The sequence below is a fragment of the Sabethes cyaneus genome, chromosome 2 (assembly GCF_943734655.1).
Source record: "Sabethes cyaneus chromosome 2, idSabCyanKW18_F2, whole genome shotgun sequence".
Classification (NCBI taxonomy): Eukaryota; Metazoa; Arthropoda; class Insecta; order Diptera; family Culicidae; genus Sabethes; species Sabethes cyaneus.
Window position 1 is genome coordinate 75389329 of NC_071354.1, and position 141860 is coordinate 75531188.

At 40.8% G+C, this 141860-nt stretch overlaps 14 protein-coding genes across 15 annotated transcripts; 7 read left to right on the forward strand and 7 right to left on the reverse strand.

The window, feature by feature from the left end:
• Positions 1–18841: 18841 nt before the first annotated feature.
• LOC128737612 (uncharacterized) lies at positions 18842–19555 on the reverse strand. The gene is made up of 4 exons (XM_053832288.1): positions 19448–19555; positions 19332–19391; positions 19086–19259; positions 18842–18995 (listed from the first exon to the last, which is right to left on the reverse strand). Exons 1-4 carry the CDS (start codon positions 19449–19451, stop codon positions 18889–18891), a joined length of 345 nt encoding a protein of 114 aa, XP_053688263.1. The 5' UTR covers positions 19452–19555; the 3' UTR covers positions 18842–18888.
• A 10944-nt stretch (positions 19556–30499) lies between these two features.
• On the reverse strand, positions 30500–34113 carry LOC128737885 (cyclic nucleotide-gated cation channel beta-3). The gene is made up of 6 exons (XM_053832631.1): positions 33326–34113; positions 33094–33266; positions 32644–33029; positions 32428–32577; positions 32265–32349; positions 30500–31749 (listed from the first exon to the last, which is right to left on the reverse strand). Exons 1-6 carry the CDS (start codon positions 34111–34113, stop codon positions 30500–30502), a joined length of 2832 nt encoding a protein of 943 aa, XP_053688606.1.
• Positions 34114–37702: 3589 nt separating this feature from the next.
• LOC128738654 (probable tyrosyl-DNA phosphodiesterase) lies at positions 37703–40177 on the reverse strand. Its single transcript, XM_053833961.1, has 5 exons — positions 40104–40177; positions 39892–39972; positions 38814–39834; positions 38010–38595; positions 37703–37951 (listed from the first exon to the last, which is right to left on the reverse strand). Exons 1-5 carry the CDS (start codon positions 40135–40137, stop codon positions 37817–37819), a joined length of 1857 nt encoding a protein of 618 aa, XP_053689936.1. The 5' UTR covers positions 40138–40177; the 3' UTR covers positions 37703–37816.
• Positions 40178–41178: 1001 nt separating this feature from the next.
• LOC128738655 (inactive peptidyl-prolyl cis-trans isomerase shutdown) lies at positions 41179–42719 on the forward strand. Of its 2 annotated transcripts, XM_053833963.1 has the most exons (3): positions 41182–41230; positions 41289–41345; positions 41404–42719. In XM_053833963.1, exons 2-3 carry the CDS (start codon positions 41302–41304, stop codon positions 42686–42688), a joined length of 1329 nt encoding a protein of 442 aa, XP_053689938.1. In that variant the 5' UTR covers positions 41182–41230; positions 41289–41301; the 3' UTR covers positions 42689–42719. The 2 variants fall into 2 exon arrangements, with proteins under 2 accessions (XP_053689937.1, XP_053689938.1); XM_053833962.1 differs by having other exon boundaries at positions 41179–41345.
• Positions 42720–44201: 1482 nt separating this feature from the next.
• On the forward strand, positions 44202–48323 carry LOC128738658 (neuferricin homolog). The gene is made up of 3 exons (XM_053833965.1): positions 44202–44306; positions 47193–47533; positions 47590–48323. The coding sequence occupies exons 2-3, from the start codon at positions 47245–47247 to the stop codon at positions 48111–48113; spliced, it is 813 nt and encodes a 270-aa protein (XP_053689940.1). The 5' UTR covers positions 44202–44306; positions 47193–47244; the 3' UTR covers positions 48114–48323.
• LOC128735587 (uncharacterized) lies at positions 44723–47062 on the reverse strand. The gene is made up of 2 exons (XM_053830070.1): positions 46905–47062; positions 44723–46844 (listed from the first exon to the last, which is right to left on the reverse strand). The coding sequence occupies exons 1-2, from the start codon at positions 46928–46930 to the stop codon at positions 44723–44725; spliced, it is 2148 nt and encodes a 715-aa protein (XP_053686045.1). The 5' UTR covers positions 46931–47062.
• LOC128738657 (E3 ubiquitin-protein ligase MARCHF5-like) lies at positions 48165–49795 on the reverse strand. Its single transcript, XM_053833964.1, has 3 exons — positions 49558–49795; positions 48853–49491; positions 48165–48794 (listed from the first exon to the last, which is right to left on the reverse strand). The coding sequence occupies exons 2-3, from the start codon at positions 49446–49448 to the stop codon at positions 48356–48358; spliced, it is 1035 nt and encodes a 344-aa protein (XP_053689939.1). The 5' UTR covers positions 49449–49491; positions 49558–49795; the 3' UTR covers positions 48165–48355.
• An 8962-nt stretch (positions 49796–58757) lies between these two features.
• Positions 58758–59773, forward strand: LOC128734208 (ribose-5-phosphate isomerase). Its single transcript, XM_053828272.1, has 2 exons — positions 58758–59238; positions 59302–59773. The coding sequence occupies exons 1-2, from the start codon at positions 58798–58800 to the stop codon at positions 59689–59691; spliced, it is 831 nt and encodes a 276-aa protein (XP_053684247.1). The 5' UTR covers positions 58758–58797; the 3' UTR covers positions 59692–59773.
• LOC128734209 (protein TEX261) lies at positions 59706–60822 on the reverse strand. Its single transcript, XM_053828273.1, has 4 exons — positions 60569–60822; positions 60206–60507; positions 60035–60146; positions 59706–59972 (listed from the first exon to the last, which is right to left on the reverse strand). The coding sequence occupies exons 1-4, from the start codon at positions 60636–60638 to the stop codon at positions 59857–59859; spliced, it is 600 nt and encodes a 199-aa protein (XP_053684248.1). The 5' UTR covers positions 60639–60822; the 3' UTR covers positions 59706–59856.
• A 1918-nt stretch (positions 60823–62740) lies between these two features.
• LOC128737064 (THO complex subunit 5 homolog) lies at positions 62741–65088 on the forward strand. Its single transcript, XM_053831615.1, has 4 exons — positions 62741–62917; positions 62981–63728; positions 63785–64749; positions 64815–65088. The coding sequence occupies exons 1-4, from the start codon at positions 62807–62809 to the stop codon at positions 65052–65054; spliced, it is 2064 nt and encodes a 687-aa protein (XP_053687590.1). The 5' UTR covers positions 62741–62806; the 3' UTR covers positions 65055–65088.
• A 7128-nt stretch (positions 65089–72216) lies between these two features.
• On the forward strand, positions 72217–83094 carry LOC128735588 (transferrin-like). Its single transcript, XM_053830071.1, has 6 exons — positions 72217–72592; positions 75805–75895; positions 75976–76397; positions 76457–77135; positions 77196–77344; positions 82211–83094. Exons 1-6 carry the CDS (start codon positions 72217–72219, stop codon positions 83092–83094), a joined length of 2601 nt encoding a protein of 866 aa, XP_053686046.1.
• Positions 83095–83236: 142 nt separating this feature from the next.
• On the reverse strand, positions 83237–91301 carry LOC128736887 (protein rotatin homolog). Its single transcript, XM_053831387.1, has 10 exons — positions 91255–91301; positions 91007–91197; positions 89593–90950; positions 89429–89524; positions 89189–89375; positions 88057–89123; positions 86360–87988; positions 85954–86303; positions 84789–85884; positions 83237–83602 (listed from the first exon to the last, which is right to left on the reverse strand). The coding sequence occupies exons 1-10, from the start codon at positions 91292–91294 to the stop codon at positions 83239–83241; spliced, it is 6378 nt and encodes a 2125-aa protein (XP_053687362.1). The 5' UTR covers positions 91295–91301; the 3' UTR covers positions 83237–83238.
• A 1933-nt stretch (positions 91302–93234) lies between these two features.
• LOC128736346 (DNA cross-link repair 1A protein-like) lies at positions 93235–96100 on the forward strand. The gene is made up of 4 exons (XM_053830822.1): positions 93235–93459; positions 93519–94783; positions 94968–95418; positions 95483–96100. The coding sequence occupies exons 1-4, from the start codon at positions 93352–93354 to the stop codon at positions 96008–96010; spliced, it is 2352 nt and encodes a 783-aa protein (XP_053686797.1). The 5' UTR covers positions 93235–93351; the 3' UTR covers positions 96011–96100.
• An 11303-nt stretch (positions 96101–107403) lies between these two features.
• On the forward strand, positions 107404–108747 carry LOC128735589 (uncharacterized). The gene has a single exon (XM_053830072.1). The coding sequence runs from the start codon at positions 107404–107406 to the stop codon at positions 108745–108747; it is 1344 nt and encodes a 447-aa protein (XP_053686047.1).
• The last annotated feature ends 33113 nt before the right edge of the window (positions 108748–141860 follow it).

The following is a 141860-nucleotide window of genomic DNA, read 5'->3' on the forward strand; positions in this document are numbered from 1 at the left end:
GCTAGATTTAGCATCCTGCCACTATGCCCAGATTCGTTTTTGACAGATCAAATACAGCATCGGCAGTGCTGTTTTCGTGCCAAAGGAGGATAACCCTCCTAACACTTCATCCTATCGTGAAATTTCGGGCCATCTTGAAAGGGAAACTCAAGTCAAAATCAGAGTCAGAGGTCGTAATGAACCGATGAAGTTCATTAAAGCAATGATGTCAAGAAGTAAGCGTAGAATTGGACTTTGGTTCCGGAAAGTTTAAAGAGAATCGAACTTAGAAAATAAAAAACATCCTGTGTTGTTTGTCCAATTTTTTCAAATACAGTGGTAACCCGATTTTGTCACTCCCCGATTTTGTCACCCCCGATTTTGTCACGTTTTTTACCCGATTTTGTCGCGCTTTAGATTTATGGGGCTGCTACCCCGTTGGTAGCAAAAAGAGCACTCATTTGGCTACCAACGGGGTAGCAATCACGTAGCGCCGTAAATACAAAAGATAGAACTATACTTTCTTCAACAATAGTGTAGATAATAATAACCTCTACAATCGCCCTTTACACTACTTTTTCGAATTCTGTTTAGTTAAGGCACTGTAGTCAATTGAGCATCTACTGAGCAAAAAACCGAGAATGAAGCCTGGTTTTCATTCCTTTGGGATCTGTGCTGTGAAAAGGTGACAAATATCCACAGAGAGGTAGAAGGAAGTGCGAAATGTCCTAAAAGTGATCAGAATGAAATATATATAGTTCGTTCTAAGTTACCTGCAAAAAATAAAAATTGAAAAAATACCCGATTTTGTCACTGTCCCGTTTTTGTCACCCCTAAATTTATCATTGTGGTGATAAAATCGGGCCATTACTGTATAGTTTTTAGTATAATAGAAATCTTATGTTGTTCCCACTATTACCTTCTAGCGTCGCCAAATCCGTATTGTATAAATCTTGAAGCATTTTAGTAGAGAATTATTGGGTGTGACTACATAAAATATACATATTGAGTCGTCCAATTGATAACATGTGTTTGGCTGTGGCACTGAAATAGTAACTAGGTACACGGAAATAGAAAAAAGTAACTTTTTACGCGATTTCCAGAAAATTAGCGCATTCTTCTAACCGTAAGCGTCATAAATCTAATAAGACAATCGATTTTATTCATGTTTCCGCAATCTGTCTAGATTTATTTTGTCGTCGACTTGACTGCTTTACGTGAAACCGCAGCATATTGCAACACCGAAAGTATATGACGACGACAACAATGGGTTTGGATAATGCTAGTAGTAGTGATTGATTTATGTCGTTTCAATTGAACCATGATACCTATTTGTTACCTCTACAGGCAGTTCTAACTGTACTCATCAATTGTATAGATGATGATGATGATGATGATGTATGCGCTATAATAAGGTTAGTCGTTTGGTCCTTTTACACGTAACTCCACCTAATGCAAACGGATGCAAACTATTGTAATCAATCATGTCCTATTCATAAAGTTAGTTTAAAATGTTGTGTCGCATTCGCGTGGAGCTTTGGCTTTGGATAGCGAAATCATAAATAAAAATCATGTCTGGAAGTTTTGCGAGTTGTCGCGTGCAAGAGGAACTTTGTGGTAATTATTTTCTGAACGTCAAAGTTTTAATCATCTAGGACAAATCTTGAAGCGAAATAAAAACTTTAATTCACTTAACGTTGAAAGCATTGTTTGTTATACCGTGAGGTAATTGGAAAATGATAACTTCTTAATTAAGCATAGGATCTTTAATGCTCTAACGACTAACTTTCACTTTATTTTTAGGAACGGAGGAATGTCTGATGCGAAGAATGATTAATTGAGTAAACTGGAAAATTTCGATATAGACCAAAAAGATATCGGGTAGTGCAATGCTAGATGGGATTCGCACCCATAGTCTTTCGATAGGCGCTCGACTGTTTTACCTAACTAAACTACCAGCTTTCACTTATAAGTCGTACAGATGTTTATTTTTTCTTTTCTCCTACGTTTTTCTGTTCGTTGGGCAAACTTTTAATATTCTACATTGATTCAAATTTTGAGAAGAGCTAAATGTGAACACCGTAAATTGTAATATCTTTTTTCGCCATACACAAACTGTTACTCATGTGTCATGTGTGTAGATAGCGTTCCCAAGATAAAATCTTTTTTACGGATATAACTAAACCGTTTATACCACACTAACGGCAATGCTAGAACTTGAACTTGAAATGATCGGTGTTTATAAATTATAAAAAGTAATTAAAAGAGGTGAAGCACCAGTCCTAAATAATATTACCACTGGAATTCTAAACGCTGGCGGACGACTCATTTTAGATAATTTCTCAATATGAAGTCCACTTGCGATTACGCTGAAATTTTTATCGACACGTGCAGCGATATGTTCATGCACTGTACAACTTTTGCTACCGACAGCTGTGCAACGACTAACGCTAATCACCTAAACACAATTGGCTAACCCGCAAGGATAAGCTTATTTTTTCCGAATGATTTCCTAAATCACTCGGAAAAAATAGCTTCGAATCATTTCGCTTGCAGAATGAAGCGATTCGCAGTTTACCGGCGTCACCATTTAGCCTAAAATGGCTCTGACAGACAGGGCAATCACGATTCCATCAATAGTCGCCACGGAAAAGCACCGCACCTGCTTGGCGAAGAAACCAGACCTTGAGTAGTGTGCCTCTATTTAAAGCGAGGGCGGTGTGCTGGGTGCCGTTAAATAATTATCCTTTTCACCATTTCAAGTTCAGTCGCGTTCGTTGCTTTCCTTTTCATCAAACAAACTGACGAACAACTGTTTAGCACCTTCTGACTCTTGGCTGCCCGAGTCGGTTTGCAAGCCATTATAGATGTTACACTTTTATTTTCGGTGGACTGGCATCGATTCAACAGTTTAATTAATGACTGAAAAAGTTCCGACGTTGATTTGTTCTAGCGTTTCGGTTTTTGGTTGTACTCAAGCATTTCATGTTTGGGGTTTACTTTCTAAAAGCGCCTTTCGCAGGAAAACCACATTCATTCCAAGTAACCATGGAATGGAACTTTTATGTTTAGTTTTGTAGCTAAGGTTCTGATAGGATAGAACGTAAGGAATTATCAGGCGGGCTTCATGGGCGCTCATGCCACTACGAACCAAATTTATACCATCCGACAGATCTTGTAGAAATGAACGTTGAACTGCCCACGCATCACATCTTTGTTGACTTCAAAGCAGCATACGATACAGTCGATCGAGATCAGCTATGGTAGATAATGTACGAACTCGGTTTTCTGGACAAACTGACGCGAGTGCTCAGAGTTACATTGGATAGATAGTGATGTGTTTCGTATGCATCTCGGCGACATTCACGAGTCCTTTCGAGACGTGGCGAGGGCTTATCCTGCATGCTATTCATCGCTCTTGAAGGGGTGATCCGACGAGCGAACATCAAAAGGAGGCACGATCTTCAGCACAATAAGTGAATTACTCCTAGCCTTCATAGAAGATTTTGGCGATGGTGGAAGCAATCTACACCAGACTGAAAATGGAGTCTTGGAGAATTGAGCTAAAAATAAACGCGTTGTAGCCGAAGTATATGATAGCAAGAGGCGTCGTCCTCATTCGACACACCCCGGCTCTATCACCCTATAAGTCAGTAGATGATCGTGGGTTCGTTACTTCTTAGGAGAGTCAATTTATATGCTGTGAACAATTTAAAATACCGATAGCGATAGATAACACAAACTAATAAACCGTAATTGCAAAATTTTTAGGTCTCACTTGCCTTGAGTACTTAAATTTAAACCTAACCTTTAAGGTACTTAAACTGCAACTGCACACTTTCTACCAAAAAGTATTTGATTGACAAAATGACGCAAACAAAATGCACAGCATGCGAGTTGATGTTACAGATCGTATAATCATTAGAGGGAATGATGGAGTGAAAACCATTACTGTCTAATCAATAATTTAAAAATTAAAATAACCAACTAGTCACTTACCTTAACTAGTAGATAATAAAAACTTTCAAATGTTTAATCAACCGACGATAAACTATGCCACATCTATTTCCAAGCCACCAAGTTTACATCTTCCTTGAAATGGCAGCAGAGCTTTTTATGTCGAGTGCCAATAAAATCATATCATCAAATCAACAAATCAGTTAGCCTGAACCAACAGGTACAAAAGTTATCCGTTGTGTTCTTTTATATATCACCTTTCGTGTCGTAGGGCGCACCAATAACACACATCACAGCTTTATAACCATATGGCGGTTAAAATATGAATATGTAACTGTTTTTATTCCAACATATTCCACATTTACAGTAAACAGGTACATACTCACAGATATGTAACTAAAAGTTCTGTCACATCGTAAACCGCGTTTACCGCGAAATGTCTACAGTCGTATTTTTTGCGGGCTTTTAGTGCCTTTCATTTCTAGGTTCGATACTGATGTAATCCGACCGGCAGACGGATGACGATTGCACCTGGCATGGTAAGAATCTATTCCGAAACTACTAACCTGCGGGCGCCCTCCATTCGTACGTAGTGTAGGTACTATCGTGCTCGCGGTAGTGAAAGTGAGCTTACGACAGCAATCTGTTCTTTATCTACATGTTGTATCGCGAATAGGGGTGTCTCTAGCAGTGCAATATTTCGAATTTTTTTAATTACTATTTATATTCCACTTTTATTTTAATATGCCAAGAAATTTCTAGATGAATACCGGACATATGGAATGGCTTATTATCCAAATTGGTTTTGTAGTACAGTGAGATTTCGAATTTGGCATGCCTCGATTTTGGCAACAAAAGTATCCGTTTTTGGTAACACAAAATATTTCACTGCCAAAAATATGCTTAAATACCAGTCAGTTTCCGCATATATGTTTTAAATGACAAAAAAGATGCCCTCAGTGTGTTCATGAAAACAGATTACGGTTCCGAACAATAACATTTTTATTGCCGTAGGACTACGTCTTACCGCAGGTTGCCAAAAACTTATTTGCACTGGACGGATAGCTCTTGGCGGATTTTTTTAAGCATAAAATGGTTGCAATCGATGATTATTAATATGCAGTCATTTTCTAACGCATTTACATTCATTTTTTTTCATATTAAAATGGGTCTCGATTTTGGCACGGATTCGATTTGGGCAACAAGGGTTCGATTTGGGAAAAAAGCTAGTTTTTGTAACAATATTCTTTTTAATGATAAATAGAAAAAGAAATCTCAAAAAAATTGTAGGACAATTGTTTTCTATTTGACCTTATAAGTATCAAAGATATCTTTATTACATAAAACATATTTTTTATAAATAGGTAGGCACCATAAAAATAGACATTAAATTTATAATTCTTCTTAGTTTTTATTTGATAATTTCTATGAGTTGATAATGATATCATAGAAAGTAAACCACTTCTATCAAACATACATAATTCATGATTAAAATTATTGTATAATGCATGTGTAAAAAAAGTTTCATCATAAACTTAAAGTACCTATTCGTCCGCATCGCAGAAGCACAACCCTGGTAATATTCTTATGTACTCTGCACAGCGAAAAGTTTGTGTGTGCGATGGTAAACACAAGGCAGTAGGTAGGCAAGGAAAAGTCCTGTGCAGATAAACAAACCAGAGTAGTATGCAGATTCGTATTTTGGGTTGGCAATTTCCCATAACAGTAGGGTAACCAACCAATTTTGAATCCTTTGTTTACTCTTATACATAATTTGGATACACAACACATCCATTTTATTTTGCGAGCACGTACGAACGAATAAAGTGTCCGAAATAGATAAGTTACCCTATCGATGAACCAAACAATACAATCCTATTATGTACGTGACTGTTGAACTAATTCGTGATATTTGTTACTATCGATGCCAATACTCTGTCAATGTAAATAAATTCAATAGTGATTGAAAATTCAATTTGAAAGAATAGAATCCCAACAAACATTTTTGTCGTATAACAGCGTATCAAGCGCTTGTAACCCGTTAATTAGCTATACAATGGTTGAATAAGCTACAAATCAACAAAAATGTTTGTTGGGATGTAATCGGAGTAACTATCTCACACCAAGGTTAGTTTAGTTACTCTTTATTCACCTTCTCCCACACTTAAGCATTATCGGGTTTAATTTTTTGTAATTTGTCAGATTACCTATCGAAGCTTCGATGTTTTTGCCTCCCCCTTCTCCCAACGCCACCATGAAGCAAACAGTAAAAGGGACCTGTCGCATAATGTGCTCACCCTGGTAACGCTATTATTGTTGATTTTATTGTGACAAAGTCATTCTAAATTTGTTTACTATCCATTCTATTTATCTCTATGCCCATTGTGCATTTTGCGCATATTATCAGATAATTCGTGTAAACAGACATTGGATGTCGGATATGGAGTTTTCACCGCGGAAGTGTCCAGGTTTAGATAGAAGGGAGACTTTAAGGAGACACGGTCGACTAAAAAGTTTAGTCTAGAATCAAGAATGTTTCAGATTTCACTTCTACAATGTTTTCCGCTTATTTTGGTACTAATTTTGTAATGATCCGATCACGGGAAGAAGATGAAAAAGAATCATACACATGAGTACTCCAGTGCCGCGTGGAACAAACTCTCACAATAAAACGCCGCTGCTCTAAAATATGTTTTTAGGAGAACTTTACCTCAAGTGGAATTTTTCCCAATTCGCATATTACTTAAGTTTTATTATATTATAATTTGATCTCTATATTTCAAATTGATCTCATTTGATTTTAAAAGAGTATATCCTTCATAGTTTCGTATTTGTTTGGCATCCACGGCTTGAGATTTGTTGATGTACAGTGTGACACACATATATTCGAGCAAAAATCATTGTATGCATGCAACGCCATATGCAATTGATAGGGTAAGAACCCCACAATTCGCCCCCACCCCAGAATTCGCCCTCCCACTGGTATTCCCGTGATTTAACTCAATATATAGTTGAAATATAAGTTGTTAGTTTAATTTATATTCATTTTAACTCAGTTTTCAGTTATTTGAATAGAATTCGTTGTGTTGTTTTATGTATTTTAATGATTTAATGTGGTTTGAAAAATAGGTAATGTATTTAAGACGCGATTTTTCCATTTTCAAGAACGAGCACGAAAAATAAAATTGAGGAAAAGTAATGGAAAATCGTATCTCTTTGCACTTTTTTCGCATCATTTTGGTTATATCTGTTTCAAATTTCATAATTGTGCTTTTATTTTGATATTTTATCGCAATTCTGCTGAAAATAGAACATAAATGCACTGGGCGAAAATTGGGTATTGTAAATCATATGAGTTCCAAAATTCGCCCGGGTCGAATCTGTATATACTTAGCCGAACTTACTGCGTGAACCAGTTTTCGCCCTCATCTATCAAATATATGCAAATATGCCACACATAAGCAAATGCAAGTCACAATCGATTAGTTTGTTCGCTGATTTATGTTTATCAAAATGGTGAGTAAAAAGTAAAGAATAAATAATATTTTGATGCAGAAAGCACATCATATCTTCATTTGAATTCATCTAACAAAAGAATTACCTGCTAAACATGGGCTAATGGGGTTTCTACCAAACGAACTGTTGAATTAGCAATAATCGACATCGAAATTGATAATAAGATTAAAATCGCACGAATTAATAAGACGCGCATAATATTCTCAAAAATCACAATTTTTCTTGTCATGAGAATAAATCTGTCATGAATAAAACTTTGAAAAGTATTTAATGTGCAATGCAGACAACAAAGAAATAATCGTGTTGATAAAATAGAATATTTCGATAATATCATGAAAATTCTAATAGCTTATCATTACAAACCCGGTCTAACCAAAAATGTTAGTTAAGAATTCCAAGTTATGTCAAAAAATATCCTAGTTGAGTAGGTAAGATGGGTATGCTTACCAGTTACCAGGAATATTTAATACTGTAAACCGACATACTCATTTACAGACAGTGATTTACTAAACAATTTTTTTTCTTCATCTTTTTATTGACTATATTAAGCAGTTAAGCTTAGTTATTTCTTGGGGAAGAGGTTAGGTTGTGGACTCGAGTCTCACCTTCGATTAGTCAATCTATATAGCCGAATATCAAGATTTTCCAGTTCAACTAATTTTTTATTGTTCACAGTAAACATTTACTCTTTCCCAAAAAATTACTAAACAATGATATAAGTAATCATTAAGTTTATTTAAACTATTAAAATAAACATTGTACCATTCTGTAGGCACTGAATTGTATTTATTCGCCCACATATCAATAGTGAAAATGAATTCAACAAAGGACCAGAAAAAGCACTATTCATTTTAAATATCTTTGACGAGTGTCAAAAGCCTTATTTTACTGCAATGAAAATAAACATTTAGTAAAAACCCACCTTCTCTGTGTTTTTTAGTTTTACTGAATCAGGTATCAGGAGGTGATGATGATCAGTTTATTTCAATTTAGATTAACATTTAACGACTTCCTGATACAAATTGATTGCCATATTAAGCACTGGATAGACATAATCTTAAAGTTAAATAATAGTAACAACAATTCTAACAAAATAGTTGAGGTTATTTGGGAAATTTGCAACAAATAACAAGTGGGCGAAATCTGGGTCACATGGGGGACGAATTTTGGATCGCTATGGGCGAAATGTGGTACTAGAGGTTCCTGCACAAAATTGGCTTTTTTGCTATCAAATTTCAATTTTCGCGATTCCTAATAGCCAAAATAGATAGAATATTAATATATAGTCCTACTTGTCTGAGTTCAGGGCTGATTTTATAATAATATGGCGATTTATTCATTTTACAGCATAAAAACCTGATAAAAGGGGCGAATTCTGGGGTCGTTACCCTACAATCAAACTAATACCATGTGTGTGTCATCATAACTTAAGTCTTACTTGACGTAGTTCCATTTTCACATTTATTCATATTCATATTCATATATTGTGCCTTGCAGCAATTTAATGAATCCTACGCAAATTTATATTTTAATAATCCTGTACTAATCAATACACTGAAGATATGCTTGTCAAACAAAGAGGGATATAGAGGTGAGGCCATAACGAAAAGCACGTATCTCAAATTGCTAAATTACAAACGTTTGTGGGCCACACTGAAAAAACACACTAATAGGGTTTATTTCTAATTCCCGTCGTAAAAATCCTAAAATCAGGAGGTTTGGTCAAATTTTCACAGGAACGGGGCCTTCCTCCGAAACCCCTCGCTGAGAACCGGCCCAGCAAACATTTTTGTACGTATATCAAACTAACAAATATGATATATGTACCGATATATATCTAGAAAAATCGCATTCGATGCACGAAACCAGCATATACGTACTGTTTTGGAAGCGATATACATACTGCAAATTAGCAAATTATATGAAAACAATTCACATTCATAAGTATTTGTATACGATGAAATCCGACTCTACATGATTAGCTCTATTTACTTACTTACTTACTTATGTGTCCATGTCCGCCGGTCCGGCAGAACAAAGGGATGAAATCAGAGATCTCCACTGCTGACGGTTACCCGCCATGGCTTTTACCTGTCGCCAGGACAGGTTCTCGTCTACAGCCCGGATGTCGTTGGCTAAGCTGCGTCGCCATGAGCCTCTGGGTCTGACTCTTCTACGCTGTCCTTGTGGATTCCAGTCGAGTGCTTCTCTGCAAACCTCGTTCGCTCCTTTCCTCAAGGTGTGTCCGATCCACCTACGTTCACGAGTTTTTGTGGCTATCGGCCGTTGATGACACCGACGATGGAGTTCCTCATTGGATATCCAGTTATCAGGCCACCAGGCACGAATGATGTATTTCAGACACCGGTTACTGAATACCTGCCGTTTTTGCGTTGTCTCCGCTGAGACGCACCACGTTTCGCAGGCATACAGCAGTACGGATTTAAAGTTTGAATTAAAGATTCGGGTTTTCGTACGTAGTGATCTGATTTGAGCGCCAAATGTTTCGCAGACCTGCAAAGGCACCCCTGGCCTTCCTGATCCGTGTGGCTATATCAGTCTTAGTACCACCACCGGGCGTTGCCTTGCTACCAAGATATTGAAAGGCGTCTACCTGCTCAACTTGTTGTCCCGCTACTGTGAAGTTGGTGGAATTGTCAGTATTCACTACCCTAGACTTAGTTTTTGCTACATGGACTGTGAGACCTGCTGCCTGAGAGCTCTCGGAGAGGTCATCTAACTTGCTCTGCATATCGTTTCGGCGTTGTGCGAGCAAGACAATGTCGTCGGCTAGGTCGAAGCCATTTAGCTGCTCCATCGTTAGAGAATTCCAAGGCAATCCTCAGTTTGGTCTACTGTCAATTGCTCCAACTAATATCTCAGCCATAACGATGAGAAACAGAAGCAGTGATAAAATGCAGCCCTGTCTCACGCCAGCAGTAACCCTTATGAGGTCGGACAAGACGCCGTCGTGCAAAACCTTGCACGAGAACGCCTCATACTGAGCCTCGATGAGATGGACTAGCTTATCTGGAACTCCTCTACGCCTAAGTGCGCCCCAGATGTTTTCGTGGTTGAGTCGGTCGCACGCCTTTTCAAAGTCAACGAACACCAGCAGAAGAGAGTCCTGGAATTCGTTGATCTGCTCTAATATAATGCGGAGCGTTGTGATATGGTCTACACATGATCGGCCAGCACGGAATTCAGCTTGCTGCCGCCGGAGAGTAGCGTCGATCTTCTCCTGGATCCGGTTGATTATTATCTTACAGAGTACTTTGAGAGTAATACAGAGCAACGTGATGCCACACCAGTTACCGCATTCAGTTAGGTCTCCTTTCTTAGGGACTTTGACCAATATGCCCTGCATCCAGTCCGCCGGAAAAGTTGCGGTTTCCCGGCGGCTGATGCATCATCTGAGCTGACAAAGATGGGTCAGCTTTGAGTATTTCGGCTGAAATACAGTCTATCCCTGGCGCTCTATTGGATTTCATACTCTTGATGGCTGCTACAATTTCATCCAGCGATGGCGCCTCCGAGTTGACGCGATTAATTCGACGAACTGTAGGCGTCATACGCTGCTGGTTTTGTTGGTCTCTGACATTTGAAACTCGGAAGAGTTGTTCAAAATGTTCAGTCCATCGCTTAAGTTGTTCTGTACGGTCAGTCAATAGCTGACCAGCTCTGTTCTTTAGCGGCATCTAATTTATCAATTCATCCTGGCACCACGAAGGCGGCGAGAAATATCGTACAACAAACGGATACCACCATTGGCGGCGGCGGTTTCTCCTTGTTCGGCTAGGGAGTTAGTCCAGGCTCTCTTGTCCCGCATACCAGCGCTTTTAACAGCCCTCTCCAGTTCGGCGTATCGTTGACGGGCAGCTGTCTTAGCCGATCTGGTCCGCGCTCGCTCAATGCCGGCTTTCGCCTCTCTCCGCTCGTCGATCTTCCTCCAAGTTTCATCCGAAATCCACTCACTCCGCCCGCTGCGCGCTTTGCCGAGGGTTTCATCACTGGTCGTGATGAAGGCGTTCTTGATGCCAGTCCATTGCTCTTCGACGGTTCCACCAGGTGGCAGCTCCGAGGCTCTAGATTCAAGTTGTTCGACAAAGGCCCTTTTCACCTCAGGATTCTCCAATCGGCGAACGTCGTAGCGGCACCCAACTTTCTCCTCCCGTCGTTGGACACGTGCGTCGCGCAGACAAGATAATAAGATGATGGTCGGATGCAATATCAGCGCTGCGTTTGTTGCGTACATCAAGAAGGCTTCTACGCCATTTCCGGTTGATGCAGATGTGGTCGATTTGGTTTTCTGTTCGGCCGTCGCGGGAAACCCACGTGACTTTATGTACTGGTCTATGGGGGAAGAGCGATCCACCAATGACCATGTTGTTATTACCACAACTCCAGCCCGCACTGCAAATCTTGTGCAGACGTGGTGCAAAGCCAATCTGACGGATTTCATATCGAAAAAGGAATGGGCTCCAAGTTCTCCTGGGGTGACATTGCGATTCTCGTTTCGAGTGATCTTGGTTCGTTTCGCCCATTCGTTTAACGTGGTCGAAACGAACCAAAATCACTCGAAACGAGAATCGCAATGTCACCCCTGATTCGAACCCACTGGGTTTTTGTATATGGGGGTACATGCAGCAGAAGCTCAAGGATTGAAAATATCGTAACTTAGATGAATTTAAGTTAGTTATCAACAAGATATGGGATGATATTCTGATGGAAGTAGTGCGAGCCGCTTGTAATGACTTCAAAAACCGTTGACGCGCGTTATCCAGGCAAAAGGCGAGCAATGACGGTTTGTTGCGTTCTATATCTATGGGTAAACAACTTCCAAAACTAAAATTCGAAATAAAGCCTTTATTTACAAAATTCTTTACAATTCTGAGGAATTTAGAAAATGCAAAGCAATGCAACATAAATGAACCAATAATTTAATCAAAGAATAGAATTTCTGTCCGGACATGTGTCTTAGTATGTCCCGCCTTTAGCACGCCAGTGATTGTCATTTTGACATGAACAGCACACACTTCTGCAATATCAGAACGAAGGAGCTTTTAGGAATGTCTGTTGTAATAGACGAAACCGTTGTTTTCCTTGACAATTAATATAGAAATTTTGCGACAAACTTAGTTTACTAAATCAGATTTTTTTGCCATCACGATGTAGGGTAGCTTATTTATTATAACGATAGTATCGTTCGTGTCTGTCACGCACTGTTATGAAAAGGTACAGTGTCTCTAGCTGAAAACCTGATAGCCCATTTCCGTTGATAACTGCAACCATTGTATTTAGATATTAGGCGAATTTGGTGTCGTCGTTTCCGCTTTTACGTCAAAACAATGCAAACGTTGCAGACAATTACATCCGCATCAATCCATCTTGTCGGTAGCATACCACATTCTAAGTTTATACCTATGTCACAAGTTACCGAAAGCTAATCTGTGCTTTAGGTTTCATAATGTGAATTTGACACGCTTTCATCGCCAGCAACCAGCATGGTGTGTTGGACGTTTCGTGAGTGCTATAGTTTGGAATAATTCATGTCGGTACGGTATTGATTAGACAAATATAATTTTAACGAAAGCCGCCGATAATGGCAATAAAGCGGTGAACTTTATCTTTCTTGAAGCGAAAAGCAGGTTCCGTGAAGTATACATATACCTACATGCCAGAACCACAAGGTATTGGTCGGGAACACATAAGGAAAAACCACAAAAACTATGTAGAAAATACACGGGTGCACGGGAAGGTGGACCGTGGACGGGGATTGCAAAAGTTAATGATTTTGATTGAACATTGAGGGACGATCGATTGTTTCTAATGGAATTTGAAAACGGGACACGGAACTTGAATTACATGATAACTATGAAAGGTATGACCAAGCTAGTTATTTTACACCTCCAATAATCTCTCCGCCATTGGCCTAGAGTTTTCTCAGGGTAGTGGGGTATGAAGCGGTGGCGCTTATTTTACGTGACACGCCTGTTAGAAATGTTGAAAATCATGACATTTTCATTAAAAAGGACAGAACAGAGTGTGCGAAAAAGAACTAAAATAATTCAACAACCGTAGATTTGTGCATGTGCGTATCTACATACACACATAGCATCATTGTGAAGAACTCAAAGTAATGTGTTAGTCGATTCCGCGTGACTTAAGGAACAATTGGTCTGCTGTATGCGCGTGCATCGTATAGCAAAGATAGGACTCCGTTCGTAGCGTAATTGATATGCAAAAATTAACAACTATTATTTCACACTTGCTTTCAACAGCAAAACAAGCAGTTTGGTATATATGTATGATGTAGGTATAGGTAAGCCTCTTTCAACTTTGCGGAAATGTCATGTTTCGAATCGAAAAGTGATAGCACTATTCACACAGTCACGGCCAAGGATCGACGAAACGGGAAATTAAATCAATAAATCGCGTATCGTGCCTTCGGCTATTTCCAATCATTTTAGTTATATCTAATCCAATCATCGAGCTGTGGAATAGGTTTTGCTTTCTTCAGCGAAGAAAGGCTCTAATTTCGCACGTAATGTTAGTTTGTAAATTCAACCTTCGCGTAGCAATGCACCACTTGAATGACATCCCAGTCGGATCTTGCACCAACTTCTGTAAGGTAGGTGGAACTACCGGACACCTAAGGATTTTGACATATATAAAATCAACACTTAGCATAACTTCAGTTTTTATACACTGGAAGAGTAATTTAGAAAACTATTTTCCAATAAAAATAAGTTACACGTATGTACTTACATCACTAATGAACCATTTCAGAAGCTAAATGAGGAATCCATAAAAATCATTACTTAAATTGTGTCTCCCAGTACCGGCCACTTAACAGAAATCATAAAATGAACCAATTCAGGGCTTGTATTTCTGAAAGATACATGTTTGTATCTCGTATTGCTTGCATATTTGTTGACTAAAGATGTTTGGAAAATTACTTCGAATGAAAGTCAACAGTTTATTGAGCACTACATCAAAGCCTCTCTGCTTTCTTCGAAAAATTGAACATCAACTGGTTTCCTAGTTTTTTCATATTTAAGATAACTGATTCGGTACAAGTGAGGTTTTTTTTTACTCAATCTCTTTTTTGGCAAAATCTTGATTTCATTCCATAATTTGACTGAACCACGTAAAGCATTTTGCTGTCCGGTATTGGGGGACGGCTGGGTGACGGGAATCATTGAGTACAATCAATGTTTTTTAACGAATTGAATATCTTTGTGGAAAAATGAACTATGGAGCTTGGAAAATATTTAATGAAAGATATTTTATACATGAAAAACGAAATTTTATCCGACCGAATTATGCTGTAATGCTGATCCGAAAATTAGCCGAAACATAACAATTCGATCAACTCGTAGATAAAAACAGACAAATCTCTGTTTTCATGAATGATTCTGGCATATAAAATCACACATGCTAATTTTTAGTCTTTTTTGTTGATTTTATTATGTTAGCTACTAAGGTGCATCATTTGAACTATGAAAGTCAGAACTCAGTCGACTAGTTCTTCCTGGTTCCTTGCTGAGAATATTTTTGATGGCGTTTTCGTCAAGCGCTACTTAGACAACGAACGATGTCGCCGTCGGTAAAGAAGCGGATTTGGTAGACTTCTTTTAATTAAAACTTGGGCCACTCGTCAGTAATTCCCAGGCGTCTCAAAAGTTGCAAGCCACATTCGATCTGTTCGAGCCATCTTACACGTTAGGCCCTGGTTCCTGGTGAGGGTGGGGGTTTGTGAATGATTACTGCTTTCGTTCGGCATTCTTGCGACGGATCCGGCCCATCGTAGCCTTTACGCCAGGTGTACGATGAGAATTTCTCCAAGCAGTTCCAAAAATTTGACCCGATCTCCCATGGAGCTTTCCTGATATTTTCCTACGAAATCTTGTGCTATCGGTGATAATCGGCGTAACAGGGTCTGGGAGAGTACCTTGAGATGGCTTTTACCGCTGCTACTCGCATACCAGTCCTATTTTCTATGATGGTTCCTTTATAAATGGGACTATTATGCGAGCAACGGGAGTTTACCAGCATTATACTGCAATAATTGCAGCAGTCGAGTCAATCGCCCTTTTTGTAGATAGGACAAACAGCTCTTTCCATCAATTTCTCCGGTAACTTCTCCTACTCCCAAATTCTGGGAATAATCTATTGTAGCGCCGCCATATTTATAAAATAGGTCATCTTTGCCGGCGGCTTTGTTGGTTTTCAGCAACCAAATTTCTCGTTTGATTTTCTGGAGATCAGGTCTTGGAACATTACAATCTTGCATGCGCATTCCTAGTTTAACTTTCATTCTGTCTTCTGCAACTTCACTATTGAGGTATTCATCGAAGAACTGCTTCTACCCATCGACCACATTGCGTTCGTTTCTGATCATGAACTGTGATTCCCTCCCTTGTCCCTACATATGTCAGTTTTCAGTGTGTAGCTCTTACGAGATTGATGCACCTTTTCGCAAAACTTGTGTGTGTTATTAACTCGGAATATTTGTTCTAATTCTTCACGATCTCTGTTCCCCTTCTGGTGCTTTTTACTCCTCAGAATCATGGTCAACCGGTTCGTTTCTCGTCGGTATTTGGCTAAGTCCTACCTAATCGCATTGTTCAGATGACTTTTGCAAGTCATTTTTTCCTCTCCACCAGTCCCCCGATAAACTAGTAGATTCGGCCCCAACCTGGTCTGCTATATGGTTGACAGTTTTGAGCGCACATATACTGCTACTAGATGATAGTCAGAGTCAATATCCGCACCTCGTATGGAACGTATGTTCATGATGTTAGAAAATAACCAGCCATCTATGAGAACGTGGTCAATCTGGTTCTTTTTATGTTGGTCTGGTGATCCCTACGTAGCTTTGTGGATAAAAAAGGTGCTTTGGAGTATCAAGTCTCGGGAAGCCGGGAAGTTTATGCATCATTGGCCGTTATCGTTCGTGTCGGTGTGCAAGCTGTGGGGCCCTATCAATGGTCCATACATTTTATCCTACCGATCATCTGGGCATTCATATTACCGATGATGATCTTGATTTTCTGTAGTGAAGAACTGTCTTACGTTGCCTCCAGCCGCGCGTAGAACACTTTCATCTCATCGTCGGATCAACCATTATGCAGACAGTGCACGTTGATGATGCCGTAACAGAAGAAACAGCCCTATGTCCTCAATAGACACCTCCTCTCATTGATCGCCTTCCAATTACGACAGATTTCCTGCAGAGTTACGATACCGAATTTGTGGAGTACTCGCTCCGGATCAGAAACTGTCGTGAGCCGCTCCTATCTCGCAGTTCAGGTCTCACTAAGTTGACAACTATCAAGAACCACCCCGGACGTGGGTACAGATGTTCCTGGCTGGCAAGGATACCCCCCGAACCTCCTTCCCTGTCCGTATAAGACAATAGTCTCCATCAGGGTTGGGTACCAATCTCCGCTATGGTCGCTTGTAGTCCAGCTGGTTCCGCGAGGTAATAGGGATAGGAGTTGTTAGATAAGATGCTGAGGACCACTGTGGGGACTATTTTAATTCGCAGGTACGTAAGGCACCGATAGTACGCAGCTGTTCACTTACGAACAATATAATAAGTAACTCAGATCGAAACAGTCAGCAAAGACCTATGCGACGAATACAGACTTTGGATTGGAAACTTGGAACATGACTGAATTTCCTATGAAGTATCCATGGCCTGTGAGAAAAAGTGAAGACAACACGTCCCGTCTACTTCACGGTATTATGCGTTCGAATTTTCATATCTTTGAATCAATTTCGTCGGAGCACTATGTTAAAAGATTAACCTTATACAGATAATTTTGTTTGATTGAATCGTATTCATAAACAGATTCAGTGAAACAGTGAAATTCGTAAACAGATGATGAGTTTACAGCTATTTTATTTCCAAATTACTCTTCCAATATCTTTCCAAATTACTAATAAGGCATAAGGGTAATATCACAGGTTTTGACTTCTGAAGAAGAAAACAAGTAGTATTTGAAATACGTATCAACAGCAGGATAATAAATGGACCATTTTCTTAATTTCCTTGTATATTGAGTAATTTTACATGCAATTTATGAACATCGTAATAAGAGGGTACATAAAACGTAGGATGAAACTCGACATTATAAAGGTGATCATTGCTATTACTCCATGCAAAAATATTTAATAATTTTTTATACAAAATTATGTAGCAAAAATATTCAATTTTAAACTGAATAAAAAGTTCTTTCACATGATATTTGTTTTTTACTTTAAATGGCAATAATTCTAGTTATTTTTATTCAACTCATGCATATGTGGGTCGCTGCCAGTTGAAAACGCAAAAACAAACCAATAAAGTCACTATACATTGTAATTGAGCTACAAACCCCACACTTCTTCACTTATTTTTATATTAAGAATAAGACAAACTGTATATCTGTTCATTATTATATGGAGACATAGTTACCTAGTGACATTTATTCTGCGTGACATTGAATTGAGACCTCATTCCGAAGCGACTTCTGCATTCTGTTGCAGTTTAATGAACTTTTAGTGTGATAGCATAAAATTGGCGTGTTCTGTAGCCGCAGAGTAGAAATGAAAAACTTGTTTTGCCATATTATCGAGTGCCATCGGCGGAATTCTTAGCTATCGGCTAGAGCTCTCGGAACATGAAGTAAGTAAACATAAACGAGATATTTTTCAATAAGGGGATCTTCAGACGACCTATGAAGAGGTGCTGGTTGGACTTGCGATTGTGTCACCTTGAAAAAAAAATCAATATATAGATCAGCTTGATGAGGGAATGCTGCAGTTTTATTATCGAGCAAGAAGGAAAATCATGTTGTTGCGTTTCATATATTTAATAGTTGTTTGTTTGGCGGTAGTAGCTCCTGCTGCCCTTCAACAAAATAATCCGACCGGAATACGATCCGAATTACTTCCGGCAAGTAACGATCAGGCGTCATATGAAACCGCTCAAAGTGATTCGATTCCGATACGAAAGAACGAACGAAATCAGAATGAAGAAACTCTAGAAGAACTTCAAGCCAAATCTGCGCAATACTCTTACGATTCCTCTATTAAAGATTCGATTAGTGACCAAACTGTAACACGACAAGAAACACGTGAGGGACTCGCATTGAGAGGAATGTATGCTTACAGCGATGGATTCTACAAGCGAGAAGTACATTATGTCGCCGATGACAAAGGATATCGGGTGGTGAAAGAAATTACGATTCCAATAGGTGACGGACCTCAGGTGGATCCTAACGGAAAAGCTGACGTGTCATCTTCGCTTTCTGGATCATACTCTATTACAGCAGATGATATTGCCAGACCAGTGAAAAAGAACGCAAAAAAAGTGAATAAGATCTAGTTTAATGCAGAAAATAGTTTGTATTTAATTGCAGCAACAGTTAAACAGTGAATAAAATTTTAGGATCGGACACATTTTTGGCGTTTGGTGGTTTTATCCAGTTGACATTTCTCATAGGAGTTGCACTTTGTGTTTCCGCAATACGTACCGGCCCCACCGGATTGATCTGCACCATAAAGAAAGCAAAAAAGAAAACCAACATTAATGTAGACGAACGGATCAGTTCCACGTTGTCAACTATCAAGCTCTAACTTACACTTGTTTCCACTTCCACCTGATGCACCTTGAGTCAGCTGATTAGGGCTGACACAGGATTTAAAATTGCATGTATTTGGACAACACTTTCCGCCGCTGGTACTGCAGTCCAGATCAGTCAAACATTTCGGAGTACAAGTCTGTACCTTTGATGCGACAGGACACTGGCTAGAAGCTGTAAGCAGACAACCGAGTGTTGTGATTTAGCCGTTTCTGAGTAATTATCTACTACTTGAATTATACTCACATGCAGCGTCGATAACGACGATAGCAGCCAAAATAGTTAACCCCAGAAGCACTAATTTAGCTGGAAAATATAAAAGTAAATAAAAATAACGAGTACTAAGTGAGATTTCTAGGTACCCATAGTACGAGTTGTATAAGTTTCCACTGCAAAGTAGACTAGGCTTAAAACAGTTCTGATCTGCTGAACGGGCTGATCGGGAATGACGAATAAACAACTTAGTGGAATGAACCTGTTTTGAAGTAAACGTATAGCAAAGGGAAATATCGAATAACCTTCGCAACGGTCAGGTAGATTTAATACCCGACAGAAGGGGCTGTGAAGTCGTCTATCTTACAATTATTTTTCTTTCGTTCAGAAAACGAATGCAAATAGCAAAATATTTGTAGATAGTTCCGTAAACAGTATGCGATGAGGAACGTCATTCTTATTTAATGAAGCATTTAGTCAGAATTTCGCAAAACAAATTTTAAGCAAATGAATAAATGGCTTTGAATACAAATCTAATAAGTTGAATCCTGTTTATGGCTATGTCTGTGCAAGTTTGCACAATCCAACTTCTATGCATTATAGTTATAACAATATAACAGCAATAATTCAACTTATAACATAAAACAAATTTAAAAAACTGGAATATAGAGCATGTGCTCAAATGTTTCTATTTGCATCACCATTTTTTCCGATGTTCCAACTTTTGATGTTAAGCCAGCTTTGCAGGATTTATAGAGACGAACTTAATAAAATTAGCGTTACTTCATCTTCCAAATCCAATCACGTTATCTTATCGTTGAATCTATCAACTTGCAATAAATAACTCCTTTGCAAAATTTGAAAAACATTGTCATTTCATTCTATTCCATACTAAAAGAACTCTTGAAACAAAAAATATGCTATTCGTGAAATTCGCCAATGATATAAATTGGGTTACACCATAAAAAACAATAATTATTATCGTAATAACTATCAGAATCATAATTAAACTATTAGGTAACTACTAGGTAATGAAAATAAAAATAAAATTAAAGGTTAGACGCACTATCAATTATAATATGTTTAAAAAACGAAAATATATAGAATTTTGAACCATTTGAATCATTTGAATTTGAGTGAATCATTTTAACGGTCGAACTGAACTTTTACTAGATGGATTAGGCTTCAATTTTATTTATACGACTTTTTATTCCATTTGTGTATTCTTGGCTTGGCCATACACGGCACTGCATGAAGTCATAGGTACTGTGCCGTGCGGGTTTGCATATAGCTTTTAAATATTTATATTGCTAGCAAATTTGCGCAACGCCGAGCTCGAGTACCGTGAATTCGGGTAAAATTGAATGGTTTTTTTCAAACAACATACCTACATACTTACATAAATCAGAAAGAGTAATTGTGGTGGACGCCGAGTTCTTAACGTTTTTATTGAAATTTTATGTGGCACACTTGAACCTAATGGTGATACTGATAGAGCTCATGCCCAGCTATCTATTTAAGATCTGTGTAATATTATTATGATATGATATTTTATAATATAACATACAATGCGGCCATCCGGCTCATTCGGTCCAAGTCGAGCTAGAAAAGTCAATCAATCTCATACTGTTGCATAAAAGGAAGCAACTTCGTCTGAAAGCATTTGATAAACCTCCTGCTGGTTCTAGAAAGCGAATCTTTTTGTCTACAGTTTCAGCTTGCTTGCCAAACAAGGAATTTTTTCAGGAACTTTTACCTGTTTTTTCATTGGCAGTCTTCCGAGGCACCCTGCTGTTCGGCCGAGGTATAAAATTTTTTTCCGAAATTTATTTGAAAACAATCTTGCAGTGCGTTTCATCATCCATGACGACCCTTCTTTGTGCATTCTAGACACAGAATTGCGAAACGGCTGCTATTTTCGACCCAATTTCCGGGAATTTAATTACGAGCGGGCAGGATTGCTTCGCAACGCGCTTGTTCAGGTGTCGCCCTGAAATAAAGAAATGTACATACTTATCTTCACAACAAGAACAAAACCCTGGATTTGTTTGTGTTTAACCTATTGACTCGATACCTATCAAAATGAATTTTTGTCTGTCTGGTTGTGTGTTCCTTATACCGAACCGATTGGTGGGGAAATTTGCATGTAGGGGTTTTGACGTAGGACTACGTCTTACGGCAAGTTTTGAGATAGGGTGTCATTCCAAAAAATCGGAAAATGCGAGCGTCACGAAAAATGAAAGGTTTTGAGGGCTAATACCTCAGCGGTTTTCCGATCGATTTTCAATATTCTTGCACCAATCGATCGGAAAATCTTCTAAGAATTGATCCAAATGAGGAAAAGTATGGATTCTTGATGTTGAACTATTGAAAAATTGAAAATAATGAACCTTTGTTTTACCAGAATTCTCGCTTCGTGATTGGTTGCAAGATTCTTTGCGATGATCTAAACCCATACCAATTTGATATCTGTGCTTGGGAAGTAAGCCAAAACAAGTGACAAAGTTTCCTCATTTCAACAAGATTTCTTAACACCGCGGTTAAACCTAGACCATTTTGATGTCCTTGCTTGGGAAGTACGCCAGAAAGAGTGACAAAGCCCCCTCGCGCCAACAGATTTCTTACGAACGCGATTAAACCTAGTCCAATTTGATGTCTGTGTTAGGGAAGTGTGCCAGAAAAAAAGACACAAGTTCGTTGTCCCAACTGATCGCAAACTCTTTACTGCGAGACGATTAAACCTCGTTGAATATGATATCTGTGTTGGAAAAATGTGCTACAGCTGTAGTGTTCGGTTATAATACGACTCTGTATATGAATACGCATGCTTGCCGTTTCATTAGAAGTGTAGTGAAAAGATGTACTGTTGATAAAATAGGATTGAATTGGTAAAATCCCTTCAACGTGGGGAACCATGGGTAATAAAAACAATCTTTAATTTCAGTAAGGTAGCAGGAAAGCAATAGTTTGTGTTCTTGATTATGTTAAATTTTTTTCAAATGCACAATCTTTTGAGAATTGAACGTGTGCAATGTTACTACTTTGATAATTGTTACATACAACGCATGTAGCATGTATATATGTTACATATAGCACGTATACATGAAGAATCGAATGATTGCAAGCATGAATACATGCTACTATCACTACAAAGAGACTTACGTAGTCCTGCGTCACCTATATATGCGGTCGTGTCTTGTACACAACTGATTCTTGGGGCCGGGGAAGGTTCTTATGATAGTTAGCGACCACTCCTACCACTAAGAGGGGGCGGGGGGGTTCCCATACAAATGAAGTAATCAAGCAACTGGAATCAAATTTGGCATGAGGGGGTTTTTGGATGCAAGATTTTTTTCTATGGTGAATTAGGACCCCTCCCCTCTTTAGGAGGGGGGATCCCATACAAATGAAATACAAATTTCCTCATAACTCAAGAACTAATCAAGCAAATGGAACCAAATTTGGCATGTGGGGGAGGCTTTGGAGGCTTGAATTTATTTTATGTGGTTTGAGACCCCTCACTCCTGTGGTAGAGGGATAAGGACTCTTATACAAATAAAACAGAAATTTTTGCGTAACTCAAAAGTTAATCGAGATCGAGAAATTTTGGACACTTCCACAAAACATAACAGTCAACAACAAGACCACCAAAAACTATCTGCTCCCCCGCAGAAATCACCTCTGTTTAGGTTTATTTGTTTTCCTAGGTCTACTGATCTCTATTACTTTCCTTCAGTTGGGTCCTAACGAGCGACGGCGTGTAAGGAGAGGATCACCCCTGTGAAATGGGACTTTCTACGAAAAGGTTTTCGGTAAAAAAGTACATTTCGCGTAAGGTATTTCGTGAAATGGTATTCGGCGAAATGTTATACAAAAACGGGGAATATTTAAGTGCTATCCGCTTTATTTTATCTGGCTAAGCAACGAGGGGGTTGTTTTTTACTTTACTGTGAGGAAAAATTCCAAATTTGTTTATTAAATTACTCATGCTTTCATAGTTAGGTATCTTCGGTAAGCTTGAGCTCCTCAGAAACTTGCAATACTCGAGATTGTGACAAAGGTCATCCGAGATTCAATTTTGTGTTTAATTAAAAATGGGTTAATCACAGATGTCGGCAGCTGATTGTGCAATTCTGTTTTCGGACGAAAAAATGTTCCGGTTTCAGGAACACCACAACCAACAAAATGATTGGATATATGCAGTACATGAAAACTTTCTCGACTTGGTGCATCACAACATTTTATAGAATGGCTGAGTTAATATTTATGCGATCGAACACTTCGCGTACAGTTCAATTTATGCCTTTCCGTTCCATGCTCAGGCAAACTGGATGCACCACATGGCAGCAATATGGGGCTATTGCTGTTTTCAATGTACTTTAACGACGTGGCATTACTTCTGGGTAATGGATATAAGTTGGTGTACGCGGACGTTCTGAAATTATTTCTAGCTGTACGATCCATTGAAGGCTGGTGCAATCTGCAAAAGCTACTGGATATCTTTGTTAACTGGTGTCACAAAAACTGGCTCATCGTTAGTACTACAAAATGTCAGATTATGACATTCCATCATATTATCAGCCCAATACAGTTTGAATACAACAATGATGGCCAGGTTGTCAAAAGAGTCTAACATCTCTACGATCTGGGTGTTGTTCTTGATGCAAAGCTTAATTTCAATATGCATCGCTCGTCTATCATCCCGAAGGCATCCCGAAAACTAGGTATTATCTCCAAAATTGGATGGGATTCTAAGGATCCGTACTGTTTAAAAGCTCTCGAGGCTTGGTGCTCAAACGCACGTACTGGATAAAGCTCAGGCTTCCTCTGTGGAGTTAAATGCTTCGACCCTCGAAAACGCTCGGCTGTCAATGAGGCCGCAACCACGGTGCTAGGTATAGAAATCTCGAGTGCACGCAATGATTGGTTTGACGGGGAATGCCAACAAGCGATAGAGAGGAAAAAAAGTTCGGAAAAACTAGCTAAGCATATCCACGAGAGAGAATTTGACGCGAGTATCGACGCGCACGGAAAGAGTTGACTACGATCCTGAGGAAGAAAAAGGAGCTGGAACAACTCTTCCGGGCTAATAACACGCGCAAGTTTTACGAGAAGGTGAACCAAACTCGTAAAGACGGCATCACGTTGATCAACGCCGCCTACAAGGTGCTCTCCCTGATTTTGTTGCGTCATCTATCTCTAATAGCAAGAGAATTCGCAGGGCAGTATCAGGCGGGTTTTATGGGGGCTCGTGCCACTACGAATCAAATTTTTACTTTCCGACTAATCCTCCAGAAATGTCGAGAGTACAATGTGCCCACGCATCATATTTTCGTGGATTTCAGAGCAGCATACGAGGCAGTTGAACGCGAACAGCTTTGGCAGGCAATGCACGAGTACGGGTTTCGGAACAAACTGACGCGGCTCATCAAAGTTACCCTGGAGCGAGTGATGTGCTACATGCGCGTTTTGGGGACACTCTCGAGTCCTTTCGAATCGCGCAGAGAGTTGCGGCAAGGGAATGGACTGCCCTATAGATTATTTAATAGCGCTATTGAAGGTGTGATCCGGCGAGCGGACAGCAAGAGTATCTTCAGTAGCTCTTCAACAAGAGTAGCCAGCTCCTAGCCTTTGCAGATGACCTCAACATCGTTACTAGAAACCTTGAGACGGCGTTGGCAATCTACGCCAGACTAAAAACAGAGGCTAGGAGGATAGGGTTACAAATCAATGCAATACAATAAAATCGAAGACCAAATATATGGTAACGTTTGCCTACCACGGACAGTGACTATTGACGGCGATGAACTGGAAGTGGTTAATGAGTTCGTATATTGGGATCTCTGGTCACCGCCGACAATAATACGAGTAAGGAGATCCAACGACGCATTCAAGCTGGATTTCGAGCCTATTTTTCCCTCCACAAGGCGCTTCGATCAAGGAACATACGTCGCCGCACAAAGCTGACGATGTACAAAACGCCAATCGGACCGGTAGTCCTCTACGGACTTGAGACAGTAATTTTGCTTACGGAAGGCATACGTACATTTGCCGTATTTGAACGAAAGGCGGTGCGGACTATATTTGGTGGAGTACAGATGAAAAGCGGAGAGCGGCGGAGGCGTAGGAATCACAAGCTATAGGCACTGCTTGGAGAAATTCCCATCGTACACCTGGCGAAAGTTGGAAGACTACGGTAGAACGGCCACTTCGCAAAGATGCCGGACGACTGTGCAGTGAAATCCGTTCTCTTCAAGAATCCCACCGGCACCAGTAATAGAGGGGACCAGCGTGCTAGATGGCTTGACCAGGTTGAAGCCGACTTGGGTGTGTCAAAACGCGCAACGAATTGGCGACAAGTAGCCCAGGACCCAATACAATGGAGAAGAATCCTTGATAAGGCAAGAGCAACCCCGGCTCTCGGCTGGTAAAACAATAACTGTCTAAAAGCACTGTACTGCTCTTTCGTTAGACCACTGTTAGAAACCCAAGTAACAATTTCAGGCTGATCAAACGCTTTTATAGCTGATTTTATTCAACCTGTGGCTGATCTATGGTTTAGGTTTAGAAATGAAAACCTTTTTTCAGCTGTTAAACATCTAAATCTGGTGATTTTATCAAGCTTCCGGCTAATTAATAGCTGCTTTCGAAGCTGCAATGAAGCTTAATAGAAACTTTTTTGCACTTTTAAATAGCCAATCTGCGCAATGCTGTCAACTCTATTTTTAGAACGAGAAATAGTTTTGCAATCTACCTATCCAGTCGCTTAATCAACGCTTCATCAACCTTTATGTAGCCAAAAAAATCTATTTTTAAATTTAATAAAAATGGAACGCGTCATTTTTACTTCGCCGTCAACGCGATATTTTTAGTTTCGAATAACTTTAATTCGTACAAGTAAACTAGCTAATTAAAAATGCATGTCTTTTTTCCGGGAATTGAACCCGTAATCTTTTGATCCATAAGCACTCACCGTATGATCCGCCCCATTTGCATCTGCAGAACAGACAGTGAGTATATCTTTACACCTGAAGCCTAGCCCGTCTAGCGGGAAGCATTCGATAATGTCGATAACTGATAAACTTTTGCTGTCAGCCGAATTGCGAAATTCTATGATCTGACAGAATGTGTGCTGTGAGCCGAAAGAAAACTTGGTAGAAGTTTGTAAAGCCACTTTAACACCCTTAAGCAGACTTAAAGTAGTTTGAAAGCTGTGAGCCTAATGAAAGCTTCCACTCTACATTTTAACACTTTTAAGCAGCCGTAAAACGGTTTGATATTTATGGCTGTTTAGAAGCAGATTGTTTAGCAGAAAAATCCGTTATTAAGCTTTTTTATCAGCTTTTGGGAGAGAACTGGTTTGAAAAACTTAAAGTAGCTTAAACATCGCTTATTTAAACACCATTTGAGTGCTTACTTTATGCAGCTTTGGTCGCCTTAAACCAACCCGTAAACAGCCATTGCTCTTGCAATGCAGCTACAGTTGTTACTTGGGTTGGGAAGTGCATGTCTGATACGGACTCCTTGCCAACTTGCCTGGACATTGAGAATTGAACGAAGGCAGGAGGTTTATTCGTCTGGCATTACCTTATCTTGATCGGTGTAGGCTTATTGGCCTTGATACACTTGAACATCCGAGGAAAATCCTGCAAGCCATGTTTGTTACCAAGACGCTGAATGGAGAAATCGATTCGCCGAACATTCTTTTGTTGCTGGACTTTCAGGCTCCGAAATGTTGGCTTCGTTATGCTGGATTACTTAATCTCGAAAAAGATGATGGGGTTTCTATGCTCACAAAAGGATGGCTTTTCCCCATCCAGTCCAATCCATTGAGACCAATCAGGTTGGATGGATATAAATTGACATGTTTCGAGGAATATCTCGAGACAACTCGAGGCTGTTCAAAGGTTCAAGAATATTTCCAAGGCAATAGTATGGTGATGTTTTTTCTAAAAAATTGAATGTTCCATTGTTGTTCATTGAACCTGGTGTTAAAATCAACACTAAATATTACATCGATAATGTTTTGAACAACCATTTGCTTCCCATCCTCAAAAAACACTACAAGAATGCACCAAAATGCTTCCTACAAAATTCTGCATCGTCTCACCAGGCGGCAGCTACACAGGCTTGGTGTTGGGACAATTTTCCGGATTGTATTTTTTCGAAAGAGTGGTCTGCCTCTTCGCCTGATTCGAATCCTCTCGACTTCTTTACATGGGGTTACATGTTAGGAAAACTAGGGAGCCTTGAAGGATTGACTGTGGATATTTTCAAGCACCGTTTCTAGAAGATTTGGGATAACGTGCGTGCCAGCTGTAACGCTTTTCAACAACGATTACGACTGGTAATTAAAGCAAAGGGAGAAAGTTTTGAATTGGACTAATTTAAGACAAATGTTCTGGATATACTTTACACAAAATGCACTCAAAATTAACATTTTGAATTAAAAATATTCAAAATCGACAAATTAGCCTTTCAAGTGACACTACACGAAGTTACGAAGGAGCAAATTGTTTGCCACATAAAAACAAAAACAAAAAAAGTGAAGTTTCGCACACTGTTAGGTAGTAAACACTTTTGACGTAGGACTACGTCTTTGTTTACTATACTGGGACTAGATAGCACTTTGTGAAAACGAAAATATAAGTGTAACGTTTGAATGAAAGATTTCAAATGCTAATAACTAGTAAACTATTGAACGAAACTGAACAATTTATATGTCGTTGGATAGATAAAATGTCCAGCAATTTGATGAGAGGATAAGAGAGCGATTTTAAGGAGGGTGTAAGAGGAGCGGGGGGGGGGCTCCTATACAAATAAGACACAAATTTCCTCAAAACTCGAGAACTAATCAAGCAAACGGAACCAAATTTGGCATGTGGGGGTTTCAGAAGGTAAGAATTTTTTTATGGTGAATTGAGACCCGTACCCTCTTTAGAAGGGGGGGGCTCGCATACAAATAATATACAAATTTCCTCATAACTAGAGAACTCAAGCTATACACTAGACACTAGATAACTAGACAAATCAAGCAAAAGAAACCAAATTTAGCTTTAGACCCCTTCCTTTTCTAAGAGGGGGGAGGGCTTCCATACAAATAAAACAGAAATTTTCTCATAGCTCTAGAACTAGTGATGTCCGTTAATCGTTGGATTAATTCAACTAATCGAATAACATAAGGAATATTCAAATAATTTTTAATCGAATACTGCCAGCACGAGTAGTTGAATCAATCGAAGAGTTCAATGAGTACGAATACTCCCTGAATAAAACTCGTTAATCGTTCATAATCGTTCGATTAATCAAATTAATCAAAGAAATGTTCGAATATTTTTAATCAAACACCACTAGCACGAATGGCTGAATTAATCGATCAGTGCAGACAACGCTCACCGATTAATCGGTAATCGAATAATTGAAAATTTCGGACATCACTATCTAGAACTAATCAAGCAAATGGAATCAAATTTGGCATGTGGGGGTTTTTGGAGGCATGAATTTATTTTATGATGGTTTGAGATCCCTTATCCACCTGTGGTAGGAGGATAAGTATTCTTATACAAATAAAATAGAATTTTTTGCGTATGTGCCATATTTTCTGCTATGTAACAAGTGGTAAACTGTGAAAGTAAACTAGTAAATCCTTCTCGGAGCAAAAGACAGTGAATCAACGCCACTAACTTACATGCCTGTTCGTCATATTTGCGATGCACATGCTTTGGCTTTAATATCATCTGTAACCAATGGCCCTTTTAAAGGCCACAAGCGAGTTAAAGTAAGATTATTGAAACCTTTCAAACTACGCATAATCATATTTAATACAATAATCTGTGGGCTGGTTATTCATTACTATTTCAATCTTTATGATGCACACAAGCGATTTTCAAAACCACCTCATATTCATCTCCTCATATTTTAGTTTTGATATTGCAAGCGTAACGAAAAGTAGGTAGGTTTTCGGAGTTAATAACGTAACGGAGGGAACTAATTAGTTTTATAACGGTAGTTTTTTACAATCGACCGAGAGAACGGTAATGAAACAAATTTATTGATAGCATCTCAGGGGAGACAAGACGTGAAGGGAAAAGAGCGGAAAATTGAATAAGAGACTATCGTTGAAGCAACGCTTATTAAGTTTGTATTACATACCTGGGGATCCTCAAATCGAGCTAAGCTATAATGGATCCCCAAGTTTGGGTAAGGAGGAATGTGATACAAACTTAATAAGCGTTGTTTCAATGACCCTTCCTAAATTTCCACTCTTTTATTTTCCTGCATGTCTCGTCTCCTATGAGATACTATCAACCCCTACATTTTTATAGAAATATGTGTAAAATGACGCTAGTTTAATGAATTATGTACTTTTGAAATATGAAATTTTTGAGAAAATTTCCATAAAGGTTTTTTGAAAAACAAGAAAGAATATAGTATATTTATCTAACCTGATATTATTCCCATACACACTTAAAAAAAAGCGCCGAAGTCGGCTAAATTTTGCCGAGATTTGGACAGCCGAGCGTTCGGCAAATTTTTTTATGATGCCAAACGTTAGTAAAGATCCGTAAACGTCGATTTGCAAAACCGAAATTTTTACCGAACGCTCGGCTGTCCAAATCTCGGCAAAATTTAGCCGACTTCGGCGCTTTTTTTTAAGTGTGTAGATCCAGCTCAGCTCGTAAATACGGTCCAGACAGAGAAAAGTTAAATCCATCGATAAAGGTGCTATTAAATGATATTCTTCAAGGTTATAAACAATAAGTTTTTACTAGAAGAAATAAAATATTTATTTCTTGTTCAAGCCGTGACTCTCTCATAACATTGTTTGTTGACAATAAAATTGACAGGCTTCTTGAATTGCCGTAGTTTCATTCATTCTTTACAAGAAAGTTATTTATGCTACAGTCTATGTTAACAAATAGGGATAAAATAGTTACTATCGATCCATGCTCATACAGTCACATTGGTTCGAGTTGAGTCGTTGAAGTATTACAGCAGGAATTATTTTGACTTTGATTAAAGCAAATTTGCAACTTCCGATTAACTAGCACCAAAGTCCAATGACTTGCAGGATAACTTGTAGGTTTGTTCTTACACATAATAACACTTAGTAAGTTGACCAGATTAACATCGAAACATGTTTAACATCAAATCGATCGATCGATAGAAATTTACAAATCTATACCTAAGCCGAATAAAATTTAAACCGGTGATTTTTCGCGTTCGTTCAATTCTTTGGATAGTTCGTTCAGTAATTTATACTTTTCGGTATCGGTAAGGTTAATGTAACTGTTATTATCCATCAGTTCCTGTTTAATACTGTAGACCAAGTCACACGGAAGTTCGACATTTTTTTCGTTTTCAATCTGCACTTGGGTGGTGTGTACCTCCAGACTTCGTGTTGATAGTGTATCGTCCGTTTGTTGGGGTTTATCTAGTATTTCTACCTTCACATGCTCACCTTTGAACCCTTGGGTAAGAAGTTGTACGGCTGGAGATTCACTTGGTAATGCCTGAATGACCGTTTTCAGCAGTTTTGGTGACATATTATGACTTGGATTGCTAATGACTACATCGGTATCGGCATCGTTTGTGTCAATACTCTGCTGTGATTCTGCCTTTTCCCGAGCAGCGTTCTTGCGCATCAAACTTTTGGCTCGTTTTTTAAGGATTGCTTGAGCGTTCGGATAGTAAACGATTGCCTCATTAAGATCTGATTTTGATAGAACAAATAAATTGGAGAACCCTTTCGATCGTACATCGGCAGTCCGCCTATTTCCTTCGGCACCGTTAATAGCCAGTAAGCTGATTTCTCCAAAGACTGAACCTTCATATAGAGTTGCGAGAACAATGTCGTTTCTAGGGCCTCCCATAACTAAAACTTGTCCGGTTTTGACGATGTACATCTCCTTGCCTACTTCACCTTTGCGACATACGTAATCTCCCGGAAGAAATGTGACCGACCTTAACTTCAGCACGAGCTCTCGAAGCAGAGCTTCTTCACAATCAGCAAATAGTTGGACTTTGGACAGGGTTTGAATATGAACGGAAATAGCTATGTCGGTCTTTAGGTTAGCAGGCAAAGCATCCATAATATGCGTTTCATCTAAACTTCGCTGCTGCTCCCAGGTGAAGGTGAACCACATCTTAACTCGTCGTTGAAGATCTGTTGGCAGACTCAGCTGTCTCATGTACTCCAACGTTTCGTCAACTAGCTGTTTGTATTCGGATTTCGATCGAGTCGCAGTCGCTATAATGTCCCTGATTTGACCAATCAGCAGGGCAAACACGAAGACTCCCATCAACCAGGCGGCCGTCATGAACAGTAACTCGCCTTCCTTTTCGGGTTTCGGATTCTTTCCTATCGACGTGGCGGTTTTAGTTGCGAATGCAAAGCAGCGCACATACGCGTGCCCTTTGTTGTTGAATACCCAACGGTTCGAACCAAGACCTGCAATAGATCCAAGCAAGGATTGTAGTATTATTTGGATATTTAGAATATCGATAATGACTTATTTAGCTGCCCTTGCGACAGATCAAGAAAGGTTCAAAACTTTTTTTAATCAAAAGTATCTGAAGTACCTTTCCAGAGAGATTAGATAGGTTAGAGATTGTACATACTGCTTTATTCGTGGTATCTGGAGGTCATATTTCATGTACTTTTAGTTACCCAACTAGCACTGTTGTTATAAACTAGTTGTGGTAACCGTATAATGACTGATTTCAGCCAGAAATAGGTTGCAGCAACCAGAACGGACAAAAGTGTGCTACTTGGGTATGTATATAGTTATGTTCTATTTTCAATTTCAAGTTAGTCAAAATTAATACGATTAATAAGATTAAAACGATGATACGCGCAATAGGATTGTAATTTGTAATCATAGAAATTGAACATTAGTGAGGTGTTTTTATCAAGAATTCAACAAAAAAAAATCTATAACCCATACGACTCAATTCAATACTCACCTTGATAGGCACTGTATGCATAGTATGAACAAGCCGTCAAATGAATCATGTACAGCATATAGGTGAGCGTCTTGACTACACGAATCTAGAATGCAAATAAGCAAAACGCATAAAAGATTAATGATAGTGTTGACCTGGAATCAGTGTTGTTGCCGGTGCTAACCATATGCGGTGATGATATCACACGATCGATCAGTTTGAAAAACTCCCAGAAGCTTTGTATTTTCAGTAAGCGCGGTGAGCGAAATACCACGTGTTCGGTGCCGAACTTAAGGTAAAGCAAGTCCAACGGCATGAGAGCGAGTAGATCCATCTGCAATCATTATTGATACAACAATGAGATTTTTCGATTAAGTGAAATTGTCACCATTGCACATACCTTAAACTGTAGCTTTCTCATGTAGTTTTTTCGCGTAAGGTTTGTGTCCTTGACCCAAAATCCTTCAAAAAGATACATTATTCTGTGCTTCACGAAGAGAATATCAATTAGGTAAATGACATCCGCACATATGTCCAAAGCAATCCAGTATTTCGTATTTTCTGGAGTTTGATACGGAAACGAGGACCGTAATGGAATAACCCATGCATTGTAGAGAAACGACAGCGACACGATAAACAGCCAAGAAATGTAGAACTTTCCTTGCGGGTCCAAAACGGTATTCGTTTTTGCACCAGTACAAAATATTGGGCAAAAATAGTCGTGGTGACAAGTTTCTGCTCCGGTAGCTGATTGCAGGGTAAGTGCCGAATTTTGAATAGCACGCACTGAAGGTGACATAAAGAAACATTCACTTAGATTACAACTTTACCTTAAAAATACAGTACTTACATTCAACATTATGTCTTTGCGTTGACGGTGCCGTAGAAGGCGCACTAACACTGCTTGAAGGCGTGGGCGGAATCTCCAATTTACTACGCATTCGTCTAGTCCTTTCGGAAAACCGACTGGCAAGATGTCGTAACCGACCGGTTACAAACTCGTTGGCACTCGGTGGGGGGCTTCTAAAATGGCAAATCATTAAGCTCACAGTGAAATCAAGTTTAACTACTCGTTCACTCACGTGGTTCCGTCTTCGACAATGATTCTTTCGCTGCTGATGTTGTGTTCCATTTTCGATTGTAATACATTGTCCTCCGGTTCGTCATTCAGACCCTTGTACGGCTCATCACACAGTGAACCAGCGGATTCTGTAACGCATAATTGCAAGCTCTCCAATGGAGTTCCCACCGAAACGGGCGATTCCTCCTTGATGTCGGTTGTGTAATGTTGATGCTCCAATTTAACCAGCATGTTGTTTTCATCGTTAATTATTCTTTTAACCAACTCATGCGTACTCTTCAAATTGGATACAGCTTCTTCCGCGTCGAGACATCCTATCTTTCCATTTCGAAAATACAGTTTTGATTTGTAACTTTTTGGACTGAACGTCTTGATTCGCCTTTTGTGGGTGATATTTATTTTGAACGTCGGTGATTTCACTCGACAGTCTTCAGATCGCCCAAAACAAATTTTTGTCGGACTACACTTGTTTTTAATTTGCTGCATAGTTTTTTCGAAAGCTTTGCGCTGCCGTTCCCTTCGATACAGCCGTTCATCGTGCTCGCGTTCTCGCCTTAGAATTTCTTCTGTAACGGATATAAAATCTTCCAGTTCTTTAATATCTTTGGAAATCTCTTCCAAACTTTTGTGCAGTTTGTTATCATCACGACTGCCATTCCGTGATATCCCGCCACGTGAGTGGGAAAAGCGGGCGTTGGCCGAGGACACTGAATATTTTCCCGGATAGAGTACAGTCTCTGAACGTGACTTGTTGTCCTCCCAGGCGCTCGTTAACCTCGCCGAGGACATGGTGTACAACTAAAATCCGGAACACGCGACACGCAGCGGTTGAAGCTCAATGCGTAACTGTGGAGGAGACGAGCAATTGAACACATTATTTCCTGCGACTATCGATTCGATGTGTGAATATCCCAATATAAATGTAAGCAGCTAGTTGAATATCATTGGACAGACTATTACTGCTTGTGGCCAAAGCAGTTGCAATGCTTGAGTGAATACTAATCGCGTGCTAGGTGGTAAATTATGATCGTCATTTTATTGCATTCCGTGCCAACTGCTGTCGGTGGTTGGGAAGGAAGATGCTTATTGGTAAAACAAACATTGAGCACTGATGGTGATTAATTCATCCATAAGTAAAATGATCTCATATATTTTTATTATCAGGGAGAAAGATAAATTCAAATTAATCATTGTCTTATATATTTCTTATATTCCTTTTTTAAGCTTAATTATTAACAGTTATCTATAATTTTGTGCACCTGGGCAAGCACCAGCACCAGATATTGAGAGCACATCTATTCACATCTAATTCTTTCAATAGCCCATGCATTATAATGTATTTTTATGTCTAAAAAGATTGATTGAAAAGGATCAAGTTTCATTTGCAGTTTTTTGTTCAGTATATGCTCTTTCGACTATAGCGCCTTAGCGCAACACAATTTGAAAAAGTGGTGTATAGAGCAATTGTAGAGTTGATTATTATCTACAATAATGTTGAAGAAAGTATAGTTATATATTTGGTTTTAAAAGCACTATAAAGCTGCATTGTCGTTGGTAGCATAAAGAGCGGTTCTGAATACCATTGGTTTCCTTACCCTATGAAAAATGAAACTTTTCGAACGTCAATTCCGAAGAATTATCCATCCAAGATATTTGATGGTTTGCATATCAATCTAGATGTGTCAATCGATTGGTTTTTAATAGGGTTTATTTCTAATTCCCGTCGTAGTAAGTGAAGCCATTCTAATTTTCATCATTTGTTGGATGGATTTAATGAATACTCCAAAAGTTCTTGTGCTGATTTGACTAAAACACAAGCGATTATTAAAGCATATTATTGAAATTACGCAACTGACTTTATTTCTTAAATTCGTCGCACCGTTTTAAAATCCGTCCATCAAAATTGTTCATCGTCCGAACTAAAAATCACAACAATGTTTACGAAGCTAACGCGCATGTATTTGTGTAGAACGGCATGACAAATATTATTCTGCAAAATTTCTGCAGGTCAGGCAAGTTTTCCTGGCTGTAGAATACCGACAATGCCTTGCGTGAGTTATTTTCATTTATGTATGACGGAAATTAGAACGATTAGTCGACATTTTCTTCATCGTCGCGCGAAAAAACGTTGAAAATTTGGCTGGTAGGACTTCTTTCATGATAAAAAGCATTTAAATAGATTTCAGCTCACTTGATTGATCGCGTATGATAGACAACAAACTAAAATATTAGGGAATAACTAGTTTTGCATTGTGTGTCATAAAAATGCTGATATTAATAATTTGTGTTGGATAGGATGGGAATAGGCAATTATGACGAAGCAGCAAAGTACCCTTAATGATATAAATTTGGAACTGATTTTTGGAATTAAATTTAGTACCATATAGAAATGTGCAGGTTTTTACGGAAAATAATCGCCAGTGGGGAAAATGAGCAGTTCTTGTGTTGGCGAATGCGATGCCTTAAATTACACACAGTGGCCAGATCTCGTAAGCCGCGCCGTAGCGTGCAGTTGGTCAAACTGGTCACCGCCAAGGGCGCAGTAGCTCTTGGGAACGCCAATAAGAGCCTGAATTTTAGAAAGGCATTAGCAGTAATGTATACAATAACATTGACTGCGAACTAATTTTAGTGATTAGGTCGTATGAATAAAAAAGTTTACTTTGCTTCTTCCATAAGATTTACGTGGAAAAAGCAAAGCAAACTGTTTTATTTATACGGGCCTATACTTATATTTCTATGGGCTCATACGCTGCCGCCTGAAGATGAACCCACCTATGCATTGCCAATCGTGGCAATCCTGTTGTGTACAGCAAAAAATTGTGGCAAAACAAACAACTACACTCAATGCTTTGTTCATACTGTCAACTCCACCCTAGTGTAAAAAAATAGGGTATGGTGAAACACATCGTATCCGCTGGATAGTACCGATCCGGCATTTATCAAATCCTTTCTCTTCTGAAAAAAGGTTAAAGCATGGAACGGATCGCGACCGTAATGTGCAGCAGAAACTGAAGAGAAAGACCGACAGTAAGGTGGTTTCATCGTTTCGCACCTTGAGCCGAAAGGTGAAGAAGTACCTGGCCAAAATGGTCATTTTTACGGGAGTGTCAGTCGAGACTGACCGTGTCCGAGCAGCAGGCAATCACCGAGGTGGAGCAGCTGAAGGTGCTAATGAAAAACATCTTTGACGTCGTTGTCATAATGGGTGACGAATCATAATGCTTGACGCTGGACATCAATGACAGGCAGAGAATCGAGCCCTTTACGTCCGCCCCTAGGAAGGTAAGCGATGGCGTCAAGTATATCTTCCGCAACCAGTTCCCGAAGAAAGGCCTTGGATGAGTGTTGTTGACAGTCAGCGAGAGGGCACTGTTCAAGCCGCTGTTCTTTCATTCGGAGTTTGTGGTGAACGGGCAGATATGCAGTAGGAAATGCATACCGGAAATTGCCGCTTTCATCAAGAAGTATCGCGTGTGCAGTCCTGGCCCCGTTATGCCAAGGAAGGAAGTACTACAACAGTACAACGACAATTGGCATCCAAAGGAACTCAATGCACGAAATTGTCTCCAGTTGCGTTCAATAGAGAAGTATTGGGCGAAAATAAAGTGGAAGCTGAAGATGTAGGGAGCAGTCATCAGCGATCTTGGTTAGATAAAGAATTGGTGGAGCCGGCTGGCCAAGGCTGTGACTGAAGGTGTGCGCCGGCTGATGCGAAGTATTGCAAAAGTACGCGCATTCGAGAGGGCCCCAAATCCCTCACTCGGTTTGTTCAACAATTATGACAGATTGCAATACTGGATCCAATTCTACTCTGATGACTCTTATAAGGTGAAAATAGTTTAGGTTTGATTTCGGTTGAAGTTAACAATTGTTCCTTCCCCCAAGTTACTAAAGTTATCATCGTAATAGACAGCTCGCGTGGATGCCAATTTACATTATAACAACTGTGTTTTTTTTTCAACACCGATATTTTGCAATCAATGTTCAAGTCTGCTGATTGGCATCCGAGAATTTGCACAACTGAACTACATATATAAGTTGTTTTGACGCTAATCACTAACAAAACGTGTAATGATGAATGTAACACAAATAACTTACCTTTTTACTGTTACTTAATTTTTATCATTTGCTTCAATTAACTATTTGCAATTCGATGATGAAAATATTTTGACTTTTCTAGGTATATCAAAGACGAACGAAACAGCGCATGTCCTGTTACATCCTTGTGCTCCTTGTCATAGCAATGGGAAGTATTGCATATGTGTATCATGTGCGACATATCATACAACAGTAAGCTTTCAAGTGTTTGTTAGTTTGTTTATAAACAGGGAATGGTTCGCATCATTGAAACAGCTGTTTTCATACTCATAACACAACATGTGACTCAATTTATGTTACAATATGATAGCGATGTAATTCAATTTTTAATAACAAACACAATGATAATTGTTTTAAAATAACTGGTGGAATTAAGCAGATTGCGCTTGCGTTACTGTCTCAAGTAATCCATGAAAAATGGCGTGTCCTCTGGTGCGTACGGTATTATAGGAATGTCGTAAGGCATCGGAAATCGGGGATGCCGGTTTTCAGCTTTAGCTTCCATAGGAAAAAAGTTTTCTTCGATCTGAAACAAGAACTTTTATATCAAACAGCAAAAAGATAAAATTAAGTTTCAAACCTACCACAAATTTTGGCAGAAACAGAACACCAGCTTCGTAACTATTTATCCGTAAGGGTGCTTCGAACTTCGCGGATTTATTATAAACACCCCATGCAGCTTTCGACAAATTGGCAGACGTCAGTAAAAACCAGTAAAGCCCCCGATGAGACCAACGGCAATATGTTTTGATGTGGGGCACAGCTTTCGTTCGACTTCGTGAATCACTTTTCCACTGATGTAGATGTTCCTTAAGCCAAAGTTGCTTATCATGGGTGGCTTTCATGTACGGTAAGCATCCTCCACCAAGCAAATGATCGTGACTGCTTCTAACGTTGGAAAAGCTAGGAAATATCATTTTAAAGGCGGGAACTCTTCGCAAACCAATCGGAGTTGAATCTCTCCGGAAACTGGCCATAACTTCCGATAAAACCCAAGACTGTGGATTCGGTCCTAAGCTGCCAATACTAGAACTTTGAGCTACTAACGGGCAAGTGTCATCGATCGGAGCTGAGTGCTGACCAAGTAGATAACCTAGACGAGGGTGTCCCCAAAGTGGTCCCTTGGGAGTGTTGAGATGACCCCCTGGTACAGATGCCACCAGAAAAACACTAGAAGATGAATATTTCAGTGCATTTTAGACTACAGCAAGTAAAAGAAGTTTGAAAAACCACGTTATTTCGTTTAGGATAAATACTGACATGCTCGAGTAACCTATAGTTTTTACACATTGTGATAAAATTTATAGTCAGTTATTTCATTTTTTACCAATGCGAAATCATATGGTTAAGCTTATTAACAAAAAACCTGTAGTACAATTTTTACTTACTTTACAGCTCGAAAGTCAATTTTCTGAATTTTGGCAACCCATGGTTGCAGCTGGCTGATTTTGTAGGCATTTAGATACGTAGTTAAACTTCCTCGGAAACCAGTACGACTTTCTCCAAAGCCCGTATCGGAATCTTCAGGAATCGGTGGCAGCTTCGGACTTATCCACAACCCTTGCGTACGATTATGCCAATCGTCTTCGTACAGATTAGCAGTTGAAACAACAATCCTCATTGATCCGTCCGTGTAGGCATACAAACCCATCTTGGTGTGGTGCACCCCGAATGGGGTTGCAATGTGCACCTTAATTGCCGTCACGTTCGGTTTCTGCGAAGACACAGTCTTAAGTTCTGGTGTTTCATCACCATACAAAATAAGCAACGGTCGATCTTCGTAACCAGCAAAGTAGTAATGTCCTAAAAGCCAACCGATATCGACCATAAAGTTCATCTGTACAGACGATTCAAGTTCTCCCAGACTATTATCCAGGAGTTCTTGGAAAGTTATCGATAACGGTTCTTTATGAGTAGTTGGGGCATCCGTGATAGTTGTCATGAACATACTATACGGGGCAGCATTTTCTAATTTGTTGGCCATTTGCCCTCGGGGTATTACCACGGGATAATAATCGTGAATATTTCGCGTTATTACGTTCTTTAACGACACTCCCGAAGGTTTTGTTGTATCTACTGAAGTTGACTGTTTTGCTTGAAGGCTGGTTGCTGAAGCTGTTTCTTTTTTCTTTTCTTCGAATTGTTTAGCCATTTTTTCTCGACGCTCAGCAAACAGATCAGCAACCACGGTATTTTCTTTTGTAGTTTTAGGGACAGTTTGTAAGTTTTTTGGTGAACTCTCATTGTTCTTTAAGTGTTTTGTTGGAGGACAACTTTTATTTAGCAGATCCGGATAAATTTGTGCCAGAATCTTAAGCTGGTCTGAGACGACCTCTCGACTAATTGATAACTCTTCGGGAATTTCATATTGATCTTTAGCTTTAGCAGCGCCGTGTAATATTGCTTCTACTGTAACATTGCAAGAGTTGATTAGGACGTTACCGCTGCAATACATATAATACTTACAGTGCGGATGACAGTATTCTTTGAAATGGTGTGGGTTTTTTCTGTAGCACTCTGTTCCATATTGACAAATTTTATCTGGAACTTCGGAAAATATGTAAGAATACGATTAAAACTAAAAGTTAGAAATATATCGAAACAAGTTTAGTTTGTGGATTATTATTATATACATATTTAATAATAAACTGTATCCTATCCTTAAGAATTATACATACTTTTATCCAATGCTTTTCTTTTACTACTTTCCATTGAAATCACCAAACAACCCTTCAGATAAAAAGACTAAAAACGCTAAAAGCAAAACCAAAACAATAATTTCAAGATCTTAAAGCTGACATAAAGATAACATAGCTTCCATAAAAACCTTTAAAAACCATAAAAACATTTCCCGGCTTTGGTCAAAGAACTTTAAAAAAGGTAACACAAGATGAACGCAAAAATCAAACGAAAAATATTTCAGTAGGGCCTAAGTGCAAAAGGATAACAAACTGTTTTTGGTCTATTTAAAGCATCGGCAAAAATATATAATTTTAATAATATGTAGGTACAATGCTTCTACAACAGGACATAGAAATTTATGGAAAAATTTGTTGTAAAATTTATTGTATTGTTTTATTCGTTTAAAACAAATAGGTACCATAAAAGGACGATAACATTTTCTGTAAATGGAAACCTATCGTTGGCGAAAAAATACAGATTTTTGTGTTGTTAAGATACTCGCGTTATTTTATGGTAGTAAACCACGAAAGTTATGGTAAACTATAATAAATTTGATGATATGGTTATCTTTTCTGACAACAAATTTTAATGTTTTACTACGTGTTTTGTATCCTACTGTTACAATAACTCTTATCTTCCTGTTGGGGTTCCTCTTTCTCTCGTATACCAGAAAAATAGAGTGACTGTATACAGAGTGGCGCCAAGTCATCCCAAATGTATGCAATGCGGTTTATCCTAGGTTTTTCCTTCTCTTTCCTGCATACGCGTTGGATAGGTTGTCTGCTCGATTGGAATGACACTGACAGATAATTATCATTCCAATTTTGACATTGTCGCCACTCTGTATATAGTCACTCTACAGAAAAATATTAACAGCACCGTTATAGCGAATTGTTGAAACGGCTTTTGACTTTTCGGCCTATTTGGAATGTTGCTCTCGATATCAGCCTTTGAGCCTTTGACTTTCCTAAAACGAAATACCCCACCTGGGTAAAAGGTGACAGCTTCCGGAAAAGTCATCAAATTACAGTCGTCTGGTCTGCCATAGTTAGGTAGCGGGAGTAGGTAGTAACGCCAAAAATTGTATTTATTGGTTTAAAATCAAATATACCATAAACATATTGTAAACTTTTCTAACAGTAACAACTTGCAGTGTATTTTAAATACTGAACACATTCTAGATTGGTTAGCACCATGGATGAAAACGGGTTTGTTCTCAGTGAAGCCGTCAATATAAGGTAGTAATGGAGTTACATTTGTGTTTTATTGATTCTAATAATGAATATTTGAATTTAGTGACTTGTTGAGCGAAAAGGGAGCACAGTTTCAAATTAGTACAAAATATAATGAGCACGGCGAGGAATTTTTTATGGAGGATGATTATGGAAGTGCTGATGAAGATGAAGACGCTCATCGTAAAATCATGAATCCCTGGGACAAAAGTTTCGACGAATTACGTGCACAAATGTTTATGATCTCGGAATTTATCTACAAACGAATCACGAAACAAGGGGTCGGCGATGAACTCGTTCCAGAACGTGCCAGAGTTACCATAGATTATAACGGGTACTTTGAAAACGAAGCATACGCCTTCGATTCAACTTCAATGCGAGGTGAATTTAAACAATTTACCATTGGAAAGGAAGAAGTCCTAAGTGGTTTGGAGGATGCTGTGAAGTCGATGAAACCAAGCGAAGAAGCACAATTTGTTATAGGCTATCAAGTTCTTTTTGGTGAGCTTGGGTGTAAGCCCAGAATCAAACCCAAGGCCGATGCGTTGTTCATCATCAAATTGGTTGGCTTCACAGACCCTGGTGATGCCGAAGCATTAGACAAACTTACACCAGAAGAGCAAATGTCGTATGCCGTTGTTAAACAGAAGGTAATGGATACAAGGAATCATGCTAAAGATTATTTCAAAAGAAATCTTGTTCCGAATGCTATAAACGACTATCATAAGGCCGTTGGTTATTTAGAACGCTGTCATGTCAAAGATGACGAAGAGCAAAAAGAACAAACTGAAACGCTGATTCAGCTCTATACCAGTCTTGCTGTTTGCTACAACAAAAAAGATAATCCTCGTCGAGCTTGTTCGATGATAAACGAAATTCGTCGTCTAGGTAACATTGAACGTATTCCCAGAGCACTATTCCATGAGGGCCGTGCACTGATGAATTTAGGAGAGTATGAACGGGCCAAAAATTGTTTGCTAAAAGCACAACGTCTTGAGGCATCCAACAAGGACATCAGCAAGGAGTTGAAAGTACTTAATCAACGCTGGGAAAAACATCGTCAGGACGAAAAAGCCATATGTGCGCGTGCATTTGGGCTGAAAGAACGTAAAGACGAAAAACGCACCGAGGAGCAGATACGATTTACAGACACGATGCGCAAAACACTGGATGCTTTTGTCGAGGACGAGAAAAGTAAACAACTGACACTACCTGAGGGTCTTACCAGCAAGGAGATAGATACGGTACAGGATTTGGCGGACACATTCCAATTGAAGTTGACCCTCTATAAAGATAACAGCAAAGATTTTTACCGACTAGAGAAGAAAACGTTGAAAGAAGATAAGTAAGTCAGTCAAGTCAGTCAGTCAAAGCTTATGATAAAATCGAAATATAAACATGTTAATTTCTATTATCAATCTGAATAAATTTAAATTTCTAGATAAAATATTCCGTATAAGCCAATTAGATTACAATTGCTATTTCGAGTTGAAAATTGATCAAACTATGGTTCAACCCATTTTAATTGGAATTTCGGTTAGAATGGTTTGATCAAAAATGTAGAATCGAGGCATGGCGTTAACCCTCTAACGGGTGACCGTCTGTAGACGGCCTTCGCTTTTAAAGCTCCAGAGCCGCATACGAAATTTGTTTTCAATTGGCAATATGCAAAATGTGTTCAGAGCAAATTTCTTGACATTTTGATACTAATATCATAACATTCTGACCATGCGTTCAAAAGTTATCATCTTTCAAAAACAAAAATTCCGAAAATAATGCGCGAATATTCCCTTTTTTACTTTTGAAGGAAAAGGACATCTAGAGCAAAATGATTGACCTAAAAAGAATTTCTATGAGTAAATTTAATGGATTATTTTAATTTTGTAATATATCTGAATCGAAAAAATATCTGGGCAGAGCGTTAGACATGAAAAAAGAAAAAGAGAAATTGGACTTTTTCTTACCTGGCGCTCCTCCAGATAATTATATTTGCATGAAAATCAGAACTTAAGGTTTTTTTGTGTGTACTTTCATGATAAAATAGTCATTAGCTTGATCACATCGTTTTCACGGTGTTGCCCGTTAGAGGGTTAATAACGAATATGCAGTAAATAACGATTTCAAGCGGTTTTTTAAAATTATGTTTATGCATTAAACATGTAAAAAGTTGCACGAATAACAATTCTGTTAAGTACGTAATATTTTCATACATTAAAGTAAATAGATATTTATACATTATATATATATAGGAATAAAAGTAAATAAACCCGCGCATATTCGTTTGCCTCAGAACATGATAATTGTTGTTAGCTCCAAAACATGACAATTGTTGCTTCCGCATATCTCTTTTTTTAGAATTTCTACTTTATAGGACTTTTGTTTCGTTTATTTGGTTTATTTACCTGGCTCTTTTCTTGATGCATCAGTATTGCTTCTCTATAAAAATTGCAAACTGCAGAATTTAATGGTACATCTCTGGCCGTTGTTTGTTCAATCATTGTAACTTGTGTTGTGTAATAGAAGGTAACGGCAATCTTGCTACAATAATTTTACTATTGCACAGAAGATGTTCAAGAGAAACCTTTTATTGCTGATAACCGCAAGACGATGCTCAACGATAAGCTATGTGCAAGGTCAGTCACCCGCAACGAACATCCGTGAATATTTTTATTACATCGATCACGAAGGAATGGTAATTTTGTAAATCTCAATATACGTTGCTTGCATGGTGGGTAATCTAACGGGCAGTTTTTTACTAGCTTTTTCTAGATGATGCACGTATTAAGAATTTTACGTCATGCTTTAAAGAGAAAAAATTTCTAGAGTTTTTCTTTAAACGGTTGCGCCTGAACGAGACTGACCGCTACAGAGAACACTTTCCTTTCGTGTCACCTTGTGGTCGTGAGCGCAATTACGTACGGTGCGATGATGTACCTGTCGTGTTTAGCCACATTTTTCAAGATGCAAGTAAGTGTGGTTTTATTGTTTATCAAAACGACCAAAAATGTTTCAAAAAAAACTATTTCAATTGTAAGAGAACAACGAATACTTATCCTTCGCTCATGCCGGTGATCTTTTGGCTGTACCGTGGGAGCCTGGCCGTATATGCATGTTTCCACTGAGCGGACGCGTATACCATCCGGCTCCTGTAAGATATGGATCCATTGGGTTGATTCGGTCGAAGTTAGCAATAGAATTGAGTAAAAATTTTCTCTTTTCCGAGGGAGAAGAAAAACCCCCTACGCATTTCAACTGGAATGGTACACAGTTCAAGCTGGACAGGGACTGGTGGAGAAACACTTACATCAGTAGAAGAGCAGAAAATTTAGAATAAGTGTAATGTAATCGAAAAAATTTGTTGATTTAAACATATTTTTATTCTTTTATTCGTGCTTTTGAACGTTTGCTTGATCAATGTACGTCTGATAGTCAATTGTTTGTCCTTTCACAAAACTTTTTAAAGGGAATGACTTTTTAGTCTTGCACGATTTAACACTGGTATTGGTGGATCTGGAAGGACCAGGGTATGGTGCGAACTGGTCCAGCGATTTTTGAATGTCTGCTACAAAAGATTGCTCTTTACGCTTTAGTAGCTTCCGCTCTTTTTGTTTACGTTTTTGTCGTTCTCGATCGCCTTTAGATTTTTTGTTTTTAGGCGGACTACATTTCGCTTGTAAAGGCTCCGTCTTTTGCCTTGGACCTAGTTTATCCCGCGCAACAATTCGTTGTTTCTGTAACCAATGTGGGAAGGTACACGGCAATAGTGTGTGCTCTCTGTGAAGTTTTGTAATGACTGTCCGATCTATTGGTATCCAATCGTACTGTTCCAAAACGCATTGATCATATTCTACGGAAGAGTAGATATTTAACAAATTCAAACTGGTACCAGTTGTGACTAATTTTGGATTTTTCGATAGAATAAGGACGCTTTCCGAATTCTTCGTGTCATGTTGCATAAGATGCTCCCCTGGAGGAAAGTTTAGCAAAACTTTCAAAGTTTGCCAAAGGTTCGTTATAACATTGATTGGCTCAATGCTGTAGGTTCGCTTCAACTCTTCTTCGATATCTTTAAGCTCCAAATAATGGTGCGAAAGGATTGTATGCGTCATTGCGTTTATTCGTAAACGCAATGTTTTAGAATTTGGCCTCAAAAATTGTCGTGTCCATTCTCTGATCAGCTCACTCTGGGTCATTTGTTCCGCACCGAATTCGGCTTGATATTCTAGCTTAACAGAAATGTTAATAAAAAACTTGACTTTTCGCAGTGATTGGTAGCAATCCATTCGAGATTTAATGAGAAATCGAAACTGTTCATCGCCATCGCGTAAATTCCACAGCCTCAAGCAAACATTTTGTTGAGGCTTGTCGCTTGTTTCGTCCGCTTCTTTTAATCTTTGAAGGTACGCATCAAATTCAATGACTTTATATTCTAGCGTATCTGAATACTTTAAATCTCCTATTTTTCTATCTTTTCCGGAGCTGTAGTCTTTTTTCAAAACACTCATGAAACTTTTTATTAAATATTTATGCGCTTTTATATTTCGCTTGTGACTACTCATTCTTGTAGGCTGCATTTTCTTATCGAAAAAAATGACACTACGTCCTTCAACTACTTCAATTCGGAACGGCACCAACCATTGGTTCTGCAAGTTGCAAAAATTGTCAAGCATGTGTGTAAGCGTTCCAGAATTTATCACAATTCGCAGATCTTCATCTTGTTTTAAAATTTGAGCCACTTGAACTGAATGATTAATTGTAGAAAAAGCTAACTGCTCTTGCAAAAAGTGCTCAAGCACCCGTACGTTTCTTTTCAAAGTACGACAATTTAATAAATTCTCGGTGAAAATGTGTTTTACCTGACCAAGTTCCAATATATCCTCAGATACCGGTTCGAACCTTACGTTTCGCTCATTTTCGCTATATTTCAACCACATTACTGCTGTCGACAGGTGGAATCTACTGTCATCCGTCAAGGTGTCCATGGTTCTCTGAACCTTATCCTTCCAAATAGATACCACTAAGTTGTTCAATTCCGGATCAACTATCCGCTTGCGGAAAACTAAATCATTGTTGAAATGATTCCTCACAAATTCATCAAATAGTGACCTCTCCGCTTCCAACTTTCCGATCAAGATTCTATATTTTGCTAGCGCTTCTAAATCATCTACCGTGTCAAAATTTAGTCTCATATTTAATCGGTTCAGTACTGTTAAACAATGCTGATGATCGGCTCGGCTCAGGCATGATCCGCTAGGAAACTGATCAAATAAACGAGTCGATGCGCTGGTAGCATCGATTACAATTTGCCGAACCTCAGTACCATTTCGAGGATCAATCGGAAAACTCACTTCCATGTTGTTATGGTCGTCTACGTACAAATCGCCGGGTTGATGGATCGTTTCCAGTTCATTGATGTGTAGATTAAAAATATCTTCTTCGTGTTTAGAAAAATCAATCGCAAAGTAATCCAGCAGTCGGGGTTCGCTACGGCGATGGTTTTTCGACCTGCACTTGTAAGAATCGGTTGTATTGCAATATTTTCAGCTACTAAAAATATGCTCTTACCAGTCTAGTTTAACATAAGCCTCCATTTTATACCTTGTGATCGAATCCTTCGACCTCAGGTTTTTTTCAACAGAAAGCGGTAAATATTGCGGCAGAATGAAATACGCGGTCACTCGTAAACAATAAATTTTATTGTTTGAATTCAATGCCAATATCAAAAGAAATGACGGTCAAACAAACAGTATATAAATATAAACACATCACGGATCACAATCGTTTGTCTAAGAACACTACAATTGTCCTGTTAGATGATGAGACTATTACTTTGACATGTTTTCTATTTGCCAGCGTATCTCAGGCTCAGCTCGCACGTAAAATTTACGTAAAATAAAATATAAAGATGGTTCTTTCTTATGTTAAGCCTTACGTTCGTCATATAATTGTAGTTGGATTAGCAGTTTTCTTGTTTATAATTTTTTCGAAAGAACCTAATAAGAATCAACCAGAATCATTTGGATTTGATGACAATCCAGACGACGAACATAAACTGTTTACCGAATTAGAATTAGCTCAGTACGACGGAAAGCCTGGTAGCAGAGGGCTTTTTCTTGTTATTTTAGGTCATGTTTATAACGTGGAAAGTGGAGCCAAGCATTACGGACCCGGTGAAGCATATAACATGTTCGTAGGTAGGTCATAATACGTTAACTTTCTTGCTCAAATATTCGAATAAGCTAAATTTCAGCACATGATGCTTCGCGATCGTTCATCACTGGTGAGTTCGAGGACTATAATTCAGAGTTATCGGACGTGTCAAGCCTTACCGATTCCGAGCTGAAAAGCCTCGTCAAATGGAAGTCTTTCTATGACAAAACGTACCCATACAGGGGCAAATTAGTTGGTAGGTACTTTGATGAGCGCGGTGAACTGACCGAATACCATAGATTAGTCCTGGAAAGATCGGCAAAGGCGGAACTGGAGGAAGCTAAACCAAAGCAGGAATATCCTTCCTGCAATGTTGAGTGGAAGGAGGAAACTGGAACGCGGGTTTGGTGTACGACCCGAAGCGGCGACGGTATCGATCGCGGATGGGTGGGGAAACCAAGGCGTTACATTACTAAACAACCGTCCGAAAAAGAGAAAGTACCCTATTGTGTCTGCGTGCCGGATGATAATAGCAGTTCTTCTTCGTTGGTGCCTTTTGAAAACTGTGATGCTAGCAGTGAAACTTGCTTCGTGAAAGCTTCATTAGATCACAAAACCGAGTAAGTTAAAGATGAAGTTAAAAAAAGAAAACATTTTTATTTACAAAAAGATTTACAGAACAATTAACAGGTTTTCTTGATATTTATTGTAGCTATATAGAAAAAAAGGAATCATTTGATTCGAATTGTAGATAGTTATGTTTCAATTAGAAATAATGCTTGCACCTAAATGCAAGCTAAAAAAATAAAAATTCTACATTCTTTTATACAGAAACAGTCGTTTAAGTCTAGGCTTTTGTTGAAAATCTAGAATATATTCCGATAATTTGAAACATTAGGTTGAGGTTCAGCTTGGTTCGCGATGTCCAGCTGTCCTGGTCTGGTTTGGCCATGCTGCTGCTTTTGCTCTTTGACTGAACCATACTTGCGAATGTTCTCTGGAAGGTAGTCCAAAATGCGACGTTGCTTCTTTCGATTGAACTGCTTCTGTTTGTAGTAGATTTTCAGGACACCCTTAACCAAAACGAACGCGAAACCGCCTACCAGTGCACGTTGGAAATTATTCCGGATTGAATCGAAGAAAACGTTTCCCACGATAGACGAAATTGTCGGTAAAAGTAAAGCGCCGCACAATAATCGTGTTCCGGAAAGTGGATCCGATGTTATTACGGTTCCCGGAGGAAGAGCATTCGGGGTTGAAGGAGAACCGGAGCCTGGAGGACTTGCGCCAGTTTCATCTAAGTTTCTGCAAGGTAAAGAATAATTAATTCCGACACACAAAGAATATAACTTTTACAACTTACGAAATAGGCAGCAGCAGACTCAGAATTGCAAACTGTTGCATGCTAAACGATTTGGTCTGTAGAAAACGAAGCACAAATTCTTCCCAGCGGATCATTCTGCCAAATACCAACCCAATTGGAATCGCCGGCAATCCAATTAAAAGGACGATTGGTTCCGCCCGTTGCATTAGTGAAATGCCTTCTTCATATCCAACCGTTTGCAATACCGTCACTGCGCCGTAAGTAACGGCTGTCCAATAAATTGAACCCACGATTACACCTGCTGTCAAGAAAGGGCTAATCTGTTTGATCACTGCATCAATTCCCTCTAATACGTGCGCCAAGGCTCCCATTGACGGCAGCACAATTATATACTCGCTTTGACACTGTGGACAACTGACCCGCTTGAAAGTGTTTCCTTTCTGCTTTTCATCAACCCACCGCTGCAGACAACTTTGGTGAACCCATTTCGTTGCTCCGCGACAATTGCAAGGTTGCACCCACGGAGCCAGCTTGTCATCTTCAGCCGTAGCGAAACAAACCCAGCAATACTTGTCTTCTGCAGAACCATCGGGACTTTTTTCGACCACTGCTTCACTCGGGGAACTTGAGCTCATTTTGCTTTCTGGGTATACGTTTTCCAGAATGTTCCGTTATCACCTTTGTGAAAAATAAAAACAAACATTACACACCTCTCTATGTTGGTTTTGCATTCGATTAGTCTACCTTATTCGTTTAGCGCAGGAACTGGTTTTTATAGTTTTCACCACGAAAATATTTGGGATCGTGAATAATAGAAGATTTAAACCTTCCGGGTGTAAGCAAAATAAGAATAGCTAGATTTGCTGTTTTTTAAACTCTGTGAGGACACGACTTAATTATTTGCGAAATTATTTTCCTTTTTCAGCTTTTTTTTAATTGCGCAAGTAGTGTGCCCAGCAGCCAGCTAACTGGCACTTTTATGCTTGCACTGCCCACTGACCAAGCCTCTGACCGCTCTAGCTAAAAAGTAGAGACTGTCAAAATACCTGAGATAAAGAATCTGACTAAAGAAAAGACACTGGAGCTCAGTCGCTCGCTACGGGGTGAAGTGGCTGTCAAATTCATACATTTTCGATGTCCCACGCATAGGTACCAAAATGTTAATTTTGACAGGAACCAAAAAATTTGCTGGAAATTCCCCTTTACCGAGGACAGGGGGGTAGTGTCAAGCGAAAATTTCGTATAGGCGTTTTTGACAAGCTATCACCCGCTTGGAGGCGCTGCATAAAAAAAGTGATGAAAAGTAAAATCGCTGTCAAACTCCATACATTTTTAAAAAAAGCTGAAATAAAATGCAGGTTTTGATTAACCTTTTCAATTGTCAGGATTTTAGATAGCGTAATATTGGAAGAAATTTGTTTATCTACGTTAAAGTAAGTGAAAATATTCGAATTAATTAACTTTATGGCAGAAAAATGTTAATGTTTGATTTTGTACCGCATGAAGCAAAAGTACATAGAGTCAGCTGTAAAGTTTACATATCCTGGATAGAGAATCACCAATTATTTTCAGTCTTCAGTGCATTCCAATGTGTTTTCAAATGCTAACGGATTTATTTTCGTGATTAGCATCACTTGCGCCAAGAGCCAAACATATAACCTATCAGTTCGTAAACATAAATACACTTGCGAAGCTCTAATAATCTCCCGAATCAGAAACAATATATATCAAATGAAAGGAAATGCATTTTCTTACCTTTATTATCCATTTTTATCATTCCCACTGTTGTTAATTCAGTAAAATATTACTTTTAAAGTTGAGCTCCATACAGGTGCCAGCAAACATTTTGGGAATTGCACTTTTTTTGTAGTTCCAATAATCATAACCAGGTAGCGAACGGTTGCTCTTAGTTTTCTCGAATTCGCCTATACCTAGCCAAAGTAAATTGCTATATACCAGGTATATGACAATGCGAGCTGTCATATACACTTTGCACTAACACATTTACACTAGTTCTGAGATTTCGAGCATTTTGTATGGAAAATTAGTTAATTTTTTAAAAAAATCGTTGGATACGCAAGATTTGTCTTTTTTTTTCTTACAGCTTTTATGTTTATGCTTAGAACATTATTTCTAGTATGTATTTTCATGAATACAATGAAATACAACATTCCAAATTGCAAGCAGAAATTTTTTCGTCAAAGCGGTATCAAGATATCTCAAAGAAATGTCCTTATATCGCTTTCCTACAAGTAGTAAAACAAAAAAGAAATTCTTTAAAATGCTCGGACATGATTGTTCAATAAGCAGCATGTGCAACATTGTAATCCGCCCGCGATATTTTTCGTCTGATTTCTGGTAAGCTTTTAAAGTGTTAATTATCATCTAAGACTGTTTTGTAGCAATCTAAGATTACTTTTTATGGTTTTCTACGTAGTGTTGAGACAAGAGCATATATATCAAACAACGTGAGCGGGCAAATTTATGATAAAAAGGTATCATCTTGGAATAGTGACTTCAACTTAAGGATTTTCAAGCAGTAGCACAAGCATCTATTCGAATAAAACTATTTTTTAAAAGAAGACATCAGAGGCAGATATTCAAGAACATCATGCAAGCAAAATGTTGGACGGAACGTGTTTTAATTTAAGCAACCGTATACCGTATTGATCGTGAAGTATTAGAAACATTAATTCATTTTTCAATTGTACATCGAAATAGTTAGTCACCCATGTTCTCAAATTTTTTACGCATAATTAAAGAAGGCTACAAGTGCAAATGACTTAAAAATATATTCCTTACATTTCATTGTAAATGTTCAAATATTTCTCTGGAATAATATAGCTGCATTCATTAATTACAATTAATTTAGTTTTAATTTTCATGCAAGTTCCACCATATTTCAGAACTATTTCTTCTTCTTTCTACACACACTAATGCAACCCTCGATGGTCACATACCTGGTATATATCAATTTACTTTGGTACCTAGCATCGAAATCATCATCCCCATAAAAAATTCCTCCTATTTAGTTTTGCAGTAGTATTTCAAAAACAACAATCCCAGTTCTTCCAATGTTCGTTCTTCATAAAAACACAAATACTCAATAGTAAAAAGCATTCAGTCTATTCATAATAAGCTAACCAAACTTGTTTTGTTTGAAGGTCATTGATAATTGTCGTAATGAATTTTTATTGTAATTAATTAAAACGAGCTTAAAGTTTCACAAGCGATTTAGTTCTATATGTAAGTCAAATTTTTTCTTCGCTGTTATTTCAATTTCTAACCAATTTAAAAAACGCCTTAATTGGGTCCTAAAATTTGTGATAAAAAGATGATTTTTTTAGCAGGAACGATAAAGCTTCCCATTATGACTACCAGAGTATAGTTTTTTCTTTTTTAAAAAGATGCAGAGCACTAAAAAATTAAAAAACAAAATTATTGTAATTTATTCTCCCTTGACATTAGAGATCTTCCTTGACATAACGAAAATAACACGTTTCTGGCAACAATGATAACTTTTTCTTACTGGCAACTCTGGTTTGACATTAGAGCAGCTGATCGTTTTGACAGTTACAGCTTCGCAGTTGTCTCTTGTGCTTGTCTGCGTTTTGCTGGTCGTGAGGAAGTGGAACATCAAATTTGTACTAGTTATCGGATAAAAGTTTTGATTCGGGCAATGTATTCTAGCATTGGGCGATACTGCGAAAAGCATCGATATTCGAATATCGATACAATTTTTGTAAAGGTATCGATCCCGTTGAAATATCGGGCGGCAAGTATCGATACCAGTGGTATCGATATCGGTATCGATACACTGACAGGGTGCAACGAAAACCACACTTTTGTTTATTATTTAGCTTAATTTTTTAGAAAATTATATGCGTGTGCTTTTACTACTGTTGATTCTCTTTCGTTCTCATACGAAATCTCGTTAGGAACGAAATAATAGCTGATGTCGGACTGGTCAGGCCTGCGGTTTTAAAATCTTTTGACCGGAAACTGCAACGAATTGCTCAGGATTGCTACAAAATTTATTAGAAAATCTAGTGGAATGATGGAAATGAAAAATAAATTTTAAAAATCGGACAAAAAGTACAAATCCGTTTTCTTAAGTTGGTAAACCGACTTTTTGCCAGATTGATCGGTCACCGGCTTTGCAAGTGAAAAATCCAGGCCAGAAATCGACCACTCAGCCAAGCGCTAGCAAATGCTTTTATATTTTGCGTACGGTTTATGCTCCTTGATCGAAATGACTTACGAAGGGAAAAGTAGACCTGACTTAGCTAGAATGCGTCGTTGAATCTGCTTACTCGTATGATTGACGGCGGTTGACAGAGATCCCTAATTTATGAATTCATCAACCCCTTCCAGTTCATCTCCGTCAAAAGTCATTTCATGCACTCAGGGTCTCTTCACTTAACAACGCAGTTGCGGCTTCATTGACGGTCTAGCGTATCCAACCACATCCATCTTCGAGTGCCAAGATAGCTACCTCCATTGAGGAAAGCAGAGCTTCACTCAGCAACTTGCGAGTTGTCTAATTGATCGCATTTGAAATTAATTTTAAAATCGGAGCTGGAATTGCACTTGAAATTTTACTTAAATTTGAACCTGAAATTAAACTTGATATTGAACTTGAAATGGGAACTGAAATTTAACTTAGAATTGAGCATGGCATTATGCTTAAAATTGTACTTCAAATTGATATTGATGATCAAATGATATTGGACTTCAGTTTGAATCAATTTCAACTTGGATCTTTACTTTAAATTGAGCTGGAAGTAAGACTTTAAATTTAACTTAAAATTAAACTTGAAGTGGAACTTGAATTTGGACTTCAAATCACACTTAAAATTGGACGCGAAGTTAAACTCAAGTTTGGACCAATTCAGACTAGAATTTATAAATTGGACTTCAAATTACACATGAAACAGGACTTATAATGAGACATGAAATTGAACTTGAAATAGGACATAATAAAGAACTTAAAATTTTACTAGTAACTAACAGTGAATTGGATGAAAAATTTGACTAGAAATTATACTTACAACTTTGCCAGAAATTGGAGTTAAATCGGACTTATAATTGGACTTGAAATAGGATTTGAAATTGAATTTGATTTTTTTACATCACCCAAGAAATCCGACTTTAAATTAGATTTCAAATTGAAATTGAAGTTTTACTTAAAATTTGATTTAAGACTGGAACTAGGAATGCATCTATTTTTGCAGAGTTTATTTATCGATAAACAAAATTAGCTGCCGCATTAATTAGGTACACCTCTTATTTTAATTTCTACGAGTTCGAGGTGGTCGGATAACATCTGCAGCAGAGAAATACGCAGAGATATTCTTGCCGGAAGCCGTGCTTCCTACGGATTCTACAAGACCCTAAAATCTGGCAAGCTTCATCCCTGTACCAAATGTACCATGTACAAAGCGCAAATAAGACCGATAGTCTACGGGCACAAAACGTGGACAATGCTCGACGGAGACTGGTCACTTTTGGACGTCGTGTGCTTAGGATTATCTTTGGTGGTGTATGTGAGTACGGTCTATGGAGGAAAAACATGAACCACAAGCTGGCGCAGCTTTTCGGCCAACCCAGTATTCAGAAAGTTGCTGAGGCTGGAAGAGTACAATGGCCGGGACATGTGAGAATGCCGGAAAACAATCCCGTAAAAATGATGTTTGCCTCGAATTCGGTTGGTACCAGGCACAGAGGTTCGCAGCGTGCTTGACGGTTAGACCATATGGAGCAAGTCCTGGAAAGTATGGGACATTCGAGAAATTGGAGGCGGACAGCCATGGATCGAGTTTGTTGGCAGAACATTGTTATGCAGGTGAAATCCTAATGGACATCGCATTAGGATAAGTAAAGTATTTTAGTTTCTCTAGCATTTACTATAAAGGTATCGATACAAATATCGTCGTTTTAGCATCGATACTGGCCGGTATCGGGACGCTCAGTATCGATCCAAAATATCGATGTATCGGCTCAAAAGTATCGATTTTTTCGATACAGATACAGTATCGCCCAATGCTAATGTATTCCAATCCATCGATTCACGGTGCTAGACTTTGTCCAAATCTAGTTTGCGCTAAGAATGACTAAACGATGTCAAACTGATGGCCAACAGTATAATCTCGGTACAATCGACCCCGCAAAACAGTATGAAAAAAAAACGCCAACCGAAACTGGCACCGTATTATCAATCCGATTGGTATGTTCTGCTACTCCGATGTGAATCAGCAGTAGGGCGAACGGCAGACCAAAAATTTCTGTGCGTTTCTAACCAAACGGTCGCATCTCGATGGCGGGTGTTGCATCCGAAAACTGAAGCCATCCACGCTGTGACCAAGTGCAGTCACTACGCTTATTGCTGATTTTGACAAAAGCCTTAATTAAACTGAGATGACCGGAACCGGAAAATGAGCTGTAAACTCAGAAAATGTTTTAGGTCGCGATTGCCAAGCCATTTCCTGACTTTGCAACTTTTGACTTTTTGACACACTATCACATGAGCGTGAAGGTAAACAAAAAGTTTTCCGTGACATTTCAAGACTATGGTTTCTTTTTATAATTCGTGTTGTCTAGACACCGCTTGGCACAACCATGCACAACTATAGTTTGTCTATATAAGGTTGCCCAAATGTTTATTTTTTGTTCAAAATTTCACAAAATTAAAAAAAAGGTTTTTAACGGCAATAGCCTAAAAATATAAAATTGAATATCACAATATGTGTTCCTAACCCTAACCTCATCGATTCAAGCTAAAAACGACATAGGGCTTTAGGACCCAATTGAAAGTAAAAAATTTATAAAAATATTGCAAAAATTTCTTGGTCACTCTAATTTGGAAAAAATGGTAACCCTAAGAGCCAAATTTTTGGTGCATGTTAGTAACGCATCGAATATATGGAGTTTGACAAGCACACCATAGCCCTGACCGAGGACCATTTGAAAGTTGCTCTCTTCACTCCTACATGAGAAAGAGATAGCAACACACCATGCCCTTGGTCGCTCGCGGCCTCCTGTCATCATTAAACCTGATTTGCTCAACGATGATTGTTGTGCGTGACTCTGTTCAAAGTTGCTAGGAAAAGTTCGAACAATATTTTTTCTAGTTCAACATTTAGGCGATTTTATGAACTGTATACGCTACAAATTTGATTGCCTGGTGTTTTCGTTAGGCAGCACGGATCGATTTCGTGATGATACGATGATATTTGTTGCCGTTTGCTTGCAGTCATTATTTTCTGCCGCGTTCATCGACTGATACTCCTCAAGTTTTCGAGCCAAAGATTCAGAAGGTTTCATCGAGATTCATGCGCACTTGGTTTCGACGAACCGAAAATGAGTTACCTGCTAGGTTACCTGTCATTTCTTTAGTCAGTTTCTTTAACCTGAGATATGCGATTATCGATGAAAACTTATATCACTGACAAACTGACATGACACTTAGAAGATAATCCTTTAAAAACCATCGTCCTGCACATTTTGCTTGCACACTAGCACCCTCTGTTATGCATGTTGCGGAGTAGCTTGCATTTGCAGGGCTTTATGCTGTAGGGTTTTGTACATTTGAATGGTTTTATACTGAAAACTCAAAGCCACACCGGCGCGCCGCGGTGTGGTCATGTTGCGAAACATGCTTTTTTGAAAAATTAGTGGTTTTTGATTGGACGATGGAATTTACGCGAGTGTCTCGTCTGTTTGTCTGTGCTTATATTGTCAATTGCAAGAAAAATTGTCCAAACAATAAGTGCGCAATCGCTCATAAAAGTGCTAAGTGTTCGTAATTAGCGAATCGTTGCTGTATATAAAAAATAATAATTGATATTGCGGAGATTCCACCTATTTAGACTCTCACGCGAAATTGCGTGGTTATTTTCTGCGTGTCCCACACATGTTTGCAATTCAGCGGTTTGAAGCAGCAGTTTTTCGTTATTCACCGCTATTCTATATTACGAACAAATTGGTATTTCGAATGAAAGCTCTTTCGAATGAAATTTCCGCCAACAAAATCAAATGGGCAAAACATCTCGTTCGAAACAAGTCGAACGAAATAAAGATTCGTTCGAAATATAGAATAGGAGTGATTGCCTCCCCATTGCATCCATCCTTGCTTGACAATCATTGACAAGCATATTTTCAATCTATTTGGTAAGTACGGGAATAATTATTATTAAAATATGAATTTGCGTAGGATTCGTAAAGTTACTGCAAGATACAATTTCATTAACCACGCCAATTCTAGATAGAGTTAACAAAAGGGAAACGATGCAAATGTAAACAGCAGTTGTTCTTTGTTGGACCAGCATAGGAAAATCAACAGAACACCCACCTGGTTCGTTTACGCTAGCGACATTCGCCCTTTTGGGCCTTTTGTTTAAAAGTTTTTACATTAACTTTTGTAGTATAAACTATTTGCACTGACGAACTGACATGACACTTAGAAGAAAATCCTTTAAAAACCATCGTCCTGCACATTTTGCTTGCACACTAGCACCCTCTGTTATGCATATTGCGGAGTAGCTTGCATTTGCAGGGTTTTATGCTGTAGGGTTTTGTACATCTGAATGGTTTTATACTGAAAACTCAAAGCAACACTCGCGCGCCGCGGTGTGGCCATGTTGCGAAACATGCTTTTTTGAAAAATTAGTGGTTTTTGATTGGACGATGGAATTTACGCGAGTGTCTCGTCTGTTTGTCTGTGCTATTTGTTTACAACTGTTTTTATTGTAGATACTGAAACCTTCAAATTTTTTCATGTTATTGCTTCTAATTTTATGCAATAGAATTGGCAATATTTCATCACAAATCTACAGCTTTTTTAAACTATATTTTATTTTTTCGCTTAAAAAAATTACCATAAAAGGACGATAACTTTCACTTTTAGATGAAAATTTTTGTTCGCGAAAAACTAGATTTTTTTAAATTTTTTACAACCCGTCATTTTTATGGTAGAATCTCTCAAAATCATGAAAGTTATGGTGGACTACAATAAGTTTGATGGTTTGGTTATCGTTACTGACGATGAGTTTTATTGTATTTACTGTACAGTGGACCCCCGTTCGTTTGAACGATTCCTCATTCAAACTAACGGGGTTAGTTTTTAATTTGAACAACTGGTAACCCTAAATATGCTGGAACTTGTGTGAACTGGCTGCCCTGCTCTTTGTTATTGTTTTGGTGGTTTGATTCAGTTGGCAGTTGCAAGCAGCGAATATTTCATTCTCCGATCGGATTTCTACTATAATCGTTGGGAAAACGCAATGTGAAACAGATTAAACACGCTAGATCAGCACAAACAAATCGTGTTTATGTGCAATGTCTGCATAAGCAAATGATGTCATATTGAGTATGACTTTTGAACCATTTTTAATTTGCACGTCGTGCAAACCAACGGGGTTCAAATTAAAAAGTGTTCAGATTAAAAACGGTCAAACGAACGGGGGTCCACGGTATTTAGTATCCTATGGTATCCTACTGTTACCATAATTTTTATCTTCGTGCTATGGCTTGTGCTATGGGTATTTTTTCCGGGTTAGTTTTGTTTTATATTCAATTTTACTAGAGTGACTATATACAGAGTGGCGACAAGTCATCCCAAATGTATGCAATGCGGGTTTTCCAAGGTTTTTCTTTCTCTTTCCTGCATGCGCGTTGGATAGGTCGTCTGCTCGATTGGAATGACACTGACAGATAATTATCATTCCAATTTTGACATTGTCGCCACTCTGTATATAGTCACTCTAAATTTTACAATCACTTTGAATTTCGAGTAGTTTTGTTCCTTTTATCCTTTTATCGTTGTTGCGCATTTAAAAAAACTGGCATCTCTGTGCGTTGTATTGATCAAACAAAACAAACGCGTGTCCGTGTGCGAGCGAAGCGATAGTAAAAAAAGAAAGAGAGTCAAAAAATTATAGCTAAACTATAAGGTTATCAGGTAAAGGGGGTTAAGGATACCGTCCCATGCCTTTACGGACACTACCAACGGGGTTGATCACGAGTTGTATAAATTTAGCTTTCGCGCAACAAATACCATTCGCACTTAAAGTTATTAAGTATATAAAGTACCAGCAATTCTCTACGAAAATGAGCCTTGAAGAGGCTAAAAAGATCGCCGCCTTCAAAGCTGTGGATGAATACATTAAGGATAACACCGTGGTTGGAATTGGCAGCGGATCGACTGTAGTCTACGCGGTTCAGCGCCTTGCTGAACGGGTCAGGCGCGAAAAACTGACTTTAGTCTGTATTCCAACGAGCTTTCAAGCGCGCCAGCTTATAATCCAGAATGCGCTTACTCTGGGAGATTTGGAACAAAATCCGAAAATTGATTGCGCCATTGATGGGGCCGACGAGGTTGACGCGAATATGGTACTGATTAAAGGTGGTGGTGGTTGCCTCCTTCAAGTAAGTTTCTAGGTATAATGGATGATTTTAGAATTCTATATTCAATATAATGTTGCTTTGCAGGAAAAAATAGTTGCATCCTGTGCAGAACAATTAGTTATTATTGCTGATTACACGAAAAATTCAAAACAACTTGGTGAACAGTACAAAAAAGGCATTCCTATAGAGGTAATTCCGATGGCTTACGTGCCAATCAGGGACAGAATATCTTCCAGCTACGGGGGAAAGCTAGTACTTCGCATGGCAGTTGCAAAAGCTGGTCCTGTTGTAACTGATAATGGGAACTTTATTCTTGATTGGCAATTTCCTAGTACAGAATCATTCGACTGGGAAAAAGTCAATCTAGATATTGTTTCGATTCCTGGTGTAGTTGAAACAGGTTTGTTTATTAAGATGGCTACTCGGGCATATTTTGGATTGGCAGATGGATCGGTTGTAGAAAGAAGTGCATGATGAATGATTATCGAACTATCTCACTCAATGTTTATTTTTTACGCAAACGAATTTGTGTTGGTACCATAATAAATATGTAACAAAAAATAACATCAATGTAAATGCTTATTATTATCGGTCTAAGTTTTCAATAAGAACCATATGGTTATCACTGACGGATGAAACTTAAAAAGATTTCTTGTTACGCTCTGGTAAAAGTGATTCTTTAGCGTAGTTAAAAAGCGACAGAAGTCCAAGTTTTTTCTTACTAGAAAAGTAATTCGTCACTATGTCGTTGTCACCTGTAAAAAGATTGGTAAAATATTCAAGTAACTCTGACATATACCTATATGAATAAACTTACTTAGTAGTGGCGTTCTCTCATTGCTCGTCGGAAGAACATTGTCATTGGCAGACAACGAAACGAACAGTGCAAATGGTACCAGCCATAAACAAAGCGTGAAATAAGCCATAACCTGGTAAGAAAAACAAAACAGTTAATCTTTCTAAAAGTAATCTAATTATGCTTGCAAACCTCAGTAAACGGATGAAGCTGTTGCTGGAAATAGATGAACGCCAAATAATGATTGACCAATAACAAAATCACAGCACTCAGAAAGTATGGCGAAAGGAATTTAACGTAAGGGAAGTTTTTCAATATAACTAAATGGAGTATTTGTGCCCCTATGCCACATAGTAACATGGTCCAGGAAAACGGTTCCGTAAATATGAATATAACATAGAGCAGCAGTGAGCCAACCACCATCCACGTAATGATTTTTTTAGCCGTTACCGTGTACTCCTCAACCAATTCCGCCAGGTAGTATAGACCAGCAGCTGCAGAAAAGAAAGACTTAATCAATTTTGTAACCATTTTATCGACTGTTATTATTCTTACCTATTGATACCGTAACAAAACATATTTGCACGAGTAGAGAAACGTAGCTGAGAAGGCTAAGGAAAGTCATAGCTATCGACGATTTATAAATTAATTTTTTACAAATTCTACGTTACGTAGCTTCACACTACTTAACCGATCGGAGAAACTAGGTATTCATTTTTACACAGCGAACAACTGAATTCTTTGGCAACGAGCCCGAGATAAACTTCGAATAAAATCACCCAAACTCTTTATATTTACAATTTTTTATTTCTTACCTATAACTAGTGTTGCCAACGGATTATATACCGGGACGTGCTGTGCTAAAGCCCTACAATAGTAAAGTTTGACAGCATGCCGGGATTTCAAAACGTTCAAAACCTCAAAACAACAGAGATGTGCGGGAAAAGCGACAATCGTCATGTTCTGAACCAAAAACATGTTTAATGTTTGTAAAAGTGGTAAATTGAGAAAGGTCGACATATAATGAAATACTCGTTCACAGCGTTAGAAGTTTGCATAAATAACCCTTTTGTGTGGATTATGGCTGTGAACCATTTTGCGAAATTTTTAACTTTTTGGTTAAAATTTAACAGTTCGATGGTTATTTCTCCTTGAGTGGTTAAAATCAGTTCAGAATGCGAACCATTTCATATTTGACGGATTGATGGTTTTTTCGCTCCATGAGAGCATTATAAGGTGAGGATGAAAATATTGTTTATTGTTCTGTCCGCGTTAAAATTGGATGAATTTTCGATGTTCATTTGCTTTTACTTGATAGATGGAATTCATCTCATTTCAACGCGGGTTGTTTGAAAAAAATTATGCGATAAGTATCCATACCAATGTAAAAAAATCCAACGAAAAATCAGCGAAACACGTCGAAGCTCTCTTCCTCACCTGTGCATATCTCATTAGCTCTCAGAAGCGAATCATCGAACTGTTAAAACCTTGGTCAAAAGTAATCATGCTCCCGAGCAGGGTTATTTTCGACAGAAAGTAAAAAACCATCGAACTGTCACATTTTAACCAAAAAGTTGAAAATTTCGCGAAATGGTTCACAGTCCATGTAACCGATGTAACCTTCTGGAAACTGGAGCCAGATTTGAGTAAGAATTAACAAAAAAAGACGTAGTCCTACGTCAATAGCTTACGTTATTTTATCAATGCAGAAAGAAATTATAAATGTCATATTTATTTACTTTTACGTACAACTAGAGTGACTATATACAGAGTGGCGCCAAGTCATCCCAAATGTATGCAATGCAGTTTTTCCAAGGTTTTTCTTTCTCTTTCCTGCATACGCGTTGGATAGGTCGTCTGCTCGATTGGAATGACACTGACAGATAATTAACATTCCAATTTTGACATTGTCGCCTCTCTGTATATAGTCACTCTACGTACAACGATCTGTTTTTAACATAAGTTTTGAAAACTTTTTTTTACCAGTGTAGGAACCAGGGGGGATCTATCGCTAAGGAATTGTGAAACTCACATGTGAAGGTGTGAAGGCAGGTGACCATAATTTTCAATGCCGCTCTTGCTACTTTTTTTCTTACCGATTTGCTGCTCTTACCTGTATATGTAGCTTCCAAAAAGTTTATTAGTTTGTTTTATTTATGCTAAAAAGCAGATAAATCCATTATCGGGATCAAAACAATACAAACGACAATTGCGCTGCGTGTTTGGGCTTGAGTTTCTGTCAACTGCAGCAGACAAAAATAGAGTTGCGAGTCCCTTGGCTCGAAATCAATCACACGCTAGAGTGACTATATACAGAGTGGCGACAATGTCAAAATTGGAATGATAATTATCTGTCAGTGTCATTCCAATCGAGCAGACAACCTATCCAACGCGTATGCAGGAAAGAGAAAGAAAAACCTAGGTTAAACCGCATTGCATACATTTGGGATGACTTGGCGCCACTCTGTATTTAGTCACTCTACACACGCCGTTTGGTCCATGACAGTACAAACGTCATGGACCAAACACCATCTGCGGTAACGCACACATGTATATGGAATTTGACAGTAATAGATCCCCCCTGGTAGGAACGGCAAAGGGAAATCAGATCCATGATTGTTAAAAATATTTGGCACCCCTGTCGCTTTTGTCATTGCTTTGACGCTTTGACCGCTTGGGCTTGCTTTGACAGATCTATCCGCTCGCTCAACCTACTCAACCAGATTCCGGCGTTTCCGTTTGGTTGTTTAACAAATAAGTGAATTCAATTGCTATTTCAATAGTTCGTTGAAAATGGTTAATAAAAACGAAAGTAGTGAACGGGAGGTTAGCGACAAAAAACGCAGGAAGACTTCCCCGAATGATCCATCTCCGACGAAGCTTTCCAAGGAGGATTTGTATGCAGTAAGTTGAGATGATGAACCTATTAGGTGATTGTTTAATCTAATTTATATTCTCTAAATTTAGCATACGATAGCTTTTGAAGAGCAGGAAGCAGCAAAACGATCACCGGAAAAAGACGCTCTTCTATTTCATACTATATGCGACGAGCTGCGGAAACTGTTTGATGAAATATCATTATTGAAGAAGGATAACTCGGAAGATGCAAAAGCAAAAATCTCAGAGAAAAGAATCGAAGGATCGTTAGCTTTTGTAGCCCTGAAAAAACTGAATCGTCTTGATAAGGTTCGCATAAGAGACGGTAAGGAAGCACTTCACAAAGAGAAGCTGCGAGTCGATAGTAATCGTTTACAGTTGCAAAATTTGTTGTACGAAGCGGAGCACTTACGGAAAGAAGTCCAGAGATGTTATCTGTTCAAAAGCCAAGACGAAGAAATTGAACTTGTTACGGTGGATGAATTCTACAAAAATGCACCAGAGTCGATTTCGCGGCCTGACAAGACGAACACTGATGAACACGCGCGGCGTATTGCCCGTCTTGAGTGGGAGTTGCAGCAGCGAAAGGAATTGGATGCGTTATGCAAAGAGTTGCATGCCTCCAAAGCAAAGGTGGCGGAAGAGATTGTTTCCAAAACGGAGAGGTTGGACTCACTAGCCCCTCGGTTGAAGGAATTGCTTGCTGCAACACGGCCATTGCAGGAGGCACTCGATATGCCCATCGAGAAGGGGTGGGAGATTCAAAAGACGGTCCGTCTATTGGTACAACCGCTCTACATGATGTACGCTAACGTAACAGCATATGGAGAGGCTTGTGGTACGTATTTTTTTTCAAATTTTCTGTTAGTGTGGTTAGAAATCTGTTTTTTACAGATCAACTGCTGTCGACATCTGTTCATGGCGATGAGGAAGAGGCACGACAAGTGGAGATTACTGGAAATCTGGATTGTGAATCCGAGGAGGACACGGAAACGGATAGAGAGACAACACGCGGCAGCTACAATCGTCGTAAATCCACTAAACAGCAAGATCCGCTGAAGCAAAAACGCAAGGCTTTAGTAAAGCCACATCCGCTTAGCGTGAAAGTCACGATCAAAAGTAAGGACGGAAAACAATCGTTGGCGCTTACATTTCAGTACCTTCCAAATGCTGGATTTGTAACTGTTAAATGTGCGCTGGTCGACATCGAAGTAACAGGTGTGGCTGCCGGAGATGTTATGTCGCAGGAAAACATCCTTAATGAGTTGTTCCCGGATGACAATGGTGAATACAGCCCAAATCCGAAGACTAAGTTTCAGCTAGAGGAAATTGGAATAAGTATGGAAAAGCTTTTACCTATGATGAAAGAAAAGGAATTAGGCAAACCTTACAAGTGGGCACAAGAACTATGCGGTATTGAATTTGTGGACTCGGGAGAAAAATTTTTAACTGCCAGTGATAAATGGCAGAAAACGATTCCAACTATCGTTAAAGCTATCCGTACACGATGGGAAGCACGACTGCGTCTGTACCAACAAGTACACGAGCTCGAGACGGGCACTATAGATACGAGTATCAACACGGAAAACAATAGTCCGATTCGCATATCTAGCACTTTGGTTCAATGGACTGCTTTATCGTATGCCGAGTACGTTGCAGCGACTGTGACAGCAAAATTTGCTGAGCAAAGCAGTTCTACTGGGAATGATCTTTATTTTCGAGCGATTATTACGCGTGGATCTGCTAAACTGGAGTGCTACATTTGCGTTCCCTGTGACTTTCCGGATGGTACACCATTATGGTCTCTTTCGCTAAACTGGAACGGAAAACATTCTGCTGCTGATGATGCAGCTGTAAGGGTAAGACACCGATAAATGCAGCACTAGAGTTAAAATAGTTTTATAATTAAAAACTTATCTTACAGGATATGGAATTCTGGGTCAATAGCTTGCAAGCTCCAAAACACCCTAAAAATATTTTAGCATTGCAACTGAAACGAGCTATGTCCTGTTTGGATATCTATTTGGAAACAGAAGGGCCACTGCATACGCCGGCCGAATTCACACAGGACAAAACCTATCTGAAACCGTTCCGTGGCCGTGCAAGATCTCGACCATTCCGCATTGTATCGAACGGTAGCAGCTCTGTTTTTACACAAATTTAGATGGCGTGTTTAAATTTGAAAATATTTACATATTATAGCCTAATGAAATAGTAATTATTACTACCTTTTGTGTTTTATTCCCACCACTGAACGAACCGAGTAGTCGGCCTTACTCTTGCTTTCGTTTGAGTGTCACTAATTTTTATTCTAATTTTCAGTAGAATAGAATAGGTTGATTGTACAACAAGTGAGCGCGTTATACCTTCCCAAATGTATTATGCTTATCTATCTGCAGTAATTAATCATCACTATTGCCGACTGATTCCCATGTAATTTAATGACATCACACGTTTACAAACTTTTTGTAGAGCTGAATGATAAGAATGAAACAGTGCAGCGATACGCTACGATTGGTTTAAATAGGCATACTGTCGAAGAACATGTTGAAAAAATTGCACTTTGTATCCGCTCTATGAGGTCAGAGGTATGACTCTTATATTTGCTGAAGTTTATGATTGTTTCCTGGGAAATTTTATATGTGGTTGGTACCTGTTTGCTAAATGCAGGGCGATGTACTTCCGCTTAGTTCGTACGTTTCTTTACTCATTTTTATTCCACCTGGCGCTGTCGTTTGGTTTTTAATGGCCAGATTTAATTTCATATAATTGTACACTTAAATGGAAAATGTATTTTGGAAAATGGAACTTCGATGATCTTCTAGCGTTAGTACGTTCATGCTCATGGCGAACTCGGTCCCCCAACTCAACATTACCCATGATAAAGGACAATTATTCGTCTTGATCAATATATGAAGTCTATGAAGGAGAAGGAAAATTGAAATTGTTGCAGGTCAATAGTAGCAGAGCCCGATTGCTGTAGGCAGTTTATGGACTCTCACCTTTTGATGGAGTGGAGTTAGCAGCGGTTTCAAAATGAGGATTCGCCAAAAGTACTAGGGGGTTCACTAAAATTTGTCCACGAACCAGAGTGACTAAAGGAGCTACTTAACTGAGAAGGGAGTGAGGGTAACCGTCAATGAACCAATGCAACGACGCTACTACAGAGTACAGAGCTAGTAGCCAGTTACTGAGCAATCATAAGGACTAGCTTAATTGTTGGGCTGTGCACTTTGATCAACTTTTTCGAGTCTCAATCATCGCTAATAAAACCAATAGTACGTGACGCCCATAGTACTTCGCATTATTTGCGTCAACTAGCTAGCTAAAATTGAAGCTAAATTCAAATCCAAAATCGCCTTCCAGGCAAGTTCGAAATCGCTGATCCCAGCTTCGCTGTTGATCCGTTCTTCGCTTCTAGTTTATCGCCATCGAGCCTCTCAGAACTCGCAGCCAGCTGTTAGAATACAGGACAATTGCAGGGCCAGTTGCTACGATCCTATTGATTCCAACCGCCTCTCCCAGCCGAGATTCAAACATACGACGACTGGGCCAGCATCATACCTCGAGACCAACTGTGAGCAAAATTTGTATATTAAAAACCCCATGAACTCCTCAGAAACTTGCAAAACTCGAGATTGTGATAAAGGTCATCCGAGATTCAGGATTTATGTACAACACAGTTTAGTTTGTGGCAATACAAAGTTTGTCGGGTCAGCTAGTATTTTCATAAACAGCATTTTTGTTTCACACAAAAAACCGCTTTTGAAATTGGTAGAATCGATGACGATGACGATCGATTGGCAGAATCGATGACGGCAGAATTGCACTAGCCCCGAAACTATCCTGTACTCTAATAGCCGACTGTGAAGCCTGTCGATAAAGAAGGGTCAAGTCTTACAAAAGACGTTTAAGCCCTAGGCTTTGCTTTTTTGACGTGGGACTACGACTTACGGCAAGGTTTGGGAAAGGGTGTCATTTCAAAAAATCGAAAAATGAGAGCGTCACGAAAAATGAAAGGTTTTGAGCGCTAATAGCTTAGTGGATCGATTTTAAATATTTTTACGCCAACCGATCGGAAAATCTTCTACGCATCCACACCAATAATGAAACCTATTGATTTCAAAGTAAGTACTATTGAAAAATTGAAAATAATGAAGCATTGTCCAACTGGAAATCCTCGCTTCGTGATTGGTTGGAAGATTCTTTACGATGATCTAAACCTATACCAATTTGATATCTGTGCTTGGGAAGTAAGCCAGAAAGAATGACAAATTGACAAAGCCCCCTCGTGCTAACAAATTTCTTTCGAACGCGGTTAAACCTAGTTCAATTTGATGTCTGTGTTAGAGAAGTGTGCCAGAAAAAATGACTAAAGTCCATTGTCTCAACAGATTGCAAATGCAAATTCCTTACGATGAGATGATTAAACCTAGCCGAATTTGATATCTGTGTTGGAAAAGTGCGCTACAGCTGTGGTGTTCGGTTATAATTTAATTCTGTATGGATGTGCATGTTTGACGTTTCATTGGAAGTGTAGTGAAAAGATGTACTGTTGATAAAATGGGATTGAATTGGTAAAATTGCTTCAACGTGGTGAAACGATTGGTAATAAAATCTTTAATTTCTGTAAGGTAACAGGAAACCAATAGTGTGTGTTCTTGATTTTGTTAAATTGTTTCCAAATGCACATAGAAATAACTCTGAAATATATTGAGGATTGGACGTATACAATATTACTACTTTGGTAATGTTACATACGACGCATGTAGCATGTATTTATGCTGCATATAGTATGTATATACGAAGAATCGAATGATGACATGCATGATTACATGCTACTATCACTACACAGAGACTTTTACGTAGTCCTGCGTCACCTACATGTGCGGTCGTGTCTTGTACACAACCCCTTTGATTTTTTTACTCACCTCTATTGTGGGGATCCGAGCTGACTCATACTGTGTGGTGTGCCATTGGCATCGCAGCCCTATCACATACGGTTCGTTGACTGCCCTGCAGTACCTCATGAGCTCAGAAACCAAAGGGCGGGCGCAATAACGGCTTCCCTCTAGTCGTCGGGGTCATCACTGTAATAGCAACGACATCGCGCTCGATTTATTCTGTAATTAGAGAAAATGTTATTTTCTTATTCTCTTGGACCTCCCAGTTGGCCTCGGGGTATGATGCTGGCCTAATAAACCAGTAGTTGTATGTTCGAATCTCGGCTGGGAGAGGCTGTTAGAGTCAGTAGGATCGTAATAACTGGCACTGCAATTGTCTTGTACTCTAACAGCTGGTTGTGAAGTCTGTCGTACAAATACAGAAGTTCAAATTTCGATAACGGAATGTAGCACCTTGGCTTTGCTTTGCTTTATTTTCTTATATAACAGTATTGCAGTCGCATGCTTGGTCTGTATACAACGATTGACCAACTAACCATTGGCACCGGATAAACAGAGGGTCTGGTATCTCTGATTCATGGTTCTTGGTTCAGAGCAGCAGTTATCTGCTCTATGGTGAATATCCGATACAGGATAGCCTTAGGCATGGGTGAAGCAAATGGTGTGTGTTGTGATGTTAAAGAAACTCGGCAACACTGCCTTTGGTGAAGAGATCATTAATAAAATCCTACTTGAAAAGCCCACATGTGTTCATCTTATCATCGTAACATTTTGGCGACTAATGATGGGTTTTTGTGATTAAATTCGTTAACGGAGTGCTTAAATGCGAAAAAGAACTGTTTAAATACGCGAAAATTAGTAAAGCGAGTTACATTCGGTGTATTCGTGGCGGTACATTGAGCAGCTAATCGGTTAAGCTTGAAAGTGAACATAACCCCACTTCGGTCGAAAATGGAAAAAACAAACACTTTACTACCGTTTGATATATCGGACACAGCGTCCATCGCCAGTCGTTGGATTAAATGGAAAAGATCGTTTCAACTGTTCCTGGAAGTGAACTGTGTAGCTCTTGCTTCGCGCAAGCGTTCATATTTACTACACTACGCTGGGCCGGAAGTACAGGATATATTCTATAATATAGAAGGACATGACGCAACTCCTCCACCGGGATCAGATGTTTTCATCGAAGCTCTACGTTTATTAGATGCGCATTTTGCTCCGCTGAATAACGTTCCATATGAAAGGTCTGTTTTCCGGAAAATATCACAAAAGGAAGATGAATCGGTTGAGAAGTTTATACATCGACTCCGGGACCAAGGCCGTCTCTGCGATTATGGTGCTGCGTTAGAGATGCGCATTACCGAACAAGTATTCGATAACTGCGTATCGGATTCGTTGAGAGAAGCAATATTGAAGAAAAAATTGATGTCAGTTCAAGAAATTGCTGATGAGGGAAGAGTACTAGAAACTGTAAAACGCAATCGAGATCAAATGAAAAAACCGATGGAAGAGTGCCCGTTAAATTTCGTAAATAAGCAACGACGTGACGACATTTGCTTCCGCTGTGGAAACTTAGGTCACTTCGCCAATGATAAAAAGTGCCCAGCAAGGTCTAAAAAGTGTGACAAGTGTCAAATTATAGGACACTTCAAGAAAATGTGTAAAACCAAGCCAAAGTTAGTAAAGCCGTCTCGAAAATTGAAGGTTCAGCAAGTTCGCAAACCGCATGACATTTCATATTCATCTAGTAGTGATACAGTAGAGGAAGGTTCCGATGATGATTTGCAACATGTTTTTGCCACTGGTTCGGGATTGGACAAAACCTCTTGTTTTGTAGGAGGCATAAAAACCGATTGGGTAATCGACTCTGGGGCACACGTTAATGTGATTACGCGGGGAATGTGGAAATGGCTGAAAAAGAGAGGATGTGTAGTGAGTAAAGCGCGTAAATCGAATAAGGTACTGCGAGTATACGGTGACGGAAAATTGAATGTATATAAAGTTATAAAAACTGATATCGCAACACGATTTAAAACAGTACATCACGAAATTTACGTGGTTGACAAGCCGAAAGGAGCTAACTTGTTGAGTAGGGCTACCTCGATAGAACTTGGATTGCTTGAAATACATGGAGAAGTTTTCAGTGTTAGCGAATCTAATGAGCCTGTGATCGGAAAATTGAAAGATGTACATGTGAAAGTTAAATTGGACAACAGTGTACTACCGGTGCAGCAGTCATGTAGGCGATTGCCGATTCCATTGAAAAAGTTAGTAGACGACAAACTTGCGGACTTGCTTGAGCAAGACATTATTGAGCCTGCGCCTCTCAACATCAGCTGGGCCTCTCCTCTCGTTGTTACTCCTAAGGACAGTGGACGAAACGTTCGACTTTGCGTAGACATGCGCAAAGCAAACAAGGCGATTATTCCAGAAAAGCATCCGCTGCCGACGTTCGAGGAAATAATGCCTCATCTAGATGGATGTAAAATATTCAGCAAAATTGATTTGGTTAAAGCATTTCACCAAATTGAGCTAGATCCCGGGTCACGCGATATAACTACCTTCGTCACGCAAGATGCTTACTACCGGTTTAAGAGGCTTATGTTTGGGATGAAAGTAGCACCTGAAATATTCCAACGATGTATTGAGAGAGTTTTGAAAGGATTGGTAGGAGTAAAAGTCTTCATTGACGACATACTAGTATACGGATCGTCTAAAGATGAGCACGATAAACGACTGAAAGCAGTGTTGAATCGTTTGGCTGAGAACGGGTTAACTGTCAATAAAGCGAAGTGCGAGTTCGGAAAAGCAATGGTAAAGTTCATGGGGCATGAACTCTCAGCGAATGGCATCCTTCCTACGAATGAAAAGGTTAGTGCAATTAAAAACTTCCGACGTCCTCAGAACACCAGTGAGATGCGTAGCTTCCTAGGGTTAGTTAACTATGTAGGGAAATTCATCCCTAATTTATCGACACTGACTACACCTCTTCGAGAAATGATCGTTAAGGGAGCTAAATTTCACTGGTCGAGAGAAGCGGTGAAGTCGTTCAATAAGGTGAAGCAGGCTATGTCGAATCCCAACCACTTGGCATTCTACAATCCTAAGTTTGATACAGTGTTGGTAACTGACGCAAGCGACAGTGGTTTGGGCGCTGTCTTAATGCAAAAAAATAACTCTAAGTTGCGACCAGTTAGTTATGCTAGCAAGAGCCTTTCGAAAACGGAAAGAAAATATTCCACGCTCGACAAGGAAGCACTTGCCATAGTTTGGGCAACTGAACGTTTCGAAATGTATTTGAGAGGCTTGGATTTCACGATTCTCACCGATCACAAACCGTTAGTCCAGATTTTTAGCGAATCTTCCTGTCCGAATAAGCGCCAAGAAAGATGGGTCCTTCGTATGCAATCATATCGATATTCCATAGTGCACGTTCCAGGTGAGGTAAACATTGCGGATCCATTATCGAGATTGTGCGAAGCAGTTAAACCACAAACCTACGACAGACAGTCCGAGGAGGTGCTGTGTTTGATTGCAGAGTTTAGTAAACCATCGGCGATAACAATGACTGAAATCATACGTAGTTCCCGTGACGATGACGAGTTCCAAAAAGTTAAAAGAGCCTTGAGCGATGATTGTTGGGATGATTTAAAAGCATTTACACCCTTTAAATCCGAGCTATGTTTTTCTAAAGACATTCTACTCCGCAGAGACAAAATCGTTGTCCCTGGAGATCTTCGAGAAACAGTACTACAATTGTCACACATCGGGCACCCAGGTAGAGAAAAAATGAAACGACGCTTACGGGTAGCATTGTGGTGGCCAGGTTTAGATTCAGATGTTGAGAAAACATGTCGAAATTGTGTCGAGTGTCAGTTGGTCGGTCCATTGAATAAGCCAGAACCATTACGCATCCGAGAGATGCCGTCAGCCCCTTGGGTACATTTGAGCGCCGATTTTTTGGGACCCTTGCCGAATGGAAAATACGTATTTGTCCTCATAGATCTATACAGTCGTTTTGTAGTGACAGAATTTATGACGCGCACTTTGTCAGCTGATGTTATTCGAACACTGAAGAGGATTTTTACAAGATTCGGTTTGCCGTCGGTTTTGACAACTGACAACGCCAAAAACTTTTCGAGCCAAGAATTCATAGATTATTGCGTGGACTATGGTATCAAACTTACTCATACTACGCCGTACTGGCCGTGTGCAAACGGTGAGGTTGAGCGACAGAATCGTTCACTATTAAAAGTACTGAAAATAGGTCAGCATCAAGGCATAAATTTGGAAGCAGCGCTTCAAGATTACCTCTATATGTATTCAGTTACCCCGCATAGCGTAACTGGTGTCCCTCCTGCTACATTGATGTTCGGTCGCAGATTCCGAGATTTATTTTCTCATGTGCGAGATGAAGTGGTAATGGATGATGAACTTCGAGACAAGGATGCTGTTATCAAACATCGTACTAAACAAAATCGAGACAGCAAGGTAGGAGCCAAAGAAACATCTATTAATGTCGGCGACGAAGTACTTATGAAAAACATGCATCCAGCGAATAAACTATCATCCACTTTTCTGCCTGTACCAGCAACAGTTGTGGAGAAGCATGGAAGCACGGCGACGGTGGAGACCGAAAGTGGTCAACGTTTCAAAAGAAACACATCACATCTAAAGGTGCACCATCCATTGCCGTCTGTGGATAACGTACCATCTGCAGACGACATCAGCCACGGCGAACGAGATGATCCTACGAAGGACATTCCACAATCAACGAATTCCGGTCAAGATAGACCCCGTAGATGTGTTACACTTCCCAGGCGTTTTGAAGATTACGTTATTTAATATTATATACTTGATATTATTATTATTAGTGATTTGATATTATATTGTTGAACTTCTTTTTATTATAAAATCGGAGATATGTTGTGATGTTAAAGAAACTCGGCAACACTGCCTTTGGTGAAGAGATCATTAATAAAATCCTACTTGAAAAGCCCACATGTGTTCATCTTATCATCGTAACAGTGTGCATTTGCTGGCAGGGTTATAGTATTTAGCTTGATTCATTAATGGGTAGAAACCTGGTGGATGGATGCCAGTACCGTTTCCGCTGAGTTGAGTGACCGGGTCATCTGAACGGCAGGTTTTTGTTGTAGCAGACGACAGGCTACGGATGTCCGACCTACACTGGGCCTCTGAGATTGCCTGCTATCGACAGGGGGTTACTGTGTACGTCTCATGCGAGGTTTACGCATACTCCTTTCTCGTCTTCACCGGGTTGCATTTAATTTGGCGTTGGGGCACTCTCGAACCGGAGTTCCGCACATTCCGTCCTTAATGCTGCAGAATTGTATTGTCTAGATGGTGGCAGGGCAGTCCCAGAAGAGAATTTCGCTCGTACTGTCCTTGACTTTGTAGCAGAGGCTGTTAGTGTTGCCCCTTGTTGATTGGGTATCTGCCAACCTGTTGTATGCATGCTTTGCTAAACATAGAGTTCAACAAAGAATCAATTCACTTATATGCTTGAGAAGAATAGAATTCTGCGCTACCTGGCATATATGGGAATTAGCCAGCAAAATACAATTCAAATTGAATAAAATCTAATCTAATATAATCTCACTCTAACGTAACCGTTTCTTGAAAGCATTCTGGAAAATGACGGTTACTTGAATCAATCATTTTTCTTGTTGACGACCAGTTCAACTGCGCAGCATGTACCACAGAGAAAATTCCAAGGAATCGAGTGGAACCAGAAAAAATACATAATTCTATTAAGGCCAAGCCAGTGCACTAGGGAGAGAGAAAAAAACGAAACAAAATTTTCAATGAGAGTGCGCTTTTATTAGATGCTTTTGAATACTGAACTCACAGACAAACAGACATAACTCTTGGAAGAAAAATCAACAAAAATTATCGTACCTCACATTTAGCCTGAACACCAGCACCATCTATGATCGACATTCCCAAATATCAAATAGCAATATGGGTGTCCCTCGAAGAAGCAAGTATTTTTTATGGGGAATTCCCCTTCTTTCGTCAAAAAGCGCCACTTTGACCAAAACGGAGACTAAGCCCAAATTTGAAATGACGGTTTTATCGGTACGATGAATGGAAAACGAGTGTTATGTCTGTTTGTCTGTGCTGAACTGTAGTGGCATCTGACATATCATATCAGGTACGGGTTTAACACACAAAGATGTATTCGAAAAACTATGTTGTAGCGTTATTTGAGAAATATTTTAGATTTTCAAAATGCTATCTTTCTCGATCGCACCAACGCTGTTTAATGCTTGCGCTGCTTCGGCCTTAAACTCCTTGAATCAAGGGGAAAGAAGAAAGCGTGGACCTCCCGTACCAAAAGCTTCCCAGATATATAATGATTTATTGACAGTCGTTGGGAATATCTTTGCTAATGAAGATTAAGTGATTCTCTGGACTCTCGGGGATGAACTATTGGTACCAGAAGCCAGGCTCCAATTTGCCAAGAATATATCGCCTTATTTCGCTCTCTGAAAATAGATTAGTCTACCAAAAATGATAGTTTAATTAATTTCTTGAAAATAAAGTCGCGTGGTTCAATGGTTGCCTAAAACTACAGTTGTAATGTTAGGAACTGAAAATCACATGACCCCGCATCTCCTAGTTTGGTTACTCAATTACACAAATTGAAGTATTTTCAGGTATGGCCACGTGGAGGCGCTAGGTAGGGGATTGGGATTGCTAGAGCTATGCTGCGTACTTTTTCTTAGTTACCTTTCACATTTCATACCCGCAAAGTGCAATTCAAAATTTAATAAAAGTAAAAACCATGTTCTTTTTGCCAACATTTTACAATTAGCTTCTTAAAAATTTAAAAGCTAAGCCACAAATTCCATCAAAACGAAACTAATGGTTAATGCACCGCAAAAAACATGATTGTATATTTCACGCGAAATGACTCATCTTCACTTAAGTAAATCAAACGCGTTAACACTAAAAGAATATTTTTTTTAGTTTAGCTTCTAAAAATATAGATACCTACTACCAACTATTGAATTACCAAGAGCTAGAAAAAGTAGACGAATTTTAAAAAATTGCATAATAGCCTAATCGAGCGAAGTACACATCCGTTGCAGCGCTGAAAGTGCATACCCGATGTGAACATAAACGTAGAAGTGATCGTAAGCAACGGACAATCAAGTTATCTAATCATGCTGCTACACCTGCCGCCTTATCTGATAATGATATGTATAACGGTGTGCGGAGTACTTACAAAATTCTGCAGTTTAACCGAAATTATCAGTTCGATTTCAAACCCGGCTTGACACGGTACGGGTATCTAGTATGATTTTGTTTTAAGCGTGAAGGTGTGAAATATCTTTAAATTTTGTAATTTTTGATTGATTAGTAAACCTCTGACCAAAGTGAAAATGCTAGGAAGTTCACCGGTGACAACTCTGGCCCTTGTGTTGGGTTTCATAGCTATTGTTCATGGCCAAACACCAGGTATACTATTTACTGGACTGGAAAATTCGCAATCGAAATGCAATCTGGATGGATCAATCATGTGATTCATCAAAAGTGTGAAAAATACAGACAAATTTTGTGCAACCGGCTAAGTAATTAATTACAGTAATAAGTTTTAAAAGATTAATGTGTTATCAATGTGTTATAATTGAAGGCGGTTTTAGCGTGGTATTAGCGCGGGTTCGGTTAGTAATGAAGGGTTTTCAATGGAGAGCAGCACTTTGAATTTCAAATAATGTTTTAAGTTTGATAACGACTACCTGTAACCGGTAAATCTGGCTACTAATCGTGAATTACAAGAGATTGGTTATTCGAAATATGTGATCATATCAAATTCTTAAGAAATATTAACATTCGCCGTTTCATTGCCGTATTCAACATACATATCGACAGGGTGAATGGTGATATACATAAGATAAGATAAGAGAAATGTTTAAATATTAGTCTATGCGACCGAACCAATTGTTCTGGTTGAAGTGTCTGAAAGTGTGTTTTTTGCAGATAGGATATGTGCCACTAGTAAGTTCGCCGAGCAATGCCTTCAATTACAACGCGGCAATACGGAAGTACTGTGCGTCACCGTGCAGGATAGGTAGGGAATATCTTGCTCAACGAGCGCACACTGTACTGACTAATGATAAGCAAATAAACTCCACCCTTTTCGATTAACAGTATTGAATGCGCCCAAAATATCCGTAATGGAACGGCCGATATTGGAATTTTCAGCGCGGAAAGCATGCTACAGCTAGCAACACTGTCATGGGATGGACTAACGGTTATTAAAGAGCTGCGACACAAGGACCGTGCTCGAGAAACTGTTGACTACCGATCGGTAGTAGTAGTTCCCTCCACACACCAGGGCGGACTGGAAGGATTACGCGGAAAAAAGTTCTGCCATCCAGGATTACACTACGGTCGTCAGCAGCGGTGGAGTGAACGATTTCTGAAGTATTTTGAGAGATTAGTTGTGCCGGCACCTTGTGGAGATTCGAAAAATGCTGCCGAAATTGAAACGGTGGCGTTATCAAGGTTTTTCCAGTCTGCCTGTCGTCCTGGAAAGTGGTCCAACGTACCTCAAGAAGATGCAGAATTAAGTGAGTGTGGTATATGCCTTCTAAAAAGTTTTTTTTTAAATATGCTTATTTTCGTGCAGAAACTAAGTATCCGAATCTTTGCGAGCTGTGCCACAATGCCAATCAATGTAGTTACGATGCAACTACTGTATCCAATCATCGCGCTGCACTGGACTGTCTCCGCTCGGGTGGCGATGTAGCCTACGTATCCCAACAGGATGCGGTTGAATTTTTCACCTTTAACAGCGACATTGTGGATAACTACGCCTATCTGTGCCCGAACGGCACACTAGTACCAGCTAGGGACGCAAGCAATATTTGCTCCTGGTTAACTCAGCCCTGGCCGGTAATTATGTCCACCGCTGCTCGTCCAGTAGAAATTGCACTGAAAATCGATCGCTGGATGCGTGGAGCTACCGGATCGATGTGGGAGTCGGCTATACAGGAGATAATCGGACAGGACAGTCGATCCGTAATCTCAGTTGGATCAATCCAATCTCCCGTCGACTACCTGCGACCCTATCGACAAATTCCGATTCCGTCGGATCTCTGCCAAACGACCGCCCGTTGGTGTACTACATCGTTTGAAGAGAAGGAAAAATGCGACGTACTGCGGACAGCTGCTTTGACATCCGGGATTTATCCCATCATCGAGTGTACGGATCCGGCTACCAGCCGCATGGCGTGTCTAAGCGATATTGCCAGCCAGCGAGCAGATTTCATTGGAATCGACTCCAATTTTGGGTTTTTAGCAAGGCAGTAAGTGATAGATCATAACGTGATAACAAATTTCGTTATTAACTCGACCAATCGTTTTAGTTTATTCAACTTGACTGCGGCAATGTTCCAGGAAACTGACAAAGAAAAGTATTCCTCAGTTGTAGTGATCGTTCGTGACGACAGCCGTTTCACGCGATTCGAAAATTTACGCAACGCCAAGGCGTGCATACCAGAGTTTGGTGGAATTGGTGAGTATTTCTCTATTATGTAATATTCTCTGATAGAACGAGTGTTTCAAATTGTCAAATTTTAATGACATTTAAATTTATGGGATCTCTGTCTGCAGTACTTTCTGAGTTGAAAACATCAAGGGCTTGTGGGCGCTCAGCGAGCGTCAAATTCGTGCGGTGATGCACCCGGTTCGATTTTAGCGTTTTTCGAAGGGCTAGAAGGGGTATTCCTCCCTTATGCCTTTTATTTTCAATTTTACAAGTCGTAAGCATTTGTTTTTTTAAAAATAATTATCCTGTACTTACTAAATACATTGAAAATAAGCTTGTCAAGCAAGGAGGGGTGTACGGGGAAGGCAATAACGAAAAACTGATAGTTCAAATTGCTAAATTGCAAACATGTGTGGTAAACGCAGAAAATAACCACGCTAATTTTCGCGTGGGATTCTAAATAGGTGGAAACTCCGCAATATTTTATATAATATCGCAATGTGGCACAGTTCACGTCTCAATTTTCAGCGTAACTCAAAGGGGTTTGAGCGTACCCGGCTTAAACCGCTATGTTCATACTTAAGTGGTTAAGTTACAGCAATTCATATCCCTGTTTCCTGATGGTACCAACCATCCCTGTTTCCTGACGGTACCAACCGACTCGAGAAAACTCGGTTGAGATCGGGTAACCCACCTCGTTGAAAATCACAACAAAGAGAGCTGAAAGGGAAGCGGGTACTTATTTGTTGGCTGCGTACTGACACGGATAATAGCATTATCAGGAGTCAAGGACGCCTTTTGATGGTGTTTCCACAATATCGTTCTTCAACCTAGTAAAGGCCCGCGCAAAATTGGTACTTTATGGTTGCGGCCACGTAAATCTGACAGTTTTCCCATACAACTTGACAGATTTTTTGTTAGATCAATTCTGCACGGGTTTCAAGTGTCAGTGCTGCACGTTTCAATGGAAACATTCGGTATCGAATCGAACTAGGCAACAGAACAAGGATGACGAATGAAAACTCAGAACTTGGAATGGTAGATCGTTTCATTTTGTAGGCGGCGATTGGGTGTTACTTGAACAGCTTGAACCCCGCAAATTCCCTTATATACGACTTCCTCCCCTACTGACAAAGCTCAGCTCCTTTTAGTTACAAGCTTGACGCAAAGATATCCACAAGAACACCTGGAAACCACCTGACCAAAGAATCAAATTGACCACGTTCTCAGAAATGGACGGATTTTCTCTAAAATCACGAACACACGCTTCCTACGAGGTGCGGTCATTGCTCGTACTATCACCTAGCAGCAGTATATGTGCGTTGAAAACTATCAACACATGTGTGGGACATTTATAGAGTTATTATCTACAATTTTGCTGAATAAAGTTTGGCTGTATCTTTTGTATTTACGGATCAATCGAGAACTACCTGTGAATACTGGTTGAGGTATTGCCTTGTTTTTAAAAGCTTGGTGCTTCAACCCTCGAAGACGGTTTGTGTAGAACACGCTTGGTCATCGGAGAGAACAAATGATCGCCGGTGGATGCAGTTATTTTATGTACGCCTCAATGGCAACGTTGCAGAAGGACGCAGCACGCACGGAAGCTAAACTAGGAGTGCCCATTGAAAATAGCACTAGCCCAGCACCAGATTTGTTAGTAGTTGAACGGTAAATCTGATTGCGGAAGACAGAACCGCCGGCAAGAACCAAGTATTAGCAGAGCTCTACGAAGGTAGTGGAAAAGGACAACACACACAAGATCTGGGAGGACGCTACGAAAGCGGGCTTCATGGGTACTCGCGCCAACATGAACCAAATTTTTACCATTCGGCAAATCCTGCAGAATTTTCGGGAATATAATGTGCCCACTTATCATACATTAATGAATTTTAAAACAGCATATGATATAGTCGGTCGAAACCAACTACGATAAATAATGCACGGATACTGGTTACCGGACATCCTGATGCAAACTGTTCAAAGCAACGTTGGATCGACTGATGTACATATTTCGTGTGCGTGTCGAGGGAAACCTAGAACTTTGAAACGCGGCATGGGTTGTGTCAAGGTGATGGCATGTGCTGCATGATACATAACATCGCCCTGCAGGGATTGATTCGAAAAACAGTCATAGAAATGAGAGGTACGATATTCAGGAAGAATAGCCACCGTCAAGTATTCACTGATGACCTTGCTATTATAGACTGAAGCCTTGGGACGATGGAAACAATCTACGAGGGCCCGAAGGACTACAAATAAATGAGGCAATAACCAAACACATGACATGTAGAGGTTTGAAAGAAACGAACGTGCACCTCTCACGAGAAGAGACACCGTTGTATTCAAGCAGGAAACGGGGCCTACTGTGCAAGTCGTTTACTAGTCATTTCTGTCGATCAGTGCTTCTAGCCCAAGGGTCGTTTCATGATGGTTGTGCGGATCCCGCACCAGCCACTCTGAAGTAGTACGTGGCAAACTACTTCACCGGGGATGTCTGAGAACATGATTCATTGTGTTTGTTGCTGGTGAAGAGATATTCTAGTAAATTTGTGGATATCGTTGTGGGAGAAGAAGGCATCCTTACGACGTGGCCTCCCGAGTTACCCCAGGTGTACGATGGGAATTTCTACCAGTAGAGCCTGCAGCTCGTGGTTCTTCCACTTGCGCTACTCCGCTTTTCAGCTTTGTTGCGGCGGTGTATGCTCCTTGGTCATAACGTTTTGCGGGAGAAAAGTAGGACCGACTTCCAGCTTGCTTGTTAACAGAAACAGAGAGACCAGAATGATTGCCAGAAATCCGAAATATATGAACTCATCAACTTCTTCAAGGTCATCATCGCCATCGAAAGTCACTGCCCGCGGAAGGTGAACGTTGTATTCTGAAAGCCTATATTTTTGATTTGTAATCCAATAAGATAAATAACTTGATTTATGAACTGACTAGATTTATCGAAGATCGCGCCCCGCATATTGACCCGCGTTCGCCTTATAATACCTTGCAACGCAATATTTAGCAGGCAGCAAATACCATCTCTTTGTCGAAGTATCCTGCGAGATTCGAATGGATCCAACTATCCAGTTAAAACTCTCACACAGCACTGGATCTCATCCATCCATAATAAGTCTAATCAACTTCCCCGGAAAGCCGTTTTGTCCAGAAATTTCCGTATCTATTGTCGATTTACAGTATAACATGCGGCTTTAAATTTAATGCATAGGTGATACGTGGGAACTCGGAATTCGTCACACTTATGGAGGATTGCTGTATTGAATGCATTTTTCATCGCCCGTAACGTCGTGGCTCAGAAACTCCTTCCTTTTTGCCACTGAACCAGTTGTTCATACACGAGAAAACGATGACCAACTTTAGTTGAGTTCAAATAATAATAATTCCTTGCCTTTGAATTCTTCCTAACACAAGCTGGAAGATTTTTTATCTTTCTTTACGCAACCGGTCGTTAGCATCGAGCAGACCGTCGTCTTTGAAGCGACGGAATCAATCATTTAAAGTTTACTTACTTATGTGTCCATGTCCGCCGGTCCGGCAGAACAAAGGGATGAAATCAGAGATCTCCACTGCTGACGGTTACCCGCCATGGCTTTTACCTGTCGCCAGGACAGGTTCTCGTCTACAGCCCGGATGTCGTTGGCTAAGCTCCGTCGCCATGAGCCTCTGGGTCTGCCTCTTCTACGCTGTCCTTGTGGATTCCAGTCGAGTGCTGCTCTGCAAACCTCGTTCGCTCCTTTCCTCAAGGTGTGTCCGATCCACTTCCACCTACGCTCACGAATTTCTGTGGCTATCGGCCGTTGATGACACCGACGATGGAGTTCCTCATTGGATATCCAATTATCAGGCCACCAGGCACGAATAATATATCGCAGGCACCGGTTAATGAATACCTGCAGTTTTTGCGTTGTCTCCGCTGAGACGCACCACGTTTCGCAGGCATACAGCAGTACGGATTTAACGTTTGAATTAAAGATTCGGGTTTTCGTACGTAGAGTGATCTGGTTTGAGCGCCAAATGTTTCGCAGACCTGCAAAGGCACCCCTGGCCTTCCTGATCCGTGTGGCTATATCAGTCTTGGTACCACCATCGGGCGTTGTTTGGCTACCAAGATATTGAAAGACGGCTACCTGCTCAACTTGTTGTCCCGCTACTGTAAAGTTGGTGGAATTGTCAGTGTTCACTACCATAGACTTAGTTTTCGCTACATTGACTGTGAGACCTGCTGCCTGGGAGCTCTCGGAGAGGTCGTCTAACTTGCTCTGCATATCGTTTCGGCGTTGTGCGAGCAAGACAATGTCGTCGGCTAGGTCGAGGTCATTTAGCTGCTCCATCGTTAGAGGATTCCAAGGCAATCCTCGATTTGGTCTACTGTCAATTGCTCCAACTAATATCTCATCCATAACGATGAGAAACAGAAGCGGTGATAAAATGCAGCCCTGTCTCACGCCAGCAGTAACCCTTATGGGGTCGGACAAGACGCCGTCGTGCAAAACCTTGCACGAGAACGCCTCGTACTGAGCCTCGATGAGATGGACTAGCTTATCTGGAACTCCTCTACGCCTAAGTGCGCTCCAGATGTTTTCGTGATTGAGTCGGTCGAACGTGTTTTCGTGATTGAGTCGGTCATTTAAAGTAGCATCGATTATTTGAGACAAAATCAGGTATTTCCACAGAGCCAACAGTATTTACACTTGGTTCATGACGTATTGGATAGGTTAAAAACGACCAGTACTTACTACTTGAGCCATCTATTGACAAACAGCGGGAACTTAGTTGTGAATCTGATATTACTCAATAAAATTAGGATATTGCAGGTTTTCTGTAACCTTGCCGTGCTATTTGTTTTTCGTTATTTAACTTTTACATTTACTTTTCTTTCAGCGTCGATCGCGTTCATCAACGTCGGTAGAACACGAGGTGTTTTCGATCGGAACGATTGCAATTATGGACGTCTTTTGGGCGACTTTTTCAGCGACTCGTGTGCACCGGGTTCACGTGATAGTTTGCACGATCCGCATGGTCGAAATGCTGAATCTTTATGCACGCTTTGCCACAATGCCACAGTAACGCCGCGTGTCGCCGATCCCATTGACGGAGAGGAAGATTCGACGGTCGCTAACGATGAGCTGGAACTACAACCCGTGGAGGTTGAAGGGAAAACTAATTTAGAAGGCGCCATCGAAAGAAATGTCAATTGTGTGGCAAATCAAAACAATCCATTCTACGGGACGAAGGGTGCATTGAACTGCTTGCTACAGCAAGGCGAGGTTGCAATTGTCGAAGCCCAGAATTTAGCTGAGCATGCTCGCGCTTTAGGATTGGATCCTAACAATTACAGATTTTTGTGTCGTAACGGTACGTTGGCAGCTAATACCGGATTTCAAATAGATGAAGAATGTGTGCTAACCACCATTGTGGACGGCGAGATTGTTGTGCGGCGCCAATCTTCTAAGGCTGCTGGTATTGTTAATGCACTAAGTTCCCTGGATGTGTACCTCCAAAGTGACCCGGATTTTAAGATGTACAACATTTATAATGGTGTTAAGAATCTACTTTTTGAAGATTCGGCCCTGGGATTGGTTTCCACTCAACACACCGAGTTAGGTCATGCAGTGCAGAACTACATTCGTTTGTTCGAAAATATTGAAGACTGCAAAAATAGCGCAGGAACTACGACCGCTAATCCAGGGGGAGGCGCAGCCATGATAACCATTAATGTGTTTATGACATTTATGTTTGTGTTGTACAACGTGGTCAAAGGATGAATGGTAGTTTATAAGATATAATTTTCTTTCATACATTAAATTAGTTATAGAGATCAATTTCGCAACTTTCATACAAAAATGTTCAATTGATATTTTTAAGGAAACAGTTAATAAAGGTCGAACGAATCCAATTTTACCCTAATCTTAAATTTGCAACATCTTAACCGTAATTGTTAGAACATTGTACAGATCATCATCTTCGCATTGATGCAGCAGAGATCGCTGTTTGAGCAAGGCATCCAATCGCCTCGGAATGGGACTACTTTTAATGGCGGCTTTACCTTTCTGATTGTTGGCAACCAGCTTCCAAATGCAACATGCCACCAGTAGTTGCTCGTCCACATTCGTTCCATCCAGTACTGCTTTCAGAGCATGCATGAAATCAGCCGATGCCAGCAATGCAGGCCGATTACCTGCGACGAATGACATGTTTCGCATTATCTCCAGCGAAAGCCGGCGAAGGATGGTATTCGATTTTCTGAAAAGAGCTCCCAAAACGGTTAGATGCCTGGAACGAAAAAAAAACGTAGTTACTTAATAGTCAGATTTTGGAAATGAAGTTTTAACTTTTTTATGCTAAACATGGGTTATCGTTCTATTCTATCTCAGGTTTTTCTTGAAGCCACTGCTTCTTATCAAAAGCATGGAAATAAAATATGGCTTACAAATAGTAGCTTCTGCACCATGCATGACAAATACATCAATTAGATCAACTTGATCATTGGTAGGGGAAGGGCGGTAAAGACAGACACTGCGGGAAAGACGGACACTTGTCATATTTCATAAACAATAATTTTTTGAAGCAAATCAATGATGGGAAATGTTTCTATAGATTGAATTAACACTTTTGAACTAAACTGCCGATTTTTAGCAGCCTAGCTGACAAATGTATAAGCAAAACAAAGAAAAAATGCGTATATACGCTAACCGATGTAATTTTGTGCGTGAAGAAAATAGCTGGTAAATCGTTAAAAAACAACATATTCATGCTAAACCGACGCCATTGCGTTAGTTTGATCTTTCACTGAATATCCATTGGAAACCTAGTGAATTTTTGAATATTCAGTAAAAAGTTATTGAAGTTTGAAAAAATGGTATCCAAGTCGGGAAAGACGGACACCCAACGGTAGGGAAAGGCGGACCCACAGATTTTGAACCCATTTTGCCCAACAACGATTTAATATTGCAAATACTTACATATTATATATGTAAAAGTAACCAGAAGTCATATAACAGTTGGAATGAGCCAACTTTTAGAAACGATTAATTCGTCACCAATTGAAATATTGAAGGGAACCATTCTATTTTCTCGCTCAAAGGGGGGATCGGGAAGGGGGTTTTCCCAAACCAATTATTTCCTAAATACATGATGAAATATGTTAATTTTTCCTAATACTGATAATTCAACGACGCGTGACATCTTTTTGCGAGTGTCCGTCTTTCCCATATCAAGTGTCCGTCTTTCCCGCCCATGCGCAGAAACTCTGATTTATACATGATGTTTATAATATTAAAAAAAGCATAAATTTTGGAAGAAATTTTCCAGCACACGTTGTAACTTTATTAGACAGAGACTTAAAGGTTCAGTTATATTTGAGTAGATATTGAGTCTTTACCTTAAGGTGTCCGTCTTTACCGCCCTTCCCCTATAAAGTGAATGTAGTTTAAATTTTTTTATGCTTTTTAATACATACTTGACTTCTGCAACGTCGCTATGTCGGGTGTATATTTCCCAAAACTCCAGCCAAAGTCTAGTGACTTTTATCCATGGCGTTTGTAGTTTTGTTACCGCCGGATGTAGTTTGCTCACGTTGTCTATGACGTTAAACTTAGACACCACGGTACGACCTTCCTGGCACGAGCAACAGTTGATCAGTATTCGTAAACACAGCTCCATCACAATAAGTTCACTTTTCGGCCCTTTAACCTTGCCCGTTTCGGCAGTGACCGTGGCTATCGTTAGCTTTAAAATGGAATGTGGATGACCCGGATACTTCACGGACAAACTCCTACACACGACAATTGATTTTTCCGTCAGGCAAACCAGGGCTTGAAGAAATTCTTTTTCCAGATTTCGGTTATTGTTCAACCAAGGCCACAGTTGCAAAAATAGTTTGCACAAGCGATTGATGTTTACTTGATGTATAAGAATATCATTCCTAAACCATGCGGATATTATACTGGCTATCGACGATAGTTCCTCAATAATGGGTGTTTTCTTATTGTCACCATTTCGCCTAACAAAATCTAGATAACTTATACCGATTCCACTGTAAATTACTTCCAAGCGATCGATCAGTATGTCCAGAAATTTACTTCGACGAGACACTTGTTTCGCCTTTTCGGAATGATACAGCATTGCTTGAATGGCGGACAACAGGGAGCGCTTTTGTAGCGTGAAAATCAGCGCTCCATTTGCGAGTTTATCCTGTGCGCACACTATCTGATATTGTTTTATAAGCGTTGTCATGATCAGTTCCGCTGCGGTATTGAACGTTTCCGTTTCGTGCGGTTTACTGGTATTGACTGGTGTTCGAGGCAGTCTTCTGTTGGGATCACAATTTTCACTATCTTCATCCGAAGAAAATCCGTTAGATAATCGTTTAGGGAGATTTTGGTTTTCTATAAAAATTGACCGTTTGTTAATGCAAGGTTTAGCATACCTAACAGGTTCCGAATTCTGTGCTTCGATTAGGTATGAAAATGATGTGAGCTCGGTGGGATCAATAGTTGCATCATTTGAAGATGTTACCAAAACGACCAGAAGACGTAGGCAAGAAATTTGATAATCTAAAAAAATTGAATCAATTGAATTGAATTAACCTGATTAGTGGTTCCAGCTGAAGTACAAAACCTTACTTTTTGGCGTGTTACGAGAAATTCCTTCGACAATAAATTGCACCAGTGGTTTCACTCCCAGTGAAGACAGTGCACCGCCAATAAGATTGTTACCTAATTTATGCATTGCGAGGATATTCAACAGCTGTACAATGCTGCTGGTTACCTCACAAAATATGGTGTCATCACATTTGGTATACAAACTAACATTTAGAAGGTAGATTATTCCTCCAATAACAGCTTGGTATGGAGCAATAATGTCACATATTTCGTCTTTGTTGATTCTGCAACACCGAATGAGCAGGTTGCAGATTTCCGACACCATCATGAAAGCAGAGCAGCCAGGGTGCAATGGGACAACGGAGATACAACTGCAAATTTAAAATCAATTAAACATTAACTCAGTTTACTAATTTGAATACCTTACTTCATTAATCTCTGCAAACAGCATTTTTCAACTAGTAATTCCATTAAATTCGGCTTGAGATCCAACAAGCTACTAAATATCAGACTATAGCTTTTCACAACATCACATGTGACAATCTGTACGCCTTGAAACTCTTCAAGTTCCATTTCTTCGCGCGTGGTAAAATTTTGCAGCGACTCCAGTGCTTGTTCGAAGAACCGATGCTTTTTCAGAATAGCTAGAACCGTTTGCAAAGGATCCGCGTCCAATTGACTGTGGCTACCTCGATCGCATGGAAGCATGAACTTATGCAGAACGCCATCTTTCTCCGATCGATGTGACAGCAGATTGATTAGTAATCCTGCAGCGGATTCTTTGACGAGGCTTGCTTCCTCTGGATCCAGGAGCGTTTTTGCACAGCTGGCATGAATCCCACCCGGTAGATAGGCACACTCTTTGATGATGGAATGCGCTCCCGAAAGGCTCTTAGCCATCTTAGCCAGCACATTCCAGGCGCACGCACGAATCAATGCGCTAGTGTGGCTGCACTGCATCGCAATCACTTTGTAATGTTTCGATTTTAAATGCACTTCTTTTAAAGTGTCCAGTATAAGCGACATTATAATGAGGCAGTTTTTAGCTATGGTCGATCCGGAGTATGTTATCGATCGCAGTAGATTAATATAGGAGCACAGTTTGTTTACGACGTGATTGAGAAACTTATTGTCAAATTCAATCAATTCACTGTGAATGATAACTCGCGCTAGACCGATAAGCGAAAGAATCCTCATCAAGTCACATTTTTGCAGATCGTTATCCAGGCGGTTGATTATTATTTCAAACAGTTTATTTAGCAGATTAAAATTGTGTTCGCGTTTTATTTTTATTTGGTAATTCTCTTCGTTCAAAAGTAAGCTTGTTACGCTCGGATTGCCACAGGATAGTGCTTCTTGCAGGGTAATTTTTATGAAATCAGCATTTTTCATGAACAGCTCACCCGAACACGTATCTGATTTGAGCAGCAGAATAAAGATACTGGTTTGATCAAACAGTAAGGTAACAATCCATACCAGCACATTTTCATAGCCAATTTGAATCAGATCTCCTAGCAAACCGATCACATCTACCAGCAATTTTTCATCTGCCTCGGTATTTGGAGGGGTTAGAATGAACCTTTTAAGATGCTTAACGATAGAGTTGTGTAATATTTGTACTTGCATTGGAAGAAGTAAATTACTCTCCAGACCAGATAGTCCAACAGATACTTCCGCGTGCGAGGTGGCTGTGGCGACGTTCTTCAAGCTATGCCGAAAAATCTCGTCCACATGACTTGTCTTTATCATATTGAGATCTTTTCTAGTTAAACACAATGAACGATCGAACTGAAGGCTCTGATCGTCCAGATCTATCACTTCCCCATCGTTGTATTGTTTTGCCGCCACCAGGTGAGGCGGTAGAATGCTGTAATCGATAATAGTAATTTCTCTTTCTTGATGGGTCGATTTAAGCGATTGCCGACATTTCTTAGCATTTACCAGAATATTATCGAATGCATCGAACCACTGGCAGGCAAAAGCTAGCCGAAGGTATTGCCATGCTACTTGCCGATAATCTTCGTTGGTTCTAAAACTCTCCCCACTTTGATTTAAACTAAAATGTGGACATAGATGTTTAGGCACGATGGCCATTATTAACAATAACAAGTTTTTAGTACTTACCAATTGCCATTGCTTGTGGCAGCAATTTTCGAAATTCGTGAAGTTGCGCACTCTGTTCCGCAAGTACCACTAAAGCGAAGAATACTATTTTCTTGGTCTACCAGCGGATTGAGGTTTTTTTCTGTTGTACCATTACAGTCAACGAAAATTTCCTCCAAAAAACTCAACTCGTTGAACGGACTGTGTTTCCAGTGAAACTCACACACAAAAGGAATGTTGTAGTTTTCGCAAATCTTCGGCAGCGATAGGTTTTTACTACATCCTGAACTATACGCGTCAAAAAGTAATAGGAACAGCAGTGAACAACAGTCTGGTTTGAAAACTGGCAAGTGATGATAGGTAAGTAGCGCACGCACTATCAAATTGTACGCATTTACGTTGCTTGCCAAAAATCGGTTGAATTCGGGGATTGTGAAGCATAACTTTGCTAGTATTCCAATGGCCGGCACGGCGCTATCCGGATAGTCAAGACAGTGCTCTTCGCGAAGAGCATTATCCAATACCTGCAGAACAAAGGCCCATCCGTTGGATTGGTGGATAATGTTGCATAAACATGGATCTTCGGCCATAAGGTTAAGCTGAACCAGGGCGCTACGCCTTATAGCTGGATCGCAGTTATCTTGTTCTAAAGTATCCAACAACGGTTTTACCGCACTGAGTTCGTACACGTCGGTAGAAAGGTGTTTTGCGACGTCGTACTTAGTTTTCAATAAACAAATTGTGTTAGAAATTGTATCACGGATATGTTCAATGTTGGGTGAATAGTACCGTTCTGTAGTACTCAAGAGAAAGAGCACACGCGTTAATGCTTCCTCTCGGATGCTGGCATCGTCTTGAAATAAAAAGCGTAAATTGCCTCGAAGCAAATCCAATGCAGGTAAACCTGCATCCGGATGAAACAACCCAATAATAGCACGAGACAATGTCGAGTGTTTTTTGTTAATTGCCACCGTTTGCAGTAATGGCATAGCGGGTAAGATTATATCCAGTAGATCGGTCCAGCGATCCAACAAGAATGTTCGAGAATTTAGTACGAAGAGTAGGATGGTTTCCGCTTGCTGTTGGATCTACGAAAGATGAAATTTTTGCGTTGTAATACCGGTCCTTATTTTACACTTTTACTATTGAATACCTTTCTGTTGGCACTGTAAAAGCCAAAGCAAATCACTTCAACCAAAATTTCTACCGTGAGTGGAATTCCTAACGATTGCAATTTTCCACCCATTTTAGACAACCCTTTCCGATCGGTCACGATAGCGCCCTCATCCAGTGAACTGATGTAATTCTTAATTACTACATTGCACTGGTCATAAGCGGTACTGAAACAAGATTGATATTATTAACTATTATCGTCAAATTGCCACTGGCTCACCTTTTAATCAATTCATCTGAATGAGATAAAAGTCGCAAAATTAGCTTCTCGGCGGTTTCTCTCAGTTTAAGGTTTCCTTCGAAATAAATTTGGCAACTAAAATGGCACAAGAAAGGTTGCTCAATTCAGTATCAGCTATGGGAGAAAAAATGTAATGCACTTACTTCCCAACGGATCGAATAATCAACTTCACCAAGTCTGTTGATCGATGCAGATGCAGCGTATCAATTGCTTCTAGCCCTAGGAAAACCACTTCCTCATCGGAAAACGCCGTTGGTTGCCGTAAAATCCTAACAGCTGGAGCTAATATTTCATCAGCACTAAGTAGAATCTCCAATTTGCGGTTGTCCTCTTTGAGCACTTGCTCCAGTAACGGTTCATACACCGACGAATAGATGTGTTTCATAGGATAATCGAGGGCGGCTATTTGTAGTTCGTGAAGCCAGCTCTGATCGCTGGATTCCAACGCCAGTCGATGAGTCGTAGAATTGATTGTTTCGAAAGCTGCCGGGTTATAGGAAGGCTTATGAGGAAAGCACGTGTCGTTATTAGCAGATGGTACGCTGCTTTCATTACTTCGCTTTGAGCCGAAGGTTTGCAGATATTTAGAAAAAATATCAATCGTCACCAGATACTTTGTTCTTGCAGAAAAAGACTTGAAGTTCGATTCCCAGCCTTGACGGAAATGTTTGGCGAGATAACCAAGTTCGCGTCGAATTTTACTAAAATGGCTTTCTTCTAGCTGGATGACACTACCAAACTCCAGAATCTCGTGAAAAAGATTAAAGATTTTGTTTGAATCATGCAAGTCGGGGTCGTCCGAAATTTCCTTTAAGCCATTAATCCCAAAACTGAAAAGCTCCTGTATAACAACTGGAACGGAAATTTGCAAAAGTCGTCCATCATCCGGATTTTGCTGTTTTGGATCTTGATAGGTGTACATTCTAGTTAGCTGAAGTGATGTAAGTCTCTTTTGTAGAGAAATAGTGAAACGATGAAATATTTCTACACCTGAGCGGAGACTGAGATTTCTAGTCCCTATTAGCCTTAAAAGAGTGTGAAAAATATATGGTGGCTGAAGGAAGAATTCCGGAGGATAATCGTTGATCGAAGGTATGAGATAATTGATGGCGTGGTGTATATCTTTTTCATCGTTTCCCGGTTGCAGCGATTCGTTGAGGTTTTTAAAGATTTTCGCATCCGAAGGCAGTGGGGTTTCCCAACATTTGGTGTAGAAGTTTAAATTTGGGTCAGTACAAACGTTAGGACTGGGGCTGATACTTTGTCTGGGACTGTCAGTTAAGTCAATGCATTCGATCCGGAGGCTGGATATACTTTCGCTAATACTCTCAAGCTTGTCGCTGCTGTGATCCGTTTCTTTACAATTTATTACCAGCTGAGTTACGTTGTTAACCATAGCGGCAAGCTCAGGCTTGGAACCAACGAGATATTTAATTTTACTAAATTCTTTAATAAGGCGACTGCTACTAAAATGATTAACGATGCCTTGTCCATGTTTGCTCTGAAATGATGCTCTTGAGAATACTTTGGCCTAGCTAAGAATAAAAGCAGGTTTACCTTGAGTAATATAGATAGCAGCTCTAAAACCGTTGCTTCTTCACAGATAGGAACATTTGCGAACCACCGGATAAGACTTTTGACCACCGAAGGTGGCTTAAACTTTATGTCATGATTTTCCCACAAACTCCTTTTTATTTTATTTTCAATGTCGTGGAGTGCCCGAATGCGTATCTCTTCAATCTCGTGGCCTAACAAGGAAACATAATTGTACTTCGCAAGATCTTAATCAAAAAAAATATACATACTCAGTTTTTCCAGAGATTCTTGATTAATAACGAGAGTCATCACCGAATGTACCATAAAATCACTCAAAATATTCACAATTTTTAAACTAGCCGTTGAGGTTCCACGCAAACGGACCAATATAAACAAAACTAGTTTTGATCCGCGATTCGCGGTTTTCTTGACAGTTGTGTTTAACACAGGGTGGCAATCAAGGAAAAATGTAAACTGGAAAGGGGAAGCGGGAGAAAAGGCGAGAACTGCGCGAACCATCGGTAGGCAAGAGATGCCAGATAATTTAAGCATTGTTAGAAACTGCTCGAAAACGACAATTTTTCCGCTCGAATATTTATCTCGACCATTGAAATGGCTACTGTTTTACCCAGCCCATCGACATCTCTATAGAGTGTTTTATGTGACGTTTAAGATCATATGGTTTTGGTTTGTTTATGATCTTGACACTTACTGGTAACGACAACAGGTATTAGTAAAAGAGAGACAGAAACATATTTGCTTTTTATATCACATATTCTCTGGCAACTGGTTATGCGATTCCGTGTAAGTATGAGCGGGTACCACAAGTGTCTCCATCTTCTTCTTCATAACAATGTAAACAACAACAAGCTGCACTGCTCGAATATAAACCATAAACTGTCGTCATAAATTGCCTTATATCGAGCTGCAGTAAACGTCAGCGACAGCATGTCCTGGGCTCAAAATTTGACAGCGGGCCCAAATCAGACTGCTGGCAGTTGAGTGAAACGAGTGAAACGCAATGCTGACATGCTATCTCATTTTCGCACACACGAGATGTTGGCGGCGAAAACATGGTTGCCTGCCGATGGGGTGGTTTTACCTGACTCACTGCGAATATGCGTGTTATTGAAATAAAACGTCACCATGGGTTTTATTCGTTTATAACGCATATGCAGCTAATATCGATAACAACCGATTTTTTATAAGTTGTGCTTTTGTTATTGCATTTAACTTGTAAAAAGTTGCATAAATAACAATTCAGTTTCACAATACAATTATTGCGTACTACTAGCACTTGCAATATAACGTTTAAGTACGTTATTTTTAGTGATCAAAATCAACGATAGTTTCGATACAAGGGCGATATTTTTCGAAACCTTTCGAACCAACACGATACCGCGAATACAACGCTATGCGCAGTGAGTCAGGTAACACAGTAGCTTAATCGGTTATTATGTAGCTAATATTCAGGTGCAAACGCTCGATAAGCTATTGTACAACAAAAATCTGGATTTATTTATCAAATAGTCGCATAAGCCATGCAAAAGGGTTGATTATGTGACCTTTTTGAAATTAAATCCAGAAACCATCGGTACGTCAATTTGCGGCAAATGCAATAAAATGTAATTCTTAATAATGTATTGTCAATTGCAAGGCCAAAAAGCGATATCGCTCATAAAAGTGCTATTTTGTATAGAGCTTGCTAAGCCCAGTGCAAAATGCTGCAAGAACTTATCGTTTATCACTCAAACGTATGTTCTTTTACCGGGGTATAACTGGGGGAAAACAAAAACAAACGTGTAAAATCAATGTAAAATCTAACAACAGCAACAACAAATCGCGCGTCGATGTGTGCGTACGATAAACATCAGCAAGCTCAATTAAATCGTTTCGGTATCTTCGGCGCACTTTTTCATTATCTTCCAAGCATAAGTGCGCCGAAGATACCGAAACGATTTAATGCAAAATAGCATTTTTATGAGCGATATCGCATTTTGGATGGTACAATTTTCCTTGCAATTGACAATATCTTTTGAAATTTATTTTATAAAAATTTATTCAACTTGTAGACAAAATCTGCTTATCTGGTACCTCTTCTTGCGCACTTTTTGTCCTTGTCCTTTCTGCCTTTTTGTCCTTGTTTTAGTCGTTTTTGTCACACATGTTTGTTCTTGTTTCATGTTCGAAAGGAAAAATTGCATCAAGGTCCACGATGTAAACAAACCATCCAAGGGTGGAGATTTGGAGAGAGTGAGTGATGTTATCAGGGTGCATATTATACATTGCAGTGTTTTATCTATGCAATTTCTTTTTATAATGTTTACACTTTGAAAATAGTGAATTAAAAATATTTGGCATCGAAAATGGCAAACACGGCAGTACCAGGCACGAGTCGAAGGTGCTCAAGCCGGCTTTCGCTTTCCCAAAAATTTGCCAGTACATCGAGGCCTAGCTCTCGATGTTCTAATATTGTAAGAATTTTCATATTTTTAAATCAGGTTTGTTGCTAACACTAAGCTTCTTCTTTTAGAAAACACCACTGCCTTCATCTCCTGTTCTTTCAAATGAGGATAACGATATCATGAACATACTGACGCAGGATCCTTTTAAACTTACGAATCGTACACTGGCTGAAGAAGATGATCTAATTTCAAAAGCGCCAGATGCGATGACCATATCCTCAAAAGAGTCGAGCAAGGAACAGAAACCGTTTAATGCGATATCCGTCATATCGGTCAGTAGCGGAAGTGACAGAGAAATGAGTCCGACGCCGAAGAAAAGCGTGATATCGCAATTTTTTACGCCAGTCAAATCTAGACGAAACTCTGTAGCTTCGCGAATGGCCATAAGTTCATTGAAATCGAAAACCGACACATCGGCACAAGAAACGCCCTCCAGTAAATCAGTATCCAAGACAAATTTAAAAAAAGGAAATAGAGAGCGAAAACGGATATGCAAAAGTACAAACATTAAGATGCTTAGCAAGAAACATTTTGATGAGTCACAAAAGCGAATAACAAACTTTTTTCTTAAAAATGAGGATAAAAATTTATTCGGATACCATCGAGTATTGAAGGAATCGGCTATGCCCGCAATCAACACCGGGGACGCGGACATTGAGGGTTTGCTAGAAATTAACTTGAGTGAAGAATCAAGTCCTATAAAAGCGAGTCAGCTGCAAGGACCCCCAATGAGCCCCATACCGAGCGATCCAGCAATGATTATGGAACGAATAGAAAAAGTTCAAAGTGCCTGTTACGATAAAGAGAAAGAAGACTGGAATATGGAGAACACCAACGTTTCAGTTGTCGTTAGTAAAGAACCTGAAGAAACAGCGGATTCCGGATACTCAAATGACGTTTCTACAGTGAAGGAAAAGGAAAAACTTAGCACGAAACAAAAACGTAACCAAAAAGTATCTACAGCAAAACGAAAGTCTTTAAACACTACAAAAGGATTAGAATCCCAAGACCTTGCACGTAAAGGGCCCGTGCCTAGAAAAACCCGAAAAACCATTTGTCCAAAGTACAAAATTATTGCCGGAACAAGGTTTGCTGTAGATGCCTTCCGGTACGGTGATATCGAAGGGGTGTCCCACTACTTCTTGACGCACTTCCATGCCGATCATTATATTGGGCTAAAGCGAAGTTTCGCCAAACCCCTCATAATGTCGTCGATCACGGCTCGTCTGGTGAAAGCTTTTATCAATGTTAGTGAGGATTACTATACAACTGTGGAATTGCATGTGCCAATCACGATTGACGAGGTTCGAATTACGGCACTGGATGCCAATCAGTGAGTGATGTTGGTTTTGTAATTGCTTATATTTATAATACTGTCTCCTATTTGATTCGCAAGAATTTGCTTCATTTCATATTATCATCTTAGTTTCAAACATGTTTTCCTAAACACCTCATTCACACACGACCTGCGAAATATTTTTAAACTATTTTTTATCTTAAATTTTCCCCTTCGGCAGCTGTCCGGGAGGCGTTATGTTTCTATTTCAGTTACCCGACGGAACTAACATTCTGCACACGGGTGACTTCCGTGCCAGCGCCGATATGGAAGAATATCCTGAATTCTGGAATATGGACATTGACCTAGTCTACCTGGATACGACCTATCTGTCGTCAAAGTATGCATTCAAATCGCAATGGGAAAGCATAACGGATGTATGCAGAGTGATCAGATCATTTTTGGATCGAAACATTGGATCAAGGGTACTGATAGTTTGTGGAAGCTATCTGATTGGGAAAGAGAAAGTGTGGGCTGAGGTGGCGACCCAATTTAATTATAAGGTTTGGACAGAACCAAACCGAAGAAAGGCACTGAACGCTATTGCCGATAGTGAGCAGCAGAAGCTGTTGATCGATAATCCCAAGGACGCCGATGTTCATGTTCTCTCCATTAACACAATATCGTACGATGTGAGATATTCTGAGAATTGATGCCAGGCTGCTAAAATAATTGAAACGCTTTGTTTTGTTTTAGGGTTTAGTGGCTTACCTCGATTCCTTTCCAGACCAATATGATAGCGTAATTGCAATTCGCCCCAGCGGGTGGGAAAAGAACAGTCGTCCTCAGCTTCGAGGTAAAATAAACATAATTGGAGTTGAGTATTCCGAACATTCCAGTTACGACGAACTGAAACGATTTGTTCGATTTCTTCGACCGAAGGAGGTAATCAGTACTGTACCGTACGGCAACTCCAATTTGAACCGAACGCCACAAGTGCCCATTAGTTGGTATCAGGGTCCAATTAGACCGGAGCAACAGGTGTTACAGATGTCGATAACCTCGTTTGTGAAGGTAGTTTCCAAACAGGCCCCAAAGATAGATCCAAAAGCAGATAAGACGAGCGATGACTGCATTGTAGTTGTATCGGATGATGTTCCAGTGAGTGGAAGCTTGGTTGTACCTAGGAACAAGATGACGAAGCCTGACAAGGTCAGAGAGGTTGAGCATTCCAGTGTAGACGAACCAAATGGCAACGATTCGGATAGCGATTGGATGCCATAGAGAAGTGTGATAGCATACAGGTTATGTTTGGTGTATCAATAAAATTTATTAGATGTTACCATTTTTTGTAAAACAATGTATATGCAATAAACGAGCCAAAGGAAACTATTTAGCGATGATTTATTTTAGCACCTTGCTTTATTTATTTGCTGCTTAGGCTTTTATTCAAATGTTTGCGCAGACCTCGTAAATATGCTATAGATCGAAATTTGTTATTGTCACCATTTTCGACTAGGTACGTTGTCAGATTACTACTTTAAAATTAATTTGATACTTTTATTCAAACACTGAATGTACTTCGAGATAACGTGAAATCAAACGCATTACAAACAAAAGATCAGCGCTGTTCCAAAGGTGAAGTCGAGAAGAAGCAATGTTACTCTGAAAAAAAAAAAGCCGGAGGTTTTATCTAAGTCTTATAGTTCAACTGCGATAGCTTGCAACGTTTGAAAGACGAATGATTGCTCGAGAAAACGACAACGAATGAAAGACAAACGGATCCAACTAGTGAAAGAAAGCAGCTTAGAGAACAAGAGCACGCGATTAAGGTCAAGAAGGTAGCATTGTGAAAGAAATATCTCAGAGAAAAAATTTAGTTGGAAGAGCCGATGGCGACGACCGGACCGAATTGAATGCCTTCTTCTCCTTCAGCATAGAGCCGGGGTGGCTCGTGCTGTTTCAAGCACTCGTCTCCATTCAACTCGGTCTTGGACCACTCGTCGCCAATTTCCTAGTCGTCTCAGAAGTCGCAAATCGCTTTCGACCTGGTCGAGCTATCGTGCACGTTGGGCCCCCATGTTTCTGGTGCCGGTGAGGTTGTTGAAGAGGACTATTTTCGTCGCACTGTCGTCCGGCATACTTACGACGTGTCCGGTCCAGCGTAGCAAGCTAACTTTCGCTAGATGTACGATGTGAGTCTCCCCAAGCAGTGCCTGTAGCTCATGCTTCATACGCCTCCGCCACTCTCCGCTTTCAGTTTGTACTCCGCCAAATATCTTCCGCAGCACTTTCCGCTCGAACACGGCGAGGGCGCGTATGTCCTCCGTGAGCAGCGTCACGGCTTCAAGTCCATAAAGAACTACCGGTCTAATAAGGGTTTTGTACATTGTAATCTTTGTTATCTGCGGCGGCGTATGCTTCCTGATCGTAGCGTTTTACGAAGGGTAAAGTAGGCACCGATTTCCCACTTGGATGCGCCGCTGGATCTCCTTACTAGTGATGTTGCCCGCGGTCACCAGCGATCCCAAATACACAAACTCCTCTTCCACTTCTAGTTCGTCGCCATCAACGGTTACCGTCCGTGAGAGACGCGCGTTTGTTTCTTTTGAGCCACTTCCTTTCATGTATTTGGTCATCGACGCATTTATTTTTAGCCCAATTCTCCTAGACTCCGCGTTCAGTCTGATGTAGATTGCCTCCGCCGTCGCAAAGTTCCTGGCTATGATATCGAAGTCATCTGCAAAGCTTAGAAGTTGGCTACCCTTGGTAAAAATCGTGCCTTTCGTTTCGATGCCCGCTCATCGGATCACCCCCTCAAGAGCGATGTTGAACAGCATGCAGGATAAACCGTCACCTTGTCTCAACCCTCGCCGCGTCTCGAAGGGACTCGAGAGTGTCCCAGAGATGCGTACGAAACACATCACTCGATCCAATGTAGCTCTGGTCAGTCGCGTCAGTTTCTCCGGAAAACCGTGCACGTGCATTATCTGCCATAGCTTGTCTCGATCGACTGTATCATATGCTGCTTTGAAATCAATAAAGATGTGATGCGTGGACACGTTGTACTCCCGACTTTTCTGCAAGATCTGTCGGATAGTAAAAATTTGGTCCGTAGTTGCGCGAGCCGCCCGAAACCCGCCTGATAATTCCTTACGAAACCTTGTGCTATCGGTGACAACCGGCGTAACAGGATCTGGGAGAGTACCTTGTAGGCGGCGTTTACCATCGTAATACCGCGATAGTTGCAGCAGTATAGCCGATCACTCTTTTTATAGGTGGGACAAACGTCTCCTTGCATCCGGTAGCTTTTCCTCCTCCCAAATCCTCGAAATAACCCAGTGTAGAACCTTTGCTAGCGTTTCTCCGTCATGTTTATACAGCTCTACCGGTAGGCGGTCCTTCCCAGCGGCTTTATTGGTCTTCAGCAGCCCGATTTCTCGTTTGACTTTTTGAAGATCAGGTGCTAGGATATTACTATCTTCCATGGGCGCTCCTAGGTTAATTTCCGTTCCGCCTCCTTCTGCGACTTCGCCAGTGAGGTGTTCATCGAAGAACTGCTTCCACCTGTCGACCACCTCGCGCTCTTTTGTAATTAGATTCCCTCCCTCGTCTCTACACATGTCAGGTTTCGGCGTGTAGCCCTTCCGAGTTTGGTTCACATTCTCATAAAACTTGCGCGTGTCATTAGCTCGGAATTGTTATTCTAATTCTTCACGATCTCGGTCCTCCTCTTGGCACTTTTCCCTCTTCAGGATCGTGGTCAATTGGTTCCTAGCTCGTCGGTATTTGGCCAGGATCCCTTTGGTGGCATTTATCTAAGGATAATTTTTCCAAGCAGTTTTTTCCCCTCCACCGCTCAATACCTCTCCGATGACCGAGCGTATTCTGCCCCAACCGTCTTTGAGGCACCTAACTCCTCGGAAGAAGGCTCGCGTAGTTCTCGGTAGCTTGCGGGTTATTTAACTGCCTGATGTTCAGCCGAGGAAGGCAGCTTTGACGTGTCCGGTATACGGTGGCCAGTTTTGAGCGCACATGTACTGCTACTAGGTAATGGTCCGAATCAATACCCCGCACCTCGTCGGGAGCGTGCGCTCGTGATGTTAGAGAAAAACCGGCCCTCTATGAGAACGTGGTCAATTTGGTTCATTGTACGTTGGTCAGGTGATCTCCACTCTCCAGTTGGCTATGTGGATATCCTTGCGCGGGAAAGAGGTGCTTCGGATCACCAGGCCTCGGGAAACTGCGAAGTTTATACATCGTTGGCCGTCATCGTTCGTGTCGGTGTGCAGGCTATGGGGTCCTACCACCGGTCTATACATTTCTTCCCTGCCGACCTGGGCGTTCATATCCCCGATGACGATCTTGATGTCCGTGACGAGCAACTGTCGTACGTTGCCTCCAGCCTCGCGTAGAACGCTTCTTTCTCATCGTCGGGTCTACCTTCGTGCGGGCCCTTTAACCTCAATACACACATTCTCACGTTGATCGCCTTCCAATTGCGATCCTGCATTCCGGCCAACACTACAAAGCCCGTTGAATGCCTTATGTGGCTTATGTGGATTTTGATAGTACTTGAGAGGCTCTGCGCAGGATTATTGTCACTAAATTGTTGTGTCTGTAGCTTAATCGCGTTTACAACCACGTTGAGATAGTTACTTACTTATTTATCCTGGTGCGATGTCCTTTAGGATTTCACCTGCAGTGTTCCATCAATAAAATCAATCCATGATGGTTGCCCGTCTCAAATTTCACGAATTTCCCACACTTTCCAGGTCTTGTTCACTTGGTCTAACCATCCAGTACACTGCGCACCTGTGTGTTTGGTACCAACCGGATTCGAGGTTAACACCATTTTTGTGGGATTGTTGTCCGGCATTCTCACAACATGTCCCACGCATTGCACCCAGCTTTAGCAACTTTCTGGATACTGGATTCACCGAAAAGCTGCGTGGTTCATCCTTCTCCTCCATACACCGCTCTCGCATACACCGCAAGTTGAGACAGCTATGCTGGTTAAAAATCTTCTCGAGAAAGCCTCTATTCGCTGCTTGGTGAACTGGTGAAGAAGCTACCTATGTCTATCCAATTTGAATGAGTCAGGTTCAGGCGACTGCTGGTGATTTCTATAGTGATTTTCTGCTACCATGACCATGTTCAATCTCCTAGTTGGCCTCGAGGTATGACACTGGTCTTATTAAGTCAGTCGTCGTAGATAAGAATCTCGACTTGAAGAAGCTGTAAGATTCAATAAGATTATAAGACGAGCCCGCAATTGTCCAATACATTAATAGTTGGCTGCGATATTTATCAAATAAGAACAAATGGTCAAGTTAGCACCAAGGCTTTGCTTTGCTTTGGCGATGATCGTTGATAAAACTCGATTGAAATTTATGTTCAAAATACGATTTCAAAAAGACGCCGTTGCATGCCGTCGTTTGGCGATAAACAAACTCCCGAAGTGAATTCGTCAATCAGCCGCTAAGTGCGTGCAATTTGACTCAAGGTCCTGTATACTATAACCATGGGGAGCTTGCCACTTGAGCTCAATATTCTGAATTCTGTGTGCCACCGAAGATTTTTCCTAGTACTCATCTATAGAGAACTCCGAATAATGAAACCATAGGTATAATATATAGATAATAGAATCTACAATGGATCCTAACGTCTTATCCAGCAACATTTATTTCTACCTCCATGCGGTGCCAGCTGTGGGATTCGAACAACTGCGGCAAGATCGACAGCAACAGCAAAGGCCTTCTTAGCGTTTGCCCTGAGCGGCTCGAAACGGCGTCTGAACTCCATGTAAAGGGCGTCTGATCACCGTTCTTGTGCCGTTGCGGTGCCGTGAATAGTTCTTTGATATTGGAAGAGACAGGGGTTGGTGTCGCAGGCCCAGTAAAGTGCCACCAATAAAATTCATTACAAAGAACGAAGTATAAGATAATGTGCTGGAAGGGCCCAAAGATACGTAACGTACATTCAGGGATGGTCACAATATCGCCACTATCCGGCAGATGATACATCGGGATTTTTAAAGCCCTGATCGGTCAGAAGAAGGTATACAAACCTGGTAATTGGATAGTTCATCGTATACCAGCTGTCCAACGAAATGGTTCTTAGACTTAAGCAACTTTGCCACTTCCAAGAACATTTCCGTACGTAGTACCTTCTTCTAGTATGAACTCCTACACCAGTATACCTGGAGGACAAAATAAGACAAATACAAAACAACCACTTTTTGATTAGCTGTCGGCACTTCTTAGATTATATTGACGTAAGATCCTTAACGCGTTAACTAACGTTGATTCGAGCCACAAATGTGGTCAAAACTCTTCGTTTTGAACGACCTCGGTCGACTCTCGCAGCCCGGCTAACGTGAATTGCGAAAACCATGTAAGTTTAACAATTGACACAAAAAAATCGCGAAATAGCACCATTCGACAACCAATCTTCAGAAGACTGAAGGAATTGATTCCATTTTAAACCAATGATGATAAAGTATTAAAAAAATGTAAAAAATTGCTGAGAAATACTTTGCTTGATAATTTACTAATTTTACTAATTTGAATCAGTTTTAAAACTGTGTAGAAAAAGGACGTCATTTTCAGCAGTAAATTTTTTAAAAACTTTCTTCTTCTCATCATGTGACGCCGAGAGGACAAACGAAACCGAGAGTTCAATTTAATTTAATATTCAATTCACAAATTAAGTAAAATCAGTTTTTTTTTCTCATTGACCTTCCAACAATTGCCGGACTGCAGTCGTCTGAAGCAAGCAGGCAGGCAGTTAGTGGCGAAAAAAAAGCTAAAGATCCAAAGCTACCACCATACCACCCACCTCAAGCCACACCACACCTTTGGTCCTGCTGGCCAGACACTCTGGTTGCCGTTTCAACTTCCGCATCTATCGACCAATGCCGGGTGCACACCATCCTTGCAGGCACCGTTGGCCGCGAAATAGCGAGAGGTCAGTTCACTTTTCTTCGCACTTCCGTCTATTATTATTTTTACTTTTTTTTCGCGGAATAATGGCGACGTCCGACTAAAGTGTCGGCAGAAAGAGGACAACGTCGACATGACGAAAGGTCTGGCCTGTTTTTTTGGTGGGCTATTTTAAAGACGGTCAACCAGCTGAAAAGTACTTGTTTAAATTAGGTTCATTTAAAATACGCCAATCAATTAAAATGCAACGGAATGGATTTTAGTTTTCAATTCTATTGAATACTGAACGACGTAAGAGGGGAGGCTAGTTCGCCGTCTATTTAGTTTTCGCGGGCAAATTTAATTCAAACGTGGAAACAGCTCTGTGGAGTGTAAGAAATTTAATTCTCCTGACAGAAAATCGATATTTTTTCTTGCTAACTTTTCACAACAGTTTCTTTCACGGCGTCGGGGTGTTATTTTTTCTCCTCCGGGAAGTAAAGTAGCTTAATGACCGTAAACGGTCCAGTGATTATGGGAATGAGGCCATTCTGAATGAGACGATCGCGGCGGCGGCGAGAGAGGAACCCAGTGCGGATGCAGACATCCTCTTTCCGGGCGTCGTCGGCGGAGTCTTCGTTTGTTGGATGTAAGTTTGTGACAGTCATTGTCACATTGCCAGCAGGACGAGTAGTAATTTTCCGGTAGTGTGATTGTTTTTATGTAGCTGTATGAGCAATGTCAACATACAACAAGACTTAAAAAATGTGACGATTTCTATGATACTATTTCTGTCTTGAAATATATGATAAGTATATGTGACGTTTCCATCATAATCTCAAATTGATATTAAAGTTATAACTTTTTCTCCACGATAACTTTTAAATGCTAAAGTATTCTACATCCTCAGATTCGGTTAGGCTAGGATTGATTTCTTGACGTAAAAAAGAGAGATTTTTCGCGAAGATTGATTTTCGATATAACGGAAAGAAGCGTAACGGAAATTAAATAGAAGTGTCCACAACTGATTGGTAAATGGTTGGATAATGCGTAAAACAGACCCCATAGTGGTCCTAAGCCTCTTATCCAGCAACTCCTATCCCTACCTCTACGTGATACCAGCCGGAATACGAGCAACCTTAGCGGAGATCGGGAAATCAACCGCGATGGAAACTAAGGTCGTATACTAACAGGGAAGGAGGCACAGTGTTGTCTCGTCACTGTAAGGAGACATGGTATCAGAAACTGCAGATCGCCAAATTTCGTTGGTATCAACAGGGTGCTGCTCGATCAATTAGAACCCCGATAGTTCGGCATCGTGGCGCTGCAGGAGATCTGTCGCAAAGGCGAGAAGGTGTGGAGGATCAGTGGCGGCAAAGCCCAATTTTTCCAGAGCGGTGGAGCGACCAACGAGCTGGAGACGGACTTCGTAGTGTTGGGCAAAATGCAGGATCGCGTAATGGACTGGAAAGCGATCAATGATAGGATGGGCGTGTTGAGGATAAAGGGCCGTTTCTTCAACTATACCATCATAAACGTACATTGTCCACACGAAGGTCGACTCGACGACCAGAAGGAAGCGTTCTATGCGCCACTGGAGGCAACGTACGACAGCTGCTAACGACGGGACATCAAGATGGTCGTCGGGGATATAAATGCCCAGGTCGGCAGGGAAGCAATGTAAGGATCGGTAACCGAGTTCCATAGCCTGCACACCGACACGAACTATAACGGCCAGCGATGTACATACTTTGCAGCTTCCTGAGGCTTGGTGATCAGAAGCACTTTCTTTCTCCGCATAGATATCCACAAAGCGACCTGGAGATCACCTGACCAACGAACCTTATGATTCGAGGTTCGTTGGTCAGGTGATCTCCAGGTCGCTTCGAGGGCCGGTTTTCCTCGAACATCACCAACGTACGTTTCCAACGGGGTGCGGATATCTACTCGGACTATTGCCAGGTAGCAGTACATGTGCGCTCAAAACTTTAGACGGTTTATACCTCGATACAAAGCCGCTCTCCTCGGTTGAAAATTCGGCAATCAGACAACCCGCGAGTTGCCGAAAACTACGTGTGCGTGCTGGATGCAGTTCTGCCTTCCTCTGTGGAGCTAGATACTTCGACCCTCGAAAACGGATGGAGTATGAAACGCTCTGCCGTCAACGAGACCGCAATCTTGGAGTGCTAGGAGTGGAAATCTCGAGTGCACGAAATGATTGGTTTGACTGGCAATGCCAACAAGCGAAGAGAGGAAAAAAAGAGCTTGGAAAAACTATCTAAGCATATCCACGAGAGAGAATTTGGCCAAGTATCGACAAACGCGAAATAAGTTGACCACGATTCTGAGGTGGGAAAAAAATGCCCGAAGGAGACAGAGATCGTGAGGAGCTGGAACAACTATTCCGGGTTAGTGACATGCGCAAGTTTTACGAGAAAGTGAACCAAACTCGTAAGTGCTACACACCTAAACCTGACATGTGTAGGGACGGGGGAGGGAATCTAATCACAAACGAGCGCGAGGTGGTGGACAGGTGGAAGGAGTATTTCGATGATCACTCCAACGGCGATATAGCAGCAGGAGACGGAACCTCGTTATACTCGGAGTGCCTACAAACGATAACAGTGTGCTGGCTCCCGATCTCGAAGAGATCCGGCTAGTAATTCGTCAGCTGAAGAATGATACAGCCACCGGAAAGGGCAGAGCTCTACAAAAATGGCCAAGAACCGCTAGCAACGGCACTTCATTGGATAATTTCAAGGATTTGGGAGAAGAAACTACCGGAGGAGTGGATGGAAGGTGTTGTCTGTACCATCTACAAAAAGGGCAACCGGCTAGTTTGCTGTAATTACCGCGGCATCACGTAGGTCAACGCCGCCTACAAGATGATCTCCCAGATTTTGTTGCGTCTTCTATCCCTAATAGCAAGAGAATTCGTAGGGCAGTATCAGGCGGGCTTTATGGGTGCCCGTGCTACTACGGATCAAATTTTTACTCTACGACAAATCCTCCAGAAATGTCCGGAGTACAACGTGCCCAAGCATAATATTTTCGTGGATTTCAGAGCAGCATACGGATACAATACAGTTGAACGAGAACAGCTATGGCGGATAAAATAATCGAGTACGGTTTTCCGGACAAACTGACGCGGCTGATCAAAGCTACTCTGGAGCGAGTGATGTGCTACGAGCGCGTTTCGGAGACACTCTCGAGTCCTTTCAAATCGCGCAGAGGGTTGCGGCAAGGGGATGGACAGTTCATGTTATTCAATATCGCTATTGAAGGTGCGGCGAACGGGCATCGAAACGAGAGGAACTATCTTCAGCAAGAGTAGCCAACTCCTAGCCTTCGCAGACGACCTCGATATCATTACTAGAAACCCCGGGACGGCGGAGGCAATCTATGCCAGACTAAAAACGGGGCTAGGAGAGTTAACCAGGCCCACCCCGGCTCTCGGCTGAGTCGTCGTCACTAAGGCGCTCGGAGAGAATTTATAATTATTCTTTAAAGACTTTTTTCGTTAAAAAATAAATTTCTGTTGATATTCCCGCTGTTAACACTAAGTTCTGCGGTACAAATAATATTTAGGTACAAAATTAAAAACAATATTGTAGCAAAATCAATGCAAGCGAAACAGTAGACTATTGTTTGTCTTCAGTGACAAAGCCAAGCACAAATTTGTGATATTTTTGTCCTCGCGTCCTTTTTGCTGAACCGTCTGATTTAATTTCTGTTTATCTCTTATTATATGAGAGTATTTTAAATTCTGTCATTCGTAGTGATGAATAGAAAATTACAAACCGGTAGGGTAAGGTGGTGCAGAATGCACCGCTTAAGCAAAACATCATTTTCCAGAGCAACGGCGTGTTTGTTCCACGTTTTTCGACTTCTAGAAGACTTTGGGATCTTTTTTACACTTACTCCTGGTGAAATTTCCTAACAAAAACCAGTATTTTTTGTTATTTTTGACGATTTTTGGCAAAGGTCAAAATCATTATGTGAGGCAGAACGCCAAAGCCCGTGGACAAAACGCACCTAGTTTGCCCAGCTAGGCGTTGAACGCAACCAAAAAATTTACCATCCAATCACGTGGTAAATAAACTCCTAAAACTAGGCTGCCGAAATGGCGAAAGCGTTCGTTATAGCGTTTGTTGCAAACGCTTGTTTGCTGGGACATAATGGGTTCATATCTCAACATAATTGGCAATAAAATTTAATCATCTAATTTTCTCCAACTGATGTGTGATGAAATATTGTAAGTTATACAATGTACAATTAGGTTTAAGGCAAATTCTAACTCCTATACAATACATAATATTGCTACATTTTTAATAAATAATCCGAAACAAAAGATGTACTGCAAATTAAAAACATTTTATAACTGTTCGATCCCGCTGTGATGCATTCTGCCTGTTTAAAATTGAAATATGTAAAACTATAAATACTTCAATCTAAAATCTTAATCTAACAGTTACTTAGTTTATCTAACTAAACTTAGCTTATAATCAATCTAAAAATACTTATATTTAAACCTTACCTACACTTAAATTAAATTGAACCAACTAAAACAATAATGATATAGATAATCGAGAAATAGGCTTAAGTTAACATGGACATCCCTAACACGAAATAGATCTAAAAGATTTATCTCGTCACTGATAAGAGCGTGAGAATGATTACACACTCTCGCTGCACGATCGTTCGATCCGAAGATCGAGCACTGATAGGCATTAGGCCACCACCGATAAATTTGTATAGAGTAGTTACGTAATAAACCCCAAAGTAAACGGATCGCTTTATTCTCCTTATTTCGAATGTGAAAATTCTTAATCTGCCACTGGTCAACCACAGTATAAGGTGTCTGTGCTATATTGAGCTAAATTAGGCAACAGTTAAGCCTATCGATCGCGTGTGAAGATTCCACTCCAATTCAAGTGAAGTTCTTCTGTGCTCTGTGTGATATCATCCAGGTGATCGCTATTTTGTAAGCCGTTTAGCCACTTGGAAAGGTGGCACTCGAATCTACAGCAGCAGGTATTCTACCGCATCGGCAACTTCTGGGCCGTGTCGCTAGACACGGAAGAAAATCCTCCGGATCTCCACCAGCTATCTGGTAAGCCCCAACATTTGGTCCTTCGAACCGGATCGGAGGGACCCCCGACCAGAAGGACCCGCGCAGTGAGTACACCAGTTCATTTTGTGGCAAAGTGACGCGCCGGCATCGAACAATACCCGGTGAATTGTATGGCATTAAACCAAGCCATATCGGTGCCATTTTGATACCGATCGATTGCATCGATCAGCCAGTATTAGGACGGTGAGCCAATACTGATAATTGCGCAACTCTTGCTGATTGCAAATAAATTATACAGCACATTCTTGCGTTTCATTTGCATGCACATATTGAGGTGGTGGTGAGTGGGTTTAAGCATTCGCGTGGGTGGTACGTCGCGTCGGGAAGGAGATTTCGTTCGATTCTCGTGCCATCCATCGGTCAATCGTCCGCGTAAAAAGTAACACCCCGCGACGGGAAGGATTTTTCGTTCGATTGGTGTTATTTTTCGACAATTGTGGTTATAGAAAGTGGCACACCGCGACGGGAAGGAGTAAAATCGTTCGATTTGTGTCATTTTCCGCCGTGTAGAAAACGGTACGACGCGCCGGGAAGGATATTTCGTTATCGATCACGTGCCGTTTTCCGACATTTTCGTTTCGTTTAGTCAATCTGTGGTGGTAGTGTGGTATTAGTGCAATATGGCAGCTGAAAGGAAATTGGCTGATTGCATAAGAAAGCGGAAAGCGCTATTCGTTGTTCGAGATTCCGTCGAAAAGTTTGTGACGGAGTTTGATGATGAAGCCGATGTATTCCAGATTCCTATCCGCTTAGAGGCATTGGATCGAAGTTATAGGCAATTCATCGAGATTCAAGAATCGATCGAACGATATGATGACGCTGAGACTTTTGAGACGCACCTAAGTGAGCGAGCTGATTTCGAAACACGTTTTTGTAAGACAAAGGGTTTCTTGCTGATGAAACGCGGTGATGATACACCTCCAGGGATGAATAGTACCGTCATGCAAAATGTTTCTACATCATCGTCAGCGTTCCATCTTCGATTACCGAAAATTGATTTACCCAAGTTTAACGGAGACTTTTCCCGATGGTTGTCTTTCCGTGATACGTACAGTTCCATGGTGCATTCGAATGCAGATATACCGACGGTGGCAAAACTTCAGTACCTGTTGCAGTCTTTGGAGGGAGAGGCTCGAAAGCCATTCGAATCGGTGGACATCAGCGCGGACAATTATGCTTCAACCTGGGATGCCCTGCTAAAACGTTATGACAACAAACGATACTTGAAACGTCAGCTGTTTCGAGCAATTTATGACCTCCCACCGGTCAAGAAGGAAGATTCTCAGGAGCTGCATGACTTGGTAGATGAATTTCAGAGACACGTGAAGGCGTTAGCGAAGCTTGGAGAACCCATATGCCACTGGAATACCCCGTTAGTGAATTTACTGTCCTACAAGTTAGACCCTGCTACCCTACGAGCGTGGGAAGAAATGACGTCGAAAGATGAAGATGTTACCTACGAACAGTTAATTGATTTCCTGTACCAGCGAGCTAGAATGTTAAAATCATTCGTCACAGATCTAGAACAAAGATCATCCCATTCCGGCCTTACCAAGGTGGCCGGTTCCTTTCCGAATCCGAAGAAGCAATTTAAATTAGCAATGAATGCAACCGCTAAAGTCCCCAATGCACCCCAGTGTATCGCGTGTTCAGAGAAACACTTCCTGTTCCAATGCCAAATGTTTGCAAAGATGCCCATACGCCAACGACGAGAGTTGGTTTCCCAGAAACACCTTTGTTGGAATTGTTTCCGCTCTGGACACCAATCTAAGACCTGTACGTCCAAATTCAATTGTCGCACCTGCCATGAAAAGCACCATTCTCTGCTGCACGAGGTAGCACCCATGAAGATCTCTTCAACGCCGGCAATCTTGCCAAACCAACGAATCCAAGAACCAATTTCATCCGTGTCCAGTGTTATGAATTCCGGATCAGCGAATCCGATTCCCCAAGCCAGTTTATAGGTTCAATCACCCCAAGGAATAGTCCTGTTGCAAACCGTTTCCCTGCTGGTTGTAGACCAGAACGGCCAGTCACATTCCGCTCGAGCGCTGCTCGACTCCGCATCCATGTGCAACTTCATGACCAAGAAGCTTGCCAACGCACTCAATCTCCGTCGCACAACAGTGGACATTGCTGTCGCCGGTATCGGTGAAGCTACAAAGCAGGTCAAGCGACAGTTGACTGCTACCATACGTTCTCGATCTCAAAGGTACACCACAACGCTTGAGTTTCTAATCTTGAAACGACCCACGGTTAATCTGCCTACCGTACCCATCGATACATCCACGTGGATGATTCCCAATCTTGAATTGGCAGACTCCCGATTCCATGCATCAACCGAGATCGATATGATCATTGGTGGAGAAGTTTACCATGAGCTACATACTGGTAGCAAATCCTCTCTAGGAGAAGGATTACCGCTCGTAATTGAGACCGTTTTTGGATGGACCGTTGCTGGACCGGTATCCGTCCAAACCACAAAAATTCCTCAAGTCTGTCATCTAACTACCGCAGATCGTAATCTAGAACAAGCTCTACAGAGATTTTGGGAACTAGAGACCGTCGAGCCGTGCACCCTCTACTCTGCCGAAGAATCTCAGTGTGAAAATCTATATACCGCTACCACCACTCGCGAATCGTCGGGTCGTTATATCGTTCGCTTACCACTCACCCATGATCCACTCGTGTCACTCGGAGAGTCACGCTCAATCGCCGAACGCCGTTTTCTCAATCTCGAAAGACGGCTAGAGCGAGATCCGTCAGTTAAGGAATCGTATCACCACTTCATGAGGGAATATGAAACCCTGCACCACATGCGGAGAATTAGCGATCCAGTAGATGATTCCGTACCACACAGTTATTTGCCACATCATCCGGTGTTTAAAGAATCGAGCACAACAACCAAAACGCGTGTAGTGTTCGATGCATCGTGCAAGTCGTCTAGTGGGTTCTCTGTGAACGACAAACAACTAACTGGCCCAGTTGTCCAAGAGGATCTACTATCTATCATCATGAGATTTCGCATTCATTCCATTGCCATCGTAGCCGATATCGAAAAAATGTATCGGCAGATCCTACTCCACCCGAATGACCGCCCATACCAGCGTATTCTGTGGCGCTATAAACCAGAAGATCCCGTTTCGACGTATGAGCTGCAAACCGTGACGTATGGCTTTACGTCTTCTCCGTTCTTGGCGACCCGTACGCTGATTCAAGTTGCAACTGACAACAAAGAAAAGTATCCAGGAGCCGCTGCAACAATCCGGAGTGATTTTTATGTGGATGACCTACTGTCTGGTGTGGACACAGTAGAATCCGCAATCCAACTCAGACGTGACCTGTCGGCGATGCTGGCTGAAGCTGGTTTCCCGTTGAAAAAGTGGGCGTCGAACACACCCGAAGTTCTTGTCGGAGTACCCCCAGAGGATTTAGCCATTGCTCCAGTTGTAGATCTCCACGATGAGCCATCGGTTTCTACCTTAGGACTCACGTGGGAACCGAGGAATGACACCTTTCGCTTTAAAGTACAGATGCCACTTCCCGCTTCCGTGCTAACAAAAAGATTGATTATGTCGTATATTGCCAGAATATTCGACCCACTAGGGTTAGTAGGCCCTATCATTACGGTTGCCAAGCTTGCAGTTCATGCAGCGCCTGTGGGCATTGAAAATGCATGATGGCAATTCTTACGAATGGGATCGTCCGCTTCCTTCTCGACTGCAGTCAGAATGGAAGCAATTCCATGGAACGTTAGACGTCATCACTAATGTTCGTATACCACGCTTTGTATCCTTGGTCAACGCGGCGACTATCCAACTCCATTTCTTCTCCGATGCATCGGAAAAGGCTTACGGAGCCTGCTGCTACGTGCGATCTGAATCCGCTGGAATAGTTCGGGTTCACCTGTTGATGTCGAAATCCAAAGTAGTTCATTTATCGAAACCGCAAACTATTCCCCGTTTGGAGTTGTGCGCCGCTAGTTTATCCGCTAGCCTGTTCAAGAAGGTAGAACATTCGCTGAAGATATCGCACAGTGCACAAGTTTATTTCTGGACAGACTCGTTGACAGTCCTCCAGTGGCTACGCTGCAGTCCCTCTCGTTGGAAAACCTTCGTAGCCAATCGAGTGTCGTCGATTCAGGCTACCACCGAAGCCTACACCTGGAATCACGTTGCAGGGATGTGTAATCCAGCTGACGCTATATCCCGCGGCGTAAATCCTTCCGAAATTCTTGATCATCCGCTCTGGTGGCACGGTCCTCAGTGGTTATCCCTGCCACCAACACAATGGCCTGTCACAGACCTACCAGCTCCGAATCCTATCGTAATGCCAGAAGCACGAAGTAACGTCGTCGCCATACCGGTAGTAAGTACCGACAAGCCCTTCGCTGAGGAACTCTTTAGTCGATTCTCCAGCTTTACAAAACTTCGCATACTGCATGCGATATTTTCGCGCACTTCGAGCGTGCAAACAACAAACCAAACTAGATCCATTTGAAACGTTATCCACCGTTGATCTGCAAGAAGCAGATATAGCATTATGTCGCCTGGCACAGCGTGAAATGTTCCCGAATGAATTAGCAAACCTCAGTTCAAACAAACGTGTTTCACAATCTTCACCACTAACATGGTTAAATCCAATCCTGACTAAAGAAGGCATCATACAGGTTGGTGGTAGACTCAGTAATGCCAATATTCCAGACGACGCCAAGCACCCGATTGTACTCCGAGCAAACCACAGATTGTCAATGCTTATAGTTGAATTCTACCATCGAAGTCTACTACATGCCGGCCCGCAGCTGACTCTTGCCACGATCCGCCAAAGGTTTTGGCTTCTAAATGGTCGCAATCTTGTCCGACGTGTGTATCACCAGTGTCATACCTGCTTCCGATGTAGGCCAACGTTAGTACAACAAAGTATGGCCGACTTGCCGTCATCCCGAGTGACGCCCGCCAGACCATTTTCCGTTAGCGGGATCGATTATTGTGGCCCCGTATACTTGAAATCACCAGTCCGAAATCGAGCTCCAGTGAAAGCATATATTGCCATTTTTGTGTGCTTTGCGACACGTGCCGTACACATTGAACTCGTCTCCGATCTGTCCACCCAAGCGTTTTTAGCTGCTCTGCGCCGTTTCGTTGCCCGGCGTGGTAAACCGTGTGAGATTCACAGCGACAACGGCACCGCATTTAAGGGAGCAGCAAATGAACTTCATCGAATCTTCGAGATGTGGAAGGTTAATCTGAAAGACCGAAGGCAGATCTTGAACTGGCTTATGGACAATGAAATAAAATGGTGTTTCATCCCTCCGCGGGCTCCCCACTTTGGCGGTTTGTGGGAGGCAGCCGTCAAGTCCGCCAAAACCCATTTGCTGAGAGAAATTGGAACTACCAATGTTCCACAGGAAGACATGTGTACCCTGCTTGCACAAATTGAAATGTGTCTGAACTCTAGACCTCTCACACCCCTCCCAAACGACCCATCCGATTTGGCAGTGTTGACACCAGGGCATTTCTTGATTGGAACCAGCTTTCAATCTGTTCCTGAGCGCAGCATTCAACACGTTCCAGACAACCGATTGTCGCATTGGGAAGTGACGCAGAAACGCTTTCAAAGAATCTGGTCAAGATGGTATCCGGAATATCTCCAACAGCTTCAATCACGAGCCACCAAGGGCTGCAAGCAACCCGTTAGCATTGAGCCTGGCAGAATTGTAATCATCAAGGACGTTAATTTACCGCCACTTCAATGGCCCCGCGGAAAAATCCTGAAAACGCATCCTGGCAAGGATGGCATAACCCGTGTGGTCACCCTCAAAACAGCAACGTCAGATGCCGTTATCAGACTCGTTGCTAAAATAGCATTGCTTCCAGTTCCGGACTTCCCAAACTCTGCTGACCGTGAAGGAGACCTGGTAGAGCATGCCAAATGATGCTCGATGTCTGCGTGGGAATCAAGCAGGTAATTGCGGTTCCAATCCCTTACCTGTACCCGTTCAATCTACCTTGGTCTTTTTCTTCCCAGCTGTCGACGAGTAACACCTGAGTGTTTACTAGTTTTTCAACAACTTCTATGATCCATTACTTGCGGAAATACACGAAGTGAGCCGAGGAGTCACGTGTTGCTGTTTTCGTTCTCCAGGCAACCACGAAGAAAGAGATTTGTAAATAGTGTAAATAGTGTTGAACCAAACCATAGTTAGTTCAAGGTGGCCGGAGTGTTTAAAATTGAAATATGTAAAACTATAAATACTTCAATCTAAAATCTTAATCTAACAGTTACTTAGTTTATCTAACTAAACTTAGCTTATAATCAATCTAAAAATACTTATATTTAAACCTTACCTACACTTAAATTAAATTGAACCAACTAAAACAATAATGATATAGATAATCGAGAAATAGGCTTAAGTTAACATGGACATCCCTAACACGAAATAGATCTAAAAGATTTATCTCGTCACTGATAAGAGCGTGAGAATGATTACACACTCTCGCTGCACGATCGTTCGATCCGAAGATCGAGCACTGATAGGCATTAGGCCACCACCGATAAATTTGTATAGAGTAGTTACGTAATAAACTCCAAAGTAAACGGATCGCTTTATTCTCCTTATTTCGAATGTGAAAATTCTTAATCTGCCACTGGTCAACCACAGTATAAGGTGTCTGTGCTATATTGAGCTAAATTAGGCAACAGTTAAGCCTATCGATCGCGTGTGAAGATTCCACTCCAATTCAAGTGAAGTTCTTCTGTGCTCTGTGTGATATCATCCAGGTGATCGCTATTTTGTAAGCCGTTTAGCCACTTGGAAAGGTGGCACTCGAATCTACAGCAGCAGGTATTCTACCGCATCGGCAACTTCTGGGCCGTGTCGCTAGACACGGAAGAAAATCCTCCGGATCTCCACCAGCTATCTGGTAAGCCCCAACACTGCCCCTGTTTTGTATTTTGAAGTTTTTTGCAATATATGTGAAAAATATGCATAGTTAATGCCGTTTTTGTGATGAATCATCGAGTATGACAGTATATCAATTAGATAGACTGTATTTATTATGAAATTTGCATACCGACTAGTGGTAAAAGCTTAAGAGAAAACCGTGACTTCTTACATGTGGAATGAGATCGCGGATAATCGCTTGTTTTTATTGGATGTGGCTATGTTTGATGCTTTTACATGCTACATAATTATGAATTAGCGTGTGTTACACCAATATAAAATGCGCATTCATAATTTTACCAAATAGTTTCCGCGTTTTTAAGCAATTAATAGCATGGGCCATTCTACCCCCACGGTGCGTTCTGGACAGTCTTCCCCTATATTATAAAAGAAATAACAGCAGCAGCTTTATTGAATATACAACCATGCAAGACAAATTTTGGTAAATATTTAGCCCGATTATCGCGCGGTATGTCGTCAGCTAATAAAGTTTTATCTACTGCCAGTCGCATCTCGCATCACAAAGGAACTGTCAACGCGAAAACCCAGAAATGCCGCACGTCTTTTTCAGACTCTCTTCAGACTATGTTTGTTCGCTTTTTTTTCTCCATCAATCTATGTAGTGTGCCTGATAATGGGTCCTGCCCTGGTAACAAGAAACGTTGGCCATCATAACGTGCTACCTACCATGCTACCATGGTACATTTCCGGTGACTGCACGGTTGTGTGGCCGTTGCTCATTTTCTTATAGCTCCTGGCAGTGGACATGTAGCAGCGCTTTTTTACGTTTCTCTCGTCAGGCAGCAAATCATTATTTTTCTTTTTATTTTATGCACAACTTTTCGTTTTCATATACCTACCGTGCTTGGGAAATTGCCAGAGATGACATGTTGGTTATGTGTTTTTCGTGGTCGAATCTCATTTCATTATAGTACTATTTTATTACGAAGAGCGCCTTTGAGCCGGGCTGTCACCGTCCGTCTACAGCTTGTTTATGTTTTCTTTCATCCGCCTCGTCATCGCGCTATGCGAGAATTTTCCGGCTGTTGTCGAACGGAGCAGATCTTGCCCAGGATATCCCAGAGCGCCAATTTCTTCGGTTGCGAATGAGATGCGTTGTTCAAATGTCAGCGCTAGTATGAGTAGGAGCCATACGATGCTGTGTTTTTCGAAATTAGATTTCTGTTTTCCCTTGTTCTACGTGGATTTTGAGAGTTTCGAGCGACGGTTCCGGCGGTATTCATGGTGATGAGCGGAATAAAAGTCAATTTTAATCATAATACTGTTAAATGTGAAGAGGCCATGCAATCACCGCTGCTCTGCGTAGCGTAGGGGATGAAGCGAAGCGAGCTTCATCATACAGTTTATACGAGTTTAAGCTGTACGCCCCCGCCTCGAGAAGCATGCACTCGTGTCACGAAGGGATACAACTGGCGGAGGAAATACTCTCTCGAGATATAGGTACATACAATCTTATTTCTGCTTTGCGAACAGTACTAATCAGCCATGGTGCTGCTGTCAGGTCCACGTCGCTCGGACTGGAAGGTTGGGATGGATTTTTTTTCTTGGAAATTCATTTTACTTCGATGGCCGAAAGCGCGTGATAAAAAAGTTTCCAACCGAGGGGACGAACCGCGTGAACATTGGACAACATAATAAATTTTGATATGTGTCAGATATATTTTAGGCTGCTACTTAACATTCTTGGATGTAATTTAAATTTATTAGATGTGCGTCTAGGAATCATGTCTCGCTTGGATACCTCAGCTGGGGATGTGCCGTAACCAATGCGAAACATAGGATTTAAGCTAATGTGGTGGAATGAGAGTATTTTGGATTTTTAAAGTAAGATTTTTATTACTTGCATTCTTACTTGTTTAATTAATATCCAGCTAAGAGTTAAATCAACCCACACAACTTGCCACACTGATGTGACGTGTTTCTGTTTCGTATCACGAAATTAAGCGCGTTCATCTAATCATCATTAGCGCAATACTGAATCGAAAAGAAAAACAGCGAAATAATCCCTATGAAATGTTCACTGTATTTCCATCTGTATCGAAATAAGGGATGCTGCGTGCGTGCCGTGCGTCTGGCTCGCAACGAACGCATATATTCGACGGCACGGACCGTCGGCAGCGTCGATGCCCCTGACCTCCCCAGTATACGTGCGGGATGAGTCCTGCTTTTCATCTCATTATCTTATGGAGCTTGGTGTTTACCGTTTTTTTCGTTAGCAGATATTTTTCTTTGTATTTGTGGGTGAGCTAGTACTTTTGTGTTATGTACCCCATCCTTCAGTTTCAAAATGTGGTTGTTTTTTCTTAATTCCGCTGACTAACGTTCGTTTCTTGCGTTATTAGGGGCAACTATGAATGTTGTCGGCTGGATTTGGTTCGCTGAGAAGTTTTTGTCATATTAAGGGTGACAACATTCAACTAGAGAGATGGCCAACTGTTACCACGTGCTTACATTTATTGATCGATTTTAAGTTTCCATGTGCTTCCATGTTGCTAACTTTGTTTGCACTAATAATTAATAAATTAGTCAGATTTTCGCAGAGTTTTTATTATAATTTTGACAGATATTCAGTAATACTATCTATTCACAGTAAGTATCCACGGTTCAACGTAAGTCCGAGCCCCAGGGGCAACGTCGTGCAGTCACGGAACCCCCAGCTGTCGACTATCACATGCAATAGTTTGAAGTGGCCGGCACTATTCACAACGAAGGAGTTAGGCACCCCACTGTAACGACTCTGTCCTTTATATAACGAACTTAGGAACTAGCCTGGACCCGGGGGATTAAATTGCTGTCAACTCATGGCAAGTCAAAAGTAGCCGTGTTCATCAGGAAATAGAGCAACCAACGATGGCATAAAATAATAAAACATTTCTTGGAACGCGAGGTCCAGTTTCTTCAGGGGTGCGCGCATTGAAATTGAACAAAACCTCAATAGAACTGCTTTTTCCGTGCGCATTGTGGTCTGAAGAATGAAATAAACATATTAATTTTTCCGCAACACATGTAGAAAAGCGCCACGGCCCTGTTGCATCGGCGCTAAAGGATTGCTGCTCGCGAGATCGACGTCTCGGAGCGTGCGCAAGGTAAGCGGAGAGATTTGCCGAATTTTGTTTACTAATTTTCGTCCTCTGCGGAGACGAATGAATTCGCCTGCGAAGTGGACGGCTGTAGTACTCTGCACCAGATCTGCACAATAAGAGAAAGCGATTATCAGAAATCTCCCCTTTATGATGGGCTAGATTAAGAAATAATGTTGTGGAGAAAATAAACAAGTTGCTCAGCCCAAACGCTATCTATCACTACAGGAGCATATTTCCAAATACAAGACTTGACTCACATTATTAAACTGGCCTTCGATCTCCATGAGATCCAGCGGGAGCTTGGTAAGTTGAAAAACTGTCGTTCCTGGGCTACTCATCGCCAAATCGTTGCACGTCTCGACACACGCAAGTCAGTTTCAACCCGGTCGAGCCATCTAGCACGTTGGGCCCCTCTCTTTATGTTGCCGGTGGAGTTCTGGAAGAGAATGGATTTCACTGCACAGTGGTCTGGCGTCCTTGCGATGTGACCGGACTACTATAGTCTCCCAACTTTTGCCAATTGTACGATGAGAATCTCTCCAAGTAGTACCTGCAGCTTGTGGTTCATACGCTTACGCCACTCTCCGCTATCCATTTGTACTCCACCAAAAATAGTCCGCAACACCTTTTGTTCAAATACGGCAAGTGCACGTATGTCTTCCGTAAGCAAAGTTTCTGTCTCAAGTCCGTAGACGACTACCGGTCTGATTAGCGTTTTGTATATCGTCAGCTTTTTGCGGCGGCGTGTGCTCTTTGATCGAAGCGTCTTGCAGGGGGAAAAGTAGGCTCGATTTCCAGTTTGAATGGAACTCTGGTCACCGCAAACAGTGATACGGCTAACAAGATTAGACAACGCATTCGAGCTGGAAGTAGGGCCTGCTTTTCGCTGAAGTTGTACAATCAGGCCGATAGTCTTTGGAGACTTCCCAAGTTTTATTGCACTCTTGACGGTTTTCGTGTTCAATTTTGATCTTGAAAGCTATCATAAGAGTAAAATAAAATCCAAATTGTAACTTGGGTTGAGATCAAAGGCGTTGCGGACTATTTTTGGTGGAGTACCAACCGACAGTGGAGAGTGGTGCAGGCGTACGAGCCTAGAGCAGCAAGCAATACTTGGAAAGATTTCCATTCCATTGGCAAAAGTGCGGACGGTCACATCGCAAGGATACCGGACGACTGTGTAGGTAGTAAAAAGTGGCCCAACGTGAAAGATGGCTTGACCAAGTTAAAGCTGACTTGGGAGTATCGAGATGCTCAATGAATTTACGATGCCAAGTCCAGAATCGAGTAAAATGGACACAAGTTCTTGATATTCTAAGCTGCTGACGGAGGAGGAGGACGGGTCATTTTATACAGTGATGAGCTTAAAATGATCGACGAGTTCGTGTGTTTAGGATCACTGACAACTGCTGACAACGACACCTGAGATCCAAAAACACATCTTCCTCTAGCAGCATAGAGCCGGGACCGCTCGTTCTGTATTAAGAATTTATCTCTTTTGTACCCGGTCCTTGGCTACTCGTCGCCATTTCGATGAGCGTCTTCATAAGAGAGATTGACTCTTCACAATTCGATACGCCTTCCCAGTTGGTCTCGAGGTACGACAGTGTTCTAGCTCGTAATTTCAGAAACACGTCTAATCTCAAATTTGTGTCTATTTTTCAGAGCAGAAGACGTTGATCGGGTATCGAGCTGCAATAAGCTGACATTGCTGTAGCAAATATACGATCGGTTGTCCTCAATAGGCTTGGCACACTACTCGCTGAGGATCTGGAAACCCTTGATGTTTTCGAATAGAAGATGCTACGGTCTATCTATTGTGCGGTTGTGGAGTACAGACAAAAGTCGTAGTATAATAAAGAAGCATAAACCTTGATATGCACCCGCAGCTTAGACAGAACCCATTGCCCATCTGTCAAAAGTATGTAGACTGTCGTGGGCTGGAAACGTTTCAAGGATGTTGAGTAATAATCTGTTCGAAAAACTTCTTTTTAGTTTTTCAGTACTCTTTCTGGCAGAGGAGCTTAGTGTGACGGTAATATGATCAGGTCAACGGTTACTTTTGCGTGATGAGACCTGGAGTCCTGGCGATTAATAGGTTGAAAGCAACTTCTATGGGAACGAGACACACTGGTAAGGTCTGTGCATGAAATGACGATAGAGAATCCATAATTTAGCACTGAAACTCAAAGCCATTTCAATGTTACATCGTTCTTTTAAGGGTGACTATTTTATTGTTAACTCTGTATAGTCAAAATGGTTTTTAATTGTGAGAAGTTCAAAGATATCTGGACAAATTTGGTAAGATTCACTGGAACAATTCCCCTGATTACTCTTCTTAATTTTCGCAATATATGGCTGCATTTTTAAAGTAGGTGTCTCTATTATAAGGTTCAAATACGCGTTATTGATTTCTGGGAGTTTAAAAGCAGTTTTTGTGCTCAAAATAAAAGATATGTTTATCATTGTTGTTCTGACAAACGCAAGGACTGAAGTGAAAACAGTTTCACGGACATAATTAATATTTTAAGCTTAAACATTACTTATGAAATCCCAGTTATCATTGGTACTGAAGAAGGTCATATGTCGTAGTCAAAATACGTATTCTTATTAGGTAACTAGATAAGGTAGTAGAATTAAATGGAAAAGGGCATGTTTTGGCAAATGTCTATAGAAACTTATAGAAAATGAAATAAAATAAACGGAAATAAATAATACTTTGAAGCAATCAGTAACACAAACTTTGAATTGGATTCTAATTCAGATGAAAAACCGAACTCCTCGTTATTCTTTTTCTTTGGAAAAATCATCAACAGCTGTGAATTCGTAGGAGGTGTCGTCGTCGTTGCTTTCGGAGCAACCATCTTTCTGCGTAGGAACTCGCACACGTTTGACTACTGAAACGCATCGATATTTATTATTGTTTTTATTGGTACGGGAAAATGAAAATTGTTATTGTGTTTTTTGTAGCGCTGCTGCTTCGGACTCTTTGTCTATCTTGAAGATGGGTGAACTGAGGATGGCTGAGTGGGTGGGGGTAATTGAAAGAAACGTAAAGACCAAAGAAATGCCAAAAGGACAGAAATGTGCTTCATTTTCCTATACATATAGTCTTTCTTCTAGAGTAAACGAGCAGACGGCGAAACTTCTTCAGCTCAGGTCTTATCACACACAAGCAGGCACCGCATGTCAGAAATTGTCCCGCTCTCGAGTCCTGCTCTGGTGGCAAGGGATGGATGATGGGGGTTGGATATTCTGATTTATCCTCCCGTTTCGTTGGCCAAGTTTAGGAGAATTTCATCTGTCCTCTCGTTCTTATTTGATGCAAATGAGCTCGATGGCACGAGAATCGAGGATTATTCATTTGTGTACGGTGTGAGCTTTTCTGGACTTCTAAGGAAATATTTAAACATCACAGTTTTAAGGATATACTTAATTATCAGCAAACAAAGATGGAACATATTATAGATCAATTCAATAAGTTGTATTTCTGTATTTCTCCATTTCTTCTAAATTTCTTCAAAAACTCCCATCATCGACAGCACCGTGTCCGCTCTGGTGGGAGCTTCTGAACCGAATCGCTATACGCTGACAATAGACACGAACTTTCTCACCCACGCTCGCCCTTCGTCATTCCGCTGGCCGCCGCATCGCCGGAAAAAAGGCCACAGAAATCTTGAGACGAAAGAAGAAAACACATCGCCACTGTCCTGGAAATGGAAAGAAGAAACTGAGCATTGTTAGCCAAAGCAGTAGCAGCAGCGTAAAAAAAAATTAAGAAATAACTCCAAATGCGAATGAAGAATCCTGCGCTCGCAGATGAAAATTGAAATGAAAAATTGTGTACGACTGTACTGTATGGGTACCGGCTGGAGCTGGCGGTATTCACGCGTGAATGTGGGGGTGTGCAAGTGATGGTCCCAAGCCGGGGGTATCCCGGGACCGAGGACAATTTTTCTTCTTGAGTGGCACTGCTGGGCTCCAGAGAGGTGATGAGGAATCACTGTACTTCCGTAAAATGAATATTTACCCATTATTTCTCAACCCCTCCGATTCGCAGGAACGGTGCCGTGCCGGCAGCGGACGTCAGGAGGGAAAATATTGGACTGGGTGGGTGGTGGTAGCAGCGTGCTGGCTTTAGCTGCCGTAGAGGACAGGCGGACTCGACAGTTGAACTTTATTTTTCTTTCAGAGTCCGCGAGAATGAAGAAACCAACCGAAGGGTACTATTCGTTTGCTTACGTCGAAAGATATGAGCGACGCCATCTTGTAATATTTTTTTTATTATTTTCATTCAGATTGAAATTCGAGAGAAGCAGGAGAAGGGGACAAACTGATAAAAGTAATCATTATATTGATCTTGAGTTTATCAATGTCCTCTTGGAATGGATGTCCTGTGGAACTGTGCTTCGGAGTCGAATCGAACGAAATGTAGATGGCTGGTATTACTTGTTGGGCGAGCGCAGTGATTTTTTTTTCTGTCTGTTCCTAATTTGCTGTGTTGCAGTTTTTTGAGTTATCAGAAAATTAAAACTGAATAGTTTCAATGTTTTAAATTATTATAATAATAGGCCGTATGAATAAAACAGTTTACTTTGCTTTTCCCGTTTAAATCGCATGGGAGCATTTGCTCTAACTCTTTTATTCATATGAATATATGGTACTACCACCTGCCTTAGCAGAACATCCGTTCATAGCAATGAGCCTATCATGTCAAAAAGAGTTGAACATATTCAACGATTAGTCATGCTTCCCAACTCTTGTATGAAGGGCCAAAAGGGAATTGGTCGATAAGCAACATCACTTACACGTACCTAGGATTTAGAGAATCTCCTTCCAAGGGCTAAGTCACCTGAGAATCGTTGAATAAACTGTCTTAATGCAGAATGACTCCAGCAGGTGGGGAGAAGAGCCCGTTCATTATCCACGATGTGTTGTTAATCGGGCCAAGATTAACCCTAGAAAGTTGACTGTTTCACTCTCCCTAGGCCCACCGCTTCAAACAAGTATTCTGATGGTCCCTCTCTCTTCCCAATTCTAGTTTATTTATGAAATGTAGTATATATGGGTAAAAATAGAACAATCTCACCAGCAGTCCTTCGAATGGAATAGAGTTGCGTCCTTTTAGTTTCCATAAATGCTTCTAATAATTAATTTAATTTTTCTTCTGGTATCCAATATCCATGTGCAGTATTAACACTCGTATTGGCCAAAGTTTTCACTATATAGCAGTAAATGCTTCATAAGCTAAAACGAAAAAAATAATTAAAATAACTTATATTATGCTTACCTATTAACAAGATCGTGTGGCTCCGCCGTCTGCCTAAAGCCTCGATTATGAAATTAGGCAGCCGGGAACCACACAGTATCGCACCACCTAGCCTGGCTACTCAATAGAGCATTACCGGGTATGGCCACGAGGAGGCGCTAGGTAGGGGCTTGGGATAGCTAGAGCTATATTGGACGCTCCTCATTTGCCTTCCCCATTTCATACCCGTCTAACTCTTTTATTCATACGGCCAAATGTCGGAAATAATTAAGAACGGTTAGCTGGATACGGTTCATTTTCAGATAGAATTTTGCACGCTGAAAAATACTACCTGTTGATTCTGTAACCAACGAAGGAAAACGCTTGTTTGTTTCCGATAGTTTAACAATATATTTGTGGATTGTTAAATTATTCCTATAATTAATTTTGATCAATTAATTTTTCCACTTTCGAATTTCTTACTCTCTCTCTATTTACTTACGTTTAGTTTGCTTCCTTCTACTTAATTTTCCAGTAAACTCGATTATATAGTTTCTTCAATTTCCGTTACTATCCTCTATTGTTTCATTAATCTCTTTTCACCTTCCTCTGTCGTCTTTCCTATTTTATAAGGTGTATTTATAATAATTATTAGGTGAATATGATATTTCCAAATTTTCTTACAATATCTGTAGATACACAGGAGATAGTCTTAAATCACTATAATCTTAAATGTCCCGTACGCTGGCACTTGGTTTAGCTGGTGATCTAACCCAAATTAGGTTAACTATATAGACTATATAACTATATAGAATAGATTTTATTATTTCAGATGTAAATTTTATGCATGAAAATTATACCTCAATGTGGATTAAGTTTTTAGTGTAATTTTAACTTTTAATTCACAATGTTTTCGTAAACTTTTAAGGACGTAATCAAGCAAATACAATATTTTATTATTGATCGAAAAAAAACGTGTTCTAAGCTTTTACACTATCTTCTTTTTTTTCCTTTATGATAAGTTGTCATCATTCCTATCACTGCGCTGTCCACGGTACTCACTAGTGGTGTTGCTCATTTGCGCGAGTCGTCGCAGTGAGACGCGCCGACCAAGGGGTCGCAACAGTCCCCCCCGGGTATGCCGATCTCCTGGCTTACCTTCGTGTCGCGTCGAACATCTAACACCGCCAACTTGGTAGCAGGGCGCTCATAAACTCCGTTTTGCGTTTGCACAATGGCCGCTCTCACCTGTCCATCATTTCCTTTCCTGACACTGATGATCCGGCCCTTCGACCAGCAGTTGCGAGGTAGTTTTGGATCAACCACCACCACGATATCATTCACTTCTATCGGCTTAACTGCACTGTACCATTTCGTACGCCTGACTAAATCTGGCATGTAATCTCGTAACCACCGACGCCAAAACACATTGGCTTCAATTTGTGATGTACGCCATGAACGTCGCAGAACTAATGCGCTATCATTTAGGTTTGATGCTGGCTTAAGTCCGCTCGACGATCCCAAGATAAAATGATTCGGCGTTAGGACAGGAGCCTCAGGGTTGTCTACCGGGACATGCGTCAGCGGCCGCGAATTGATAAGGTTTTCTCTTTCCGTTAATAAATTTCGAAGTATCTCATCGGTTAACGGACGTTGCTGATTGATTTGAAGCAGGTTTGTTTTCACTATCTGCACCAGACGCTCCCAGGAGCCTCCCATGTGAGGGGAAGATGGTGGCAAAAATTGCCATTCTGTTTCAGGACTGATTATTTCTTGCAGTACTTTGTCTTGATCCATCATCTTTAGCGCAGCCATGAGTTCCTTGTTAGTCGCTGTGAAGTTAGTTCCACGATCGCTTATAATTTTTAACGGTTTTCCTCGTCTTGCCATGAAGTTCCTGAGAGCCATTATGCATGAGTCGGCGCTCAGGGTGTGAGCTATCTCTAAATGTACCGCTCGTGTGGTTAAGCATGTTACCAACACACCCCAACGTTTTTCTATTCGCCGACCGACCACCACAGTTAATGGACCAAAATAATCCGCGCCCACAAAGGAAAACGGCCTTGTGAACGCCGCGAGTCTTGCTTTCGGAAGGTCGCCCATTAAAGGAGGATGGGGCGCTGCTCTCAAATTTTTGCAGATCTGGCAGTCTGACCTAACCTTTCGGAATAGTACACGAAGCTTTGGAATCCAGAACGTTTGTCGTAATTCATTGACCACTGTCTCATGATTACGATGATGGTAACGCTCATGGTAATCTTGCACAATCAGCTTACTGACATAGTGATTTTTCGGCAATATTATTGGGTTTCGGGCATCCATAGTGGCATACTCACACGCGCTAATCCTGCCCTGCATTCTTATTACATTATGCTCATCGAGAAATGGATTCAACTTATATAACGCGCTGGATTTCGAAAGATTGGGTTGTTTACCGGATAGCGTAATGATTTCCTGTGAGAACGAATCATTTTGTGCGGATCTAATAAGCAGGTTCGACGATTGGGTTAGTTCTTGACTAGTAAGTGGACCATATGTGCGTTTCATACCCGTAATGGTGCAGCGGAAATTTCCAACACATCTTAAAACCGTAGCAAACACACGAACTAGCCGCCTCCACTTAGCAAATTCCATTACATCCACTGGCAGTTTGGGAATGAAACAATGATAGTAAACGGTAGCGCGCAATTCTTCTCTCGTAGCGTCAGATATCGGTGGTTCTTCTGGCCATTCCCGATTTGAATTCCACAGCCAGACAGGTCCTTTAATCCAACGACTTTTACTTCCTAGCTCCGGTTGTCGCGACCATTTCGTCGCCTCATCGGCTACATTTTCCTTCGAACTCACGTATTTCCAGTCGCCTATGTTGCTCGTCTCCAAGATCTCACTGACACGAAACGCGACGTATGGAGAATATTTACGATGGTCAGATCGGATCCAGCATAAAACATTGCGAGAGTCAGTCCAAAAGTGTCGCTGATCCACTTTGAACGATAGGCTGCTTATAATGGTATTTGCTAGCCTCACTCCGATAACTGCCGCCTGTAGCTCAAGCCTTGGAATGGAGACGTACTTTAACGGGGCTACTCGTGACTTGGCAGCCACTATGGCACACTCCACATTGTCGCCTTGCTGAAATCTCAAATAGACGACCGCGGCGTAACCAGCTTCACTCGCGTCAACAAATGTGTGTAGCTGTATTACTGTTTCCGGACTAATTGATGTTAAGAGGCGATAACACCGCGGTATACATACATCGCTCACTGTTGGTAGTACTTCTAACCAGTGCTCCCATTTTTCAAATAAATGGCATGGTATTTCCTCGTCCCATTGTATTCCAGTTCGCCAGATTTCTTGCATCAGGATTCTCAAGAATATTAGCAGATTAGATACTAGTCCGAGGGGGTCAAAAATAGCCATTAATGTCCTTAGGACTTCCCTTTTTGTTGGTCGTCGCTTTCCAGACAGCAACTCTACGTCGTGTTTCGAGGACAACTTGTACATGAGCATATCAGTGGTCGTACACCACCACATTCCTAGGACCTTTTCGGTCGCCAGCTCTGATCCTAGGTTAAGATTTTTCACATCTGTGCGTTCGTTCTGGAGGGCTGAGACTACTGCGGTGGAGTTTGACATCCAGTTTCTCATTTCGAACCCAGCTTGCGCATGGACATGGTGAACTTGTTGGGCTAGAAGGAAAGCCTCTTCTTCTGTCTCGGTACTTGCCAACATGTCATCGACGTAGTGGTTTTTAATGATCGCGTTGACTGCTGCCGGATACTGTCCTCTGTGGTTTTCTGCATTTTGGTTCTTCACGTATTGGGCGCAGCTCGGAGAACAGCTTGCCCCAAACGTCATGACCCGCATGATGTACGTACTCGGCTGCTTATCCGACGGATTTTCCCTCCACAGAAATCGCTGACAATCCTGATCATCCTTCGAAATGAACACTTGGTGAAACATTTCTCTGATGTCACCACAAATGGCCACTTTATTTTCCCGAAATTGAAGCAATACCGAAATCAAAGATGTTAGTTGGTCCGGTCCTTTGAGAAGCATCATATTAAGCGATATGCCTTTGGTTTTAGCAGCTGCGTCCCATACGATGCGTACTTTCGAAGGTTTATTTGGGTTGAAGACTGGAAATATAGGCAGATACCAGACGCGCTTTCGGGGTTCATTTAGCTCTTCTTCAGGTAACCTGCGGATGTACCCTTTTTGCAAATATTCATTAAGCTTCTCTCGAATGACAGTGGATAAGCTTGGGTCCTTTTTTAGTCGAGATTCTAGACAACGCAGACGCTGCAACGCGACAGGCTTGCTATTCGGCAACCTAAACTGATCGTATTTCCATAACAGACGGGCTTCGTAGTGTCCGCTATTTGTTTGTGTAAACGATTGCAAGATTTGAATGGCTCGCTTATCTTCGGTAGACGCTACAATGTTCTCTGTTTTGGAAATGCCTAGTCCTTCTAAAGAGAAGTAATCGCGAACAGACTGATTCAACAGATTATCGATTTTTTCACTGCATGAACACAAATTCCAACTGTGGTGACCAACGAAAACAGTATCCTCGTCGGACCCTCCATGGATAACCCAACCGAGCCGCGTTTTCGTCGCGATGGGTTCATGAATTTTTCCTTCTTTTCCCTTCAGTGGATAGCTAAGGTTGGCGTTATCAATTCCTATCAGTATCTTAGGTTGTATGGCTTGATATGATTCGGCAGGAATGCCACGTAAGTAGTTATACTTCTCGGTTAGCTGCTGTACGTTAAGAGATTGACGGAATAGGTCGAGATTTGATACTGTGTGAGCACCATGTAGGCGATGCTTATCACGGTTCGTTCCAGTCCCAGAAATATCGATGTCAATTCTGATCGAGTCGTTTTCTTGGCGGCGCTTATTTCCTGTCCATTTTAAGCATAGTGGCTCAGGCACTCCTTCGACATTTAACTCCTTGGCTACATCCGCGTCAATAAGCGTTAACGATGATCCATCATCAAGGAATGCGTATGTTCGAAGTGACTTCTTTGGGCCGTATAGGACAACCGGAACTACACGAAATAGAACCTTGTGAACGTTCTTAAGATGCAGATTACAGTCATGATCTGCGGCATTTGCGACAGGATCTGAGAAGCTCTGTCCACTTGTGTCAGAGAGTGTTCGCCGGTCATTATGAAGGAGTTGATGATGCTTGTAAGTACACCCGTTCTTTCCGCATATTTGCTCTTTTTTGCAGGCTCCTTTATGTCTACGAAGGCATTTTCTGCAAAGCCCACAGTCCTTCACGATGGCCCATTTTGCATTGTATTCAAGATCTTTAAAACGCTGACATTTTTCCAAACTGTAACAGTCGCCTTTGCAAGCCGCACATGCTTTGATGGTAGCGCGCGGCTGTACCTCACTTGTTACACTGTTTTCGTCTACCTGTTCATCGTGTGCGTTGAGGTATGCGGGATTTTTTTTCATTATTCGTGACGCCTTTGAATCGCAGCTTGGTAGCATTGCCAGTGGACATACTGTTTCTGCAAGATCATACAACCACGCCGCAAATGTAGAAAGATTTACAGCCTGAAGAGTTCGTCTGAATCTAGCCCAATCTAGTTTAAGCGACGGAGGAAGTTTGTCTACTAGCTCTCGTAACAATGCAACATTATAAGAATATTCTTCCAGTTGACACGCTTCAATGGTAGCACAAAGATTTTGAACGGCCAAGGAGAATTCTACTACAGTATCTAATCTGTCAGCTTTTGGTGCTGGAGTTGAATTAATCTTTACTATCATGTTATGTATAATAATTTCTGGGTTACCATATAATAATTTTAAAGTAGATATAATACCGGGAACGTTAGAGGGATGCATAAGCCTGCATTTGACTGCCTCATATGCCTTGCCTTTAAGGCATTTTTGGAGACGTATCAGGTTTTCCTCTGGACTATACCCGCACATGGTAGTCGTCGTCGTAAACGTGGAAAAAAATAATGGCCACTCCTCAGGAAGGCCGTTAAAACTTGGAAGCTCTCGTGATACCGCCTGCCGGGCGGCTACCTGACTATGTGTTAAATTGTGGCCTTCTTCGTCGTGGTCCTCTGTTCGTCTAGGTGTAGAGCGCCGTACAGGCACAAATCCAGCAGTGTTTCCAAATTGTAAGCTCCTCGTTGGAAGTTGCGAATTTCCTCTAACCTCTGTGGTCCGAATTGGTCCCGGTGGGATTTGCGATCTTTGTTGTGGAGCGGACGTAAATCTCCAATCAACATTATCACGACTCTGTCGACACCTCGTTTCATCAGGCTGTGCTTGAGCTTCGTTCGTACGGGTAACACCTTGTAGCCATTCTGCTACTCTGGTTTGAGATCTGTCCTCTTCGATGCTTGCTACTGAATTATTATCATTAGCGATTTCTCGTAACAAATCGTACCGTTTACGCAAGTATTCTCGCTTCTTCTTTTCCTCTTGTTCCTCGAGCGCTCGTTCTTGGTCTAGCAATTGCAATTCCAGTTCTAACTGTCGTTGTTTCGTCGATCGCTTAGAGCTTGGTACCCTTGTACAGCTTCTTGCGGGTTCCACAGGATCTTGCTGCGTGTTTTCCTGTAGGATTTCTGTAAACTGAGCAGGGCATGTTTCTCTAGGAACTACGATACTGGTAGCTGTTGGAATGCTTGCTGTAGGAATTGGCTGCATCATTTGAGTGGAATGAAGACCAGATGGTACTGCAAGACAGCGAGCTTGGTTGGTAGTTAGGCGTACGTTCGGTGGGCGCGATTTGGTAACCGGTATCTGTGTTCTTGTCACTGTAGCTTTTTGAGGTGCGCTCATAGTATACGGTGGAAAGAGATCTAAAGCTGGCATATTTGTCACAGACGCAGATACCATTGTAACGGCAGATGGCTGAGGCATAGCTCCCGTCAATACTTGATTTTCCAGTGCAGTTTCTTGAGTGACTGCGGACACACCACGAGTGACGTTAGTCAGACGTTTCTTCCTGGCACCTTTTGAAGGTTGGCAATTTGAACAGAGAAAATCCTTATCTACGATATCTTCTCCAACTCCTGCGCAGTCGTAATGGAACCAGTGGTCGCACTTATCACACTGTACCATTCGTGAGTCGTCCTGTTCGTCACAAGCTCCACAGCTGTATTCAACGTTGTCCGTGGTCGCTTTATTCTGTTCGCTGACATGGATGGTTATTTCACTTCTGGGCATTATGAACGAATCTACAGGATCGTCCGAAATAAACGAATAATTTAATATGTTGATTCTGTAACCAACGAAGGAAAACGCTTGTTTGTTTCCGATAGTTTAACAATATATTTGTGGATTGTTAAATTATTCCTATAATTAATTTTGATCAATTAATTTTTCCACTTTCGAATTTCTTACTCTCTCTCTATTTACTTACGTTTAGTTTGCTTCCTTCTACTTAATTTTCCAGTAAACTCGATTATATAGTTTCTTCAATTTCCGTTACTATCCTCTATTGTTTCATTAATCTCTTTTCACCTTCCTCTGTCGTCTTTCCTATTTTATAAGGTGTATTTATAATAATTATTAGGTGAATATGATATTTCCAAATTTTCTTACAATATCTGTAGATACACAGGAGATAGTCTTAAATCACTATAATCTTAAATGTCCCGTACGCTGGCACTTGGTTTAGCTGGTGATCTAACCCAAATTAGGTTAACTATATAGACTATATAACTATATAGAATAGATTTTATTATTTCAGATGTAAATTTTATGCATGAAAATTATACCTCAATGTGGCTTAAGTTTTTAGTGTAATTTTAACTTTTAATTCACAATGTTTTCGTAAACTTTTAAGGACGTAATCAAGCAAATACAATATTTTATTATTGATCGAAAAAAAACGTGTTCTAAGCTTTTACACTATCTTCTTTTTTTTCCTTTATGATAAGTTGTCATCATTCCTATCACTGCGCTGTCCACGGTACTCACTAGTGGTGTTGCTCATTTGCGCGAGTCGTCGCAGTGAGACGCGCCGACCAAGGGGTCGCAACACTACCTTTCTGTGATATTGAATATCCTATAAAGTAATACTATCAAATAATCAAATAATAATAGATTATTTATAATAATAATATTTATTTATTTATTTATTTATTAACTTTTTTTATTGGGGCTTTCAATCAGTGGTTGGTTCGCCCCAAATCTTTAAATTAGATTACTGTAACAAATAACGTTATTCATCTTTTTTACTTTAAAGTGATTATCTTTCGATTATAAATTATGTTTAAGAAAACTAGGATATATTGCAATTTGCATTACAATCCCTTTAAAGTAAAACTTTAAATTCTAAAATTTTTGTTTCTTGGTTTTATTTTACTTACCAGAGTTATGTCATAACTTCTGACTACCAGTACTGGAATCGGGACTGGAACTTGGCACGATATGAGAAGCTTCTATACATCGATCAACAAAATCACAATTTGGACTGTGCCATCTCTTGTTAAGTGCAGCGACGGAGAGGTAAATCTGATTACTAGATACAATCGCGGACAAGACACTTCTAACTCTTACAAAATGTTTAAATAAAACAAATTACTTTTAACTTACACGTCGACCGGTTTCAGGCATCATATTCCTATCTTCAGGACGAGAGCCGATGTCCAACTAATTTGTTTTATTTTAATTTGTTTTATTTTAACATTTTGTAAGAGTTAGAAGTGTCTTGTCCGCGATTGTATCTAGTGATTGTGGTGCTCTTACGTTGCACAAAAAATTTATTTGGTAAATCTGATTGCCGAAAGATTAAAGGTGGCCTAGGGTTGAACGGTGAAAAACATGCAGTCGGTGATAGAAACTGGATAGAGGTTTACGATTACGGATAACTTGTACGTTGTGATTACAGCAAAATGCCGACTAGCTCATAATTTTATTAATAAAAATTATTTCTATGATGCTTGATTTATTAACTACGAACCAAGGTTTTGACAACGTAACCTTCAATTGCAAATCGTCACTGATGAAGTAATGATGCTTTGGTTTCAATTGAAGTAGCACCGCTTCGCTTCGAAACTGGCGTTACTCTGCGTCGGTGAAGCAGGTTTGACTACATCATGACGATAGCTTTTAAAATTTAATTTATACTTTTAGGTGAAATATTTAGCAGAGCGCTATAAACTTTGAATACAAATGGCCTGAAATTGATTAAAATATTTCCTACAATGTAACGCATGGTATAATTAATTTAGTTAACATTGACAAATCGTGCCTGACTTTTAATCGCCGTCTGCTGAATCCATCACCAGTTTCAATTGAAAGGTTCTGTTCAACAAATGAACTTACTTACTTAGGTGGATTGCCGTCCTAAGACAAAGCCTGTTGAACAAAATTTCTCCATGTAATTCGGTTGAGGGCTACCGCTCTCCAATTCCTCGGACACCAAGTACTCTCCGCCAGATCTCGCTCCACCTGGTCTAACCATCTTGCTCACTGCGCTCCTGGTCGTCTTGTTCCTACCGGACTTGAGGCGAACACCATCTTTGCAGGGTAGTTGTCCGGCATTCTTGCAACATGCCCTGCCCATCGCATCCGTCCAGCTTTAGCCACCTTCTGGATACTGGGTTCGCCATAGAGCTGTGCGAGTTCATGGTTCATCCTCCGCCTCCATACTCCGTTCTCCTGTACGCCACCGAAGATCGTTCTTAGCACTCGTCGTTCGAAAACTCCGAGCACTCGCAGGTCCTCCTCGAGCATTGTCCATGTTTCATGCCCGTAGAGAACAACCGGTCTAATAAGCGTCTTATACAGGATGCACTTTGTACGGGGACTTAGTCTGCTCGACCGCAATTGCTTGTGGAGCCCATAGTAAGCACGACTTCCGCTGATAATACGCCTCCGAATCTCACGGCTGGTATCATTGTCCGCCGTTACCAGTGAGCCAAGGCAGACAAATTCATCGACTACCTCAAACTCATCGCCGCCGATCAATATACTACTGCCCAAGCGGTGTCGTTCGGCCTCGGTTCCGCTGGCCAGCATGTACATTGTTTTAGACGTATTTACCTTTAACCCAATCTTTTCTGCTTCGCGCTTTAGTCTGGTGTACTGTTCAGCCACCGCCACAGATGTTCTGCCGATAATATCCATGTCATCGGCAAAGCAGACGAATTGACTAGATTTGTTGAATATCGTGCCCCGCGTGTTGATATCCGCTCGGTTCATAACACCTTGTAGCGCTATGTTGAACAGCAGGCATGAAAGACCATCACCTTGACGAAGCCCTCTGTGTGATTCGAATGAACTTGACAATCCACCCGAAATCCGAACACAGCACTGCGTATTATCCAACGTAGATTTAATCAGTTTGATGAGCTTCCTGGGGAAGCTGTTCTCGTCCATGATTTTCCATAGCTCTTTCCGGTCGATGGTATCATATGCGGCTTTGAAGTCAACGAATAAATGATGCGTGGGAACTCTGTATTCACGGCCCTTTTGGAGGATTTGCCGCAGTGTAAATATTTGATCCGTTGTAGACCGATCTTCGACGAAGCCGGCTTGATAAGTTCCCACAAATCTATTCGCAATTGGTGATAGACGGCGGAAAATGATTTGGGACAGCACTTTATAAGCAGCATTGAGAACGGTGATCGCTCGATAGTTCTCACAGTCCAACTTGTCGCCCTTTTTGTAGATCGGGCAGATAACCACATCTTTCCACTCCTCCGGTAGCTGTTCCGTATCCCAAATTCTAACAATTAGTCGGTGCAGACAAACGGCCAGCTTTTCTGGTCCCATTTTAATAAGCTCCGCTACGATGCCATCTTTTCCGGCTGACTTGTTGTTCCTTAGCTGCATGATAGCCTCCTTAACTTCGCCTATCGTTGGGGTTGGCACCTCTTCCCCGTTTGTTGCACCGTCGAAATCGCTTTCCCCGCCGCCATGGTTTTCCGCCTGGGCGCCATTCAGGTGTTCGTCGAAGTGCTGCTTCCACCTATCCGTCACCTCACGATCGTCCGTCAGAATACTGCCAGTCTTATTCCGACACATTTCGGCTCGCGGCACAAAGCCTTTGCAGAATCCGTTCAGTTTCTGGTAGAACTTCCGCGTTTCCTGAGAACGATGCAGCCGCTCCAACTCTGCATATTCCTGCTCTTCCAGGTTGCGCTTTTTCTCCCGAAAGATTTGGTTTCGCTGCATCTTCTTCTGTTTGTGTCTTTCCACGTTCTGACGTGTGGCACTGCGCATCTTGGCCGCCCGCGCAGTGTTCTCCTCATCCATCACCCTCCTACATTCATCGTCAAACCAATCGTTCCGCTGATTCCGGGCCACATGCCCGATGGAGCTCTCCGCTACACTGCTAATGGCTGTTTTGATAGTGTTCCAACAGTCTTCGAGAGGGGCTTCGTCCAGCTCGTCCTCTTCCGGCAGTGCAGCTTCGAGTGAATGCGCGTAGTTTGCGGCGACGTCTGGCTGCTTCAGCCGCGCGAGATCTAACCGAGGCTGGCGTCGGTACCGAATGTTGTTCACAACGGAGAGTCTTGGGCGCATCTTAACCATCACTAGGTAGTGGTCCGAGTCAACGTTAGCGCTTCGATAGGATCTGACGTCGATAATGTCTGAGAAGTGCCGACTGTCGATCAAAACGTGGTCGATCTGTGATTCTGTCTGATTTGGTGACCTCCAGGTGTACTTATGGTGGATTCTGTGCTGGAAAAAGGTACTACGTACGGCCATATTCTTGGAGGCGGCAAAGTCGATAAGTCTTAGGCCCATTTCATTGGTTCGCTGGTGTGCACTGAACCTTCCAATCACCGGTTTGTATTCCTCCTCCTGGCCGACCTGAGCATTGAAATCCCCGATGACGATCTTGATATCATGTTTTTCAACAAATGAAACAAGTTGCTTCGTGTGCAGCGAAGGCAAGAGAGAATTAGTTTTATTTATTTGTGTCGACGATGTTAAACCTTGTTACGAACTTCTAAAATCAAAATAAATTGATGAATAATGACTGAAAAACTAAAGTTTATGCAGTCTCTTTCCAATTTTTTTTTAATGGATATCACATTTGCGTAAACCCCCTCTTTGTCCCAGTCTGTCACAAAATTGACAAAATTGTTTTTAGTCTGGCGTAAAATGCCTCCGCCTTCCCAAGGTTTCTGGTAATAATGTCGAGGTCGTCTGCGAAGGCTAGGAGGCTACCCGATCAGGAGGGCATAACAAGATAACATCAAATTTATAACACATTCTGATATTTATAACACATTGTGTTACAAATCGGAAATAAACTGATCAGGAAGTGAAAACAAAAGTTTCATGTTTGTAACAGATTCTGATAGTTATAACTCATTGGGTTATATAGGAGAATTAGGGCTTTGGCCACTACTAAAAATGTTACATATCATCACTGGTGTGCCCGGGACACACAATGGGGAACGTGCCATACCTTTTCTATAAAATTTAACGCAAATTTTATGTGTAATTTCAAATCTGATTTCTAGCCAAAACTTACATGCAATACCACCCTAACTTCAAGTAAAATTTCAAGTACTATTTCAAGTCAAATTTCATATTTATTTTGAATTCAATTTGAATTCTAAATTTAATTCGAATTTAATGTCCAATTTCAAGTTTAAATTTTGGTCCAATATCAAATCCAATACCATGTCCATTTGACATGCAATTTCAAATGAAATTCAAAGTGAAATTTCGTGTCTAATTTCAAGTGCAATTGCAAATTGCAATCTAAGTCCTATTCAGTTGTTCAGTTTTCAGTGTTCAGTTTCAGTGCATCAGAACGAAATAACGATTACATGTAGCGAATTCTTATATCTATCAATTTTGCATTAAGAAAATTTTGTCGTCAATTCTAGACTTTTTTTTGTTTGTTTGGATAACAGTTTTTTAAAGCATCCGACTACAGCAAGTGTATAAAATGAAAACATAAACTATTGCAGTTAGAAATATACTCGATGCAAAATGCCGCTCCTGTTAAGCCATCTTTTATGTATTTCCTGCACTTTATTAGGTTCTAACAACGAATTGAAACGAACAACGAATTAGGATTAAAAAGAAAATCTCTCAAACTTTTATTTGGTGGTAGATGCTTGGAACAAAACGTAATCGAGCAAACACATTATGAAAAAAATAATTAACGATAAAATAAAATGTTTTAGTTTTTTTCTCGGTATACGTCTTGTTTACAAAATTTAAAAGCAACAAGTGTTTTCTCCCATCCTTTACTAACAAAACCTCGTATAATTGAGAAAAATTTTCTTCCACGCATCACTAAAATAATAAGGTTCATAATTGTTTTTAATCTTTACTGTGGTTGGTTCCTACCAAAATCAGCAATAACATTTATAGAATAAAAACCTGAAATATAAAACTCATTTAAAAAAAAAGTTTGAATGGTCAGGTTCACTTCAATTTATTTTCTGGTATATTTGAAAGCAAAGCACTTCGAGCAACACTGTCAGAACGGTGCAACACTGATAAAACGGATTCGATTTCTTTTTCTTGATCACGGTCTCGTACCAAAAGAGATCTATTTATAGACAGCTCGTACAGCAAAAACTGACAACTGACAGAATAAGCTATCGGTCAAATCATATGAGCATTTAAACTACCTACATTCAAGAGTAGTTCTGGTACAGTGGTTAAGACGATGGCATCGTGAGCGGTGTGTCGTGAGTTCAATTCCGACTGAAAAGGTGCGGTTTTTGAAATTGAAAAAATGTGTGAAAATCTTTTTCTGTTGCTATTTGTAAATGTTCCCGATAAATAGTTGTACATTTTTGACAATAGGTCGGGAAAATGTCGATATAGCAGACAGAGGTAAAGAAGTTTTTGTTTTATCAAAATTATTACACAATTTGTTAGAAATATGGTAACAAATTTTGATATAATTTTGTTCACAACATAACAAACTTTGTTATATTTTTGCTATCACTGCTAAGCAGTTTTGTTAGAATTTGAGTTATTTTAACCACTTGCAGTAGCTAAATTATAACAGCCGTTGTTAGCAAAAAATCGGTCAAAAAATAACAGGATCAGTTATAATTTTGTTATGCCCTCCTGATCGGGTAGCCCTTACGAGTTTGGTTCACTTTCTTGTCAAACTTGCGCGTGTCATTAGCCCGGAGTAGTTGTTCCAGCTCCTCACGATCTCTGTCCTCCTTCTGGCACTTTTTCCTCCTCAGGATCCTGGTCAAATCACTCGCGTTCGTCTATACTTGCCCAAATTCTCTCTCGTGGAAATGCTTAGATAGTTTTTCTAGCTCTTTTTTTTCCTCTCTATCGCTTGGTGGCATTGCCCGTCAAACCAATCATTTCGTGCGCTTAAGGATTTCACTCCTAGCATCGCTGTTGCGGCCTTGTTGACGGCCGAGCGTATCATACTCCATCCGTTTTCAGGGTCGAAGCATATAGCTCCACAGCGGAAGGCAGAGCTTCATCCAGTACGCGCGCGTAGTTTCCGGCAGCTCGCGGGTTTTTAGCGGCCGAATGTTTGACCGAGGAGGGCGGCTTTGTAGCAAGGTATAAACCGCCGACAGTTTTGAGCGCACATGCTACTAGATAATGGTCCTAGTTGATATCCGCACCCCGTAGAGAGCGTACGTTGGTGTTGTTCGAGAAAACTCGGCCCTCGATGAGAATATGGTCGATTTAGTTCGAGGTTCGTTGGTTAGGTGATCTCCAGCTGGTTTTGTGGATAGCTTTGTGGGCAAAGAAAGTGCTTCTGACTATTAAGCCTCAGGAAGCAGCAAAGTTGATGCATCGCTGGCCGTTATCGCTCGGGTCGGAGTGCAGGCGTGTGTGGGTCCCGATCACCGGTTTATACATTGCTTCTCTGCCGATTTGGGCGTTCATATCTCCGATCTTGATATCCCGTCGTGAGCAGCTATCGTACGTTGCTTTCAGCTGCGCATAGAACACTTCATCGTCGGGTCTACCTTCGTGTGGATAATGCACGTTTATGATGGTGTAGTTGAAGAAACGGCCTTTTATCCTCAACACGCACATCGTTTCATTGAACGCTTTTCAGACCATTACGCAATCCTGCGTTTTGCGCAACACTCGGAGGATCGTTCGCAGCTTGTTGGTCGCTCCACCGTTCTGAAAAAATTGGGCTTTGCCGCCACGGAACCTCCACACCTTCTCGCCTTTGCGACAAATCTCCTGCAGATGCCGAACTTTTGGGGTTCTAGCTGATCGAGCAGTACCCTGTCGCCACCAACGAAATTTGGCGATCTGCAGTTACAGGTACCAAGTCTCCACTTCATGTCCTTATTTCGTTGTTTTTGTCCATACCGAATGTTCTGAGTAAGATTTTCTTCACTCTTTTTAGCTTTTAGGGTTTAGTTTAGGTAGGTAGCCGTACCAAGACCTACGCTACCGAGTTTCGTGATGGGGCTGCCATCTTACAGTGTCGAAACACACTGTGCCTCCTTGCCTGTTGGTATACGACCTTAGTTTCCACCGGGGTTGGTTTCCCGATCTCCGCTAAGGTTTCTCGTATTCCGGCTGGTACCATGAGGAGGTACGGGTAGGAGTTGCTGGATAAGAGGCTAAGGACCACTATGGGGTCTGTTTTACGCATTTTATGCAACCAAATACCAACCACTGATTGGACAGGTGTGCTCTTTGGTGTCAATTAGTGAAAACAAGCTGGATCCGCTGGTGAATTTTACAGTGAACGCCCTGGGCGTACCAAGCTGGTGGATTCCAAAAGTACATACATGTACAATATTATTTTTAAAAACTCAACTGGTCACTCGGCTCAACATGGCGACTTTCAACGCATAGATATATGTTTTGGCGGAGGTAGCAAATGTAGTTGTTTCTCTACGGATGATAGGGTGATTTATATATTTTGGACAGGCGTTATGTGTACGCTATTTTGGGCATTTCCATTTGATTTTGCTGTAAATGTCTAAAATAGAGTATACGTAACATCTGTCCAAAATACATAAATCACCCTACCGGATTAACGCAGTTTAATTGGAACGAAATACAGATATCGAAAGGAATGACTTTCGTCAGCGCTCGTCCTGAAGCTTTCCGTTCAGGGAAGACCTGTAGCAGTGAGTCTAAATCGACTGCGGTAAGATCTACCAAAGCCGATTCGTATGAATCTGTCATCTCTACATTGCCGGTGCCAAGAATGAAAAGGAGAAACGTTAGGACAGTGTAAGAGCTGCTATTGATGCAACAAACATCAATGGACATGGCTGAATTGTCACAGTTGACCAATATTTTAGAAATTTGCAAGTAGAATCGTATCGCAACCAATGTCGCAAATCCAGCGAGAAGCAAACGATGCTCACTCTTACGCGAGCGAGTGTGAGACGCATAACATTATACTCCACTGGTGCAAGCGTACGACAAACAACCGAGGCCAGCAGCCCGTGGGCGCGAGGAGCACACTATAGGATGTATGAATATAGATTTAGCTAAATTTCATTTTTTCTTTTTCACCTAACGCCCTCGCTTACACACGCGGATAAGAGTGCGAGCCCTCGCGAGTGATCAACTGCTGGGTTGCTATGACGAGCGGGCTGGAGCGACGACTATGGCTAATAATTAAATACATATTCGCATAAACTCGATACAGTGCATGGGAAAACTAAGAAAGGGCGTCCAAAAGAGATGTTCATGCAAGTGTGTTCTTTAGAACGAACAGCAGCCGTAAACTACTGGACGGTTCTGAGCTTGTTTACATTGTGGACTTAGGCCCCTTTCAATTGTTGGTCTTGAATTGTGTGGCTAGTGCATTCGAATGAATGTGTACAAAATAAATAACAATAACAAAAATAACATGGCCACATCGCGGCGCTCGCGTGTTGCTTCGAGTCACATAGTATTTGTATCGCCTTCTAATTTCAAACGTGTGCCTATGAGAACGCTTTACGAACACTATGACAGGTCAGTGAAGAGTGACGCATCTGGTTCTTTAATAATCTAAGGTACAATACAATTTGAGATCGGAATTTTTTCGAATCAAAGAGATCCGGTTCAACGCGTCGGATTATTGGGTTTCGGATTAGTGGGAGATACTGTAATTTACTTCTGCTAAGTGAGGGGCAAGAAAGCGTTTTAAGTTATTCTGAATTTCTCCATATACCTTGAAAATTCTCAGAAGACAGGTACTTGTGTTTGATTTCTTCGAATATTACTTGGAAGTATAAAAATGATGAGACGAAACAAATGTCACAAGGTCACGTGACGGATGTAAATAAATCTAAAATTATAAATAAATCAACTTCCTTATCATATTTTGTGTTGCTCAGTGCCTTTCAGTTGGCCTCGAGATATGACGTTGGTCTAAGTCAGTCGTCGTACGTTCGAATCTCGACTAGCCCCGCAATTGTGCTGTACTCTTAACAGCTGGCTGCGAAATCTGTCGAATAAAAACAGAAGGCTTTGTTTTGCTTTGATGCTCAAGAAATATGTAAAGATTTCGCCAGAAACGCAGATATCGCCAGTTGTTTACAGCGGACAGAGTACTGATGATACCAAGTGTCAATCCGACTATCACATAAATAGATCAATATACATCCCGAGTATATAACGTCATCTCAAATACGCACAATTTCACACTCAAACAGAAGCGAAAAAATAACTACAGAAGCCAAATATCGCACTCCTCCCAATCAGGTTCGAATTCTGTACGCAAAAGCAACATATAAGTGTAGCATATACAACACCCACGTCAGCCCAATAAGAAAGAAAAATCTTCAGCCCTTTATAGCACACTCGCTACTTTCTGCTCACCGTACCCCGAAAGCTAACATCCGGAGGAGGATCCAAAACGAATAATGGCAATGAACATTGAAGCACGGAAGTGCCTATGGAGGCGAACCTACATCATGCTAGTAGTAGGTACAGGGCCAAGTGAAACTCGTTCCGCCTCAGAGATGTCACAAAAAATTATCCTTTTTTCCCGAAGCTGTTTTCTTTTTGCCTGTATATCGTTCGATCCCAAGTCCTGCCTTAGTCATACGCCCGCCGCTCGTTCTTTGAATGCCGTTGTAGGTCCAGGGTGATTTCTATACCGTTTTGGAAGGGGCTCTGCGAATTGCGCCGAGGCAGCCAAGCGAAGTTTCAGAGCTGTTCAGAAAACGGAAAGCGTCAAGTGCGTGTGATAAGAAAATGCTTTTTGACATTTAAGTCGTTCTCTTTTGCAGGAGTTTGCATCATACCACGCGTAACTTGTGTATCCTTTTCCGCATCCACTTCCCTCCGATAAATGGATGCTGCGAGAGGAAAGAAAAAGTGGGATTTTGTTGAAACCTGATGGGGTCCAGAGTTTACTTGCTGCTTGGTCGCACGATCAGAGTATATGTAAAGATGAAAGGAGACTGTGTTTCCTGTGAAAAAGGGCGAATTCCTTTAGCCACACTTTTGCGCTGTGTGACGTAATAAAGTTTAATTTCTTTCTGATAACCTTAATATCAGCAGGGCGTGCGTCTGCAGGCGATTCGTGTGCCTGACACAAAGTGACAGAATGAGCCGTAAGGTTATGGCAATAGTATTTAAATTGGATGTGACACTTATTATGAAGTGTTTTTTTGGTAGGTGCCGCGTATTCTGTGAGTGAATTTGAAATTTTCCGCCTGTTCGCCGTTTTACACTGGAACAATGAGAGAATATTTTTTTACTTTTATCATTTTTGTATTGACTTATTCTGGTTAAGTTATTTCGTACCTTCTTATGAGAGGAAAAACACATTTACTCCTTCTCAGGAACGTCCAAAATAATTTTTTAATTTATTAAAAATACCGCTGATGGTGGCTCTTACCTCCAAAGATTGAGTGTGGAGTTTGTATTTTAATGCTCTGAGAGGGATGGATGAAGTAACTTACATAATTATTCGGTAGATATTTTACCGATGATGTACGCTATGATGTATGAACCAACGAGGTTCGAAGATTTAATTTTAGGAGTTCACCATTATCTGAACTTCAGAATTTGTACTTGTAATAAAAGAATATACGGATTAGTCAAAAACAGACACTTTGCTCTGTGTTTTAGTTTTCTTTGTATTGGTCTTTAAATTGTGGCAAAGCCTTGAGTGTAAACGTCTTTAAGACTTGACCCTCCTTTCTCGACTGAATTATACAGGCAAGACGCTGGTATTATCCAGTTAGCCATGCAATCATATTGCATTTAATTTGTAACAGCTTGCAAATTAAACCAGCTTGTAAAATGGCATCGAAGCAGTAACTCTACTGTAAAATTTTTACACGAAACATGAAGAAAAAGTTCACGGAATTTCCTGAAAATGATTTATTTAATATTAGAGTACTCTTCAATTAAAAAGAAACCGCGTTCTAGAAGAGAATCCCTTCTTCGAAATCTATAGACTGCATTCAACAATAGATTATCGAAACCCTTCTCGTCGATGATTTTCCATAATTTTTTACGCTCGATGGTATCATATGCAGCTTTGAAGTCAATTGGTTTTGCAGGTAACACGATAAACTCTTTTTTCGAAATGAGTCTGTCTTTGCAGAGTATATAAAAGATGTCACGATCAAAATTTGACCATACTAGAATGCGTGTAAAGTTCAATAATTATAATAATGATCAATAAATGTCTATAAAAAAACTAGACCGATCTTACTCGGGGTCCTTTTGTCTCTCAGTAACTTGTACATGTGTTATTATTACGAACATTTTCGTCATGCAAGTAACGAAACCCTTTTTCTTCATTTGAATGTGTCTACACTTTGTCAGCTCCCCCTGCTATTGTCCCTTAGCCACTTGTAAATATGTCTTCTTTTCGGTAAACGCCATATAGTGTTACCAGGCTTC

What these genes read in the sequence shown, in the direction of transcription:
- LOC128735588 (XM_053830071.1), top strand. Translation starts at nt 72,217, where the DNA reads ATGGATGATGAACTTCGAGACAAGGATGCTGTTATCAAACATCGTACT. An exon ending in TGCGTCACCGTGCAGGATAG is followed by an intron (nt 75,896 to 75,975) that starts GTAGGGAATATC and finishes TTCGATTAACAG; the next exon opens with TATTGAATGCGCCCAAAATA. An exon ending in TTTGGGTTTTTAGCAAGGCA is followed by an intron (nt 77,136 to 77,195) that starts GTAAGTGATAGA and finishes CAATCGTTTTAG; the next exon opens with TTTATTCAACTTGACTGCGG.
- LOC128734209 (XM_053828273.1), bottom strand. Translation starts at nt 60,638, where the DNA reads ATGACTTTCCTTAGCCTTCTCAGCTACGTTTCTCTACTCGTGCAAATA. An exon ending in TTTTGTTACGGTATCAATAG is followed by an intron (nt 60,508 to 60,568) that starts GTAAGAATAATA and finishes TCTTTTCTGCAG; the next exon opens with CTGCTGGTCTATACTACCTG. An exon ending in AGCTTCATCCGTTTACTGAG is followed by an intron (nt 60,147 to 60,205) that starts GTTTGCAAGCAT and finishes TTTTCTTACCAG; the next exon opens with GTTATGGCTTATTTCACGCT.
- LOC128734208 (XM_053828272.1), top strand. Translation starts at nt 58,798, where the DNA reads ATGCCTTTACGGACACTACCAACGGGGTTGATCACGAGTTGTATAAAT. An exon ending in GTGGTGGTTGCCTCCTTCAA is followed by an intron (nt 59,239 to 59,301) that starts GTAAGTTTCTAG and finishes GTTGCTTTGCAG; the next exon opens with GAAAAAATAGTTGCATCCTG.
- LOC128737064 (XM_053831615.1), top strand. Translation starts at nt 62,807, where the DNA reads ATGGTTAATAAAAACGAAAGTAGTGAACGGGAGGTTAGCGACAAAAAA. An exon ending in AGCATATGGAGAGGCTTGTG is followed by an intron (nt 63,729 to 63,784) that starts GTACGTATTTTT and finishes TGTTTTTTACAG; the next exon opens with ATCAACTGCTGTCGACATCT. An exon ending in CTGATGATGCAGCTGTAAGG is followed by an intron (nt 64,750 to 64,814) that starts GTAAGACACCGA and finishes CTTATCTTACAG; the next exon opens with GATATGGAATTCTGGGTCAA.
- LOC128738658 (XM_053833965.1), top strand. Translation starts at nt 47,245, where the DNA reads ATGGTTCTTTCTTATGTTAAGCCTTACGTTCGTCATATAATTGTAGTT. An exon ending in AGCATATAACATGTTCGTAG is followed by an intron (nt 47,534 to 47,589) that starts GTAGGTCATAAT and finishes GCTAAATTTCAG; the next exon opens with CACATGATGCTTCGCGATCG.
- LOC128738657 (XM_053833964.1), bottom strand. Translation starts at nt 49,448, where the DNA reads ATGAGCTCAAGTTCCCCGAGTGAAGCAGTGGTCGAAAAAAGTCCCGAT. An exon ending in AGTCTGCTGCTGCCTATTTC is followed by an intron (nt 48,795 to 48,852) that starts GTAAGTTGTAAA and finishes TTTACCTTGCAG; the next exon opens with AAACTTAGATGAAACTGGCG.
- LOC128735587 (XM_053830070.1), bottom strand. Translation starts at nt 46,930, where the DNA reads ATGGAGGCTTATGTTAAACTAGACTG. An exon ending in GCTTATGTTAAACTAGACTG is followed by an intron (nt 46,845 to 46,904) that starts GTAAGAGCATAT and finishes TTACAAGTGCAG; the next exon opens with GTCGAAAAACCATCGCCGTA.
- LOC128736887 (XM_053831387.1), bottom strand. Translation starts at nt 91,294, where the DNA reads ATGACTCTCGTTATTAATCAAGAATCTCTGGAAAAACTGA. An exon ending in TGCTATCTATATTACTCAAG is followed by an intron (nt 90,951 to 91,006) that starts GTAAACCTGCTT and finishes GCATCATTTCAG; the next exon opens with AGCAAACATGGACAAGGCAT. An exon ending in TTCTCGTAACACGCCAAAAA is followed by an intron (nt 85,885 to 85,953) that starts GTAAGGTTTTGT and finishes CAATTTTTTTAG; the next exon opens with ATTATCAAATTTCTTGCCTA.
- LOC128737885 (XM_053832631.1), bottom strand. Translation starts at nt 34,113, where the DNA reads ATGTCCTCGGCGAGGTTAACGAGCGCCTGGGAGGACAACAAGTCACGT. An exon ending in ATTGTCGAAGACGGAACCAC is followed by an intron (nt 33,267 to 33,325) that starts GTGAGTGAACGA and finishes TTGCCATTTTAG; the next exon opens with AAGCCCCCCACCGAGTGCCA. An exon ending in TGCATACAGTGCCTATCAAG is followed by an intron (nt 31,750 to 32,264) that starts GTGAGTATTGAA and finishes GATCTATTGCAG; the next exon opens with GTCTTGGTTCGAACCGTTGG.
- LOC128735589 (XM_053830072.1), top strand. Translation starts at nt 107,404, where the DNA reads ATGGCAGCTGAAAGGAAATTGGCTGATTGCATAAGAAAGCGGAAAGCG.
- LOC128737612 (XM_053832288.1), bottom strand. An exon ending in CGTCGTTATCGACGCTGCAT is followed by an intron (nt 19,260 to 19,331) that starts GTGAGTATAATT and finishes GTCTGCTTACAG; the next exon opens with CTTCTAGCCAGTGTCCTGTC. An exon ending in AGGTGGAAGTGGAAACAAGT is followed by an intron (nt 18,996 to 19,085) that starts GTAAGTTAGAGC and finishes TTTATGGTGCAG; the next exon opens with ATCAATCCGGTGGGGCCGGT.
- LOC128736346 (XM_053830822.1), top strand. Translation starts at nt 93,352, where the DNA reads ATGGCAAACACGGCAGTACCAGGCACGAGTCGAAGGTGCTCAAGCCGG. An exon ending in GCTCTCGATGTTCTAATATT is followed by an intron (nt 93,460 to 93,518) that starts GTAAGAATTTTC and finishes TTCTTCTTTTAG; the next exon opens with AAAACACCACTGCCTTCATC. An exon ending in TTAACACAATATCGTACGAT is followed by an intron (nt 95,419 to 95,482) that starts GTGAGATATTCT and finishes GTTTTGTTTTAG; the next exon opens with GGTTTAGTGGCTTACCTCGA.
- LOC128738655 (XM_053833962.1), top strand. Translation starts at nt 41,302, where the DNA reads ATGGATGAAAACGGGTTTGTTCTCAGTGAAGCCGTCAATATAAG. An exon ending in AGTGAAGCCGTCAATATAAG is followed by an intron (nt 41,346 to 41,403) that starts GTAGTAATGGAG and finishes ATTTGAATTTAG; the next exon opens with TGACTTGTTGAGCGAAAAGG.
- LOC128738654 (XM_053833961.1), bottom strand. Translation starts at nt 40,137, where the DNA reads ATGGAAAGTAGTAAAAGAAAAGCATTGGATAAAA. An exon ending in AGAATACTGTCATCCGCACT is followed by an intron (nt 39,835 to 39,891) that starts GTAAGTATTATA and finishes GCAATGTTACAG; the next exon opens with TAGAAGCAATATTACACGGC. An exon ending in TGTTTCTGCCAAAATTTGTG is followed by an intron (nt 37,952 to 38,009) that starts GTAGGTTTGAAA and finishes TTCTTGTTTCAG; the next exon opens with ATCGAAGAAAACTTTTTTCC.